Genomic DNA, 144,179 nt, shown 5'->3' on the forward strand with positions numbered 1-144,179 from the left:
TGAAGGGTCATGTCTTTGGTAATTCTTCGCTAGCTGCTGCCATCTACAGAATCAATCAGTCGAGCGAAGCATACGAATGTGATAGGCTCAGATATCCACCAGTTTATTGAGAGATATTTCTATACTGATGACAGGCAGGTGCCCTCTGGTTAAGAATTCATTGACCTCAACAAGAGAACTAAAGCATGTCTCTCTGAATCAAAGTTTCATTTCCATAAAATTGCCCACAACAGTCCTACAGTTATGAAAGTCTTTCTTCCAGTGGATCATAACCAAAAGAAGAAGAAGAGGAGATTTATTCCTCACTGCAGATGTTGTGCCCACACAGCACAGCTTGGGGCTATTACAGGAAACAGCATCAGATACATTTAATTTTAACGTGTCTGTGGGCAACTGCTGGCACAGAGTTTTATACAAACTAATCATCCTCTTTGACCCTCTCATGTACGCTGCCCCAGTGATACAGTTCATAGTGATAGGCATGGCTCGGCTTTATTAACCGACCACCAGGAGGTCCAGTTACTAGAGTAGATGCTTTTACAATAGCATGCATCTACAAATGGATACCAGGACTTTTCACTAGTGCTTGGATACCATCAGGGTAAAAAGATTCCTCAGTATGCCAGAGCCATAATCGGATTGCCTGCTTTATGTCAGAAAAACTGGCCTCCCAGGAACTCCTTCAATGGCCCAAACATGTTGAAATTACTTGAAGCAAGGTCAGGACTGTACAGTATGGGGGATGTGGCAAAAACATCCAGCTGCATACCCAGAATACAGCATTCCTGTAATGTGTGAGTGGTGGAAAAGTTCCAGTTTGGCTTCAACACCATTTTTGATGCACAACCAAATAAACTGAGTCATATGCTGTATGAGTTACACTAGTGAAGTTGGATAAAGTGATGATTATGGTTCAGAAGTTGAGGTCTACTCTTCCACTTGACCTTTTGAGTTTGTAATATTACTGTACTGTATATGTAAAAGAATGACCAGCTTATTGCTGGTCTCTTCAGTTACTACTTTATCCTGGTCAGGGTCATGGTGGGTGCAAAGCCTACAAAGTCCTGGGATGTCAGTCTGTCGTGGGGCAACTCGGTTTTACATTGAGGTGTTTCCAGTTTCACTCATAATTCACATGGTAAAAGCAAATAAAACTGTCGCGAAGATCAACATACTGAAGCTGAGACTTTGTAAGTGGAGTTTGTCTACTCCTCAAGAAAAGCACAACGTGAGATTATTAACATTCTATTGGGAAATTATTATATTGATTTTTATTTAGACATGAAAAGCGACTGATTGGGAAAAATATGCATCACTCATTGCAAAAGAAATTAGTCTTTGTTTCTAATATAAACAAAAATATGTACCAGGATTCCGTTAGAAATTAGACTTACTGTACAGTACATACTGTAGTCATCGTACTGCTCTTTTCAGAAAGATAAAGTATACAGGATGAACAGTACAAAGCTTCGAGAGAGCCTTGATGCCTTTGTCTCATATGTAAGCAAAATCATCCAAGATGGAAGAAATTCATTTGTTGAATATTGCAGTATTTTCTTTTTATTTCTTTTAGAATTCACTATAAAGTTTAGTAAGAAGAATAAGATAAACTGAATAAGATCTGTGCACTGGGATTAAGACATAAATAAAACACACTTGCTTTAGTCAACCAGTCTAAGCTTTGAAGGAAGCACAAAATCAAAAATTCCCTTTTTACACTGGATTCAGGAGAGGACTGGTTGGAGAGGAAGGTTCGATCTTAGTAAGGTTGGAACGTTCTCACCATTGTAAGGAGTGTTTGTTCCAACAAAAGACACAAACCCCCAAGCACTATGCCGTCATGGCAGAGTAACACCCTAGAAACCTGGTACGACTTTGACGAACTCAAACTGCAGCTCTCAAAGGGAGCGAAGAGTCGGAAATATGCTGATGTGATGTTGGAATATTAAGAATCCTGCATTTGTTCATATGTAACTCTACACATCTGGTTTCAACAGTCATACAACAAAGTACTTTGTTAAAGTCTGGAATGTGCAGGATGCAAAGTGCCTAAAGATACAATAAGAAAATTGTTTGTTTATGTAACAACCTCAACAGCAACCTCATTTCCCCTCTCGTCTGTTCCAACCATTCAGCATTCAGCATCACCAGTAGACTAATCACCAGCCTGGTCATCTGTCAACATCTGCACCCGTTTCTCCCTGGTTCATGCTTTGATTAGATGTTGTTGTTAATCATTCAGCTGCTCCCCTTGAGGGGTCACTACAAGAACCAACTAATCTGCAGAACAATTTGGCACAGGTTTTACTGCCCTTCCTGATGCAACCCTCACATTTTATCTGGGATTGGGACCGGCACTGCATCCAGTGGCTGGGGTTTGGGCATTGGCTGGGAATTGATCCCGGACCTTCCATATGGTAGGTGAGAACTAAAAATGATTTTTTTAAAAAAACAAGAAAGCTTAGTTTTTTCCTCCAGCCCAAAGACATGCAGATTAGACCGATTGGCGTTTCCAAGTTACCCGTAGTGGTAAATAAACATACAGTAAGTGTGTGTGCCCTGCGATAGATTGGCACCCCATCCAGGGTGTACCTCACCTCAAGCCCAAGTCTTCTGGAATAGGCTCCAGGCCCCTCCGCGACCCTTCAAGACTTTCGCACAGTACCATACATGGCCACAAAAGAACACCAACATATAAAGCTTAGCATAGAGTAGTAGCAAGTCCCTTTGTCTGAAAGTCTCTTTTTCTGCCTGCTAGGATTTTCTTGTTAGCGATGTTGGCAGCACTGCACTCATTTCTCTAAAATGGTCTGCACCAGTAATTTACTCTAATAATAAGTCAATTAGATGCTGACAAAGCTGTAAATGTTACTAAACTAAACATACTTAGCAGTTCCCACTTAGGAAGGTGAACACTCCATGATCAATTACCAAGCCTCAAGTATACAGTATGCACTGCAACAGGAACTCTATTCCAACAGTGATTATATCAGATAGTATACATGGAAGCAAAGGTCTCATGATGCTCATTTTGCGGATGTTTACATTTCACCCCTGACAGTCCAAGTCCACAGGCAGACAGCATGTTAGAAAATATTGATTTTTATTAGAAACGTTGCAGAAAAAAATTATATAGGTGTCCAGCCAGAAATATCATCTATCACTTAAGGCAAAAAAACGCAAACAATATAAGACAAACTATTATGTAGAATCCTACACTTCACCCTTGAATTATTGACAGCTGAAGGGCCTATGATGAATATCGTACTGTAGATTCAATATACAAAGGTAACTTTATAAATTTTGTTTTGCTTCTTTTTTTTTTTTTTCTTCGCTTGCGCTTCCAAGCTTTCTTACAGGATGCAGAACTAAAATATTAGGGTTAATGATTTTTAATATTATTTATAGTTTATTTTTATATATTTACATTCATTCACTTGCGTTGGAACCCAAAAATATCACAAGCCTGGCACAATACATATTGCTAGCATATGACAAGTAGAAATATCTAACATATACTTCTTTACAAACATATCCAACTAATAGAGCAAAATCCACTGCCTGGGCTATTTCTTTTGCCCTTTTTAAAATTCTAAACAGTACATTGTTGGCCACATTTTTACTTCAGGCAGTGGTGCATTTAACGGAAATTATGGTATGGAAATAAAAATACAGAATGAAGCAGATGGTCTGAATGACCTACAGCTGTTGGGGACACAAGATGCTGTTTTCAGCTGTTTTGTAATGGCACCTGGAATCGAAGCAGTAGCTCTCTGATACAGAACAATATGAAACCTAAAACCCCTGTCACACTGAGCCACTATGTCTTCAAATAATTGTTTGAATGAAGTACAACTTGGCAGGGATGCAGTAGAAACCAGTAAGGGTGTAGTATTGTCTCTCTTTGATGTGGAGGATGTGGTCTAAACAAAATAAAGGAAGAACTTAATGAGGGTGTAGTAACGACGATATTGACCCGTTAATGATGTACTATAACTAACACCTCTTAGGGATTTCATTGACATATTACGAGCACGGTGCAGACGGGAAAGTTTGGATCGTTGTCACTGGGATGTCTGCGTTGTTACTAAGTCAATAGAGTTTTCAAAACAACCTCTTCGTGCTTGTGCTGTGACGTTGTAAAAGACGGCATTAGGTTCATATTACGTTCTTTTAGTGCTTACCACATTTATGGTGAAAAGCACTGCACATGTCGCGGTCATCATACTAACCCGCCGGACGCAATAACAACTCGTAAGAGGTTAGTGTGATCTGATCGGACGTAGTAATAACACAGTTCAATCTCAATGGACCTGGTGACAACAACACTGTAAAAAAATTATATCTTAGCAAATAAAATAATATCTTGAATATAGTTACATTTATCTATACTTTCTTAAAAAATAAGATACCAATAAACCAAATATCCTGGTATCCAAATATTAAGCTTATTTCTAATAAAAATTAACTTGAATTGTAAGTGAAAATTTCTCGTTCTTTTGCTTCTTTCAAGGAATAAATTCCTAAAAACTTACAAAATTATCTGCCAATAGAATGATACATTTTCACTTATGATTTTAGCCAAATTTTATTAGGAATAATCATATATTTGGATTGTTGACCATATTTCCACTGCATTCTATGATGCTTTTAGGATCTGAACTTTGTGCTCTTTGTTGGATTGGGAGCAGATGTAACTGGTTATCTAACCTAATTTCCATAAAAAATAAATAAATAAATTGTATCATGTTAGAGCAACACTGCCAAAAAAAAGTTTTACCATTATGTAATTCATAAAAAAAAAAAAAAAAAAAAAAAAAGTTAGCTAGTGCTATGATTCCAGGTAAAACATCCTAACTACAATGTAATTTTTATAAAAAACAAACAAAATCTCAATTCACTTTATAATAGCCAGTTTTTATCATCATCACCACTGTAGACTGTTTCCTCCATTTTTGACATGAAAGCAAGAAGGTGGTTTTGAACGATCTACTTTTTTTGCTAGGCAGAAAAGGTGAAGGGCCACTAAATGCACACTTATGGTTATGTGTTAAAATAATTATTACTTTTTTTCTTTACTATTGCAAGTAAAATGTGAACATGAAATTTTCCTTTTCTAAAATTAAACAATGATTATGATCGATATATATATATATACACAGTCATTTAAAAAAAAAAGCACAAGCTTGTTAATAGTAATATTTAGAACCAAAAAACAACAGTAAAAGCATTTGTAACTTTCTTTAGTATTGGATTTGTAACTCACAGCTATTTACATCATTTTCATCTTTACAAATTTGTCATAAATACATTTCAGGCTGGGAGATTTTAGAATTCTGTTCCCTTGTCCAATATGTATCGGAAAAGTAGGTTTGTTCAAAATACAGTGTTCTCGCACTGTTTGATATAGGATCAACAGTACCAAGCTTTAACAGATCCTCGATGCCTTTTATCATTAGCTTCTAAGTGTCCCCTGTGCAAGCAAACTAGTCCAACAACAGTCCGGAATTACTTTTGGTAAAATATTCCCACTCCACTTGGCTCTGAGTACAGTGTGAACTTTATTAACATTCCTTTCGTCCCCAACAAACAGATTATATTGGACTCATATTCTTTAAAGAAGGTATAGCAAAATAATCTTATCCACTGAGATTCAATCTCCAGGAGGAGCAATTTATCATCCATGACTTTAGTTCTAAGCTCGACGCCAGGAGTAAACCAACCCTGACTTCCTAAGAGTAGTACAGAGAGCAGGTGGTAGTCTGAAGGTATTCTGAAAGCGTGCAGCTATACCCTGGTAGTGGAATGAGCATGGGGGAGGTTGGTGCTGTTCTGAGTCCCGACAAAGGCATTAAAATTGTGCAAGGGCTGCATGCCACCAAGCGAGCTGGGAATCATGGTAATGGTGCTGGCCGTCATGAGCGGCACGTCGTCAGGAGATCGGCGGAGGGTAAGCGTGTAATCAGGTGGGCATGCCAGCCTCAGCGACTCACATTCATGCCGGTGCTCGTTTTCAAGCTGTTGTTCCAGTTGCTGTTGCTGCTGCTTCATCTGCAATGACGCGAGCTCGTCGCTTTGCATTCGCGAGACGTCGTTAGCATTGGAGTTGACGTTACGTTGCGGACTGGTACCCCTACGACCAGACTCATGGCGCCGTTTGTCTTTCTTGTAGTAGAGCGCAGCAAAGGCCAGGATGTTTAGAAAAAGCAGTGACGCACCCACTGCGATAGTCACACTCAGTTCCGTCGAGTAGTCGCGCTTGGTTTCGATCATCACAGCAGAGTCCTCGGGGGGCTCATTGCCTTTATGCTTGTCAGTGGTTTGCTTGGGATTTGAAGAAGGGATTCCCGGATGGCGCGTTGTAGATGGCCAGGTTTTACCTAGTCGTTTGGTATAAGGGAAGGGCGTAGTGTCCTGCGGTGGAATCTTGGTGGTGGTCGAGACATATTGGAAAAGTTCATTGATGTTGTGAAGGTGAGGCACAAGTTCAAGCCAGAAGGCCACCTTGGTGGCACGGTAGTGGTCTCGAACTCTTGGCTTCAGGCCGATGTGAAGGTACAGCTGATCTTTGGGGTTGTACTTGGACCAGGCCACTTCTTCAAACCGATTGGGTTTGGTGTGTATGAACTTGGTGTCTTGTGGTACCGGTTGATTTGGATCTCTGTTCAAAAGAAAAGGGGAAAAAAGTGTAAGTCTTAAAAGGTATCATCATGAGTTTAGAAATACTATCTTGGTAGATCACACGGATCAAAGTTGAATAAATTGATTAAACAAATTCAATTTCAATACATCAAGAGCAAGGTACAAACCAATGAATTTGCGTACACATCAGCCTTTCTTGACTTCATATTTATTCGCAGAAAAATGTTTTGTAACTACCCCTCAAGGGTTTAGGAATAACTATGGCACAGCTTTCACAGCCCTAGTTAAAAAGGACATCTGGGGTGTGTGTGTGTGTGTGTGTGTGTGTGTGCTTGTTTTTTTTTTTTTTTTCAGACAACCACTTTAGCAATTGTACATTTAATTCCTGAGGCTAGGCAAATAAGCCATAGAGGTGTAAAAGGTTTCTAAATAAAGATATGCTGTCCGGAAACACTTTCCTTTTTCTCTTAGTGCATTAACATTATACAGCTTTTTTTTCTTTCTTTTTTTGTAATGGCCTCACTCCTACATATATTATGCACTCAGAACTTTGATTTGACCATGTCGCAGGCAAATCAGTCATCAGACTTTTTCTATGGTCATTACAGGTTCCTATGTAATCCTACTAAAATATTTAAATGGATTTAAAAAAACACCTAATGCCTGAGAAAGCGTGTGGGGGAGAACCAGCCTCAACCTCCACTCCTCTGCTCTTAAATCATAACTATTGCAATAGTTAATACTTCTAAAAATCATACTCAGCTATCTAAAATTATATAAATAATATAATATACATACAGGTAATTTCTTTTTTTATTTCTGCAGAAAAAAACAGAATTTTTACAACAATTAAAACATATTAGACTACAAAGAACAAATAAAAAGATTAAAAGATATCAACGAAAAACAGATTCTTATTTTTTCTGTTTGTTATTCTTTCACACAATCATACTTCCATGTCATAGACAATGAGTGGAATGTTTTTCCATGATGGAAAAAAAATAATACTCGACTACTGTAAATAATGCCACATCAGGATAATTTTTTCTTTTTTGTTGTTTGTTTTATACCCAGGAGGAACCCTCATGTTGGATGACGTTGTCAAATACAGTACCAATCAAAAGTGATTATTTAGTGATCTATTTTTTACATTCTAGAACAAAATTTGAGATTTTCAATCTGGAATCATGTAATTAAGTAACATAAACAACAGTCAGTTGTTAATTTAAAACATGAAGGTCAGCTATTCTAGAACAGTGCATTAGCAAAACCCATCAAGCCATTATGATGAACCTGGTTCTCATGAAGACCTTCCCAGAAGAGCAAGACCAAAACTTGAAAGTTCATTTAGAGTTACCAGCCTCAACAATTAACAAACAGCCCTGAAGATTAGAGCCACTATGAAGGCTTTAGAGGTCATAAGTAGCAGATACACCTTAATATCAACTTTTCAAAGGAGATTAATGGATATATTGGATGCCTTCAATATTAATTTACAATGTATAAAGAAATATATTGACAACATTGCTTTTAAGTGAATAACCCCTAAACTATATTGTAAATACGATCTCCAAACAAGAGAATGTTCAACATTTACCTATTGTATTTACACTGATCAGTCAAAAGATTCAAACCACCTAGGTTTTGGTCTCCCCTAGGGTTTCACTGGGACAGATCTGGCACCTTGGGACATGGCACCACAGGGTCCTTGAACTGTGCTGTGGTATATAGAACCAGGATGTTACAGTAGCAGTGAAACTTTTGGGTGCTGTGGATTGTGAGATTGAGGCAATTATATTGATATATAATTTATAATCAATGTTATTTAGTTGACCTGGCAATGGTGTTCATGTTATGGCTGATCGGTGTAACAATGTCCGACGGCATAAACATCCGTGAACACTCAGGTTGGAGTTGGAGAATTGGAACTTTCCAAACGCAGGGTTTGCATCTCATGTCTCTGTTTTACAAAGTAATTCTGAATCTCAGACTCTGACACTGCGGTATCTCATACAGATTTGCTAAGCATTTACAGTACACCACTGTGCTGTAATATAGTGTTCACATAACATCTAAACCATACATCGTCCAGTTTCTCAGAACGAATCCTAGGTGTTTTTTTTCTGGCTTTCAGCTTGAATGATTTGGCAAATTACAGTTGTCAGGGTTTTTTTAACTTGGAGGAGTGATTTGAGGCACTTGTTGTTTGACAAAGCAATGTATGTACATTTACTATCCTCAGCGGCAGGTTCCCTGGTGAAGCAGTAGTTAGCACTTAGCGCTCTCATGTGGGACCTGCTGATGTTGTTGGCTTAGTTACAGAAAGGCCAAGAAAAAAAAAAGAAAAAAGATGCGAGTCTTCCAGAGAAGACATGTCCCCTGCCCACAAACCGTCCATTTTTATATTCTGCATGGGGACGTTATTAAAAAATGCACATCTCTGCTTCCTAAGAAAGGCTCTGTGAAGGTTTGGCCAAATTGGTTTCACAGAAGATAGCAACGCCAATGACGCAAACACGACGATAAAAATAACGGTCTTAAATAAATTGCAGTATTGTGTTGGGGCAGTTTATAAACTTTATCCCAACAGCACATAGTCAATGTTTATCTGGCATCATTTTCATCAATGTACAGTGGTACCTTGGCATACAAATGACCCGCCTCACGAATAAACTTATGCCAAAAATCTGCCTCAGCATATGAGCAAATGAACCGAACCAAATCCCGGAGTTCTGTGCATCCAGTAGCCGTTTAAAATTGTTTTTGCGAGTTGAAAGCCATACGAAGCAAGGTTACGTATATTTTTGTAGTTTTTTTTTTAGTGAAGACATAGCACCATGGGTCCCAAGAATGTTGGAAGGATGGTGGCAATTAATGTTTTTTCAAGCAGCTGGTGCAAAGAGGAATCGTAATTTAAGGTTGAGTGAAGGTGAATGTCAATTAACTTCATATGTTACTTTATTTACATGTCTTTTCCAAATGTTTTGCTTGCTTTTACGTATATGCAAAAATATGATTATAGTCTTGGAAATTAGTAATATTGGTAATATTTTTGAGTGGCTGGAACGGATTATCTGTATTTACATTATTTCCTATGGGAATGGATAAAATTTGTACGCTGAGGTACCACTGTATCTTAACTGTCTAAAACAACCTACCCAGCAGGAATCCTTGGTTGTTAAACCATTGTGGTGATGTTACTTTTGCAAGACTACAGACATAAGCACAACGTTGGAATTACTGAATTACTGTTTTTAAACTTAGACTTCAATGATGTGTAGCACTGCATGATTACCACTTGACCACAAGGGAGTATGCTGTTGAAACTTGCTTTACAAGCACCATGTTACAGTACAGTCATTTTCAGTTATTCTAATGTCTTCAACATCGGTTATTCAACTGTATCTCACTAACAAAAACAAAATGTTGAAAATCATCTAAACGTACACCCAAAGTGCACCATTTGGGTTCCTGCTGCGTATACTATTATAATACTAATGGTGTCCTAATACAATGGTTCTGAATTAACATGAAGACAACGTTTTCACAACGACAAATTCATACTTGTTTGAGTGTGAGCTTAATCCAACAGAATTTCTAATTTCTATCCCGCAAAGTTCAAAACTCCCAGGTTTTCATGAAGAGAATTTCAGAACTGTAGTAGCCAAAGGCTAATTCCAGAGTCTTCTACACTATAGACATTGCAATTTTATGATTAACCTCAAAAGTGAGGGCATCCCGTCAGCCTCGGGGTACTGTTGAGAGGATATTGGGAGATTTTCTGACTTGTTCTCCCTCAACGTTGCTTATTGATCATTTTTCTGCTCTCCGTTTTTTCGTTTCTTTTTTTTTTTTTTCAGTTTGTGTGGCTGCCAAGGCATTTTGTAAATGAGCAGAATTGATTTCTTTCAAAACTGTTAAAGGGATATTCAGTGATTTTGGCATGGGTTGGCTGAAGCTAGAGGGCTTAAAGGAAAATGCTGATGGCTACAGGGCTTCCCATAATACTCATCCTCCATTGTCTATTTAAAAAATGGGATTGTCCAAAAATAATGAAAATAATAAATATAATAAAAAAAAAATTAAGAACAACCATAGACACCAGATTTTTTTTTTTAGGAGTATCATGCAAAACACAATCACATAAATTGTCCTTTTTCTTCTCTTCCTTTTCATTTATTTCCCCTTCCTTTCCTTTTCCTTCCAATCCTTTCTTTCATTTAATTTCCCATCCCTTTTCCACCCTTTCCATTTCCTTCTTTCCTTCCCATCCTTTTCCTTTTTTCCCCTACTTCCACCTTCTTTCCTTCCTCCGCTTTTCTTCCTTCCTTAAAAAATATATGATAAGAGAGGGGTAGTCTGAAAAGACTCCATAAAAAAATGAAATTCTGCATATTTATTAGCAGTTTGTAGGTAAAGCACAAGAGTCACCAGCTGTTCTGCATTTTTAAAAATAAACCCCAGACCTACTCGCTGAAACACGATAGGAATGTTAACTTTGTACAAAGGCGGAAAACCTCTGCTAGAATGCAGATAATCCACGTACCAATGTCCTACAACACAAGTAAATGATTCACCCGACGTAGTCATTAGTGGCATGATGAACTAGCTTAGCAATTGTGATTTGCCCCAATGTTTTTAGGAGCGGGTATGCCTGTGTGTCTGGCCTATGGAATCGGTAGTGGCTCTGCACTGATGCAGTGTTACAATATTATTACACGAGAGGAGAGAGAAGATACGGAGAAGAGACAGAGAAAGAGAGAATGAGACCTTTAAATAGACACTGGAGATGGAGAGGAGATACATAGAGCTGCATGCAGAATAGGTGCTTGAATACACACACACACACACACAAAAAAAAAAAATGCTGGCAGTAGGACGCTCTGGAAGAATAAGCAGGCTAATGAAAAAAAGATGAAACTGTGGCAAATAAGTAAACAAATAAAAGAACGTATAATTAACCACCAGAAAGAGCGGCTTACTAGAATTAAATCAATATTAAAATACGGTGGTATAATTTTATTTCAATTAGTAAAGTATAATGAATTACACATTTTCATAAGGACAAATTATTCTTGAAGCATTTCGAATTTGAACCCATTCACCAATTTTTGAACTTTTTTATTATTTAAGATGACATTTAAAACACCTTTAGTGTGTGCACTTATGTAAAAAAATGATTCTTGCAACCCTGCAGCGCTCATCACTCTGGAACAGGGACAGACCACAAGACATTTTCACATAGCTCCGAAGTCCAATCTTTATGCTTCCTAGTAACTCGAAGCCTTCCTTCTGAAGCTATGGTGCCGATAACATGGCTGACAGTAAGCAAATCCATATACAGTACACTGCCTGACCAAAGAAAAAAAAGAAAAGAAAAATCACAAAAGGTCAACTAATTGGGATGCATCAAGCAAAGAAAACAACTAAGGAGATTTAAAATTCCTGGAACTGAGTTAAAAAGCCTTCGACACATTATTTATTGAACTGTCAACTTTGAAGAAGAAATGCGGTCGGAACAATTCATGAAATGGAGATTAATCAGTTGGTGAAATGGTATCGGAAAAACTGACAGTGGTAATCAGTTATATTTACTAGTTTAATGTCAGAGAATTTGCACACATTCTCAAAGAGGATTCCTGAAAACTAATTCTGCAATTTGACACAGCATTTATGTTAACCCTCCTCCTTATAGGGCTACTTTTTTTAAATTAATAAAACAAGTGAGAGACATGTTAAAAAAATAACAATTTAAAGTTCAATTATGAGTTTTTTTTGTTTTTTTTTACAATGTTCAATGGAATTATTTCTATTCTGACTGCTCCAAAGGAAATACATTACTAAGTCAAATGATCTCCAGGATGAATGCTTTCATTTAGTGTTATGTAATGTTTATGAAAATAGTTCACCAGACCCTCATTTTTCTCATTTGGGAACGCCAGTTAGCCCAATCAGCATGTCTTTGGACTGTGAGAGGAAACCGGAGTACCCCAAAGGGAAACCCACCATGAACACAGACAGTAACCACTAAAACACTGTGCCGCCCATTGGAGATTTCTTCCCATTGGAGAAAAAAACAAAATTATTTTAATGAAAAAAAAAATTCAACCTAAAACAGACACGTTTTATTATTTTTTTAATGTGTAGCATCTAATATACAGTGCCTGATGAAAGTAAATACTACCGTAAAAATTTTTTGAATAGTAAAATATAATATGGTAAAGATTTTGAATGAGATAATTGGTTTGCCTTGGAGCACCTATGGTTAGAGCGGCTGTTGAAATATAATACAAAAATAACACCTCCAGGCCAGTCGGAATCAAAGATTCAGCCGCACTGTGGTGTAAAATGATTTCAAGGCAGGAAGGAAATAGGCTAGGAAGGCTATCATGACACTAAATTGAATCGGGAGGTCTGTAGATACACTGGCTGTTTCACCTGGGCTAAAATGTATACAGCCTTCATGCTAACCATCACAGAAACACTCCGTCGTGCTCAACCTCCAAACGCTAATCTTAACATCAGGGATTCAACAGCTGTGTGTGTGACTGATTTTCAAAACAGAAAGATAAAAGCACTAAATTTGATTTTTTTTTTTTTATGTTTAACTTTAGAATTTTTATTTTACTGAAATGGACTTAACCAAAGCACAAACACATTCTGATTTATTCTGGATTCTTTAGTAAGGTACCATATTCAAGTTTAGAGTTTACACTACTGTATATAGCCAAAAATATATGGACACATTAGCAGTACTGTACACTCATTTGTAGTTCTTTTCCAAACTGGTACCACAAAGTTCATGTAGACGCATGTAAAATGTCTTATGTCCCTTGGAACTAAACACCCAAACCTCACCCAATGGCAGGTCTCAAAGGGGATACAGTACAGTACTGTGCAAAGGTTTTGTGCCTCCCCTCATTTCTTTACATTTTGCTTCCAAAGAGCCAGACTTTCGTGAATATTTTAATGTAGCCTTGAGCAATAGGTCTCCAGGCTTCCTGAAAAACTTTTTTTGTCTCTTATTTTCCAGTCCAGTAACTTTACCTGACCAATTTCAGAGGTATATTTTGTTTGTTAAGGCACACAGTGACCTACAATATAAATCATTTAAGCATAAAAAACATCTAACTTAAGGCATGAACTAGTGAGAAACATGAGGTGAAGATGATGGCAGATGATCAGGCCGGTGGTGATGCTGAATGCTGAGTGGTTTGGAACAGACGAAAGGGGAAATGAGGTTGCTGCTAGGATTCTTCCATTGGTACCATTTTTTAAATTGTATCTGTCCCAGTAAACCATTTATGCCATTTCCTTCATTTAAAATATATATTATTTAATACGTAGAACTATGAATAGTTTGAGAGTGCTGTATATCAGATGGAATGTTCAAAACAGCACATAGGTGGTGATCAACTATTCCTAAACCTTTAGACATTCAGTGCACCAAAAAACCATAAAACAATGACTATGCAATCAATAAAGAACAATCTGTAGCAGGATCATATAACGTGTTGGGAATTTGATCTATAGTTTCATCACAACAAGTCTTTGGATGTGAAAGCTAATCAGAGGAGGCCTACAGGGTGACACTGCTGTGATTATTTAATACAGCTGCCAAAGGCACCTTCTGATAAATACAACTCTAATAGAAATCTAGTACTGTTCTCAAAAACTACTGCAGTTGGTTAGGGTTTACTGATTAACCTGCTGCTACAGTATATTGGCAAGCTAAAAAAAAAGATCTGCACCAAATGCACAGTACACAATTTTAAAAATAGCTAAAAAGCCGTTTTACTTGAGCACACACAAACTGCAGGTTGGGTTATTTATAAGGAGCAGCATGATTGCAAACAAGTGTATGTCATTAGTAATCAGGCCACTGTGGATGGAGGTAGCAGTGTGACTGAAGGTCATTGAAGGTCATATGAACAGGTTGCAGGATGAACATCATGGGATTGCAGTCCGCAACCTTAAAATTGATTAAAATCCACCAAGTTTCAATTATTAAGGATGGTGGATTGCACTGCTGCTTCTTTATTTGACTTTTGGTGCATGAGAACAAAATGAGTACTGAATGTACAATGAAATGGAATAGATAACGCACACCGTTTAAAAAACAGAAAATTGTCTTCGAAAAAAAAGCATGTGATTGATTACACAGTAAATGATTTTTAATTAAAACATCATTGTATGCGTATTACGCAGTGTTGTCCAAGTTGTTACACACTCAATGTCTCGATGTCTTATTGTCTTAACCCTCTCCACAGGCTCGGAGACACAGTAGGAGCTACAAAACAAGAAAAGGAAAGCAGGAGGATGACAATCGCTCACTGTATGTCTATATAGATCGTCCATACTGTAGCTATGCATGTACAAAGTACAGATGAGTGACACAAATTACAGTATCAGCTCTTTTACTTGGAGAGTTTCTTTTTTTTTTTTTGGTTTTGTTTTAAAGAAAGATGGCACTCAAAGACGTGTTTAATTCCCAAACCCAGGTGTCTGTTGGGTTCAGGAAAAGTTCAGGGAGCTGCGCAAGGTTTTGTGTTTGTTATGGAAAATGGTTTAAATCTGAGTTCAGTGAGAACGTTTGCTTATCTTAGACTTTCCGAGCTTCTTAAGTGATCTATTACGGTTCCTCATGACCAAACGACCTGTTACCAATCATTCCTTGATGACATACAGTATTGTGTTTGCTCTCTTGACATTCTTCCTCTTTCTACTAGCATTGCTGATGTATCAATTATGTTTGACTTTATGTGGGAGTACAAGCAGCATTAAACAATAAAAAGGTAAAAAATAAAATAAAAATAAAAGATTTCTTATATTTTTATACATTATACAATTCTCAGTTTTCTCTTGTGTGGGTAAATCTTCCCAAAAATCTTCATGAAATTTTGGAATTAAAGAAAAGACACAAATTACAAGATGTCTTACTTTAGTCTTTCTCCCCCCCTTTTAGTCTTTACTATTTTTCTGTATAAATAGTCCTGTTTAAATAGAGGGATTTGGAGTGTAGGCTTTTTTGCCTCATTCATTGGCTGTTGCTCATCACCGACCTCCGTAACCGCACTCGTACGTCGCACACACTGCATCGTTTTGTTCTGATCATTTCTAACATGCTTGATAAATGTCAGGGCATTGTGGGTCAGGGTGCTTCTAAATCGCTCACACATAATGAGCAGCAGCAAGCACTGATTCAGCTCTAATCTGGGGTTTCCATATATAAAAAATAAATAAAAAAAATAAAAACAGGCCGCAAATCTACAGCAGGGGCGCCAGAGAACAATCACGGAAATACAGTGGGGCAAAAAAGTATTTAGTCAGTTAAGTTAAAGCCTTTATTTGTCACATATACATTACATCACAGTGAAATTCCTTATTCGCATATCCCAGCATTACTGGGGTCAGAGCACAGGGTCAGCCACATCAGTAACTCAGTGCCTTAGCCCTTTGAGCCAACACTGCCCCAAATTGTGCAAGTTCTTTCAATTAAAAAGATGAGAGAGGCCTGTTATTTTCATCGTAGGTATACCTCAACTATGAGATACAAAATAAGAAAAAAAAAACCAGGAAATCACATTGTAAGATTTTTTATGAATTAATTGGTAAATTCCTTTGTAAAATAAGTATTTGGCACCTACAAACAAGCAAGATTTGCTTGTTAACTCAATGTCATCTGTCAAAGGACACCAGAAACAAAATTGTAGACCTGCAACAGGCTGGGAAGACTAAATCTACAATAGGTAAGCAGCTTGATGTGAAGAAATCAAGTGTGGTACTGTAGCAATTATTAAAAAATGGAAGACATTCAAGACCACTGATAATCTCCCTCAATCTGGGGCTCCACGCAAGATCTTACCCCATGGGGTCAAAAAGAACTGTGAGCAAAAATCCCAGAACCACACGGGGGAACTAGTGAATGACCTGCAGAGATCTGGGACCAAAGTAACAAAGGCTACCATCAGTAACACACTGCGCCGCCAGAGACTCAAATCCTGTAGTGCCAGACGTGTCCCCCTGCTTAAGCCAGTACATGTCTGAGGTTTACTAGAGAGCGTTTGGATGATCCACAAGAGGATTGGAAGAATGTCATATGGTCAGATGAAACCAAAATAAACCTTTTTGGTAAAAACTCAACTTGTCGTGTTTGGAGAAAAAAGAATGCCGAGTTGCATCCAAAGAACACCATACCTACTGTGAAGCATGAAGGTGGAAACCTCATGCTTTGGGGCTGTTTTTCTGCAAAAGGACCAGGACAATTGATCTGTGTAATAGAAAGAATGAATGGGGCCATGTATCGTTAGATTTTGAGTGAAAACCTTTTTCCATTAGCAAGGGCATTGAAGATGAAACGTGGCGGGGTTTTTCAGCAAAACAATGATCCCAAACACACTGCCCGGGCAACGAAGGCGTGGCTTCGTAAGAAGCATTTCCAGGTCCTGGAGTGGCCTAGCCAGTCTCCAGATCTCAACCCCATAGAAAAACTTTGAAGGTAGTTGGAAAGTCCATGTTGCCCAGCGACAAAACATCAATAGGAATGGGCCAAAATACCAGGAACAGTGTGTTAAAACCTTGTAAAGACTTACAGAAAATGTTTGACCTCTGTCATTGCCAACAAAGGGTATATAACAAAGTTTTGCGATTAAATTTTGTTATTGACCAAATACTTATTTTCCACCATAATTTGCAAATAAAGTCTTTAAAAATCTTACAATGTGATTTTCTGGACCCATAATAAAAACATGAGTGCAATTTTTTTATGTTGGAATATGAACATGCTGTTTTGCTCCAACAAAACATATAGTGCTGTTGAATTTATAAATCTGATTGGTAGATGAACTGGACAAATCCTTTATGACGTGACCCATAGGTTTTATAAAGAAGCTCAACTGTGGAGCTCTGATTGTCTCCATTTTGGAAGGAGTTGACTCCGCCTAAACACTGGTTAATTAATAAATGCATAAAATATCTTGGTTATCACATGCTAGCTAAAAGCTTTAATACCAAGATTGCTTACGTTAATTTATATGCTAACATTAATTTGTATTTGATTGAACTTCGTCACTCGTTGTCCTGTGCCAACTCCAAAATTTCTTGAAATAAGTTGAACTACGTCGATTTCAGTAAGCCAGTTAGCATAGCATACAGTTAACGGTTTGACACCTGCACTCTAGCCGTCACTTAAATCAGCTATGTCCCTAATTATGCATAATTTTATGGCTTTATGTTAATTTTAATACTAAATCACCCATGTCTAGTTGTCATGAATGGGGAAATCTTAGATATGGAGAGCAAACCCAGTTTTTGTACCAGGCTGCATTTCTGTTGTAAAGCTGCACATTTTAACCTAGAGGTCCATGAGGGATTGACTCACTTTTGGTGCTAGCTTCTATGGGTCATTTGAGGAAATGCATTTTTTGACACATCCGCTTTAGCTAGTTTCTCAGATCCATAGGTTGCCCCTTCGTGTATACCAAGTTCGCTCCTAGAGAGACGCAATTCTACAGAGTTCAGCTATAACCCTAATCAAACACTTATGAACAAGCTAATCAAGGTCTTCAGGATTACTAAGGCTATAGGAAGGTGAGTTGTTTTTTTTCAGGGTTGGAGCTGAAATCTGCAGGACTGCGGCTCTCTAGGACCGAACTTGCCTACCCCTGGTGTATACTAATGTGCTTGTTCTTATATGCTATTGTTTTATCCAGAGCTTTAGAACCTATAGCATATAAAACTGGGAATCTGAGAAATCAATCATGGTAACAAATTAGGGGGCAATGGTAATTGTAACTGTAAACGGATACAAAGTACAATGTTTTAATAAAAGGCTAAATTGGAATTATTGGCTATCAGAAAAAAATATGATGTTCATCGTGTGGTGGTTAAAGTAACTCATCTTCATGTTGGGCCACATGACGCCAGCCTGACAATGATTATTGTTCTATAACAGCATGTGCTGTCATGTTTAGTTTTTGAATAATAGGAAAATTTGTATAAAAACATAATGGCAGATTTCTATTTCTCACTAATAGGACTGAATCATGGAATGGATCACTTATATTTTGTGAAAAGAGTGGCATATGTGTGTAAATCTGTACAACAGAAATAAATGTAGGCAGAACGATTATTTCACTGGCAATCGACAGTTAGTGTCCGACAGTTGGGTGGTCAAAAGCTGAGGAGAATAAATCATGGAGGTGGTGGATGGTCCTGGAAAACTTATGAGATTTAATTTCTATTTCCACCTATTCTGCTTTGGAATATCAGCTAACTTCCAGGTTTCCAGGGTTGAATTGAAAATAGCATTTCAATTAAAGATAGTGCGCTATGTAGTGTATAATGTGTAAACCCTTGTTCCATACACCAAAGTAGTGCCCCTGATCAAGGGTTAGGGGGAATTTGGGATTCAGCCTTCTGTTACAAGATAGCTCATATTTAAAATGACTTAAAAGCAGTTACTAAGACGTCTAAGTGACAATGTTATCAGATGTGTTTTCTTGTTGAAAGTGCTTCAAGGGTTGGTTTGAATGTGGATTTTGGAAGGCAGATGCTCTCTCCTCTTTTTATTACTGGGGTCTGTACTGACCTACTTTTACATACACGGTACATATAGGTATAGTATTTTACATATACCTAATACATATAGTTATACATTATATAACTATACTGTAGTTATAAAAATTCCAGTGCTGTTATGCTCTATATCAACACTCATGGAATTACTTTTGTCCAGTTAGATTACTGGATGAGAACTGGGTCTCTCTCTCTCTTTCACTATATATATATATATATATATATATATATATATATATATATATATATATATATATATATATATGTTCCGATTCTGTACTGTATCCCATGGGGCTTTTGCTATTGCTGTATATGAACCAGTGATTTGCAATACATAATAATAATAATAATAATAATAATAATAATAATAAAACTCTTATATAAATTTTAGACATGGGTTGTATTTTGCCCCAAAAAATCTTTAAATAGTCAGGTCACATACAGTATATTATATGAACAGACACTGATTTTTCTTCAAAGCATGTTTAAGTGCCTGGGCATGTATGAAATAAAAATAGAAAGTTCATGGTTATAAACAACCTCCAATAAAACAACTTGGCCTTATCTTCCTTTTTCTCTCTCTTCTAGCCTGAGGCAAATAACATCCAGCATTCAATGTGATGACTCGCTTTTTTAGATGGGGACAAAAAAAAAAAAAAAAAAACACACCATCTTTTTTCATTGAACGTGGCTCGAGGCAACATCCAGCACAGTCACGGTTCATTCTAGTTGAAAAAGATGTATATTTCCTTAATGGCAGAAATCCCGTTGTTACAATTTATCATACATGAATTACTGTGCATGGCTTTTTTCTCTTTAATACAGAGAACACATTATTTGCACCACTGTGTAAACATATTTCAGGAATAAAACCGGCAGATTTCATTTTGCTCCATTGAAATATACTATGGGTTCCGTAATATGTTTTCATACCAGCTTTACAGTATATTATGCACCTTAGGGTGAATAGAGTAAACGCAAGGGTAAGTGTAGCATTGCACCTCAACCTAAACCTCTCCAAGTGCTTTTACTTTACTTTTAGTACCTCTTCTATACTAATATATTGGACAGTATATAGTTTCTAAACCTAGATGGCATTGGAAACTATTTTACTGTATACAATAGGAATGTTAACCCACAAGAGATGGAAAACCTATTGTATAATACTTGATATTTTTATCAGATGTAAGTATAGATATGATGTTGCCGAACAGCAGCAAAACAGTACTATGACCTTTAAAGTCATACAATTGTATTTTTATTTAAAAAATTGTCATACAAGAGAAAGGAAAGCTGTAAAAAAAAAATAGTGATCATTTCCAAATAAAAGGTAGAAATCAAATTTATGAAATTAGTATGAAATTGAATGAAAGGCCATGAGTTTTTTTTTTTTCTCAGTATTTCTCAGGTAAACATTTTGCTGCCTTTAATAGTAATTCAATCATAATTTAACAACATTTAACATAAGCAATATCACACTCAAGGTTGTGCTGTTGTACTGAATATCATCACGGCTGAAGATATCACATTTGTGCTAATACTCAGGTCAATAACACAACCTAAAGTGTGATATTTCTTTTATAGCTCAGATCTACAAATATCATTTATCATCAGGAGAGTATGATTTGTATTTTGCCTCTCCAACACATATCCTTCCACGACTGGCTCAACTAGCATTGAGCTGGTGATCGACAGTTAGAGCCTGACTGAAATAACAAGGATAAAATTAGTTTTCAAAAATATAGAGGAGAAAAAAACATGAAGAAACTTTTAAGATATACTTTATATTGACACTAATTCCGCTTTCTAATATCTGGGGGTCTATCTAGGAAAGCTAGAGTGTTATGTAAGGTGTACTTTAGAATCCCTTGTTCCACACACCAAGTAATGTTCTTGATCACTTTTTAAAGAGGGATTTGGGACATGCCAACCCATGCTTGTGACTCATAGTTAAGACACCTGAGATACGGTGGTATACAAATAGTTAAACATTCCAGTGCTGTTACTCTCTATATCACCACTTATGGAATGCTTCTTGTCCAATCAGATTACTAGGTCAGGAGTGTAAATATCTGCTTTTATTAATATCTGTATACATTTAAACACGGCCTTAGCCGTTTCAACTAAAGAGCTAATTTAGCTTAATTTGAGTCAGTACGTAAAAGATGCTATGATATTACTAGGACTTGTGCTCCATCAGAGCAAGTGGATGTTTTGACGGTTCAAACTTGTTACAGATGTTTTCATTTCATCTTCTCCAAAAAGAAAAAACTTTCTATTATAGGATTCTACGTAGAACTTTTTAATGGTCCCCCAAAGGAACAAGACTAAGAACCCTTTAGAGTGATAGATGGAACCTTGTTTCCTCAAAGTGGGCTCTGAAACACAAGGCTCACATGGTTCAGAATACCTAGGATTAGTTCTCCTTTTCTCCAGTGTCTTTCAGTAGGAAAAAAAAAAAGTTTTTAAGCGCACGAGTGGGGAAATAGTTTGGGAGCTAAGCCATTTATCTTTAAATGGATAGCCGATGTGGCAAGGTAGTATTCTCTGAAATGAAATCAACTGAAAGAAAAGGAACCATACAATTTGTCTGGTGAAAGTGAAAAACAGATGGAACTGTGATGTTCCCATGCTTAAGCTATATTCTAGTTTTTATCTAAATCCTATTTGTTTTTGGCTTGTACAAAAGTTCTTGGAAAGGATATTTTGGCACTCAAAATTATTCTAAACGTTTCTGTCTGACAACATGATTACCACCATTAGTTGGACTATTTTATTGTTTTTGAGATTCAAGAAGTAAATGCTATCTCTCTGGGCTTAAAGAAACCTTAGTAACCTTTCCTCTGCCTTTCTATTAAATAAAACACAGTGGAGAAATAAAATTAGCTCTACCTCAGAGCTAATATTGGCGTCATTGCCCTACACTATAACTTCCTGAGTGCATCAATGACATTTCCAATCACTGGGAAATTTCAGGGCCCCAAGTGCAAGATTTCCTCTTTCTCTTATTGGGTATTAAACCGATACCAAATTCAATTGAGAAAAAAAGACAGCATAATCTTATGGAGACACTTTACTTACCCTGTCTTAGCAAAATTCGTCCAGTAAGTCATCACCACTGCGCTGAGCATAACGTCATTCTTGGAGAAGTTGCAATTGAACAGATCAGTCGGGCCAATCATAGGGATCCCAAACACATAAGGCACCTCATCTCCATGTGCCGAGTCTGCCCAGCTCGGCTTCATCTCGCTCTGGCAATGGTGATAGAAAGCATAAAAGTACGTTGGCGATCCGTACTGCGCGTGAAGATCGGCCGTAGCTACAGCAGGTGCCACCCACTGGTGATCTGTGAATAATGCAACCAAGGTCTTGCGCCTGGTTTCTGGATTCTCCTTATCAGCCCAATCAGTGTACATGAACTTGATAGTCTCTCGGAGTGTATCCTTCCCCTCCGGATAACCGTACAGGTGGTCGACAAAATCCGACACTGCGAAATCAAAGTCATTGGCCGACACGCCATCCTCACTATCTACAATCCCATCCACGAACTTGAAACCTTCGCCCTGGTTGACGCCCAACATTATGTCATAGTTCAGGAATTCGCCCTGCTCCATAAGGATCTGGGGGTCATCTGGGATGACATCGCCGTCTATAACAGGCCCGAATGCAATGTGGTACTTGGCCTGGGTGATATATTGCTCAATCAGTTCCTTATAGTTCTTATTTTGCAAACATTCCACCAGTTCTATAGTATCCAGCATGTTGCAGCCTACTTTTTCAGCAAGTAAGCGTGTGTACTTGGCCGGTTGGTAATTGACGGCCCAGCTGGATAGAGCCGTGCCACTTTGGATGATGGCTTTCTGAAACAGATCTACAAAGAGGAAGAAATAAGCAGCCATTAGTGCACTTAGACCACTTTGCTAAAAGCTGAAGCACCAGTGTAAGTTTTCCGATCAATGCTAAAACTCGATGGTAATGTGCAGAGAATAAACTAGGACAAAGGGAAAAAAAAGGCATGGGAAGATACCAATTGCCAATTACAGTGACCAGTTTTGTCATTTCTGGTTAGTACTCCAGAGAGGTGGATTTAATTTGACTTGATTTGATTCTTTTGTAAAGATATTTGTACTTGACTAAAAGCATCACCCAATGATGAGATATGATTCCCGCAAGGCTCTACCAATAGAGATGCAAATCTTTAATTAAAGTTGATATTCTGCCCTTCAACACTTATTATTTTCTTCACTGTTTAATTTCTAAGTCAGTCTGTTGGAAGGCAGAGCCAAAATATCCACATTTTTTATGTATTTGCAATTGTCCAATGATTTGGGCTTCATTTCCTCTCGATGCAGAGCTCTGTGGAATTTCTTGCAAGAATGTCATCCGGTTATATTTGTCAAATGATCTTCTGAGGCATTCTCCAAACTATGTAACTTGAAATTCTCACAGGGCTTACATGATTATGCGTCCTAAAGAACGCACGTAGTGCAACTACATTGAAATATATGAGAATGTTTCATGTTGCTATCAAGAACATTTTGGGCGGTGTAAAAATTACTTTCTCTGTATTGTCACTTTGTAAATAGGCCACAACACACCAGGAATTGCTTGTGTGTGTGTGTGAGATGTTTTGCCCATGCTTTCTATTTATATCGTCTTAGTCTAGAGATTCAATCAGGGCAATATGAGGAGGGACCGAGCACAGTTATCATCCTCATAACGGCTTTCATTCTCCATTTACACAGTCTCGTGGATACTGAGTGTCTGACGGGAATGCTGACAAAGACACATAAACCTTTGTATTGGACCTCTGTAAAATCAGCCATGCATGTCAGTGGATTCATGCTGCAGAATCTGCCCTAGAAAAAAAACATAACTAGATGCTTGGAGCTGATGCCTCAGTGACACAGAAGGAAAGTAAAAGCCCTCAATCTGATCCACATTCTCTGAAATGTAGATGAAAGCTGTGTCTTTCACCAAACATCTGTCTGTTTACTCACTCACTCATCGTCTATACCACTTAAAGTAATAACTTGCATTCAGGGTTACGGTGGGGCCTGCCAGTAAAAGTCAGTAAAAGTCCTTGGACTGTGGAGGAAACCCAACAAGCATGGGGAGAACATGCAAACTCCATGCACATAGATCCGAGGTGGGAATTAAATCAACACCCTGAGGGCGCAAGGCAACAGTGTTAACCACCAAGCCACTATTCCGCCTGTTTAAGCTGTTTAATGCTTTACATACGATGCTGGAAACTGGAAAAAAACGGGAACCATTGGCCACAATATGTAAATTTTATAAACTTTACCAACTAGAGGTGTGTTTCCGAAATCCTGCATTTTTTTAGTCTGAATTATAACAAACTTAATTTATTTTCTCTCCCAAAATATAAACAGAATCAAAGCCTAATTTAAACCCCCCCACCCCTCTTCAGGCAGTCATGCATGCTATTAAATGTTGTCTTAGTTTGTCGCCCAAGCTTCATGCATGACTCCTCATTCACACCCATATGATATTAAAAAGACTTCATGCTCATGTGACTTTTTGTTGCATCCCTCTGGGATCCTAATCCATTTACAGCATTTGGGAGACACCCTTATCCAGATCGTCTTACATGTAGTTAATAAAATGTTCCTGGGCCTGTCTCAAGGACCAAACGCAGGGTGAGGCTGGGGTTTAAACTTATGACCTTTTAATCGGTACCCTACAGCTAAACCACAGTGCTGTCCTTACAGTAGCCTCTCTCATCCTAACCAGATTCCAGATGTGAACCATTTCACTATTTTCACATTCATTTACATCTTTCAGTGCTAGACAAAAGCATGTCAGACAATTATTTCATTTCTTTAAGGCCTCTTAGAACATTTGAACAACAAAATATAAGTCGATCCAACTTTGCTATACTAAAAACAATATAGATGAGAAAGCACTATTACTCCATCCACATCTCTCAAAGATCTCTAACCCTCAGTGGCTGGAGTAGAAATAATGTGCTACTAAGTGCTTTTTACAGTTCAAATTATACAATATTATTCAAAATATATTCATATCTCATAGCTGACCCTTCCCGACAAGAATGCAGGGGAGTACTGTTCATCTCGTCCGCATTATTTTAATCAAGTGTGTCACATCCTCGGTCCAGATTGAATTGCAGGTTCTGGGGAAGAGAAGCTGTTGCCAGAGGTTATTTGATCCATTATGAGATTTCACTTCGATCTGGGCTGTATTTATCACCGGAAGGAAGGCTTTGTAGGTTGATGTTGAGCATCAGTGGGTTGCTTTTTAGCCCTTGCATTCAAATGGATTTTAATGGCATATTAAAAAAAATAATAATAAATACACTTTCCAGAGTGCTTTCAAGAGTGGAAAGTATTCAATATCTGAAAAGTGCTATTAAAGGTCTGAGCAGTTAAACAGCTTTAAAATTATATTTTAGCATCTAAGTACAACAAGGTTACTCCAAGGCCACCCAAAAATAGCACCGTTATTCTGGAGGGAGAATCCTCAGTCTGTGGTGGCGTATTATTCATTCATTATAATTGCTAAACAAGTGTGAATATTAGATTAGTGATAGTTCATGTGGCAGGCTGAAGGTTTAGGCAGTGGTCACTCATTAATTCCATACTTTAAAGAATGGGGGGGGGCTAAGCAATTAGAGTGATAAAAAAAATTTAATGTTTGCATGTGACTTGTACCAACCTTCCCTAATAGGGATTTAACAGCATTGTATTCTCACACACACCGACCTAATGAATTGCATGTGTAGACACTGGTTCATTAGTCTATCAGTTGGTGGCCAGAAAGTTTAGATGAGGGTTAGGTTACACTGCAACAAATATCTTAGCAAGTGAAATATTCTTGAATCGAGCCAAACAATTTCTTAGAATAAGATTACAAAACAAATATTAAGCTTGTTTCTAGTCGACTGTTACTAGTGGCTCTTACGACATTGAGTATGTGCTTTGCATGTGTCTCTGATGGTGGTGGGTTAGGGTGTGTGTCTCTCTTAATGTTTCAGGTTTGGCCCACTTCAGCATCCTGCTTCCTTCAGTTGGTTGGTTGCTCACTCACTCTACTTCCGTCTGTGTATGACCCCATGCGTAACATGGCTTATTGGTTAGCACTGTCGCCTTGCACCTCCAGGGTCCAGATTTGATTTCCCTGCCTGGCTTGATACCGGTTTATTTGGTGTAGAGGGTCGTCTGGAGCCTATCCTAGGAGTGGTTAGCACTAATGCCTTACATCTCAAGGGTCTGTGTTCAATTCCTGCTGAAAGTTGCATGGTCCCCCCATGCTTGGTGGGTTTTTACCATTTTTTTCCAGTCCAAAGACTTATTGGTGTTCGTAAATTGCCCTTAATGTGTAAATGATTGAGTGGCACCATGTTCAGGGTGTACCCCCACCTTTTGCCCAAAGTCTTCTAGGATAGGCTCCAGGCCCCTGCGACCCTGTACAGGATAAGCGGCATAGAAGATGATGACGAAATAAATTCCTAAAGCCTAGAAAAACTACCTGCCAATACAACAAGCGTTTTTGATTTGCAATTGTTGTGCCATTTGACTAGAAACAATCTTATATTTGGTTTGTTGTAATCTTATTTTTCTGAAATTATAGATAGGTTTGTCTAGATTAAATATTTGCTAAAATATCTTTCAAGCTTTACTCTAAGAATTATTAAGATATCAATTTTTGCAGTGCAGGGTTAGAGTTAGAATATGGATTAGGGTTAACTGTTAGGGTTGAGGTTAGGGTTAGGGTTCCAGTGAGTTTCTGATAAAGGGGTCATCTATAAAAAAGTTGTTCATGTAAATTAAACCCTTTTGTTTAAAGATTGTTGCATTAAACGTTACTGCCCTTTAGCAGTTCATTTAGTGAGAGTGATGTTCAGGATCTTACTAGCATGTTCTTAGCATAAATGGAGATCCTTCAGACCTTAGAGTGTGCAAATGGTATTTCACATGGTTCGTTTTTAGGGTTTTGAATCCAGGAACTGATTTAATGGTAAAATAAATTCCATGAACCTTATGTGTACAGTTGTATTTAAGCAACATAATCTAACTGTTCAAACCTCAGACTTATTTAAATTTGTACAGCCATATTTTGGTTATTTTTTTGTGACCCTAGAGCATCCCTGACACAACACATTACTATCAAGTTGATTTTATTTAGGTCTGCTTATTTCTGAGTTCTTGAGGTTTGGATAAAGCTATTCGACTGACGTACAGGCTAACTATTAGAACACTGTAATAAATGTAATAAAGTGGTCATGCTTTACTCCGTGAATATTAACAAAAAAAAAACACTTTCTTAAATAATTGACACTCAATTAACTAATTAACCATAAGAATGTTTCTTAATAAGTAGTAATGTAATGTTACATACCTTCTGAATAATGAGACAGGGTCAGCAAGCTAACACATGATGCTCCAGCTCCTGATCCAAATATCGTCACCCTTTTTGGATCTCCTTTGAAAGCCTGGATGTTGTCTTTGATCCACCGCAATGCCTGAATCTGGTCCAACAGGCCATAATTCCCTTTGGCAGCCTGATCTCCTGTGCTTAGAAATCCTGTTGGCACAGAAAATAATAACAGAACTATTATGAATAATTCTTTTTAGGTTCTTTGTCAGGCAGGATTGAGCACTGATGTGTCGATCGTATCAACCAAAATAGAGGGACAAGTATGTCCCCTGTATCTTTGTTACTCTCTTTGTGTTTGATCTTTATGATCGTGGTAAAAAAGTGTAATATTCTAAAATGCAAAATTGTTAAGATTTTGCAACAGGAATTTGACCTGGTTACGGACACTACCAATTTTTTGGAGGGAGGAGAAAAAATCCTAAATTCTGCATGGAATAGTTTAATTTAAGCGAAACTTTTTTTTTTTTTTTTTACAGGTCATATGCTTTAAGAAGCTTACACCAATTTTAGTATTAATATCATGAAGTAACATGAACAATTAGCATTTAAAATTATTATTGTTCAAAGCGAGATAGTATAATGTTGATAGTATACTGTATAAAATCATCTGTCCAAAACAACTGAAGTTAGCAACTAGATTTTTTTTAGGGAAGCAAGATTGGTCACTTCCATGTTGCTTAAACTTCAGAAGTAGGGTTAGGGGTTAGGTTCTTTAAGTTCTGGCCCACACATTTTCTGTATAGTACAGAACGTATAACAAAAATAAATAAATTAGCAACAATACTGTGTTTTGGCTGCTAACATTCAGGCTAGTGTTTAACTATCACTGTATTATATGTATTAACATTAAAATTTTGTGGCTCTGCATTAATTTGTGTAGACTTGAGAATAATTACAGTAAATAATAATTGAATATTGTGTTTTTTAAAACATAGTGTCCAGTTAATTTAAGCATGTTTGCTCTTTAAAAAATGTAATAATAATAAAAAAAAGTTTCCAAACTGTAATCTCCCCAGGAGCAGGCCTTAGTAGGGACTTTTTTTTTTTCTTTTTTTTTTAAATGTCTCTGCTGTGCTTTTATTTGACATATGGCCTGGATGCCATTTGCGTCATTCTACTCCTACTCCAACAGCCTCCTTACCATTTTGCCCATCAAAGCAGCAAATGTCTAACCCTAAAACTAAAGGAGCTTTCTCCACGTAGAGGTCACTAATGGCTGCCCTAATAATCACAATTTTTAATTCCATCGTATCACGAGAGCCCATCATCTTGACAACAGGATCAAAAGGATGTGCAGATGTGCATTACGGATGCGCAGAGGATCGTCCGAGGTGTGCTTTTATGGGGTAATTTGGCAACCTATTTGCAAAAGGTTGGGGTTACTTCCAATTTAATTCCCGTCATTTTCCGGCTGCGCTTTTGGAATGTGAATGCAAATGTGTCTTATTTATTGCCGTGTTTAAAGTAAGTCATTCAAACTGTATGGGGGGGGGTAGTGACAGCTTGGCAGCGACCTTTGTGAGATCTTTGCTGTGAAGGGAAAAGATTGCTCAATTATACGACTCAATTATAATTATACTGCACTCTCGGTGTGGCAGGATCTTTTTCAGTTCCCTGTCAGGAACCTATGTCATTGCTTTTGCACTGTCTATAAAGTACTAAATCATCTATGGCACTTAATAGTCTCATAGTATGTAGTGATGTCTTGAGAAATGGACTCTAAAACTCTGGCCACTGAAACCTTGATGACATTTTATATTAAATGTGGTCGTCGGCATGGAATGTACAGTACAAGTTCTAGGTGTTGTGATGTGGAGAACTGGAATGAATCATTAAGTTAATTTAAATGCAAGGAAATATTGCCAATACCAAACTTGTATAAGTGGTGATAGTGCCCGATGCTTGGCTGCCTCTTAGTATTTCCCTAAGAGGCACAAAGAAAAAAATGGCCAATACTATTCCTTCAAATATATCAACTACTCCCCACTGCACTGAACAGCTTGCGGCTTGCTCACCAGCCCCAAAAACAGGATACTCAATGAGCAAAAAATTGCGACTTGTTGACAGATTAGCCGAGTGGTTTAAGCCCATTAGCGATGCCTTGCGGCAGCCTCCAGGGTGTCTGCGCCATTCTCTTGGCTAGACTCAGCCTCCCGCCCCTCCCCCCCTCCCCCCGTAGGGTGCAGTTATAAACCAGAACGGTTCAGGGTAAATAGGATAAGGAGTACGTGTAAGCAAAGGACAGATTTAGTTGGTCATGCTGACATGGGGCTAGAGGGATTACAACATTGGCAAGTCTTGACCCCCAAAATGGATAGCCCAAGGCCTTGGTGTGAATACATTTGCCAAAACATATTTACTGTGCCAGGTGTGCCAGGTCCATCTCCCCCCTTATCTAAAAATTGCGCTGAATATTAGTTGTGTGGATTTAATCAGTGGGTATATTTTATACAAGAATTTTGGCTCTTCTCTTTGGAATTTCTCCTGAATCGAGGCTGGCTCCTCCCATACAAAGTTTTTTACAGCTAAGGTATTCAGGTGCGTTCCCCAGTTCCAGGTTAGTGATATTACTAAGCATTAATGCAGTCTCCGGTGCGGGGATTAAGCCTAGGCTTTCATCGGCTCTCTGGCTCTATCTCGCTGGTCCTTGCTAATCTCTGTCTGTATTAAAAAAATGAAGCTGGCAGAAGCTTCCGGGAGCATCATAAGCAGCTCTGTCCGAACACCTGCGACAGATCAGCGATTTGAGTCGGTGACACCGGACATACAGCCGTCCTTCAGACTCGTCCTTTTTAACACTTGATGCGATTGCTGTCTGAAAGTGGACTGGGTGTGAGCATGAGAATATCGCTATCGTCAATAAAGCTTAAGTGTAGGATAATATCTGTGTCTTCCTTTATCATCCTGCGGACTCCCTCCTCTATAGCTGATGCGTAGAAACATATCGATCCTCCAAAATGTGCTGAGTTAAGTGATAATGTTGGAAGCTGTGCATTAAAGTTCTGGCCAATTACCAGTTAAAAACAATATGAATCATTGTGCATGTTTAATAACCATATTTATGCAAAAGAATAGTCATTAAGCACAGCTGAATATAAGCTGGAGAAAGCGAGAAAGAGAGAGAGAGAGAGATTGATTTGTTGCATAATCCATACATCTTCTTTCCCCTGAGCCTTCCTTTGCTTTACAGTTACGGATTTAATTACATTAGGCACTAGATGTTTTCTCTATTATTTATTAAAAACAGTCTGCTGTGTAACTGCATTAAGCTTCATATTTTACCTGCTCAATAACACACTTCACATTGCTTCAGCAGCTTGATAAAGATGTCTAAGCTTAAACATTGTTCAAAAGTGCAGCTCAAAGCAACGTGATTGAAGGTAAGAGTGTTGTATACAGGGGATATTAAAGGCTGTGCACCGATCTTAATATGGCAGGATTTTTTTTTTTTTCAATCACATTGGGGCACAGCATTGGCATTACGAAGGGCAGGAAGTCCCAAAATCAACAAAAAAAAGCAAGAACATTTATCACAGAGGCTGCCAGGAGACCTAGAGCAAAATTCAAACAGCAGAAATACCTTGCAAGGGTTGGTTATTTTACCTGGGCTTAGTAACAACATGGTATTCAGTGACTGGGATTTGGACATTGAGTAGGAATCGAACCAGAGCCTTTCACATGGCAGGCAAGAAATCTATCACTGAGCCACCAATGCCCCACATCTAAGCCTACCTATTGTATATTTCACCAAAGACATACATATAATCAACTCCAACACATATAGTAAAATGTGTTGAGACTGAGGTAGGATCTCTCACACACTCATCGTCTATACCGCTTTATCCTGTATTCAGAGTCTCGGAGGGCCTGAAGCCTATCCCAGGAGATCTAGGGCGGGGTATACCCTGGACTTGTGGCAGGGCAGACACACACTCATTCACACAGTACAGACAATGTGGGAACACCAATTAACCTAATCTGCAGGTCTTTGGACTGTGGGAGAAAACATGCAACGGGGAGAACATGCAAACTTCATGCACACAGGTGCAAGGCGACAGTGCTAACCACTACACCCGCGTGACACCCAAGGTAGAACATTTTATTCATAATTCTTAAAGATACAGTATAAGGGGCTGTATTGAAGGTAGTCTAAAAGTGGCCATAACATTTTGATGAATTGATCTAGGTCAGTAAATTGCACAGGTATCATAACTCTTCCTCTTTACAAAGGTACCATTCAACATGATCTACATCACAAGCGATGGATTTGCGTCATCGTTGAACCCAACTCCTGAATCCACTTTGATGATAACCCACTGTTGGCTTATCCCTTCTTTAACTTTCTCCCTCCATCTTTTCCATCCGCTGCTCTTGTTAATGATGTCATCTGTAAACATGATAACCATTCTGTAACATACTAGAAAACCTTTACGAGAGTCAGAATTCAACATCGGCGTGAATGCACAGCTTGTGATGGAGACTACGGTATATTGAGTAGGACCTTGGTACAGTGGATGGGGTACTATACCAAAATGTGCAATTTGACTAAGAAAAGGGGATGCTGACTTTTGATTTACTTTTGGCACAGTCCTAATACTGTATGTTGGCCCCTAAACTAAAAGAACACTATAATCATGATAAAGCATGGTGGCGGCAGCATCATGCTATGGAAATTAGTTGGAAATAAAGCTTTAGTAAAGATAGGGAAAATCATGAATTACTCAGGAAAAAAAAGTTTCAATCTACTGGCAAGTTTCCCAAATCCAAGTCAACAAAGGAATAGGTGCAGACATTCAATTTAAATCTTTAATAAATGCTGGCATAACTACAGTTCAATTAATACTGTCTTTTAAATGTATTAACTCAAAAACATGACAACCACCCATGAACGTAGTGAATCAGCTACTTTTAACTGTCAGTGTGTGAATGTGTGTGTTCCAGCCTCTGACAGGCTCCGGATCCACTGCAACCCTGACTAAGACATGGCACTTGAATGAATAAATGAATGAATGAATGAATAAATGAATGAACACAGGACTCTTTTTATCTGTGACACTGAATATCTTTATTTTCGATAAAAATATCCAAAGAAGAAAGAAAAAAAAACATGAAAAAAAATATTACCATAAAAAACAATCCAAAAAAGAAAGCCAGCATCCTGACAGATTGACGTTAATAGTGCCTAATTGTGCTCGCTGTCAGCGAGATAATCCTTTTGGTTCCCAGATGAAATGTTAATTATCAAAGGGAGCGATGTGAGGGGCACATTGTGGATTAGCTGAGCGGGGTCAGGTCACTCGCCTACACACACACACAAAGCGTGGCGCATACAGGAAGCCTTTTAGTGCTCCCAAAATCAGCCCAGCTGCTACGGATTATGTGTTTTTGTTCTTTAGAATTCTTCATTTTCTCTGTTTACCGTCCCACTATCAAGTGCATACGTTTATTATTCGCTCCACTGTGTCGACTATTTAAAATTCTACATTTACCTTGACGCACCACGCGTGACTGCTGAATACTGATAGAATCCATGTGTTTGTCTTTTTAAAAAGGAAAAGACAAAGCCTGACGCATTGCAGTTCCTGTTTTGAGCGCATACACCATCAAACAGCTGGAAGAATCCACACTTTGGCTGTAGTGAAATCCTGAATCTAAGCGGATGACGAGAAGAGAGCCAGGAGAGTTAGCACGAACGTTGCAACAAAACTCATTCATTCTTTTTGCCAAGTCTGAACAAACCAGCCTTAGCTAGTCAGACGGTGTGCAGGGCTAATATTATATTTGCAGACAGTTACCTTATGTTCGCACATATCATCAAAGAAACATGACACGCAAAAAAATGTGCACACACAGAATATATTTAAATCCCTGATAATGGCAGGATGATTTAGTACAAATGATTTCCCATGAATTTATTTAGAAACTTGAAAAGGCGGGACACACCTGGCATGACATAGGACTGATGGTGCCGCTTGCCTGTCCTTCCTGGACAAGCTTTTTACCATACGTCCTGTGTCATGCCAACAATAAAGCATCCTGAGACCATTCATGTGTGTGGTTGCTTCATAGACAAGGGCAGTGGGCTAACTTACAATTTTGCCTAAGAACACAGCCATTAATGAAGAATGGTACAAAAACATCCTTTGAGGGCAATTTCTCTCAACCATTCAGGAAGATTTTGGTGATGAACAATGTCTTTTCCAGCATGATGGTGTGGCTTGCCATAAGGCAAAAGTGATATCTAAGTGGCTTGGGAAACAAAACATAGAACTTTTGGGTCCATGGACGGGAAGCTGGCCAGACTGTAATGCCATTGAGAACTTGTGGTCAATCCTTCAGAGGCAGGTGGACAAACAAAAACTCATAAATCCTGACAAACTCCAAGGATTGATTATGCAAGAATAGGCTGCCCTCAGCCAGGATGTGGCCCAGAAGTTGACTGACAGCAATCCAGGGCGAATTTCAGAGCTCTTGAAAAAGAACATTAATGAAATGCTTGTAATTATACTTCAGTATTCCATAGTAGCATCTGACAAAAAGATCTAAAAACACTGAAGCAGCAGACTTTTTGAAAATTAATATTTAACAAGTCACACTTGTTGTTGTTGGTCGTTTGGCTGCTCCAGGCAAAGGGGTCACCACAGCGGACCATCTGGCCCATACACACAAGCTTAGCACAGGTTTTACGTTGGATGCCCTTTCTGACACAACCCTCTCATTTTTATCCAAGTTCGGGATCGGCACCGCATTCAGTGGCTGGGGTTGGGCACTGGCTGGGAATCGAACCCTTGCCTTTCGCATGGGAGACGAAATATTCAACAAGTCACACAATTACACATACAGTAATAGTCCGCAGATGGCAAAAATCCCCCTTTTAAGACTACACAACTCCGTCAATAGGTAATGCACCACCATGCAGAAATGTAGTTAAGTAAAAGTACAGATATTTGCTGTACTACTGAGCGGAGTAAAAGTGCAGATACATGAAATTTGTATTAAAGTACAATAACAATGTGAATGCACTGTGTTACCTTCCCTCCTGCGTATGTGTAATGTCCTCTAAGAGTAGTAATATTGAATCATGGTGGGATTGATTTTCAGGAAACACAATGAGTGCAAGAAGCATTGTGCTATGCGGTTAAACTGATTATTAATCATCAATTAGTTCACTTAAACCCATAATTAGTAACCATGCAATGGTTACAGACTCCTATCTCTTCTTACTAATCATCTATTCTATATCTTTACACCTGTTTTAAATAGGTAAACAGAAATCCTTATTACGTGACCTACAATCTGTATCGGGATCTATGCTGTGGCTTAACCTGCACTGATTTAAATATAATAGAACAATGCGTACTGTACGTCAGTATGCTGGACCAACGGATATGTTAAATGGCACTTTTAACATTTGTGTCAGCATATTACAACAGCAGCTCAGAGGGCACTGCATTAAATATTCTTCATTTAATAGACTCTTTATCTCTTGCTTCTTGCTTGTGGGGGAATTTGAGAGAGTCCTATCAATTTTCGTTCACTTGAAAGTCACCCATGAGCACCCTTCATTCCAAATTGTCACATACAGTTGTAGTGTAGTTTACACAGACTCATCATGAACAGGATTATGATGCAATCACACGCACATTCACACACTACGGGTAATTAGGGAACACCGATTAGGCTAATCTGCATGTTTTTGGACTGTGGAAGGAAACCAGAGCATCCAGAGGAAACCTATCAAGCATGGAAAGCAAATGCAAACTCCATGCACACAGACTCAGAGGCGGGAATCGAACCCAGCTTGGAGGTGCAAGGACCAATAGACGGTGCTAACCACTAGGGCTGTACGATATTAGGAAAATATGCGATTAGTTAGTCCAAGTATGGTTCCGTGTAACCATACACTCATCAAGAGTGTCTTAAAACAAGAGCATCTTTTAAACAAAATATTTCCTTTGGCTTGTCTGTTTTTTTTTTTTTATATAAAAATAAATATTATTAAACAAAAATTAAATAAGAAAATACTATTAAGTATAAAGATATAAGCGAGTATAAAGATAGTAAGGGTCCATCTGATTGGTCACATTTGGACACACAAATGCTTGACACATAAGTTTAATTTATCGCAACCCTTTTTGCGATACAAATATTGCGTATACCCTTATCGCGATAACGATAATTTTTCAATATATCGTGCAGCCCTACTAATAACCACTAAGCCAACGTGCCACCAAGATACACACAGCAATATTTGGTTGAATGTCCTTTGGCAAGTTTTACCTTCAGTAGATTATTTTAATAACCATTAACAAGCTTCTGGCATAATTCTAGTTGGATATTTGACTACTAAATTTGGCAGAAATTGTATTTAATAAAAATAAATGGTGCCCTGGCATGGGCCATTTTTATCACAGTCCAATTTTTTTATTAGGTTCTAAAAGCCTGCTTTACCCATTCTACCATGAGGTTTGACGCGAGTTTGTGCTCATTGTCTTGTTGGAACACTCAACGTTCAATTGTCTAGCTCATGATTTGCTGTTATGCTCAAGAATTCTGAAGCCTTTCTTGTGGTATCAAAACACTCCACCTTTACTCCTCCACATACACACCTCTGGTCATAACATTCCTCCAGATGGCTCCTTCATCATCCACGGGATCAGAAACTAACTTTAGTCAAGCTGAAAGTTGTGGGTTTTGAAACAAGCGCTTACTTTTTAGATGCCAACCTTTCAGTCCATGGAAATATAAAACTCACTTGACTCTAGACAGTGACACTGGTTTTCCAGCAGCTTCCAGGTCACGGCATCTTGGTGGATCCTCGACTGTTCCTGACCATCCAAACCATGTCCTTTCAGCTGAGGGTAACAGTTTGGGTCCTCCAATGATGAATTTACATGGAGAGATTTGGGGTCGCTGGCGCTTATGATGCTTCACGTTGTTATTTTTTCCACTCCTGATAAATACACATATTCTTATCTGTCACTTTTACGTTGCATTACTGTTTGATGTATATTTAGTGATTTGCCATCTGTCGTTTGCACAGTAAAAACAGTTACTGGCCAATGCTGGGGGAAAAACCCACTCTCTCCAATTAGTTTCCATTTATTCATTTGGCAGCTGCTATAGTACAAAGCTGGACACATCCGAACATAGGGCTGGAGAAGAAGCTGAGTGTGATGAAAGTGCTGGGAGACTTTCAACAACTGACCGCAAATAGTTAATACTTTATTTAACAAGCTCAATGAGTAATACACACACACACACACACACACACTACAAACATTAGTCACGCAGCAGCAAAACTCAACACTAATAATAACACGAATACTACTACTACTACTACTAATAATAATAATAATACTAAGAATACTATTACTACTACTAATAATAATAATACTAACAATACTACTTCTAATAATATTAATAATAATAATAATACTAAGAATACTATTACTAATAATAATAAGTAGAAATACTTACAATACTACTTATAATAAGAAATAATAATAATAAAACTACTACTACTCCTAATAATAATAATAATAATACCACTACTACTAATAATAACATCAACAAGAACATCACCTAATGCCAATTTAACAAATCCAGTTGACATACAGTACGAGCATCTTTCTAGGAAGTAAAAAACAACAACAACAAAAAAAACAACAGGAACCTCAAATATTGTATATTTTCTTACTTATTACCATATAAGATCACTGCTTATACATGCCTAGTACCTGATGTAAAGGGTGTAATTAGGGGTTAAAGTGGGCCAGAACTGTCCGGAAAAGCGTTACGGTACCTTTCACACCAAAGACTTCAGAGCGCAATGCTTCATAATCTGTGGTTAATGCTAATGTTAAGAAAACTTTTAAACTAACCTTTCTCTTGTTGCCGTCTGGTTGCAGCTTGGCTTTCCTTGAAACGCATCCCATCGAGATGCTCTCTCAACAAATCAGAACCTAACACATGGTACTAAATTTGCTATCAAAAGATGCACGAGTGGGTAAAGTACATCTCAGCCACTTTTGTCTCAAAACTCCAAGAGCATCTGAGTTATTTTAAGGTGTTATTTTCCCCGCTTCACCGCTACACTGCACTTTAGGGCTCCCTCACCTACCAAAAGCTTGGAACACTGCCAATTAGGTGGCAGTCTAAAAAAAATCCTCTAATTTGTGGAAAGGCATCAAGGTGGATTGGTAGGTATGGCTGTCGCCTCACTTCTCCAGTGTTGGAAGCCTGCCTCCGGTCTGAGTGTGTGGAGTTTGCATGTTCTCCCTGCTTGGAGGGTCTACTGCAGATACTTCAGTTTCCTCACACAATCCAAAAACCTGAGGTGTAGGGCTGATTGGCGTTTTCGAATTGCCTGTATGTTTGTGTTCTTGTACCCTGTGATGGACTGTCACCTTGTCCAGGCTGCACTGATGTCTTTGGGATAAGCTAAAGATGTGGAAGAGGCACAGAGTGTTGCAAGGTGACATCTCTGTTCCATTTGCTTTAAGAAATATTTTCCGTGAGGTACAACTGACCTCCCAAGTGACTGTACTGTACTTTAATAAAGTGTTTGTACAGCATCCAAACTGTATCTTGTCCGGTTTCACAAAATAGGATTCTAATTGAAGCATTTCTTGCCAATTCCCAATGTAACGTTTCAGTACATAACTGTTGCAGCATTTTTGTTTTGTAGTGTGTGCTGTCATGGATGCACGTTTCCTAATATTAACAGCATCTACCTGAGTGGGTCAGTGGTAAGCATGCGGTGCTCCCATTTAGCGACTGGAATTCAACTTAGGACATCAATCTAGTATTGAGATTGTTTCAAACTGCTGCTCACAGTAGTAGTAGATAACAGGTAGTTTCAATTTAGTGAGCTTGTGTACATCTGTGATTGATTAGTCTTGCTATGATGGATATACTGTAAGGTTTCAGATATTTTATCTATTACATATAATAGAACTGTAAAAGTTGGCCTGTCTGTACATTAAAGATAGTTGGAAAAAAACTATTTGGAAGGATCAAAGATGAATAATAAAACAGATCAAGATTTTTTTTTTTGCAATACTCTGTCTGTCTGTTAGTTTGTGCATGCATTACATAAAAACTACTAAACTTATTTTTATTGGGTTTTCACAGGTGTATTTGGCCACGTTTGTGGTAACATATAGGCTTTGTTTCATTGCAATCGTCCCACAGGAAAAGAAGATATGCTACTTTGTAATTTAAATGGAATAACGCCCTTACAGTATATAATAAAAAGAATCAACCTTGAAAAAAATTAACTGATCTTAAAATTCTAAAGATGGCGATGCACATTTTGTAATATGTGCTTATGAGTGTGCAATTAAAATCTACCAAATAAACGTGAGCTCACACCTTCATTCCGTGCACTTAACGGTAACACGTCAAAATTTTTGCTCATTCCAAAAAACAGATGGCGTTTTACATTTTTCAAAAACACGCTTGTGAGTGTTTTCTTAAATTCCACGCAGAATTTAGTATTACAGTAGGGTTAAAAAAAATTATCTAGTTAATCACAGTTAATCACGATTAATCACAATTATACAATATTTAGATTAAAGAACTGTGTAGCAAACTAAACCTAGCAATGGCGGGGCTCGAACCCGAATCTTCACATCCGAAAGTTAATAACCAAGAACCTTAGCCATCTGCGCCACATAAAAAAAAAACAGTTTCTGTTGAGGGTAGCACGAACACACTTTGGTTTCATCCAAACTTTTATCTACAGGCTTTTTATGAAACAACTTGCCGTTCAGCACAGCTGGTGATGTTTCCTCAATCATCCTATTATCCGCGCTAAACGTGCCATTATCACACACAGCCGGGTAACTGTGCGGCGATTATAGAAAGCCATTAGGGTCAAACTTGGTCATATAATTAATTTGTGTAAAAAAAGAAATCATGATGCACTAAAATTTCTAGATTAATCACACGCGTTAGCGCGTTAATACTGACAGCCCTAATAAGTTTTTATTTTCAGAACGTCAATTGAACACTGATCATATTGTACATAGGAGAAGGAGACCTTTCAAACTATATTCCAACTGATGACATGATGTAGCAGAGGCAGAACCTGACAGTCTGCCGGTTCCCTCCTCACACGGGGCGCCATTTTAAAACAATTGTTTTTGTCTGTTAAACAGAGTCGTATTGCTTTCTGTCATTTCAGCATGACTGTGATCCCCCATGCACAATCAGCTCTCACTAACATCTACTGCGAGGGAAGGAAAGACACACGGCGTGGCGATAAAAATCTGTGTCCTCTCAGCTCGGCGATTTCACCAGCTCGCAGCTGAACCGTGAAATGTGCAACTGGCTACACATGCTCGGGTGTGATATATGACCCGTGTGATCTAATAACGTGAGTTCGTTAAAATTCGGCCGAGGTAATTAGAATCTCCCGCCGCAAGAAGCTCTACTTTTTTCCAGCGGTTTCTTTACAGACCTTCGAATGAAAATACATAAAATACGAGTGGGTATCCTGCGCTGCGCTGCAAGACTCGAATACATAACTCTAAGTATGTGGGACGTTGAACAAGTGCGGACAGTACTGTACATACGTTTCCTCTGCTGCACACGGTCACAGTAAGTAAGCTACAGGAAGGAAGAAGGAAGTAATAACTCATGAATTTATGCCTTAATTGAAAAATGTTTCTGATGTTCCTCGAGGTTCCGTGCCGTAGCCGTTCTCCTTGTAACTGAATGTGTAAATCCGGAGTATGTAAGATGGACTCGCTCCAACCAGCGTTGCATAAATGGAGGAGCTGCAAGAGTATGATACTGTAAAAGGATGGGAGAATATTCCCATCTATCAGCGAAATGCAGTCCCTATAACAAATGGACCCTGTTTTCTGTTCCACTTCCTGCTTCTGTCAGAGAGACATATTTTGATCGATGATGTCCTTTTCTGGACCACACTACATTTTGATATAGTTTTTGTTTCCCTCTCTCTCTTACTCGCTCGTTCTTTCTTTCGGCATTACATCTATTTGCGGCAACCCTCCTCCGAGGCACCGCATGTAGTGGTGTAAGTGTGTGGCACGCACCCTGCTGCACCTGATTCCCTCAAACCAGACGAGCCCTTTTTTGCTAGCTTAAACACCACTCTCGCTATGTCACACCACAGTTAACATGCATGCCCTGTGTGAGCATGTGTACTGGTTGCACTTATTTAAGGAAACCTTCCCAAATCCGGGACCTTCACATTCATTCTGCATGTGTTATGCAGCCCTTTACTTTATGCCAGGGCTTTGTACCAGTTAGAGGTTAAAAAAAATGTCATTTGATTTTATATTAAAGCTCCACTTGAACATTCCCTCATGGGATTTGAACACATGGCAAGAAGGGTGCATGAAGTCCGAATGTTCTTTACAACACTTTTAAGGACAGTGGACTGGCAGATTCACATCATGGTGAATCTATTTCCATCCATCCATCTAGGAACCTCTGTAGTCCACCTAGGGGCCGTGGAGGCCAACGGTGACCATTGGATCTATTCCCATTTTCGGAACCATGGTAGGACCTCCGGTCAACATTCAAACACGCACTCACACATTATGAGCAAGTTGCCTTATCTGCATGTCTCTGGATGGTGGGAGGAAACCAGAGGAAACCTACCAAGCACAGGGAGAACATGCAAACTCCATGCACACAGACCCCGAGGCAGGAATCAAACACAGACCCTGACGGTGCAAGGTCATAGTGCTATCCACTGCGCCATAAACTGATGAACTATAGTATGTTAAGGCAGATATTACCATATCTTACATTCTGCTTTTAAACACATCCTTTTCTGACCTATTTTTCTCCCCACATTACCTGTCTCAGTGCAATTTGTGCTGTCTGACGGAGTGACTGAGCAGACTGAGTGTCTTCTCACAGCGGTGTATTTAGGTCGCTCAATTGATTTAGGTCATTTATGGAATTTCTTATTTTTTCTTAAATGTAATATTATATAAAAGTGTTTTTTGGAGTCTCCTCCTTCATGACTGAATTTCAAATTAATGCACACGTATTAGGGTTTTCAATGCCACAACGTTGCACGTGGATATAGGCATTACAAATGATAACTGATACAGTATGGATGTTAGATTGTCGATGATTGGCAGCTCTATTATACATGCATATAAATACATTTTAAAATAAGCACATACAAATGAATCCCAAATATGAGAAATATTTATTAATTCTCTCACTCTCCCTATATTAATTGCATTATTTTTGGGGGAACGAAAACATAATAGAATCGTAGCAGGTCTTAGTATTGGTCTCAGACTTCAGACGAACAAGGAAAAACTTTTTTCTGGTGTTTGTTAACAAATGGAAAAGACATAAGCAATGATCTTATAGAACCAATTGTTGTTGCACATCAATCTGGAAAGGGTTATAAAACAGTTTCTGAACTATTTGGAGCTCAGTGAGAAAGATTATCCACCAGTGAAAAGCATGTAAGACAGTTCCAAGGAGTGGACATCCCAGCACATTCACCCCAAGGTCAGACCTTGCGTTGCTGAAAAAAATCCAAAAAACCCAAGAGCTACATCTTAGATCATTATATCCCAATTAGAAGAAGACTGAACAAGTACAGTTTATTTGGAAGGTTTGCCAGGAAAACCCTCTTGTTTCTAAAAAAACATAGAGGCACGACTGATATTTACAAAACTGCATCCACACTACACAACAAAGCTCGCGGGACTTCTTATGGACAGAAGTTTGGTGAAAAGACTTGAGCACCTTGCAGTCATTGAGTCGACCATGAACTTCTCGGTATACCAAAGTATTCTAGAGGCAAATGTGAGGCGGCCTGTCAAACAGCTAAAGCTTGGGTGAAATTTGGGTCATGCAACAGAACAATGATTCAAAGCAGACCAGTAAATCTGCATCGGAATGGCTGTAATAAAATTAATAAATCTAATAAATCCAATAATCTAATAAATCTAATAAAATTTAGGTTTTGGAAAGTCCAGACCCTGAAATGCTGTGGTGGGACATATGTTGATTTTCTTAAAGAGTTTAGACATCTGCTGTCAGACCTATCGATTAACTCTGACAAAGTGTTGATAGTAGGAAACTTTAACATTCATGTAGATGATGCTAACGACGCTTTAGCACTCGCTGCCAGGGTCGAGAATCTGAGTCGACTGATGCCAAGAAACCAAAACAATCCCAAGAAAAAGAAAATTGATAGTATCAGGGAGAAAATAATGGAGGTTCAACCTCTAAAAGCATCTCATGATCCAGTCCAGTCTAAAGCTCCACATTTAGATTTTCAGTGCTTTACAGGTATAGGACAGGAAGAGCTGGATAAACTTATCACCTCGGCTAAAGCAACAACGTGCTTGCTAGATCCAATCTCAACCATATTTGTAAAAGAAGTGATGCAAACGGTTGGAGAGCCACTTCAAAACATTAATAATTCTTTATTATATCTAGGTCCTGTCCCTAAACCTTTCATATTGGCAGTTATTAAGCCTCTTGTTAAAAATTTAGACCCAAATGAAATAACAAATTACAGACAGATTTCAAACCTTCCTCTTATATCAAAAGTAGTATCAGCTCAAATATGCACATTCTTGCAGGAAAACAATATCATCAAAGAATTTCAGTCAGGTTTCAGGTCCCATCATAGTACAGAAACGGACCAAGGCTGCATCTCAATACGAGTCTTACTTGATTTTAGAGGGTCTTTTAACTTTTGAACCAAACTGCATGAATGTACTCTATGACGCAGGCAACAAACAAAAGAATTTGTGAAGATTTTCTGTTTTTGCATGTGTGTGTGTGTGTGTGTGTGTGAGTGTGAAGTGTGGCCTCAGGCAGGTGTGCTGCTCTGACACTGGGCCATCGTTACCTCACTCTGAAGCTAATGCGACACACTCTCCCTCTCTGTCTGTCTCTCCCTGTCTCTGGGGGAGCGAGGGAACACGACATGCTTTCTGACAGAGAAAGCTCCGCGCTGAAGACGAAAAATGCGGCAGCCGTGGACTCGACTCTGGTTCCCTGCTACATGTTTCCACACACATGTTGCTGACACACAGCTATGTGTAAATACAGACCCTTCTGCATGTTTTTAAAGCCCCATTACATGCCTGAAAAGTCTGCAGCGCTTTATTAAAGCAGCAAACGTAAAAACGAGGGCGCACAAACCCATCCTCTCCAGAAACTGATGAGTTTCTAGTGGCGCTAAATTTACTCTCTCTGTGATAAATGGGTGCAGTTTACGCAGTTTCGTTTGGATTAGTCAAGTAATGCAGCCTGCTTATAAAATGAAGTGTCTTTAATGAGATTTCTAAAAAAGACGGCCTTTCAATCTTACCTCTCTCTCTCTCTCTCTCTCAGCAGTTTACAATTCAGAGTGCTACAATGCAACTGTTCTCTCGTTGTTAATTTTCAAAAACTACATAATGCATTTTCTCCAGTATGATGATATTTTGCTTTTAAAACTTTTTTTTTCAGTACCAAAAGCACTAGGCTTAATGTATTTCCATTAGTGCTTTCAAAAGAACAATTATGTCATTGAAAAACACAGAATTTTTATATTCATGTATCCAAGGCAATAAAGAAAAAAAAAATATATCGATGTTTAAAAGTTTGAGTCTTTGTTTTTAAAAGTAAAAACTGTTTGTTTTTAAACTTTACACAAAATTAAAAGACATTTCATATGTTCTTATTGTTCTCAACAAATTTAAAAAAAAAAGTAATTTAGATTTTTTCCTATATTACTTTTTCATAATAATAATAATATTAGTTGCAAGAAACACTGAGCGGGTCCAAGCACCCTGCGCCATCGCCAGACCGTGGGCACAATGGGCACATGATATCCAAATACCATTATGACATCATTTAAGAAAAAGGGGAATTTTATGTTTAGATCTCCGAAAGCACCAGATGCTGGAAAAAAAAGCATCACACTATGATGTAACTGAACGTGATGTCCCTCAGTATGATGTCCCACAGAAAGTTATTATTCAATTTTCAGCATAGGTTTAAGGTATCGTTACAGTTGACGCATTTGAGACGTCAAAAATCCATCTGCAATTTTGCATCCACAACGTCTTGAGATGGCATAGGCCCAGTTTGGTGGCGATCCCCTGTGGGGCATCCCCCCTCCCCCCGTGTATGCATATTTACATAAAAACAAAGCATGGATCAGAAGATAAGGAGTATTAAGTACTATAATATGAAAAATGGTGTTATATGATCCTACCTGAATATTAACTTTTTTACATTAATGAGACACTTTTTAGCAACAATACCATGTTTTGGCCGTTATACTGTTTCTGCGACTCTGGATAGAATCCATTAGTTTATTCATCTTTTATTCTTCTATAATGCTTATCCTATGTAGGGAAACCTGGAGCCTATTCCAAGAAAATTTGTGCTCAAGGTGTGGTACATCATGGATTTTCTAATTTAAGGAAATTAACATTGAGCGAAATATTTGGAACAACAAAAGCAACGTTAATATTTTTAACATGTATAATTAAAGGGCGTCTGTTTCTGACCTATCAGTATGACTCTCACAGCCTGAGCCTATGCTGCTTACTTATTATCAGAAATATTTGCTACTTTCGATATATAAAAGTCGATGCATACATGTCAAAGCTTGGTTTTGACGCATTTCAGTATTGATAATTTTTTTCCTCATCGCTACTTTCAACCTCACTAACTCACTTTTCCCCGTGACAGGTGTCCTCTTAACTCAGCTCCAGGACGAGGATCAATAGTGAGTACGTGACTGATGAACGGTCTTTGGGTGACAGACTGTAGTTGCACCGGCACCACTTCTCTGCTCCGCTGGAGGCCTAAAATGTTGGGCTGAAGTGTGTAAGCGCATTGACAGGTCGTTCAGGTAGACAGGACACGATTGTGAGTGTGGGTGATAGTCTGCTGTGATCGCTCCGCGGGCCTGAGGCTGGCTAGCTGCAATGACAGTTCATTCAGGTATGTGATAGGAGTGTGTTGGTGTAGGCTGGGGATAAGGATGTGCGTGTGTGTTTCATGACAGCTCGTTCAGGTTGGGTACCGGGACGTGAGACAGTGATGGAGACTGAGAGCTGCTGGCAGATCCAGTAATGTTTTTTAGTGGACTGCAAAACACATTGTTGTGTCTGTCTGTGGTTTACTATCGATGTTTTAAGTAGGGAATAAAATACAACAATGCAAGCTGTTATAGGAAAATAATTAATACCAACGTGTTCTGATATGCTGCAGCATCACAGTTTGTTATTTGGATGATGAATTATTAATTTCTTTTTAAATAACACACTGTATTTCTTATTTTTTTATTGCTATTAATGTTGTGGAGTTAGTTCCTGTTAACACTCGTCTTCCAGGTGTGATAAATTGTCATTCCATTATCAGCCTTAATTTCTTTCTCTTGAACTTAATAAAATATAAAATATTTGTTTGTCATGTTAGGAAGAAACTGTTAAAAGACATTACTGTAAGTTTTATATCGACTTTTGATCGTCTTGAACATCCAGGTTCCGGGTTCGATTCCCAGACAGGTTCGATTCCCCTCTCTGTGTGCATGAAGTCTCCTCGAACTTGGCGAGTTTCCTCCCGGTACTTCGGTTTCCTTCCACAGTCCAAAAACATGCAGATTAGACTAATTGGCGTTCCCAAATTGCCCAGAATGTGTGAATGAGTGTGTGTTCCCAGTCCAGGGTTGACCTCACCTCATGCACCTACGTCTCCTGGGATAGGCTCCATATGTGTATTCAGGACAAGGCGCTACAGACGAGTGAGATTATACTGTCTCCACGATATTTCACTTTAACTTTTGCTCAAAGATCTAACAAACCACAGTAGCACCAACAGTAGGTATACTGATCTCTAAATTAATTCAGTTCATTCTAGCTTTGATTTGGAATGATATAAATAAGATAAGAAGACAAAAAGATAAGTGGATACAAAAGCTCAAAGTTGGGTCACAAAATATTACATTTCCTTGTTTAGCGTCCATACACACATATTCACATGCACCTCAACGCACACCATCTGTCCTCCCAAAGCACGGCAACCAGATCCATCAGGGACTCCCAGGTCGAGAACCACAGGGCAGCCAAACCACGTGCCCGTACCATCTGACGGATATGTTCTCCACTGTCCTTTCGATGTGGCCCTCTCTCCACTGATGCAGGCGGTATCACCCTCTTGCCTCTATCTGATGGCCATTTCACTTATTCAAGAATTGTATGGATTTTTCTTTCACTCCAAAGTGCTAATGTTACCAATATGAAGCCTTTTTTTCTGATTAGTCCCACTAAGTAAGTTCTCTTCACAATATGTGTGTGTGTGTGTGTGTGTGTATGGAAATGCTCTTAAACATATCTATAGTTTTTACTGTTGATTTGAAACCATCCATTTTCGTTCATGATTTTATTTCCCCGACCACATTTCTTCCACAAAGTTTTGGGTTCAGCACTCTCCTAACACTCTCCTATGATAATGATTTAAACAGTTCTAAACCCAGTTTCAGTGATTTCAGATTTCCTCAGTTGTTTTTTTTTTTGTTTGTTTTTTTTGATGCAGCTCAATAATTTGTCTCTTCTGTAATGGTGACTTGTTAAGGCCAGGCAGTATACTGCAAAAAGGACAGAGTTACTTTCTTCCCAGTTAATCAGAAGGGTCATGTGTGTATGTAATCGAGTGGGAATCGAACACAGGCCATCCATATTGCAGGTAAAAAAAACGACTGTACCACTGGGCCATCTACCCCCTATACTGTGTCCTAGCATATCTAGGTATAATCAGAGAAGAGCATGGTTTTATTACTAGCGTAGTAAGTTTTTACTTATAGTTCTGGACAAAGTTCAATTGCTAGGACTCTTTAAAAAAAAAAAAAAATCCTTGTACACATACTATGAAAGTCCACCAAATACTAATAATGTATTTTATTACAAAACTAGAGGTGTCTATTTACTTCTTATATTCCTGTGCCGGTATCTCACCCACACATAATGTAATGCTTTCAAAGATTAAGTCCAATGTGGCATCATCTGGATTGAGCCCCTTAAGGGACATATGAGGAATAAAAAGCAATAGACATAACAGGAAACAAAAAAATACATATACCAAACTTTTTTGTGAGACGGGAAAGATCTGGATCAGTGTAAAAAGAGTTATTGCTAGACAAGTACTATATTTTTGTTTATTTCATAATGACAAAATAATACAAACAAAAATGGTAAAACTGTTAGCAAGGGTTACAAAATCCCTTCTGCATTATGATTGGTTATAAGATTTCAGTCTCGTCGATGATCAGTTAGAAACCTTGAGCACTAAGGCGAGACTTAAAGTGTATAATACAACGTTTTGCACAATATTTGTTAAGTCTTACATTTCATTAGAAATCTAAATCACAGTTATGTAACATTCAGTGATGTATAATAAATTATGATGATGATGATGATAATTAAAAGGAATCGAAGAATGCAAAACTGTTAACTAGCTGATGGCAGCATGCTTGTGTTTAATAAATATAGATGGTCAATAAATCCCGCTTTTTGCTTTATGACTGGTTACAAGAATTCAGATTCTTAGTTAATCAAATTCAATCAAGATTTATTGTTATTATTTATTGTAATATATATATATATTGGGATTTTTCCCCGATTTTCTCCCTAATTTAGTCATATCCAATTCCTCCCCATCACTAGGGGGCTCCCACATTAAGCTGCTACTACTACCGCTCAGTCAGGAGGCCCGAAGACTATCACATGTTTCCTCCGAACCACGTGACGCCAGCCGACTACATCTTTTCGAACTGCTCCCTCTTGCACCAATGGGGGGCGGCGTAACAATGTCTACTATCCGCTCCTACTGCTTGCGTGAGCTCACAGACGCCTTTGATTGGCCTCTGAGAGAGCTCGGCCAATCAGCTCTCTCTAGACCTTCGGCTGCAAAAGTTTACAGAATCACTCGGGAATCGAACTCACGATCTCCAGATGATAGGACGAGTACTTTACTTCATCACTGCACCACTCGGAGGCCAGATTTATCTGTTTGTTTGATTATTTATTAATTTTGTGATTTTTTATTTTTTTATATTTAAGTTATATATTTATGTATTATACGTCCAACTAGGGTCCATGGAGGTCAATGGTGACGTTGTATTTAGCCCCTTTTGTACCTCCGGTCAACATTCACATGCTATAGGCAATTTGGAAACGCTTATTACTGTAGCTTAATCTGCATGTTTTTTGGACTGTGGGAGGAAACTGAAGCCCCCTGAGGAAGCCCACCAAGCACACAGATCTGATAACTTACTCAAACCAGGAAACTGGTGATGCAAGACGACAGTGCTAACCACTAAGCCATCGTGCCGCCGTAACAAATATCACACATTACCAAATGTGGTTCTTCATCTGATTAAGGGTTAAGGATGCAGATGGGACTTTAATCGTGCTGTTAAGTGCAGTTTAAATGACCTGAAAGTATATGAGTCTCCCTGGGTTTCGCAATAAAAGACGACTTTTTCCTTTTACATTTTCAAGGTGAATTTTTCCTTCTATGTATTTTTTTTTCGTCTTTTACATCTGTTTTAGGATTTGGCACATCTGACATCTGGTCTCTGACTAAACAATTAATTAATGAGCCTCCATTTCACTATGGTATTTAAGCACACAACGACCTGATCCAAGCATGATATTCAAAAACAGAACGTCTAACATTAAGACAGATTGTCGAATATATATATATTTTTTTTTACACAAATTGATATTTGCACGATGACGATTTATGCAATACTGAAAGGAAAATAAAAACCTTTCTGCGTTTTATGGTGAAAATGCAATTCTGGTTAAAGAAAAGTAATTTTGCTTTCTGTCGTTGTAATCTAATGGCTTCTTCCCCACTGATACGCATGCATTAATACCGCAGCATACTTATTCGAAACTTCTCTCCGCAATCATTTCTAGTTTCAACACAGAGGTTAGATTAGAACTTTCCGCTCTACTCGAGGCTCATTCTAGGCTAAGGTCATGGTATGTCTTCCAGAGTGAGAATACCCATCAGTCAGAGATCTGCTGGTAAGTAACCCTCAGAAAAACCACAATCACAAGAGCTCGGAGGCGGCCATCGCTCACTCGGCAAGCCAAGGTGAAGCGCATGTGGAAAGGACGCCTGTCTAAGTGACTGATGGAATTCTGCATCTGATATCCTCATTTCAGCCCAGCGAATCTTCACCTTAAGCAGCAGACAAACCTCTGGGGCATACACAATCCAGCCTACCTTTTATTTTAAAGAACACAATGCATTAGTCATCCAATGTGGAAGAAAATCCTTGGGGAGACAGAAAGCGGTGAAAATATTGTATACATGATATTTATGTGTAATCGTAGGCCAGATGATTCACATAGGAACCAGAGGTTGAGGCTAAATGCCGGGAGGAAAAAAAATCTTTAAATGCATTAATTTGATGATTCCCACAGTGAGTTGGTGAAGTGATTACTCAACAGTATTATAGTGTGATCTTTGAGCTTTTAAAGGAATACAATACATTTCTGTCTGTACGTGTTTGACCTAGTCGTCTCCTGTACTGAGAAAATAACTGACTACACTTTACTCAATATTTACTTAGAATGCATGTCTTGGGGCACTTGTTGACTTGCATCAATAAACATATAGATGAAGCATATTTTTGGTGCTTCCAGGCAAAGACAACATGCTGTGAAAGATAAGGCCGCTGTTTTAGATAAAGAAATATACAGTATGGTTGTGCTAACATAATAATTACTATTGACTTTATAACTTTGTTTTTATTTAGGAAAAACATTCTTACATGCATGTATTATCATCTTCCATCCATCCATCCATCCATCTAGGAACCTCTGTAGTCCAACTAGGGACTATATGGGAATGCAGGCCAGTTGTGATCACTGAAGGCCAAAAGGTAGGTCCTCCCATCAACATTCCTACACAACAGGTAATTTGGGAACGTCAGTTAGCCTAATCTGCATGTCTTTGGACTATAGGAGGAAACCAGAGAACGCAGAGGAACCCCCCATGCGCATGGAGAAATGCAAACTCCATGCAAACAGATCTCAGTTAAGTAAAATAACACCGTAAAATTGACTGACATTTAGACAAGAGATGGCTGGGAGTTACGTCCACATCACCTGTACAGTCCTGACCTTAGTCCAGGCCATTTCTACATGTTTGGTCCATAAAAGGCCAACATGGCTTTGGCGTACTGAGAAAACTTTCTACCTTGTGGGTATCCAAACACTAGTAAAACACTAGGACAGTGCATTAGTGTAGCAGGGGATTATACAGAGAAATAAAGGGAGGTTTTACTCTCATAACTCTCTCACATTCCAGTTTAACTTCCAGTTTAACTTTGCGTAGGTTAGAAAAATCACAAAATCCAAGAAAGCGGAAATTCCTTGAATCTAATTAAAATCTAATATTTCCCTGAATATTATAACGAATAATAAATACATACAGTGAAACTTTAGATTGTAAGTACTGCAGTTTGCGAGTGTTCCGCAGGACGAGCAAAGATTATTAATACATTTTGACTTGGAAAACGAACAAGTCTTGGTTTATGAGTACCGAGTATCATGCATCACGCTTGTTTTGACGCCAAGCGTCACATATCAAAACTGAGTCAATGGTTTTTCTCTTTTTTGCGCTGCGGAACTGCTGGGTCTTAGTGCGCGTCTCTTACTGGTATATTCAACATCCATGCACGCGTGTATTGTTTACTACAACACTGTGACCACGTGTGTGCGTGTAAAACATATTTTATTTTGTGTTTGTAAGCGTGTGTGTACAGCGTGCGTGTACTGTTTCTTATACTTGTGTGTGAGGTTAAAGATCCATTTGCTCCCTCTCTGTTTCAGCCTGTTATGTGTGCGCGCATAATTTGAAACCGTGCCCCTTTACACACACACTTGCCTTTACAACCAGCCTCCCCTGCCCAAACCCCAGTGCAGATTAATTTGTTTTATTTTTTAAACTTGCTTTGATTTACATGTGTTTTGGAATATGAGCCCACTTTTAGAATGAATTATGCTCGTAATCCAAGGTTCCACGGTATACTGTAAAGCCAAAAAAGATATAAGATATATAAACCCATATGTCTACATATATTCCAGGAAAATGTCTCTCCAATGTCTTTCTCTCCATAAATACATTTCTTGCTTTATTGGCAAATAATTTTGGTCATTTATAAAAAAAAAAATATATAAATAAATGATATAGTTAAAATGGAACCAGACTAAAAAAAAGTACCACACACACAAAAAAAAGGAACCTTACAGATTTAGTACATATGTCCAGAAATAGGCTAAATAATTGTACATTTTATGTTATAATCATATATTAAGAAATTGTAAATATATTTAACATTCAAGATATTTCCGTTGGCTACAATGTCATGCATATCTTTGGTACTTAAGAAAATCCTGCATTCCGCTTTGACCTCACGTAAGCAAACAGGACTTAATGTTTCTCGTGGCTGAATTTTAAATAGGACATTTATTTCTGCTTGTCAACACTTCGCATATGCGCCTTTTTGTGCGCCTTGGTTTAAAAGCAGGCTGGACCTTTATCGAGTTTCGTTTACAAAACTGCCCGCTGCATGTGGGAGGGTAAAACTCCTTGCCATGCCTTTGAGACTACTTATTTAGTCCGTGCAGGAGAGCGGAGAGCAACACATTAAGGGCGGATCAATACTAAGCAAATAATAACCATGTCAAAACACAAGCTAATCCTCTTTGTCAACAGCAAGTGTAGTTGTTTAGGGAGGCCTGGACCCTTCGGTGCATTCCAAATGAAACAAACAAGGCCGGGAACACGCGATGCGAACAAACTGAACTCGGAGTTGTCGCCGATGACGCCGTACAAAACAGATAAAAATAAACGCAGACCAGTTAATCAACCCATATTGTTAATTTTCTTTGTTTTTTATTTATTTTTTTATTGCTTTAACCCCGTGAGAATACAATCAGAGATTACACTGTTCTCGGTGTAAGAATATTCTAATTAAATACCACCACAATTATACACAGCAGACATCGCTGCCATGGTTGATTGTCCCGTTTTTGTGCAACCGTCATTGCTACAGACGCCTACAGTAGACATAATTATCATTGAAAAAAATAAATAACCCTAAAAAGTTCCTTAATGCACCTCAATGCAACTGCTGTAATTTGCATTTAATTAAATATATAAAGTATTCATATAATAAATATGATAACTATCACAATTTAACATAGAAATTCACTTATCAGTAATAATGTTTTGTCTCCTAAGATAAACTACAGTCAAAAAATGCGAAGTGTTGGGCAAAAAATATTAAGATCAAGCTCATTGCATAAAATAAACTATTCGTATTATCTTAATAAAAAAAAAAAAAATTTGTCATTAAAACATTGAAATTCACTTTTGCCTCAATACTTTTGACTACTGTACCTAGATGAGGAGAAACCTCCCAACTTGTTACAGTATGAATAACATTTGCTGATTCTTTTGACTTTTCCAGTCCTACACGGTGTACATTGTGGATAGTTTGACTGCTGAAAATCGCTTTGTTTACAACGGAAGCTGTTCATATCTGTTGCATTTGGCATAAAATCAACAACTTGATCATGACATTCACTGCATATGCGGTAGAACCCACGTGTATCCAGGCAAGCTGACAATTATAAGATCTTGTGGTAGACAGGCTGCCGACGTTATTCATTTATGTTATCTGATATCTGTAGGCATAAGAATAGGTAAGGTTATAAATAATCACTGATAATGATAAAAATTTGCCATATTTTTTGAAAGAAATAAAGTAATTAATTAATCGATTGATCTTTGATACCAACACCCGATGAACCACTGTACATGACATAAGCCTAGTGCACATTGTCACATAAAAAAAAAAACGACAGGAAAATAAATCCATAAAAAATAATACATTATATTAAATATAATATATTTAAATGAAATAATAATACAACTTATATAACAGAGATCATGTAATATATATTACTGTACATGATCTCTAGGTATAAGGAAGAGAAAAAAATATATATATAATTGCTTATATAAAAGTTATCATTACTTTTATAATGTATTATAAAACTATAAGAGAACATTTAAATGTAAATGGTGTCACAATAATGTAGAACTCTCAAAATGAGCAAAATATTATTATTATTATTATTATATAAATTTTTGAGTCATAGAAACAACCAAACAGAACCAGGAAAAGACAATCATGTGTATCTATTCTATTTCTTTGCCTATGTGACCCTTTTTTTTTTTTTTTTTTTTGCTTAGTACATTTTTAAAAAATGGCTAAAATGGCTTCGTTTCTTCAGGATCGTGGGTTCTGTATCTGTGTGTTGAGTTTGCATGTTTTGTTTTATGCTTGGTGGATTTTCTTCAGGTGCTATGGTTTACTTTCATAGTCCAAAGACATGCAGACTGGCATTTCCAAATGCTGTGTGCTTGTATCCTGTGCCACGTTGGCACCCCATCCACAGTGTAGCCTTCTTTTCTTTTTTTGGTAGAATTCTCCATTCACAGAATAAGTGAGATAAAGGTAATGGATGGATAATTGATGCCAAGCGAGCTTCAACCTGCATTCTGTGAAAATATCAAGACATGCATCTACAATTCAAGTGACCTCCTAACCCATCAGATGCGTTTAAACATAGATTATCCTTCTTAAATATTAAATTTTAAATGTAGTGAGGTATCAGTAAGGCATGCTTAATAAAAAATGCATTGCGCACAGAGCACTGAGACAAACACGCCTCTGTCCTGTTCTACTTACTCTACATGAGCCGTTGTGCAATTCACATTTTAAACCAACTTGATCCGTAATCTAAATAATCTCTGGTGCTGGAAAATAAACTTTTCACAGGACATTCGTCCTCTGTGTCATCGCAGCTCTTTGTTTAAAAAAAAATAAATAAAATTTATTAAACTTTATTTTTTTATTGATTTTTTAGCTCACCATTATGGGTGATTCAGAAAGACAGAAGTGCTCCTCAAATAGATGCACATCATTAAACCTTTATTACAAGCCCCGAAGTCAAGAGCTATTCAGCACACCACAGAGCAAAGCTATTCACTTTGACGAACAGCTCTGCTCTGCTCTGAAGGCTACACTACTGTATGCATGTTCATTTACATTTTTTTTCCCGCCATGCTGCACATCTCTCTCTTTCTCTCTGACGTTCAAAGCTTTTTGTTGCCATTTTAACCACCCTCATGCAGAACAGTTGTAGCCTCTCGTTCCCGGACTACGCCGCTCTTTAATCAGCTTTGCTCTCTGGGAACAGAGCACCCTGAGGGACACACGCAAATCAACGTCTCCCTTATCTTTCGAATCGCAAAGGTCATAATGACTCAAAGCTACAACGAGGAACATAGAGCTGTGTAATTTTCTATTCTGTTTGATGCATTTCCTCTTCATTCTGTGCTTTATTAACTCACTACACTTTATTTGTCTCCCAGTGCTCTATAAAGGAAATTGAGAATGCATTATTAATTACCTTATTCTCTGTTCATCTGTTGTTTCGTTCCTATCAAGTCTTTCAGAGTGTGAAAATTATATATATATATATATATATATATATATATATATATATATATATATATATGAGAATCCAGAGCTTGATATTCTTTAAGAAATTCACCACCCTGTACAGTATGGGTGAAAAAGCAGAGGCCCAGCCAGAATAGGGTTAAATAAAATTATACTGCAATTTTCTCAGAGAATGGGATTTGAACACGGGTTTTATTGAAGAGAAAAAAATTCACACAGACTGGGCCTGGGGTCTCGTATTTAAGGTATGACATTAGCCAGTCAGTTGAGAATCAACACCCTGGGTCAGAAATAGAAACGCTGTTTAACAAGACGAAAAAAAAAAAGAAAAAACTGTGATTTTCTTTGGAAATGGAATTATAAGACAGAAGTTCTTGAGCTCAGCGTGTGTAGCATCACGCTAGCTGATACTCATACCAAAAGATTCTTGAATTCTAGTTAGTTAGAATTTACGATAACCTTTCTATGGTAACAAGAGCTCATTACACAGGGATGTATTGCCGACACTTAAATAAATATAAATAGACTGTATATATAAATAATTATAAAACTCTGTATAGTTAGTGATTATTTGTTTTCTGGGAGAATAACCGTATAAAAAAATGTTGAGTGAGTCCAGTTCAAACACTCCAGTTCAAAAACGCACTCAAACACTACGAACCAACTGTGAACCCCAATTAACCTAATCTGCATGAGTACCCGGAGGAAACCCACCAATCCCAGGGAGGACATGCACCTCCACATGCACAGCTCCTGGAGATGTGAGGCCACAGTTCTAACCACAGATGCCACCCATATTTATATAATACCACCAGACCAAATGTCTTCCTCCTTGCATCAAAGATTCTCGAATTGGTTGCAGCCATGACACCCTTTTAACCGTAAAAAGAAATTCCACGGATGACCTTATCAGTTTATTCTTTAAACAACAATTTTTTTGTATGATTTGTTGAAGCCATAACGCAGTTTATTAATAAATTTCCCCCCAGCAGTTTAGAAAGCCCTTCTTGTGTATTATTATTATTAGAGAATGGATTTCTAGCCTTACACTATAAGTACATTTGCTATAATCTAGTCATATTGTTTTGTTTATTCAAGTTAATACTATTTGTAAAATCAACAATGTTTCCTCCCTTTCCATCTGCATCATGTACTATGGAAGAGCGATCAGCATATGCTATTAGGGAACTGAGCTAGATCAGATGTGCAGAAAATACAGTGCTTAACATTAGATCCTTAATGCCCAACTAAATAAAAAATATATATATAGTTTTATTAAATAAATAAATAAATAAATAAATAAATAAAACTGCATAGACTGTGTATACACTAGGTTTAAATTGAAGGGGTGTTTAAGTCAAACTGAAACTTTAGATTGTGCAGAATAACAGAACAGTTATAAAGGGAGAAAAAAAAACTCCCCTTATTTCTCATTATAGAAATGCTACACAAATGCACTTATCCCAGCGTTTCACTAGTTTTTGGATACCATCAAGGTAGAAAGTTTTCGCAGAGCCATGAAACACCAGAGCCATGATCGGACTTTCTGCTTTACATCTGAAACACTGGCCTCCCAAGAAATCCTTTAAAGGCCTGAACATGTGAAAATGGCTTGGAGCAAGGTCAGGACAATGAATGATTGTGTTTTAAGGATCAAAGAGTCCTTAAAGGAGTGGGCTCCGAGCCACCTCAGCCAGAATCGTCATTCATCTACGTATGGTCTTATATAGAACGTTTGCACGGTTCAAATGTTTTACTGCAGCTAAGGGTCTCATCATCGCACTGTGCTTAAAGTACTCTGTAAATTTCAACTTAAGTCGTTCACAAGAAATTGACAGAATTTGAATTTGTGACTTGAATGCCCCACATATATCGTTTTCTTTTTGCATTCTTCTTGGCAAAACTGGTGAATCTCCATCACACGTCATGACCTATTATGTAACTTGTTTATTATTACTTACAACTAAGATAACTTAACACTAATAGCCAAAACTATGTGGACACCTGAGTATCATAACCGAACGATTTGCAGATTTTTTCCCCCTCATTTCAGATTTTATCCCTTTGTACAGTTATAATAACATCCACTTTCCTAGGAAGGCTTTAAATTAGATTTTGGACTGTGGCCGTGGGGATTTGTGTTCATTCAGCCAAAAGAGCATCAGCGACGTCAGGCACTGATGCTGCATGAGGAGGCCTGGGGTGCTGTCAGTAATGCCAAAGATGTGCTCAGTAAGGTTGAGGTCAGGCCTCTGTTGGGACACTATAGTTCTCCTATACCAAACCATGTCTTCATGGAGCTTGCGTTTCGGATAGGGGAAGTGCTGAAAACTTTGAGCCCTTTAGTTCCAGTGAATGAATATTTTATTGCTTCAGCAAGTCATCCGGTAAAATTGCTTCCAACTTTGTGGCAACAGTTAAATAATTACCCATACAGTGTATGTCACCATAAAGCAGATTTATAAAATTATGGATTTGTTTTTCGAACATTTCATACATTTTGACATAATTAACTATTTTGTGATTTGCATAAATCACAAATAAAATCCAATTCCAGGATGTAACACACCAACACAGTGAAAAATAAAATCCACAAAGCACAATATACTGCTTCTTATCAAGAAAAGACTAAACGTTCACAAACTACAACTTAAATGTGTCCAGTTTTGATAAAATGCACAATTTATGCAAATTCAGATTTAGTTAGTCGTACATTATGGCTAGTTGTACAAACTAAACTTTCTCTTAGTCTACACATGTCTAGTTAAACATCACAAAGTCTGTGTAATGTTAAAACATCTGGCCTGTCATGTACATGCTGCATGTGTCTTAACTTCCTAAACCACAAGTCGTAGAGGCAGCTCTAATCGCATTCGAGCCCATATAATTAAAATCGTCCTCGGCAGGGATCATCCTGTAATTAGTGTCAAGCCATTAACTTCCTTTCATATGTATGTTAACAGCATATTTAATGCCTATTTTCTTTATGAATTTTAATCAGGGTGCCATATCAAAACAACATAATTTGAAATGAAGGACACAGAAGCAAAATGGTAATTACCCAGGGCCAAAACATAATTATCCTGTTACTGAGGTATCATGTCTGAAGTAAAAGCCATCACTCCTTTTTTTCTCCCCTCACACATCCCCTTTTGCATTGTCAAGTAAGGCTTTGTTTCTAATATAGTCACAGGTAATACTGGTGTTTGTTTGAATTATCTTCTGTCATTAGCATGGTACTGAAATGCTAGGATGCTAGATGATGGTGTTTGTTTGAATTAGCTTCTGTGATTAGCATGGTACTGAAATACTAGGATGCTAGATGATGGTGTTTGTTTGAATTAGCTTCTGTGATTAGCATGGTACTGAAATGCTAGGATGCTAGATACAGTAGTGTTAGCATTCTGATATGATATTGATTTAAAAAGCAGTTTTCAAAATAAATAAAAAATCGAAATAATAATGAATAATTAGTTATATTTTTTCATGAAGGCAGTACAAACCAACAGACAGCTTGTATTTATATGATAAGCTAGCAAAACTGTAATATTATAGATTTTATTTTTCTTTTAATGTGATTGAACGTATTAATATTTATGTAATAATATAAATGTATTATGATTAAATGCCATATTTAGATTTTTTTTTGTTTGTTTCATTTTGTGCAAGATTCAGTGGGCACCATGGGTCACAACAATGTTAGCAAGAATGGTAGCAAGAAGAAAACTGAAGCACTTTTAGCTTCGTTTTTAAAGTGCCAAAAGGAATCATAAATTTAGGTTTCATGCCCGTGTCTTTTCAACATAAATTAAAAAAGCTTGTTTCATACAATGTGGTATCAAAAGGTTTCGGGATTAGTCTGTTAACAAAAAAAAATACTCTGTCATGCACAAGTTGCCGAATGGTGTCAACATTTTTAGAAGCTGAGTTTGTTGAAGGTCTTCGTAATCTCTTAGCATCTTCCGGTGAGGTTCTTCTACTCTTGAAGCACACGTGCCATTTAAAACACTTCAAACAACTCATTGCAGCATCGAAGCAAACTTGCATGTCATGTCACATGCCTCTGTAGCCATTTTGCCCAGTTTTACACAAAATTTCACGTTCACTCTTTGTTCTGTCCATGATGAAATAGCAGACATGACAACGCATGTAGTCAGAATAGCACCAGTTTTACAGCTCCCGATGTACACAGGATGATGTCTTTTGGCACATTGACTTATGATGGTCTGTGCTCACTGTGTTGCCATTTGCATGTTACAAAACTAGTATTAAAAAAAAAAACTAGAAAGAGAGTATTAGCTAATTAGTATAAGAATAATTAGTGCATACTGATTTACTTAGTTATAATGGTGGTGGTACTATTAGCACCAAAGTATGCTGCTTCAATATTTTTAGATCTTTTTGGGGCCTGGTCATGTTCCCCAAGCCACTTAGCTATTACTTTTTGCCTTGTGGCAAGGTACAACTTCTCTCAGCCATCCAAGAACAGTTTGGTGATAAACAATGGCTTTTCCAGCATGATGGTGCACCTTGCCATAAGGCAAAATGGATAACTAAGTGGCTCAGTGAACAATACATCAAAATGGCTAGGAAACTCCACAGACAGTAAACCCATACATAACTTGTGGTCAATCCTCAAGAGGCAGGTTTACAAGCAAAACCCCACAAATTCTGACAAAATCTGAGCATTGATTTTGAAAGCATCATTTTGCCATCAGTCAAGATGTGGTCCAGAAGTTGACTGACAGCATGCCAGGGGATTTGCAGAGGTCTTAAAAAAGAAGGGCCAACACTACAAATATTGACTCCTTGCAATATCTTGTGTAACTGTCAATAATGAAATGCTTATGAAATGCTTGTTATTATACTTCACTGTATCATAGTAACATCTAACAAAAAGATCTAAAAACACTGAAGCAGCAGAATTTGTGAAAAATAATATTAGTGTCATTCTTAAACTTTTGGCCATGGCTGTAATAGTAGTTGCTGTATTAAAAGGATGAAAAGTTAAAGTTGTATCAGTAGTAGAAGTTTTAGGTAGATTTTCGTTGAGGAAAAAGGTGATGGTATCATTTTTCGGTTCGTCAGAAGTTCCTTGGGTAGTTACCTACCCTGTAAGCTCTACCAGACTTCTACCTTCTTTCAACTACATAACTTTTCTAGTTTTTTATTGTAAAGAATAATTTCTAGGAATAAATAAATAAATCACAAAAATAATAAATTAACAATAGCGTGACACTTACAGGGGTTACAGCTTCCCTCAGAAGGACAAATCCGAGGACACCTTTTCTTTAAACGTTTGGGATTAACGTCACTCTGCCCTCATCAAAATACCCAGCTCAGAACATGACAAGCGGAGAAAGCCAATACACTGTGAATCCGTGTCCCTCACCTTTCCCTTCATGTCCGTGAGTGTAAGAATTCACAGATAGTGTTTAATATCCACTGTCAGGCGCCAGAAGCGTGTGGGCAGGATAAAGAAGGTCCCTTTGATGTGAGGAACTGTATTCTAGCTATCTTGCTGGGAGATAAGCTACATTATGCGCTCTGCTCTTCCTTTAGAAGCAAATGAAGAGACATTTTTGAGAGGAATTTGTTGAGAAAAAAATTTAATGTAAGGAGATGGGGAGGTTAAGCAGAATATGCTAAAATTAAGCAATTGTGAAACTGGACCAGAAGACTTTTAGAACAGTGTTAAACTAATGCACAACATGTAGTACTGGTAATTGTAGTCCTTTGAGTAAAACTAGCAACATTTTCAGTTGAAAAGCAATTTACACTCTAATTTTCTATACAGCTAAATCCTGTAGACAGGGCTACAGGGGCCTGGAGCCTATCCCAGGATACTTAGGGCACAAGGCGGAGTACACACACACTACGGGCAATTTGGGAACACCAGTTAGCCTAATCTGCATGTCTTTGGACTGTGGGAGGAAACTGGAGTACCCGGAGGAAACCCACCCAGCATGGGAGAACATGCAAACTCTATGCACACAGACAGGAATCAAACCTGGCTGGGAACCAAACCCGGCCCCTCTGGAGGTGCACAGCGACTGTGCAAACCACTAAGCTACTGTGCCGCTTATCATTTTTCTGTGATTCCACTAATAAAATGTCACTAACAGGAATGTTATAACAATTATAAATCATATTATAGCATACAACTGCTTAAAGAATTACAGCTTACAAATGCAGGAGAGCTTATATTCAAAGCATTAGAGCCAATAAGTAAGTATATATTTAACACTAGCCACTCTGGTAAAACTTACCAACATCAGAGCCACTCCACTCAATTCACTGAAGAAGACTAATTATCATGAATATAATTCAAACACAGTCGTCATTTTTGCAGGTCTAGAAAGGTGGATAAAATGATTTTTTTTTTTTTCTCTGCTTATTCAGAAACAGTGGCCTTAACACTTCGTGGCTGGAGGTCGACAGTGACTAAGTGCATGAATAGAACAGAAGAGACTCCATGGTGTTGAGAACAATACAAAATGCCAACCTCATATGATAAGGTCAAGCCTAAGTCTTTGTCTCTTTCATCCACTTAAGCTGTTTTTTCACTTACGAGGAAGGAGAAAATGGCAACGTCGTGGCCAAAACATTTTCATCCACCAATTAATACGATCTCAAACATCCCTGTTTGTTTCCTGCTACCTACAGTACATGGCCTTGTTCATTGCTGAGAAATATTACTAGAATACAACAAAAAGCAGAATTGTAGCTGTCTCCATGCCGTGACAGACGCACCGCGATGGCGTATGACACTATTGTCAGTGATGATACATATAATAAAGCCTACTGCTTGTTATACAACCGGCTGTCAGTTTGACATTTGCTTGCTTCCTAATGCTACAGTATGTGCTTGCTTGTTTTACGTACTGTATGAATTGTTTTCTTTACGTTGACAAGATACACACAGATGCATACAGTGATCTTGATTACATTACAAGTGAAATATTTTAAGCCTTGTTTTAATTGCTTTTAATCCCTATGATTACAGCTTCCAGCTCATGCAAATCAAAGGTCCAGAATCTCAAAATATAGGAATATTACATAAAATAAATAAAAAGTAATTCACACTACAGAAATGTTAAAAATTATGTTTTCATATTTATTTATTTAGTATTTGTTTGATGCTCTTTCAGTATGAATTACTGCATCAATGTGGCGTGGCATGGCATGGGGGCGATCAGCCTGTGAGACTGCTGATTCTTTACTGAAGACTAAGTTGTTTTAATAGTAGCCTTCAGCTCGTCTGAATTGTTAAGTCTGGTGTGGTTCTCATCTTCCTCTTGACGTTAGTCCATAGAGAATAATGTCTGGCAAGTTATATACAGCACATCAGTTAGTGGTATTCCTGACATGGTGGGTATACAATAAGTCCTGCTGGAAAAAGAAATGTTGCATCTGCATGAAGCATCTTAGCAGATACATCTGGTAAATGCCTGTATTGACTTTGGACCCAGTAAACCAACAGCAGAAGATAACATGGCACCCCAATTTAGTAGTAGGATTTAGTAGTAGCTTAGTGATTAAAGTGTTGGACTACTGATTGTAAGGTGCCAATGTTTAAACTCCACAACCAAGTTGCAACTTTAGCAAGACCCTTAACCCTCAACTGCTTAGATGTATAATGAAATACTCTTTATGAGAGCGTCTGCCAAATGCCATAAATGCAAATCATTGCAGACTGTCAAAACTTCTCCAACTTGACTTGTGTGCCTCTTTATGCTTCTTTCAGACTCTTGGACCTTGATTTCTAAATAAAGTGCAAAGTTTACTTTCATATAAAAATATTTTTTTCCCTTTTATCCAGGTAAAATGTTACTGACTTTGTCTCTGGTTTAGGAGTGGCTTGATACTAAAAATGCAACAGTTGCAACCCATTTTCTAGAAATGTCGGTGTGAGTTGGCTCTTGATGCACTGACTCCAGCCTCTCTTCACTCCTTATAACGCTCTACAAAGTTCTTGAATTAGCTGATCTGGTTCTGCTGGGCAATTTAATTCAGCTTGCTATATAAAAATGAGTTCTTTTAACAGATCAGGTCTGAGACGATGTACCAAAACTAGTTCAGTTAAATGCAATTTTTTAATTCTTTGTGTTTTCTGGTTTCCTGGTCACATGGCAAGCTACACTTGATTTATTAACTTTAAGACAGGAAACAAATGAGGCTGGTAGGAGAACAACCCTTTACAGTTGCCAGTTACTGTATATACAAGATAACAGAAAATAACTGGTACTATGGGTGTACAGTATTTTATTGTAGTTCTGCATGTAGAAGTGCTTTTGTAAATTTAAAATGGATATGCTCTATCTCTAACAACACACACAAAGCTTAGAATGTATATGATCAATGCATACATTTTTGCCCGTAAAATTTTTTTTTTTTTCACTTCAAAACAGACCCTTGTCTGTTAATCTAAGATGTGGGATTGTAGACTTACAGTAAACAGATTTTCCAGTTTGCACTGTTTTTCTTTACACCCCTAGTATATTGTGGCGTGGGCGGGGTTCGGGTAATAACCATCATGCTCTGCGGGAGGGACTGTTTATGTGTTCACCGTGTTGGGGAAAGGTGTTTGGTTTAGTGGCTTCAGCCAGGGTATGTGTGATAGGGTGTTCTTGTCTTAAGCCGTCTCATGTGTTTGAGTTGTGAGATTGTGGCTTAAATAAAATACTCCCAGCCATTTGCATTGGGCAGCAAGATAAGCTCGCTCGTCTCTCCACCATCCTTTCAGGCGATAAAAACGCCACATTTGGTGTCAGAAGTGGGATTATGGAGAGTCGCGAGTTGGAGCGCACCCCGGAGGAAATCCGGAGGATCCAAATGGGCCGCCGAGTAGCGGAGCAGCTGCGGAGGAAGAAAACCCTCCCTGATGGGGCTAGTGCAGGCAAAGAGCGGCGACCGGAGCGGAGCGGCGCGTTCCAGGTTCCGGTATTGGACCTCGGGGAGGAGTCCTCCAGTGACGTGGCGCCGACACCGGAGCAAGCTACAGCTCCGTGCCCCGTCCGCCAGCGAAGCGACCTACAGCTGCGCCTGCCGGCCTACAACGGCGCCGGCGATCCCCACGCGTTCATCGCGCAGGTAGAGCTAGCCGCCAAATTCGCGGGCTGGTCCCCGGCAGAAACAGCCGTCCGGGTGGCCCTCTCGTTGGAGGGTGACGCGCTGCGGGCGTTGCAAGATCTCCGGGCTGATGAGCGGGACGACTGGTTAAAGCTGCAGCAGTCGCTCTGTTTCCGTTTCGGCGCAGGAGACCGTAACGAGGCCGCGGGCGAGGAGCTGGCAACCCGCGTGCGGAGCGCCTCTGAGCCACTAGGGGCGTTCGCCATGGACCTGCGATCTCTCGCGCGCCAGGGCTACCCGGATTTCGGACACGGCCAGCAGGAAGAGCTAGCTCGTCGCGCGTTTCTTCGGGGAATCCGGCCGTACCGCCTTCGCGAGCACCTCCGGTTAGCGGCACCGGCGTCGCTGTCCGAGGCGCTGCGCGAGGCTGAGCGCGCCGAGCCCATCTTGGGAGAACACCACGGCGAGAGAGCCGAGCGATCTTCGGTGGCTCGCGGCCGCTGGGGAGGTGAACCTAGCCGGGGACAGGGCTACCCGTCGCGGCTAGGCCTCGACCCGGCCGGCGAGTTTCCGCGACAACGCCGAGGCCAAGGATACCGCTGCAACGTGCTCCGGCCGGAGGACAGCGTACCCCAGCAGCCGTTAAACTAGCTTCGGGGGGCGCCGAGGGGAAACCGCCTCCCACAGCCATCTTTGTTCCCCCAACTGCCGGATTTAACTTCCGGTCGGGACGTGTCGGAAATCGCGCGGGGGTCTACGTGGACTGCGGCCTGGACAACGTTTCGCTGCGGGCGCTCGTGGACACCGGCTCTACAGTTTCGCTGCTGCGCGGGGGATTGTTGAAGCGCGGAGAGCGCGGTCGTGTGCTGCCGGACCCGGCCGTGAACATTCGCACCGTGTCGGGAAGTTATTTGAGGATACGGGCCTGTCGCACAGTGCGAATACAAGTAGGTGCAATCATTCTTTTTCACCCATTCTTTGTGGCGGATATCGAGGATGATTGTATCTTGGGATTAGACATTTTGGAAAGGTGGGGTGCGGTACTGAATCTCGCAGACGGGACTCTGCGTGGTAGTTTCGGTTTAGCTAGGTTGCTAGTGCCCAAAGCGCGGCCGGACGAGTTAGTAGCACGCACCAGCGGGGCGGAACTTCCGGTGGACGCGCCATGTAAACATCCGGTAGCTGTCCGAGCGAGAATAATGGCCGAGCTGATGCGGCGTAGCAGTGTAGGGCTAAATCAGACGCAGACCGACGCCGTGAAGTCCCTTTTGCACGAGTTCGCCGATATTTTCGCAGTGGATGAGCGCGAGTGCACGCATACCGATTTGGTGCAGCACCATATCGATACGGGTAACGCCGCTCCTGTTCGGTTACATCCGAGACGCCTCCCGTTAGCTAAACGAGCTATAGCCGAGCAGCAGCTGCGTGAGATGGCCGACTCGGGCGTTATAGAGCCAGCATCCGGACCGTGGTCTTCGCCCGTTGTACTGGTGCGTAAAAAGGACGAATCGTGGCGGTTTTGTGTGGACTACCGGCGGTTAAACGAGGTGACGCGCAAGGATTCTTATCCGTTGCCGCGAATAGATGATGCGCTGGAACACGTTGCGGGCTCGGCGTGGTTTAGCTCGTTGGATCTGCGTAGCGGGTATTGGCAAGTAGAGCTCGCCCCGGAAGCACGACCCAAAACCGCGTTTTCGATCGGACAAGGTCTATGGCAATTTCGGCGCATGCCGTTCGGCCTCTGCAACGCTCCCGCTACGTTCGAACGGTTAATGGAGAGAGTATTGGCAGAGATCCCTCGCAACCGTTGTGTCGTCTACTTAGACGATTTATTGGTACACGGCAAGGATTTTGCGGTCGCGCTAGCTAACCTACGGGAGGTGTTTCTAGCTATCCGGCGGGCGAATTTGCGGCTCAATCCCAAAAAGTGCCAGTTGTTGCGGCAAGAAACTGTCTTTCTGGGACACGTCATTAGCGCTCGAGGGATTGCCACCGATCCAGCCAAAATTGCCGCGGTACAGCATTGGCCTGAGCCGTCAAATGTGTCGCAGCTGCGCACCTTTCTCGGGTTAGCGTCGTACTATCGCCGGTTCGTGAGGGATTTTGCTACGATCGCCAGCCCGCTGCACGCGCTCACGAGAAAGAACCAGCCGTTTCGCTGGGACAGGGAGCACGCGCGTGCGTTCACACGGTTACGGGAAGCTCTGGTTACGTCGCCCGTTCTCGAATATCCTGATATAGCTCGTACGTTTATTCTCGACACGGACGCGAGCGATGTAGGGCTGGGGGCCGTCCTGTCTCAGGTTGCCGGGGGCAAAGAGCGTGTTGTCGCGTACTTCAGCCGCGCGTTGTCTGGGCCGGAAAAGAATTACTGCGTCACGCGGCGCGAGCTGCTTGCGGTCGTCGCGGCCCTTAAGCATTTTAGGCCGTATTTATACGGGCAATCCTTCTTGCTGCGGACCGACCACGCTTCGCTGGTGTGGCTGCTCAGTTTTAAAGAGCCCGAGGGGCAGTTAGCGCGTTGGCTCGAACGGTTGCAGGACTATCATTTTACCGTTCAGCACCGAGCGGGAAAATTGCACGCTAACGCCGATGCGTTATCCCGCCGGCCGTGCAGCAAGGAGCGTTGTCGACACTGCGAGCGGGTTGAAGAGCGTGTGGGTGGTCACGACATCGAACACACCCCGACCCCCGTGAATCAGAACATTCTCCCTGCGCAGTCTTCCGAAGCCCCCGTCGGTAATCGGCCGTCCGAGCCGGCGTGCAGCCGTGTCACTGCGGCACCTACACCATCGCCGGTGGTCGTTTCGCCTGTGCCACAGATGGACTGCGATCAGCTAATGGTCGAGCAGGAGAAGGACCCGGCATTGCAGCGGGTATTAAGTTGGGTTAACGCGGGCCAGAGACCGGATTATGCCGCAATCGCCCACCTGGGACCCGAAGAAAAAGCTCTCCACTCGCAGTTTCACCGACTAGCGTTGCGGGGGGGCTTACTCTACCGCCAGTGGGAACGGCCGTGTGGCGCTGGTGAATCTTTTCAGCTGCTGGTGCCGCGGACTTTGCGGGCATGTGTGCTGGGGATGGTTCATGGGCACGCGGGTTCGGGACACTTTGGGGTAACTAAGACACTGCGGCGGTTGCGTGCTCGGTTCTACTGGCCGGGTTGTCATACTGACAGCGAACTTTTTGTCCACAGATGCGATGTCTGCACGGCAAAGAAGGGCCCTACCCAGCGCTCGCGAGCACCCTTGCAAGACTTTCGGGTGGGGGCGCCCATGGAACGTATGGGCGTGGACATTCTGGGGCCGTTTCCCATCTCTGATCGCGGGAATCGTTATGTGCTGGTGGCCATGGATTACTTCACCAAGTGGCCGGAGGCGTTCGCTGTTCCGGATCAGAACGCTTCCACCACGGCTCGAGTGCTGGTGGATGAGGTGTTCAGCCGATTCGGCTCCCCGGAGCAGTTGCACAGTGATCAGGGGCGTAACTTCGAGGCGGAGGTGTTTGCGGCGGTGTGCGAGCGCCTCGGGGTGAAAAAGACCCGCACCACGCCCCTGCATCCACAAAGTGACGGCCTCGTGGAGCGGTTTAACCGAACACTCACCACCCAACTCGCCGTGCTTACCAGCAACCGGCAAAAAGATTGGGACGAGCATTTGCCTCTCGTGCTTTGGGCGTATCGCACAGCGGTGCAGGAGTCCTCGCAACTGACGCCAGCTGCGTTAATGTTCGGTCGCGAGTTGCGCACGCCTGTGGATCTGGTGTTCGGGCCCCCGCCTCAAGTGGATTTACCCACGAAACCAGGTTTGGACTATTTTTATTCATTAAAAGACAAACTGTTTCGTGTCCACGAATTGGCGCGTAGACACTTGGCGGACGCCGGGGTTAAGCAGCGCCGCGTGTACGATACCCACAGCCGGGGGCGTGACTTTGCTAATGGGGAGCAGGTTTGGGTGTATTCCCCCGGAAGGAAAAGGGGGCTCTCACCTAAGCTGATGTCGCACTGGGTGGGCCCCTGCACGGTCGTCGCACAGCTCTCTGATGTGGTCTACCGGGTGCGGTTGACGGGGCGGTCGCGATTGGTCGTGCTCCACCGGGACCGGCTCGCTCCCTACCAGCCCCACGTCAGCAAAACATCGAGCTCTGTGGAGGCCGGTCCGCCTCAGGAAGAGGGCTGTGCCCCGCCTTCCCCCGCAAAAAGACTCCGGCGTTCACAACGCCAGCGCCGGCCACCGTCACGCCTGCTAGACTGAGTTCGCCATGGTGACCGGGGACGGTCACAGCTCGGGTGGGGGCAATGTGGCGTGGGCGGGGTTCGGGTAATAACCATCATGCTCTGCGGGAGGGACTGTTTATGTGTTCACCGTGTTGGGGAAAGGTGTTTGGTTTAGTGGCTTCAGCCAGGGTATGTGTGATAGGGTGTTCTTGTCTTAAGCCGTCTCATGTGTTTGAGTTGTGAGATTGTGGCTTAAATAAAATACTCCCAGCCATTTGCATTGGGCAGCAAGATAAGCTCGCTCGTCTCTCCACCATCCTTTCAGGCGATAAAAACGCCACAATATCATATATGCGAAAAAAGAAAGCAAGTATCTTCTGCTGAATTCAGGCCTTCTTGTAAGTCCAAAGACAAAATGACACAAGTCATGAATATACGAAATAGAAAAATTGCGACAAAATGTATACAGTAGAATTATGTGGCAACTGGTACTGTAGTATTTAAATTGAGGCTTCACACATGCCAGGCATGACCAGTCATTCTGGCCGGCAGTCCATTAGCAATTACCTTAGCCCCATCTTCAAATTGCTTGTGTCAGTAATCATACTAGCATGTTTACAGTGCCTTGTTCTGTTCTGCCTCATTATTCCTGTTTATTCCATCCTCCTTCAATGTAGAGAGATAAACTGCTTTCCGGACCGGCTCATAATCGCACTATTTAACGTGCCGTGCAATTACGTCCGCCATCCTGCACCGAGGCCTCGTTGTTCAAACCAGAAATGACTATAACAGCAGCATAATACACATCACACAGTAGGTGTGCAGCGGATTCTGCAATGGCAGCTGAGCTAGACCTCTGCGTGCCCTTGCGCTCAGGATTCGAAAGCGGAAAGCTGTCATGCAGCAGCATTTTTGATACTTTTCACAGAATCTGTGTGGATGATCGCACCATCTGGAGTAATAAGGGAAATCTCTTTAGTACATCTGCTTTAACTGGAAGGTTATTTCAAAGATCAAATTCTGTCTTATGTCTGTTCAAAGCTGCCAGACTCGGCCTCTGCTCCGACCAACAACATCAGCCAAATGCCTGTGGTTTTACTATTGACTTGCCGTTCTGGAAACTAGATCTTATTTCATTAGAAAAGTCCATCCACAACAAGTAATGTGTGCATCTACTTTATGTCACTAGGCATGTTTACATGGACTCTAATATTCCCCATTAACCAGTCAATCAGTCAGTTTGAACAAATCTAGTCTGATTCGAATGAATATTTAACTTCTTCTAAAACTCTGATAATCCATTTAATAGGTAAATATTACCCATGTAAACACTTGATCTGATTATTTCTCTCCTGTTGAAAAAAAAGATATTTAAAATGCTATTTTTTTTGTTTGCTTCTGTTCCTGATCAGTAAATTCTATGAGAGCAACCCTCGCCCACTTATCAGAGCACTGATTGGCTTCCCATTCCATATGTAATAAAGCATCAGACCAATCATAGAAGAGACTGAATTCTTATAACCAATCATGACACAGAAGGCGGGATTTATCGGAAAACATGAGAAAATACTTGTTATATTTCTTTTAGAATAAGCAGTTCACAGTGGTTAAAAGCACTTTGTGCATTTTCTAAATGTTATATATGTTTTAATTAAACACTCATCTTGTCAAATCAGCACCCATGTAAACAGTTAATTCGTAATCTCTAATCGGAAAGATCTCATCTGATTAAAGAAATATTGCCCATGTAAACACAGCTAGTGACAACATTGTTCAGTAGACCATTTTCAATTCTTTACAGTGTTATTATTTTGCCTAAAATACATAATAATCTAAGTTAAGGTGTAGTTGGTTATACATTTTCTACAATAACAACTCTACAATATTTGTGAGCAGAAGAAAAATTACAGTTACATTAAGAGATTTATTCTAATACACTGTTATTTTATTACATTTATGGGATTTGGCAGACGCCCTCATCCAGAGGGACTATCTTTTTATAAATCTCAGCAGTTATGGGGTTAAGGGCCTCGCTCAAGGGCCCAACAGTGGCAACTTAGCAATGCTGGTGGTGCTTTGACCACTAAGCTACCCCTTTGCCTACCCTCTGTCACGACAAGCCTCATTTATACTATGTCTGCCAAAAATCAGGTAAAGACAGTAAGAACTCGGCAGGAACACAACAGAAACCGGTAAGAATGTAATATTTTCTCCATCAATGGTGAAACTCTGATGTAGCGAGATCAGGACTATATGGAAGATGCTTTAACACCTTGAAACAAAGTTTTCGACAAAAAAGTGTGCAGACGTCATGCAAGATCACAACATCTTTGGATATCAGTCCTCTGTGTTTAATCCCAAGTTTATTATGCATGTAATATATAATATATAAAATCCTGCCTTTTTTAAAGACACATAGCTTTTCCATTGTGAAATTTCCACTGACAATATACTTTATATCCATGTTGACCTTATTTATATTCATGCATCCCGTATAATGGTTTGTCTCCTTATTATTCCGAACTTTTCCTCCAAGTTCATTAGTCTAGTTCAACCACCAATCGCGACCTTTTCCGAGCCAAGCTTTTTTTTTCTTGAAGGAAAACCACAGAGCAGACAAGCTTACATTTGCAATAAGGCTGATCATGAATACATTAACATCTCAGTCTCTTGCTAGCACCTTTGATCGAACCAGCAAAGCACAGCTATGGTGCTCTAAGCCCTGCTTCCTAGCCATGCCTAACTCTTTGCAATGCAATTGAGAATAAAATCATAAACACACTTATCATATGACAAAGTGTGCTATTCGCTTGAGTGTTCACTTACACAGAGTTAAGCATTTGCAATATTATCTGACACCACTGACTACTAAGTATTAATTTACATTGTGGATACAAAAATAAACAAAGCATCAACAACCGGAATGCTTTTACAAAATCAGAATGTGATTGATGATGTTTCAGGTTGGCAGTGTTGTCAGAGCCCTTTGCTGTGGCAGAGCTTTTAGACGCTGGGGCTTTGCTGATTTGCTTTATTACTGAAATCACAAGAGAGGCACGTGCTGTCGAAAGCACTGAGAGAGAAAATGACGCTCCATTTGTCTTGTTAATAAAGGTTTTTTTCTTCCACCCTATTTTCTGTACAGGGAATTCACTTTTCCCCACACTGTGGACAAGCCTGCCGGAGCCTGGAGGAAGTGCATCTCGCTCGTATGCCACGTGGGGTTTGAAACCAAAATATGCTGACCTGCTTTCCAAGAGCCAAGAATGTTCCTCGGAGCTAGTCACTAAATTATGAGGGAAATGCTAGAGAAAGTAAAAGACTATATCTGACATGATAACTGGATGACCAAATACCACAATGTCTGCTCCCATTAATTGTTACACTGCAAAAAATCTTAGCATCTTACCAACTGAAATATTCTTGATTATAGACAAACCTATATATAATTTCTTGAAATGTTTTAAGAAACAGGTTATCACTGTCTCCTTGCAGCACCATGGTTGTGGGTTCGAATCAAGCCATGCATGTGCTTGGGGGGTTTCCTCTGGGTACTCTGGTTTCCTCCCACAGTCCAAAAACATGCAGATGAGGTACTACAGTTGCCCTCTGTGGCACAGTGGCTTAGTGGTTAGCACTGTCGCTTGTCCTTCAAGGACCTGGTTTCGATTCCTGTGTTGGGTCTGTGTGCATGGAGTTTGCATGTTCTCGCCGTGCTTGGTTGGTTTCCCCCACAGTCCAAAGACCTAATTGGGATTTCCAAATTGCCTGTAGATAGTCCTTGTGTGGCAACCCACTTCAGTATCCTTGCCAATAAAACTTTGAGTGCTGTGGTCCATGAGGTCATGAAGCGTTGGACACAACTGACGGACAAAACGAACAAACAGTTGCACTCAAAATTATTTAACCCCCCACTAAGTAGCTTTGTTTTTATATATATATATATATATATATATATATATATATATCCCTGTCCCTGTACAAGGCAATGAGCTCCTCTCTTAACCTTATGGACACCCTCTTGCCTTAGCCATTCCTGACATGCAGTCAAATGTCTCAATCAACAAATCTCTAGAAAGTCCAGGTATTTGCTTAGTTCTAAATCAATCTGCATCTAATCTGTGCTGCATCTAATCTGTGCTTAAGACAACTCCTGATTTACAATTTGTCCTCAAATGGGGGATTTTATTCAGGGGATTGAATAATTATGAGACTGCTGTAATTATTAAAAGGAGCCATTTGTGTTGAATATTGAGAAATGACTTGTTATAATACTTAGTTGTGTTGGGTTGCGTAAAATTGCTCATTTCACTAATTTTATAAGCAGCTGCAAGTTAGTAATTTTGCCCCCCCCAAAAAAAAATCAATGAGGGTTGAATAATTTTAATTGCAACAGGTGATCTAAAAAAAACTATTCGATTCAATAACCCATAATTAAAAAAAACATAATACGATCTGAGCCTTGAGTTTTGTGATCTGTAATGTTGAGAAACTGACACTCAATATGCCCAAATATATAATATATTTTCTCCAAATCACAGCTGGATAGAGAGATTAACTGAATGACTCACTGATGGCTTGTAAGAAGTTTAGCCACAGATACGGTATGACAATCTGTTACTAGAATTGGGATTTTACACAGCGAACGCTGTGGATCTTATTGCTACAAACTGTAAACCAGTGCTGTTATACTAAATATTACTGCTTATCCAATCAAATTTGTGGACCAGGTCTAATCTAAGCTCTGTTACACCACTGGGCTGCTAAAATCTCAAAGCTGACTGCTCGACAGGGGTGAAGACAGTTAAAAAATCCTGTACTTGAGTAAATGCTGAGATTCCTTACAGCAAATATTACTCAAGTAAAAGTAGGAGTTTTCAGATTACATGTACACGTGAGGAAAAGTAAAAAAGCTGTCACTCAAAATTGACCCTGGTATGTAAACTATAGGGATTACATTAATAGGGCTTTTCATAGGTGTAGCCCAGGTGTACCCCACCTCATGACCCGAGTCCCCTGACCCTGGACAGAATAAACCCTATAGAAAATAAGCTGAGTTTTAATCCATACTTAGTCCAAATGACCCTCCCACCACAAAAAGAAAAAAAAAAAAACCTACAGAAGGTTTAAAGACCGTACAAAACATCTTATGAGCGAATTCAATGATCCTTAAAGACTTTTAAGTCTGATCAGAATCGTAATTGTATGCAATGTCATCTGAGGACAAAATGTGCTTGAATATGCAACCCCTGGGGCGTAATAGCCCATAATCATTCCCATTTTTTCCAGCACATTTTATTCCTTCTTAGTCAGTAATGTTGGTGAAACCTAATCATAATTCTGGGGGTAATGAAGCTGGAATTAGATTAATTTATTTGCTTATTAATTGAAACTCCTATGGCATCAAAGCGATTTCTTTTTTTTTTACTCGTTCTGACCTCGTCCATTACCATCCCACACCGAGACTTTTTCTGTCTCTTCTGTATTTTGTTCTTTGAATGAAAACTCCTTCACTTCGCCTACCACTGCTCCTTATCTACCACATTCTCATCTCTTCTACTTCTGGTTGTCATCCTTCTTTCTTTCTTTTTTTCTCCATCTCCTACTCGCCGCTCCTGTCCTCCTCCTTCTCATGCTACGTTTCTTCGGTTCATCCTGTGTCTCATCACCCCTCAGTCTCATTTTTTTTGAGAGACAGCAGGGTCATTAAAGCAACCATGAAACCACCACTCTGCCTTCCAGCTCATCACACCCACACCACCTGCACACCCAGTTTGACACTAACTTAAAAAGAACGACAAGAGGAGAAGAAAGGTGCCAGGTGCCAATCACTTGGCTGTACGCTGAATGATACTAAAATCCCATCTTGTTCTCACCTCCCTCCCTCCTGCCCCTCTCTCTCTCTCTCTCTCTCTCTCTCACACTTTATCTGACAAGAGTAAAATCCCCTGAGCTCTGTCTGTCCTTCTCTACTCAACCTTTCTCTCTCCAGGGAATCAGCAGCCCAATAGCCCCAACGACACACTTCTAAAATCAGCAGTGGGGAAACACTATGAGTAGTGGATCTTGGGCTTCCAGCACGCCAGCACACTACAGGCTAGGCTTACTTCCTGTTGGTTGATTTCATGCAAATTAAATACATTGCACACAAAAATGACGAAAAAAAAAATAATAATTATACAGTACTTCTACCCATGTAAAATCCTTTTTTTTTGCCACTATGAAAGTTTAGTACTCAGCCCTCAAAGGGACATATGTGAAAAAAAAAGTGAGGAAAAAAAAATTAAATGCAAAAACAAACAAACCTTTTTTTTTCTTTTAATAGATTTTTTTTATGGTTAAATTAGTTTTTCCCCTTCTTTTTTTTTCCCCATTTATTTTTAATTATTGGTGATTTTTTTTCCCTCATTTTTTTTTCTTTAATAGATTACTTTTTTTTTCTCACTTTTTTTTTTTTTTAACACCCATGTCCCTTTAGGGGCTAAGTAGTAAAGCAATTCCTAGTTTAAAAAAAAAAAAAGTAAAAATAATAATAATTAAAAAAAAAAAAAAAAAATATATATATATATATATATATATATATATATATAGTAGATTTCAAATGATTAATAAACTTATTTTATATTTCAATAACAAAACCCCAAAGTGCATAAGACAAAAAAGCAGAGATAAATACCACTTTCCAGGCAACTGACAACATGAAAAGACTTTAAATAGATAAAATATGTAATTTTTTATTCTTAAAAAAAGAAAAACGTAAATGTTACCTGATTTCTGTGCTAGATAAGAAAATAAAAAAACCTTTTGCGATGCAGTAAGGTCTGCTGTAGTCCTTACATTGTGTGTTACAATAGGATGGGATGTTTTATAGTCTTCGTTTATGTATTTACTTCATAACTTGCATTGCAAAAAAAAATATTTTAGCAAGTGGAAGTAACTTGAATATTGTAAAATTTATCAATACTTTCCTAAAACAAAATTACAACACACCATATATAAGACTATGAAGCTCATCTTCAATCAAGAAGCATTAGTTTATCGCTTTCTATGTGGAAGGTCTGGGTTCAAATCCCATCAAGTTCTCAAACACCAGGTACTGGATGCATAGCGGATAACATGAGAGGGTTGCATGAGGAAGGGCATCCGGCATAAAACCTGTGGCAAGTTGTGTGAGGGTCAGAAGGTCCACTGTGGCGACCCCTCAACGGGAGTAGGCCAAGGCTACCTGCAAAAAGCTTATTTCTACTTAAATTTAACTAAAATTTTAGATAATTTATTGTTCTATTGCAGAGTTTTGCTAGTTTTAGGATTTTTTTTTCCTTAAAAGAGTGTCTGCCAAATGCCTAAATGTGAATGTACTGTAAATGTTTTACTTTACAAAGCTTTTTAATACATTTACTAGACATAAGCTTAATAATCTAATAATTGGTTTGTTGCAAACGGATAATATGAGCTTGTAGATAGGTAATATAATTTATAAATATGTTTGCCTAAGTTCAAGAATATTTCACATGCTGTCAGTTTATGGATGTCATTTTTTGCAGTAAATAATGCTTAACAGGCAGCATGGAGGTCTATCGATTACTACCTGACCTTACACCTCCAGGGTCAAGTTTTTTGGTTTGTTTGCCTGTAATTTGCCTGTAAAATTATTTTTTTAAAAGAAAAACACATTAAGTAGCACTTAAAGAAGAAGAGGTATGAATGGCTTAATCAGAGCCAGGAGTTTGGTGTAATAATAATAATAATAATAATAATAATAATATAATAATAATAATAATAATACCTTTTATAACTCTTTTTGCTTTTTATTACCCTGAAATACATTTCCCACTCTTATCTGAGAAGAGTAAAATCCCCTGCTCAGAGACAGACGCATGCTGCTCTATGTAAAATCCATCTGTAGACAACTCACTGGATCTGAGTACAGTACAACTATAGAAGAGAGAGACATGTGCTGGTGACACGTCTCAGATGAGCTCTTCCTAAACACTCTGCTGCACAGATGGCCTTGTCTTATAGAAAGCGATGGGAACGCATACGTACACACAATACGCAAACATGGATGCTCTATTACGTTTGATGTATAGCCTCCACCATCTACCATTCATCTAAAGCTACAAAATCCCAGCGTATCCATAATATACAGTTTCATAACCATGCTAGCAGGGAACCGCGATGCGTATACAAACCTGATGCTTCCAAGGCCTAAGAAGTGTGTGAGGACAGATTAATTGAAACGTTCCAGGCTTTAGAAACAGCTGCGGCCTTATGTACATCTCAGCGGTACATCTGGACTGGGGCCAAACACAAAGCAGATTGTTTACAGGGCCACACACACACACACACACACACATATATACACACACGTACGCTCATCCTGTCACCAGAATTCTTTAGCAGTGCTAAGGATGCACCTTTGATGTGTAAAATGGGTTTACACTGCCAGTAGAGGACTAAAGAAGGACACCAGGCTTTCATCACACACAAAATGGCTCCTTTCTGAGGTTAAAACAGAACGCAGAGTTTTAACCTCCAGTACCGTTAGCATAAATTGACTTTTTGAACAGCATGAATGGACCTTTGGCATCGATTCAAAGGACATTTTTCCAAAAAAAAAAAATTTCCCGCCATTGATGCTGGAAATAAAGCGCGTCGTGTAAAACATCACTCCTGCAGATGTTTAACAGGGACGGGAATCACCAGGGACGACCCGATATGATTTGTACTGCGATTTTACCAATATGATGATTTCATGAATACATACACACACACACACACACACACACACACACACACACAGCAGAACCTTGATACGTGTACTAACATAATTCATTCTGGAGGTGAGTTCCTAAGGTGAAATATCATATTATGAGACACTATCATGGAACCGGAAGAGAAATAATGATTGTTTGTCAAATTACAGTGGTACCTCACTATACAAATTAAATCCGTTTTAGAGGCGAGTTCCTAAGGTGAAGTTTTGTATTGCAAAACGCATTTCCTATAGGAAATAATGTAAATGCAGTTAATCCATTCCAGCCACCCAAAAATTTTACCAATTTCCAACACTATAATTATATTTTTGCATATAAAAAAATCTGAGCATTTAAAAAAGACATTGTTATTGAAGTAAAATATGAAATTAATAAACATTAAACCCCACTTAACCTTAATTAATGATTCCGCTTGGCACCAACTGCTTAAATCGAAGAATACCGAAAGCGGCTCCCTTTTTTTTTTCTTGTTGGGACGCGACGTGCTATGTCTTCACTAAATTTCGCAAAAAAAAATTATAAATAAATAAAAACTTTTTTTTTGTAAACTTGCTTCACTTTTTTTGCTTCTGTAGGATTATATGGGAACGGTAACATTTTGCCACCTCAAGTGCAAACATATGGTATAAAAGATTGCCATACAGAAGAATTGTGATACAGTACATCACGATTTCTTTATTCTCTCTAATGTTTAATGCTTAATGTTCAGTGCTTAATTTTTTACATATCTGTAGAACCATCTAGAAAAATATATAATTTTCTCACCATGAGCAAAATGTTCAACATGAATTAGATTCGTGCATTTATAGAGCCTAGAGATCTTACAGGATCACTACGGCTCATACAGATGGTCCGGTGACTTCCACACAATGATGGATGGTTCATGCAAATTTCTGTGATTTTTTTATTTATTTTTTTTTGTAAAAAAGTATTTTGGAGGGCAAAGCAGTATAACTCTGCGGCATTTGACTCTTAGTGACTTATGAAGGATGGCGGGGATTGGCGGGAGCTTCGACCTTGCTGCTGTGACAAGATGAATGTGAATGTAAAGCAGGAGAGCCACTACTACGAGGTTTAACAGTTGACGAAGGGTTTTGCAGCAAATCAAAAGTTTATATCGACACCCTTAATATATTAATGTATGAACATCTAAATCCTAGGGACTTGTGATAAACAAGCCAATCTACAGTAGTATTTAACTCCGAAAACATAGAGCATTTGTAGCCATTTATTTTTCATTATCACAGTACGTTTTAATGAACATATATACAGAATCCAGGATTGTACAATATATAATATATTATATCCAGTTTTTTCAGCACATTATTACAACATGAAAAAAGTTGATAATTTAATAAATTCTGATGTCTCTTTTTAATGAATGAAAATAAATAATTTTGCATGTGCTGTTATGGGAAAATAACATGTTTAATGTGTTTATATACGTATATATATATATATATATATATATACAGAAGAGGTGTTTAAGTCTAAAACAGACTTTTAAATTTTGAGGAGTAAAAAGTACCTTTAATTTAATCCTATGCTACCAAAATGCATTCATCCCAGTGTTAGTGCTTGTGCAGGTAGAAAGTTTTCTCAGAATTTATTTATATGCACATTACTCATCTGAGTTAGCTGCCTAGCATGTTGCTCCAAAAACATGGACACATCCAGTTCTGTCCCAACTGTTAAATGCTGCTAGGTCAAAAATTAGGTAATTCTGACTAGTGAATTAGTGCTGATTATATATATATATATATACACACACACAAACATTCAGTACACACACAGTATGGATGCCAATAGTGACCATTTTATTTATTCCCATGGTACTGTAGGACCTCCAGTCAACATTTACATTTAGGCATTTGGCAGACGCTCTTATCCAGAGCGACTTACATTTTTTCTAATTACACATCTGAGCAGTTGAGGGTTAAGGGCCTTGCTCAAGGGCCCAACAGTGGCAACTTGGTGGTTGTGGGGTTTGAACCTGGGATCTTCCGAACCGTAGTCCAATGCCTTAACCACTGATCTACCCCTGGCACTACAGGCAATGGGAAAACCAGTTAACTTAATCTGCATGTCTTTGGACTGCAGGAGGAAACTGGAATACCCGGAGGAAACCCACCAAACATAGGAAGAAGATGCAAATTCCACGCACACAGACCCCAAGGCATGAATCAACCCAGACGCTGGAGGTGCAAGACGGCAGTGCTACCAACTATACCACCTGCAGTATATATCATATATATTATCCAAATTATTATTTTTTTATTTGTCTCACACAAGGAAAATTATAAATATTTTTTTCCCAAAAGAGTTTTTAAAACTATGTAAAATTTTTATAATAAATTCTGGAATTACTAATATCATTTTGTAAAGGTTTGTTTATGGTTCTCCATTACCATCCTTTTTAACAACTAAAAATTGTAAAGTATTGTTTACAAGCACGTTTTTAGCCCTACACACCACCCAGCAATTTTGCTGTTGACGATACTGCCTTTTGGTTCTTTTCATTATGACCACTGTGTAGCCAAGCCAGCAAGCATGCTGTGACCTAATAATTTGAACTAATCTGAATAACTCTGAATCTAAAAAAAAATCTTATCCGTGGATAACCATCATCTGGTTCATCATTACACGAGTGTAGTTTCTCCACACTAAAATGGCAGGACTCATACTCACATTGCCAAAGTAAAAAAGCAAAAACAGTCAAACATTTCCTAAAACCCTGGCTATGGCTTTCTGCGACGAGTAAGGATGTCGTGGATTTAAGACACGGCCTTGATCAGCTCCAGCACTCGGTGTTGTCAGGGAATCAGAGGACGTATGGCGTTAACGAGGGCTTCAGCTCTCTCTCCCTCCTTCCTTTTTCCCTGCAGTGCACACTTTTTCCAGAACACCTTTCCCCTTGGCTCCAGCGGCAACTAAATATAGGGAGCTCTGCCGACAGCTCAAGCCGATAACAAATGGTAAGCAGAGCAGCTCCTTCGAAGCATGACAGAAACTAAGGGGGAAAAAAGTCTGCTGCTATTTTAACATTTCCCCACTATCTAGTCAATGTGACAATTGTTCCTGGAACAAGCATATTTTCATTTTTCCTTTTCTTCTAATTACAGGTAAAACAGAATATAATTCTGGGATTTTAAGAATTTAATCTTCTCATTCTCATAACTTTAATATGCAGTATATATACACAAAACAATAACTCAGTTAAAAAAAAAAGGAGCCCAATATTGTTTGGGTTCCCCTTGTGCCACCTGGGCAGACATGCCCCCTCGAGACATGACTCCACAAGACATCTGGGGGATGATGTAGTGTCTGGCACTAGGACATTGGTAGTGGATCCTTTGGGTGCTGTGGGTGGCAGGACAGGGGTGGATCGGACCAGTTTGTTTAAAGCATCCCATGAGGGTTCTCGATTGTTTGGGGATCTTGGGAATTTGTAGTCTGGAGTGGCAGTCTTGGGTTCTTAGCCTGCTGGGCCCCATGAGCTGGGTTTTAAACCGTGCATGCTGCTGATCCTGTTACCAGTTTACTGGTATATAATTGGGGTAGTGGTAGCTACACTTGGTTAAGACATTGGACCAGTGATCAAAAGATCCCAGGTTCAACCTTGCATGTCTTATCTGCAGGCCCTAGCGCCACCACAATGCTACTTTTAGGCCCTTGAGCAAGGCACTTAACCTTCAATGGCTCAGATGTATAATTAAATTAAAATTCGCTCTGGAGAAGGGCGTCTGACAAATGCAACATATGTTAATGATAATCTGTGTTAATACTACTGTATGTGGTGTCAAAGTTAGACTTAAAGTGCACCTAAAATCTAAATTGTCATTTTTTGCTGAACTGTCATATGTCTAAATAAAGGATACCTTATGATGACCTAGACTTTCACCATTGGTGCTGTTAATGCTTAACATGTATGACATTAGCTCCAAAAGCGCACAGTTACTCACAATCTGGGATATTGTCTTTGTAAAAGTGGACAAGCGTTAATAAAAATATGTGGTGAGGAATTCTCTACAGCTCTTAAGCGCCTTCATTATGGCTTCCTTAAAGCTCACATAGTTTACTATTTTTAACAAGGTACCATAGGTCAGAAGGTCCCCCCTGTAGTGTGCCTCCAGCTGAAATACCTCTCACGTATTGGGGTTTCTGTATCTCAAACTCGCTCTGTTTCCCAGCTTATCAGAATGGCACCAGCTCATCATCCGCATAAATGAGTAACTGCCAAACTACGCCCTGCCACACTCCTTTGCCTAAGCGTTTGTGACATCTGTGTTCAGTTCCCCGGCGCTGCTTTTGTTACCATGGTAACAAAACTAACATCTCCTTTTAAGCTCTTTAAAACAAGCGGTGAAATTTAGGTCTATTTTAGTCAGGTTTTGACTTACATATCAGTAAAGTTAAAAGATGTCACTGCAAATTAACACCAATGTCCATATGCAAACTAGGATAGGATAGAACAAGCTAGGATAGTTGTTTGCCATGGGCGGCTAACGGCAATCCTTAAGAGAGACAGATTAAATACAGCTCCATGTCAGATATATTTTATTATTCACTAATGTATACAGGTTACAATTAAGGATTTCACAACAAAATAACAATCGTATCCACACAAAAGAAGATTATTAGTGGACTAACGGCTAACTCACCCCACATAAGCACTTAGATGGGCCATTGGATGCAAGTCCACATTTGAAACTTTTACATGGCTAAAAAAAGGTCAATATTAAAACACCTTCTTTTGATTATTTTGCTTTTGAAAGAAAACTGCTAGTAACATGGGTTTTGTAGAAAGCAGCACACTCAAACACCCTAGATTTTCATGTTTAGACTCTGTGTTTGTTATAGTCAAATCAAAATGCGACTCCTGGGTAGAGCCGAGTCGCGAACTGGAGGAGGGTCTTTTAACAAATTACCACCTTTCTTCCCTGTTGAAACCTTGTGAATCAAAAGTACTTTCAAAAATAGGAAAATGTAGACGTTTAAAAAAGAAGAAACAGAGGGAATGTGTTTTTCTCATGTTTTTGTGAATGTATACACCAAATAGGTACTGTCCAAAACGACTCAAAAGTGGATTTTGCAAGATTGGTCCACTTTAAACAAATGCTAGTTTTTGCTAACATTAAAACTTGGTACTCCAGCAAAATGAGAGTTCGCAAAAACCGGAAAGTGTGACTTACCCAAAACTCCAAGTCTGTAGTTAAGAGTCACCACGATGACATTTCCATAGCTAGCTAAGATGCTGCCATCGATCATATTCCCTGTGCCTTCCATGTACGATCCACCGTGAATGTATACCATGACGGGCCTCAGACCGTTCTCGTCATGGATGTCTGGGGAAAGTAAAAAGAAATACAATAATAATAAAAATCAAACATGAATATAAGGGAAAGACTTGTTGGGGTCAGTCATGGTTATGAGTCGTGGTTAATAATTCATGAGTGTAAACAAAACTTTGAGCTTAGATTAAGACAACTGAGAAGTTTGTAGTCCCCAGCCCAGATTATTATTATTATTTTTTTTAAACCTAAGAGATTTTATGCAACCTGAGCTGTTTAAAATTATATAGAATGGATTCACCTGCTTAGTTAAAAAAAAAATCTGAAACTATAAAATAAAATAAAAAGTCAGAACCCTCTTACTTATTATTCTTTATAAAAAAAAAAAATTGAATGCCCAGGTGATGCTGTAGACTCTCGCAGCCTGAGGTCCTGTAAAGAGCTGATTGGTCGAGCTCTCGCAGAGCGGAAGTGCGTGAGTGAGTGGTTCGATAAAAGATAAGTCCAAATGTTCCCTGTACCATTGGCTGCAATACAATCCCAAAGCACGATCGATTCACCCCCACTGGACTGGTGTTCTTTTCATGAAATTCTGTGCCCTTTGTTCTCCAAACATACTTTTGCTCATTGCCACCAAAGAGTTCTATTTTAACTTCAACCTTTTTTCCAAAATCCATTAGGCTTGGTTAAATGTTCTTTGCAAAAGTGAGATGCTGGATTTTATGGTGAGGACGCAGGAGAGGTTTTCTTCTGATGACTCTTCCATGAAGGCCATATTTGTGCAGGTGTCGCTGAACAGTTGAGAAAGTCCAGAGTCTGCCAAATCTTCCTGGAGGTCTTTTGCAGTCAAACAGGGGTTCTGACTTGCTTTTCTAGCAATCCTACGAGCAGTTCTTTCTGATATTTTTCTTGGTCTCGATCTTATCTTGACCTCCTATTTCTGTTAACTGCCAATACTTACTTACATTTCAAACTGAGGAAATCGGTACCTGAAAACACTTTGCTATCTTCTTATAGCCTTCTCCTGATTTGTGAGCATCAATGACTTAGAGTGCTAGGCAACTGCTTAGCAGGACCCATTGCTGCTGATTGGGATGAGGTTAGAGGAGTCTGGGTATTTAGTATTTTGGAAATCTGCATCCCCTGGTCTTTCCTAATAATGACTGTAAACCAGCCATGACCCTAACAGGCTAAGGTCTAATATTTTGGTTAAAGTTATCTGAGAGCTTAAGTCCCCTGGCGTTCCCTTTTTTTGCATGGGTCTGTTTTTTACTCTAAAATAGTAGAAAGCAAAAACAATACACTGATATTGCTTAAAATATTGCAAAAGAGTGTTTTAGGTTTAACTTTTATGCTTCTTGGAGATAATTTTATCTTCCACTTCCACCTCTGTTCACATTAACAGAAATCTAACAGAAAAACCACAAATGTGTATAAGATGCTTCAAAGATTATAAAGTATTATATAATTTATGTTTTTCTATATATTGTTAAAATCTTCTAAATATGACATTATTTATATATGTGCGTACGTTGTTTAATTCAACTATATGTTTACATAAAAATCATGGACCATCCAACATTGAGTCACCCAGTTATATATTTCTCATTTTCTGTACTTCGATAGCAATGAGCTAATAAAACAAGAGAGCTTTCTCTTGAATACCACCAGATTTTTAGGGTTTTATTTCCACCATTAGCTCAGATTAACAGAGCTTCAATTCAACAATCAGTTAAAAAATGGCAAAAGATGTGCGCTGAAGCTCACTGAAGGTCACCGTTTTTGTTCGAATGAGTCGAATGTTAGCCACTCTCATCTGCCCTGATTATAAAGGCTGATTAGCAAACTTAAAAAAAAAAAAAAAAAAAGCAGCTGATTGCATGGATATAAATGTTTTGGTTAGACACTTGAAACAGGTATCATTTTAAAAAAGTAGCAAGCCGGATTCACAAATCATTACCGAGTGCTCTTCCAAGTGGGTATTATGGGAAACTATAGAAAGAAAAGTGGATGTTGATGATAGAACGGGATGATGAAATATGCTAGCGGGATGATGAACAGGCTATGTGCCTGTGAAGCCTTTCCCCGATTATTGAGGCTTATGTACGCACCCACTATAAGGCCTCCTCGGGCCTGTGCTAAATGTCAGATCGAATGAGAGCAAATGCCATCAGGAGAGGGTTATGATCATGGAAAGCTTATGGCAATGTGTAGCTTGTGTGGCTGAATGTGTGTGCTCCTGCCCTCAGAATACAGTTTTATAATGTTATTTTGGGTATATGAAGTAACCAGCAGTTAGCCTCCTAGTCATGTTCTATCTCGCTAACATGTTGTCTAACACAGAATAATACTTGAGTTCTAGTGAAGGGGATCATTTGATGGCATGTTTGAATCAAGTGTTAATTAAAACTATAGTCTAATTGAGAATGTAAATAATATCTTAAATTGAAATCCACTAAATCTGACAGAACGAAAGGGCAGGGCAGCTTCAAGCTATTAGCTGCTACAGTACCTCATTGCTTTTGTGTTTCTTGCCAGACATTATTAGTTAGATATGTACACAGACCACTTTATTAGCCAGATAAAAATAGTCCCTGCTGAGTCTGCTTTGGGTATTTTGGTCCGTTCATATGCCATCTGGACCATCGGGTGACAGATACTCCTGACCCTGGAGACATGTTCGTCATTTCTATAGCAGTTATACTTAAGGCGTCAGGTTGCCAGCTCGACGCCTGATTGTCATTCACACCAAAAGGAAGTTTGGGAACGCCAATTAGCCTAACCTGCATGTCTTTGGACTATGAGTGGAAACCGGAGTAGCCGAAGGAAACCCATCAAGCATGGGGAGAACATGCAATCTCCATGCACACATCGAACCCGGAACATAAGGGTGTGAGGCGACAGTGCTAACTACTAAGCGCTGAGTTTGCTACAGAAATCAAATGTATCTCTAACTTGTGCAATTTGGTAACAGATTGTAGATTAGTACGTTTTAAGAACAACTTAGCATATCCATCTCAGTAGCTAGTTAATACCCCTATCTCACCTATGCAGTTTGACTTATGGTGAGATGCGGTGTTAGGCACCGTGAGTTGCCGCGATTGCCCGCTGAGGTTCCGCTGGCGTTCCGTGAGTTCTGCAAGGTCTGCAAGCTTCCGCAAGGTCCGCCAAAAAACGTCATAAAAACTTGCGCGGTGAATTATGATAAACCGTATCTACGGCCACCGCGCGAAACCGCTTAGGTGAGATAGGGGTATAAACATGCAGTTTATACATGCTAGTCCAATTTATAAGCTAGATGAAACATTTTCGAGTGAGGCTGCGAAATAAATTAAACACGCATTTATGTAAAAGTAAAAAAGAAATAAAAAGATTTACAATTATACAATTATAATGGCTAGGTTTGTTTATGGCAAGTTTTGCTAACAATGTGCCACTGAGTGGACAAAATAATCTATCTTATCAATCCATATATGATGTACGTATTTACGTATCTTTAGCCAAAAGTAAATCCGAGGAAATTTGGAGAGTTACATAAAAATGTGTAATTCTAAAAGTTTTTGGTTTTCTTGTTAGTTCAATTTATTCTAGGACAGGGACAGATTAATTTATCATCAAAGACTAACAGGGTACTAACAGGGTGTTAAAATCTGTATTTCCCTCTGTGTGAAAGTGAGAAAATTGCATTTAAAGATTTCATTCTGACTGTGGTGCAGGAGCATTACAGACATTTTGACAGCTGGTACAGTATGTGATTACAAACTGAATTGATTAGGCTTAGGTCCATGTTAATACTATACATAGCTCTCCAACATCTTGATCAAATCATTACTTTTACTGTGGGAGGAAATCACACTTAGTTTTATTCATCTGTCTGTTTTTACCACTTGGTTTATCAGACCAGCTTAAATAAACACATGCATACATTTTGTTCCCTCATTCCTTGCAGAGATTGCTAAGTTCTTTGAGGCCTCTGAGCAAGTGCAGAAGCTTTGGAACAATCAACAAGACAGGAGCCAGAGAGACCAAAAAAAAAAAAAAAGGAAGAAGGTAACATATAAAAAGAGGTAAGAAAGGAAGTTAGATAGAGAGAGTAGAAAACAACCTATGTTGACAGGTGATTAATCTTGGTCAGGTTCTGAGCAGGAGCCAGACGGGCACGCTAATGCGAGGGCATCTATTTTGCAGCTCTGCGCTAGTGTATAACTTTCAGTGTTACAACACACTCTCTTATTCAGTCGAGATAATGGCTCTGTCTCCTTTACTGAAGATGTTCCTCTGGGCTCCGGAGAAAATAGCAGTTTATTTCACTGATCGAAAGCCAGTTGCTTTTACCCAAATTTTTAACCTTGGTTATGAGAAGAGCAAATGTGGAGCAGCAATGATTACACCAAGTCCCTCCTGTTTTAGCATTTAAGTAATAATTCAGTCAGCGCTTTATTAACTACTAGGAATTTAAACATGCCACAAGGCTTTGAACCTTTGAAACTCATTAAGAGAATGGAGTACATCCATAAAGTTGTCAAAGTGCTTTTTCAAATAAACATCCCAGATCTTGCACGGGATGCAGTTTCAGCTGGACTATTAGGGCACTAGCCAGCAATATCCATCCTTTGTGAGGATAGAATAAATACACTACTGTATATGGACAAAAGTATGTGGGCCTTTTCCTTCATATGCTGTAGCATTAAGTCTTCTTTTTTTATGGTACTACGAGGTCCAATCATGTTCCAGTTACTGCTGTGCATAAAGATATATTTTGCCAAAGTTAGAATGGAAGAACTTGTGTGGCCCTAACATCAACCCAAATGAAAAGGTTTGGGATAAACTTGTACCCTTGTACCCCAGGACTCCTCACCCAATATGAACTTTCTAAAGCTCTTGTGGTTGAACTGACACTAAGTGAAAGAGTGGAAGTTATTATGGCAGCAACATGATGAAATTTGAAATGGAATGTTCAACAAGCACATCTGGCAGTTTTAGACAGGTGTCCACATACTTTTGGCTATACCATGTGTCTCCACTGCAAAGTGACAGGTGGTGAAGACAACATTTATGGTTTTAAAAAAAAATTAAACCAGGGACTTTCACATAATAGATAAAGACATCATCTGGGGTGGAAGAAGCTCGCTGTGTCCCAGTGTCATCAGTTCCTGTACTCCTTCGCTCTGATGGCATTGCGTGGGAGAGAAGGCAAGAAAGAGGAGTCATAATGAAGGAGTGAACAGGAGGGTGACTCTGCAGCGCTTGCATCGTGGACATTCATCATTGCCAGGACAGCCTGAGGGGGATAATATATTCCCCCATGGGCTGTATGGCGCCACACACATTACTCATCTTTATATGGCCAGAACAGGACAGAGCAAGGGAGAGAGACAGAGTAGGGTCATCTGAATTTTCCATCCATTTCAGCATTTCACAAAGTGTTAGTGGAGGACAGACGGAAATGGCTGTTAGTGGCCATGCAGAGGTTGCTGGTGTTCCAGTTGTGAAATAGCTAGCTTTTCAGTCCACCTGTTCAGCAGTAACTGCCATACCAAGAATCTGCAACAGTTGTAACACTAATATGAGATTTGCTAAGCTGTAATTCCCTTCATAGGTCTTTAGCTGCTACAGCGATTTCAGCCATCATAAATAAATGATTGCCAGTTGGATTCGCTATCTCATCAAACAAGTCAAGCATAGCCTATGGACAAAAGCTGGCATCGGTACTGATATCATCTCACCGGGTCTCTATCTTTGAGTTTTAGAGTTTGATGTCACTTTCTAATAAAGCCATTAAGTGAACACTTCAGGCCTCCCATTCAATCTGCATGTAAACCAATTAAGACTCCGCTTCTAGGCAGGTTCCTTCCGTTCGTTAATTCTCAAACGAGTCCTCTTGTGGCCATTAATTTTCAAACAAGGTCTTTCTTTGCAGCATAACATTCTCACAGGCAGTACAGGGATAAAATGAAAAAAAGAAAAAAGAAACAAAGCGACCGACAAAATGAAGGCTTTTAGCTACTCTTTTATAACTAAACCTAGAAGGAATCAGAGTGTATTAATGAGATAGGCCCTCCAGTTGTTGAGCTCTATAGGGCAAAGCTAGAGCCTTGAGTGTACCAGAGTAATTCAGTGCCACTACAGATGCACATGTAGTCAGAGAACATGAATTGTGCCCTCCTGCAAACCTTTGGGGTTTAAATAAATTTTGAAAAGCAGAGTTCACCCAGACAGTTGGCACTTTTAGGGCTTACATTGGCTTTAGTTACTAAATGAAACAACTCTAGAGTGCAGGAAGTTGTGTCTGGCCAAATTTCTTTAGCAAGCCACAGCAGAATAAAATTGTTGCTATTGCTGTGATCATCCTTTAAAAAGGTGAGCATATTTTCTAGCCAAACAAAAGAACTGAATTTGTCATCATTTCTTTTGTCCCAACATGTAATTGTGAATATGGAACATGGCGTATATACAGTACAGTACTGTACATGAAACATACTGCTCAGCCAAAAAAAAGCATGCTGATTTTTGCTTTGATTACAGTTGTGACATGGCGTCGATAAGCTTTTGCAATGTCATTATTTAATTGCATTCATTTCTCTCCAAGATTTTGTATTAAGGTGCATCCCACAGATTCCCAATGGGGTTAAGTCCTGGACTTATAATAAGGTGATCATTTAAATTTGTGAAAATTATGTTTCACGCCCGCTGAACCACTCTTTCACAATTTGAGCCCAACAAATACTGCCATCGTCATCTAAGATCAGGATAGGACATGGTCATTCAGTATATTCAGGCAGTCAGCTGACCTGATTTCCTTGGGCACATACCATTGCTGAACCTAAACCTGACCAACAGAAGAAAATTCCAGGTCATAACACTGCGCCAAAAGGCTTGTACTATAATGAGTCCTTTATTTCATACACTTTTCTTCTTACAATGATGCACCATTCATTCTGCAACAGGGTAAATCTGGACTCATTAGACCACATGACCTTTTTCTAATGCTCCACAGTTCATTCCTCACTGATACAGTAAGTGATGTTCTTAAAGCTACATAACTGTTCGGTACCAATCTTTTGAGATCTCTTCTTATTGTGCATGTGGAAATGCTTTCAATATTCAACATAGCCGTGAGTTTTACTGCAGTTTTTTTTTTTGTTGTTGTTGTTGATTTCACTAAGCCTTTAAGTGATCTCCCTTCATAATGATGATGGTTCACCACTATCCTTCCAGGTTTTAATAATTTGTTTTAAAGTTTTTAACCAAATTTTAGTAGTTTCGGCAGTCTCCATAGCTGTTTTTTTTGCTTAATGCAGGGGAATAATTTGACTATTGTGAAACAAAGTAACAACTTTACCACGACCACAAGATATAACTTCTGACATGGTGGATTAAGAAATGAGAAGCTACTCATCAGTTAGGCTTAAATAACTTGTTACCTGCTGGACCATATGCAGTAATTATCCAATGGATAATTATCTTATCTATTTAGTTAAATCCAGGTGATGACTCATAACTTTTAGAGTAGATATTGATAATGTACTCAATTCTAAGCAAAATTCTAAATTTTTATTTGGCATTTTGTAGTAGTACACATTTCCCATAAAAATCCATCTACCATGGTTGGCAGGTCTGTCTACCATTAAACACCACTATCCTACTTTCTAAGTATATATCTTTCCAAACTGATGCTCATCTCAGTGTACTGTAAGGTAACGTTCATAAAGGTTCATTATTAGTCCTAACGTATTCTCAGTTGTGATTGGGTGTTGCTTAAGTATATATATATATATATATATATATATATAGTAAATCAGAACTATACCACCTTTTTTATCACTGTGGTAAGGCTGTTACAATTAAAGGTAAAAGCCATGAGACATTCTTCACTTCTAAGGGCTCTTTTGTTTCAAGCTGCATCTGCCATCGTTTTATTCCTTATCCGTAGCTATTTATTTCATTTTATTGTACTGTATAGCCGGGCCTACTCATATGCGAATAGTAAATATCAGACAAAACATATACTCTTCTTGACCTCCATGAGCAAAACCCTATTTTGAAAAGCAAATATTTACACAAATGGCTGTATGTCAGGACTTCAATCACCGTGCCAACAGGTATAATTAGCCAACAACCTTCATTGTAATGGGATGGAATAGAAAAAAAGCTAGACTGCACTCAGCGAATGTTTACATTTAATAGTGGCTTTCGTCCCAGGCAACAGCTTTATTTCTAAATGCAAAGATGGCTCTTCTGTGGAAGTTCTAGATGACCTGAACTTACATCCTATCTACAGTGCATTAAATTCTGGCTATTACTTTCATATGTATTATCCATATTGTCTGAATGCTGACTGCCCAAGAGCTGAGCAATGCAAAGGAACGAGCAGTTAACATATCCAGACAACACATTTACGTATAGGGCACGGATTGTGGCAGGAGTTACGAATGAACAGATTGTCATCATCAAATCACGCAGGTTAGTGTTCATGCTTCGACGAGCAATGAAAGAAAGGGGAAAACAATACAATAGGATTTCTCCGAGAAGATAAAGAGAAAAGGCATGCAGACTTTTGAGTGGAACAACTTGTTACTTTGCAGCACCAGGGGAAGGGACTGTCTTATAAACTGCTAAGGCTAGGCCTATATACAGTGCAAACATTTTATAAACATATGCATTCATATTATTAATTTTACTTTTACAGGCAAACCTGGCCTTATATTAAGGGTTTTATATATCTTTATATATATTCATATAGATGTTTTATACTGTTTCACAGTCCTCCGACTCTGTGCTAAGTATGTCCAAAAGTAAAGAGAACCTAAAAAAAAGAAAAGCTGAAAGATGCATACACACACCTCCGGTGTGTAAAATCAGGGAAACCCAAAAAAAAAAAAAATGTATAGTTTTGTTCTCATGCATGTGGATCAGGCTTCATGAAGTCAACTTTTTTCTTTAAAAACGGGGGAAAAAAACTGAAAAATACCTTCGTCTTCGTCACCCTCATTATTGGTGAAATCAGGACGTTGATTGTAAGTGTTGGCTCCTACTGTCGACAACAGGAGAAAAATAACACAGGGGATAAATGGGGAACAGACTTTTAAGAACAGTAGGGTTTTTTTCTTTATGTGTTGTTTTTTTGCCCAAAATACAATTTAGAAAATAAAGAATTTGGTTTCAACTGCGTACAAATTAAGTGAACGTTCCCACACCAGTATCCTAAGCTTCAATGGATAATCTCACCTCGAAATCTTGGAAGATTTGTACCTCAAACCTGCTGTTGTAATCATAAAAACTATCCTGTGCTCATCCCCGGGCTCTTATTCACAATCTTTCAACACATTTAGTACTGTTCGCCTTTTCGCTATACAATCATAGAAGATTAGTGATCCATAAACGGATTCTCTGATGTCACCCAGAAGACGTAGTGTTCCCCTTTGCTCTTTAGATTTCTACGTCAAGTCATTTCCGAAGGTTTTTACTTGCCACTGCTGTCTCTCATTGAGCATGTCTGGATTTGACCAGTGTCTAACATCGGAACAAATACATTTAGACTGAACTCACATACATTGGTACGTCGGCATACGAATTTAATTAGTTCCAAAGGCGAGTTCTTAAGGCGAAATTTCGTATTGTGAAATGCATTTTTCCCAATAGGAAATAAGGTAAATGCAGATGATACATTCCAGCCACCCAAAAGTATTATCAATTTTTAACACTATAATCACATTTCTTTGTATAAAACAATTTAAAAAAACATTTAGAAAAGACATGTATATTAAATAAATAGAAATAAATCAACATTAAACCTCACTTAACCTTAATTCATGATTCGAAACTTTCAGTTTATCCCTTGTAATGCTGAAAATGCCTCGTATGCCAAGGCAAATTTCTTGCAAAATTCGTGAGACGAGGCATTCATATGCCGAGGTACCACTGTATATATAACTACAAATTAGTATCTGTAAATATAGGCAATAACTTTAAATTTGGGTCCAACATGCCTGTGCTCACTTTTATTAAACATTATTTCAAATTAAAAGATCTTTTTGTATATATAAAAACATCGTAAAGACAAACTACAGATGGACAGTAATAAAATGTATTAAATATTCATTCAAACAGCTAACCATAATCAAGCCTTTCCAAATGTAGACAACAACACAGGACAGCCATTTACTTGATTAGCATCTTTGCTAAGCCCTTAATGAGTTAAAATGTGCCAGAACAAAACTCCCTGTGTTCTGTCCATGTCCTTATCAGGAATAATTAGATCTGTCTGCTAGTTGCAGGAAAAAAAATGCTACAAGTCTTTAAACGGTTAATAGCGAAAAATTAGCAGCTTAGAGGGTTGATGCTAAATTCAAATATCTCTTGTACAGCTGCAGTGGCCAATAAGATTTTTTTTTTAATAAATGATTTATTTTAAATGGCTAAAATTCTAATACTAATACAAAAAACATACACACTTTAAAATTTTAATTTGTCCTACAACACAACAAAACAATTAAATTATTCCAGTTATAATTTAGCAACACCGCCTGAACTAAACTCAGCACTGTGCTAACAAGCCAGCTAATTGTCTGTTTCTTCAGGAACTTGACTTTACTAACTACCTTAGTTTGTTAACACTTTTAGTCTAACACATTTTTTATCTAAATACATCGGACTATGGTTAATTGACACATTTGATACGATAAAGATATAGTTAATGAATACAGCAAAGATGCTTAATTATCACAATACATGAAGTAAAAAGTGAGTTTTTGCACTGTGTAATTAAATCTTTGCTAGCAACAAGTGTTGTAGTGACTGTAAGTGCTACTGTAAATAAGAGACTATGAATACCCTCTTAGTACCGCAGTATGGTATTATGGGATACCTACCAAGATACTGTCAAAAACAGGTTATACATATTCATGTATCATTATGGTAATATTTATATAGCATACCTGAACCGATGCAAAAAATGGTGGATAACATTACAAATCTTCTTTTTTATTAAAATAAATAAATAAATAAATTAATTAATTAATTAATTAATTATTTAAACTATACAGAAATATACTGTAAGTAGATACAAAACAGAACTAATTTACATACTACCTACTACCTAGGTTGATTTGACGCCAATAACAGCAACGTAGTTGGTATTCTTGGTGTGCTAAAAAACAGTTTCAAATGTCAGCTATTTGTTCGCAGAAATATGAATTATTATTGCATGATTGCATGAATTATATATTATGAAAAATTATTTTGCCAGACCACCTCTCCTGACTTTGCTAGGGTTGTTCTGGCTGGGGCTGGTGCTGTTAAACAAGGCCGGTGTCCCCAAGCTGTTCAACACGGTCCATCCCTCTGTTTTTAACTTCATCCCATGTGTCCTCAAATGTTTTATTAGGTTTGACATGTTTGCACCTTTACATGCAATTGTTGAAAGACATTTGTTGCATGTCGCTGTGTCAGAATCCTTTGTTGTAAAATACTTTAGAACGTTTAGCTTTAGGCATTTTAATTTAAGCATGTGTAGCTTAGCAAGCTAACACTACCGGTTGCCATTAGAGTAAGTGTAATCACTGCGTGCACGTGCGGCATACAGTACACACAGATGGTCCCGAGTTGTGCTTTAAAGTCGGAATGTGAAAAATTAGATTAGTTGGATTTATATTATTAGAGATTTCCAACTCCCGTTCACGTGCATTCCTCAGTCATAATTTTTATTTTTCTAACTGAAATCTGAGCTCTGATTCGGTTCTAATTTACACTAGTTATATAGGTATCACGTTCATATTAACACTGGGTCTCAGGGCCCAACCCTGCTCTTTAAAGGTCAACACAATACTTTTACAATACCATTATTGGGTACAACAGTTGCTACCAAAATTCAGCAGCTATCTAACATAGTATATTCATACATACTTAGTCACTTCATCATCGTCTATACCGCTTTATCCTGCATACACACTCCTTCACACACTATGGGTAATTTAAGGACACCAATTAACCTTCTGTAATCTACATGTCTTTGGACTGTGGGGAAAACTGGAGTACCTAAAGAGAACCCACCAAGCACAGGAGAATATGCAAACTCCATTCACACAGACCCGAGGCAGGAATCCAACCGGGACCCTGAAGGTGCAAGGCGACAGTGATAACCAGTATGCCACCGTTTCACTTATTTATACATACTCACTCACTCATCTTCTATGCCGCTTTATCCTGTATTTAGGGTCGCAGGGACCTGGAGCATATCCCAGGAGGCTTAGGGCACAAGGCAGGGTATACCCTGGACAGGGTGCCAATCCATCGCAGGGCACACACACATGCACACACTCGCACAGTCATTCACAAACTATGGGCAATTTGGAAACGCTAATTAGCCTAATCTACATGTCTTTGGACTGTGGGAGGGAACCGGAAACAGGAAAACCCAGAGGAAACCCACCAAACACGGGGAGAACATGCAAACTCCATGCACACAGAGCCTGGGAATCAACCCTTGCCGGGAATCGAACCCGGACCCTAGAGGTGCAAGGCGACAGTGCTAACCACTACACCACTGTGCCGCCTTTATTTATACATACTGTACCATGTAAATATGTTTGTACATAAAAATAGAATTCCCGCTAAAATTTGGTAATTTAAGACTTTGGACAGCAACACCAACTGGACTCATATAAACAATGCTTTGGAGACTTTGCTGTTTACTACTGGTATGGTATAGTACAAGCAGTACCATATTAGATACCCGCTGAACTTTGGTAGCCACTGTGGTTCCCAATGGGTACCATGGTATTCACCAAGGATATCTTGTAGTACCCTTTGGAAAGTACCATAACAGGTAAAATAGTACTTTATGTGTTATTATATAAATACTAAGGGACATAATATATTTTTATAATAATATGTTGTATATGTAAAACTATGTACAATTGTAATTCTGTTCCCTTCCACAGTCCAAAGAAATGCAGTTTATGTTGAATTTCCAAAATTGCCCATAGTGTTTGCACTTCTGCTCTTTGATGAGTTGGCATTCCATCCAGGTGTCCCCTGCCTTGTGTCCCCAGGCCCCAGGACTCTAGGCAGAATAAGTTCTATACATAATGTATGCATTTAAATACTAAAGCTCAATTACTGTAAATATGCGACTTTTTGAAGAATTTGGCAGCCGCAAAGCTTCTAAATGATCAATCAGAATTTCATCATTTTAGTCTTACAGTGACTCAGCCAACATCTGCATGAGCAACAAAGGAAACGGTCGTCATTTAATATTGCTTTGCCATTATTCCCTGCTGGTAGGTTGTCATGGAAGGATTATGGCATATGAGTCACTAAGACGAACATTACTCATGACTATTTCACTGTTAAGGCTGATGGAGTTCGGCCGGTGGTTTGTTTGGGCTAAAATTGTCTAAAATGTTCAGCTCCCTGAAATAAACAAAATTAGCATAGCACGCCAGAATGTGTCTGCAGACCGTGACATCATCACAGAGGGAGGGAGATGACTCAGTAACAACGTCTGCACCATTATCGGTTAAGTCGATATGCGTCAGGAGAGGCGCAGCTTACTTTGCGCCATGACCATATTGATCTAGGACGAATCAATTTAGAGGTCACTATTTATTTATGCTGATAATTAAAGCAGGATGACGGCGGGCTACAGGGAAGCATCAGTCATGAGTTTATAATGATGCCTACTTGGCGTCTGAGAGAGGAATTACTGGAAATGGAGGAATTTATTAGCAGTACTCTCTCCAAATGAATAGCAATCATCAAAACACACAGGAGTTAAAAGAACTGCTGGGGAAACACAGAATGTGAGTGTGTGTGTGTGTGTGTGTGTGTGTGTGTGTGTGTGTGTGTGTATGCGTGTGTGCTTGCATGGTTGCATGGCTGCCCTCATTTCCTGGCCAGGCTCATGGACATTTCCATTGCTATGTCACACACGCCACTCGTTTTCTATCAGAAACAGAATTCAACAGTCTCTTTCTTTTCTCCGTCTTCTTATCACTGCAACACATTCTCCACCTTCAGGCTACATATCTGTGTTTCCAGTCACTCCAAGAGCTCTTGGATATCTTTAACACCTAACGAGACTGACTCATCAAACTCTGCAAGATTCTAAACACTCTAGACTTTATGGATTTCTAGACGTTATCATTCCACGGTAATAAAAAACATACCTTTATTTATGATCAACAAGAAATCAAATCTAAACTATATAACCAAATATGTCATATTGGTTAATGAGAGTGTGTGTATACATGTCATACACAAACTCTTGACACAAAAATAGAAGCGTATGAATTTCTAGAATGCACAAAGTGAGCTCCATAAAGAGTAGCTTTAAGATTTGAGTAGAAGAACCCAAGGTCCCAACACAGTGCCCTGATCTCTTTCCCAGTGAAGACCTTTGGGATGACCTAGAACCAAACATGCAGTGTAACTAAGTACATTTACTTTGTTACTGTTTTTAAGTAAATATTTTATGTACAGTATCCATACTATAAGTAGTTTTATTAGAGCAATGCTCCCAATTTTTGTCCTAAAGGACCCCCGATGTGGTATAGCATGAAAAACCCAACAATTTGGACCCACCAGTATCAGTGGATACTTTTTACTTCTACTCCACTACATTCTACAGTAAATATCTCTACTTCCTACTTCACTACCCTTCTACGTGGCGTTATGTTACTTAACCACAGTATCGTGTAGTATTTTAAGCAGTAATATTACTGCATGCTGAGTTTTATGTGTAATGCCTTCCCTCTGTGAAACATTTTATCATGTAGCAGGTGTTTGAAATCAGAAATGTAAGTGGATTACTTCTACTTTTACTTTAGTGATTTTTAGATATACATGAATATATCTAAGATTTCACACACAGCATCACTTCCCCAAGTATATTAATAATGCTTTTGTGATTGAATAGGGCAATACAGCCATGCACCAAAAAAACTAGTGAAACGCCTTCTCAGAATAGTGAAGACTGTTTTTGCAGCAATAAGGGAAACAACTCCATATTAATCCCCCTTTTGAACCAACTCCACAGAAACGACCTTTGTGTTGATATAGGATAAACACACATATAGGAATAATGTAGGAAGTAAGAAGTGTCCACATACTTTTGGCCATAGAGTGTATATCTGTTTTTGCAATTGTAAACCTTTTAAAAAACACCTTCACATTACCCTGTATGCACAGATCTTTCCCCACGAGTCCCTAAAAAAGGCAGGTGTGATGGCAGAGCAACCAATTATTCCCACAATTTGCCCAATTAACTCCAGTAATTCAGAGAAAATGGGCCCAAATATGGGTTGATTGTGTTCTATTATTTTCTGATTTTTTTCCAAAGGTTTTTTCCCCCATAACAGCATACCATGACGTGTTTTATTCCTCTTATACCACAGCAAATTGTTAATGCCATACTTAACCATTGCATTTTAGGTTGTTGATCAGAGTAACAAGTTCCTATTAGCACTATCCACACAGAGCCAGACAGCAGTAATTCCCAATCCGTTATTGTGTGTGTGTATGTGCATGTGTGTGTGTGTGTAAGTCGCCCTACAAGCCCCGCCCCTGATAACCCGCCCCCTCTGTTATTCTTGCTGTTATACCCCTATCTTACCTGTGCGGTTTGACTATGTGAGGACCGACACGCGGAAAGATGGAAACCTAATCACAGCGCCAAAACTCACCGTGAATCATGATGAACCGAACTTACGGTCACCGTGCGGAACTGCGTAGGTGAGATAGGGGTATTAGTAGTTACCAGATTATGGGCCGAACCTGGCTGTGTGATGATGGTAAAATAATTAATAAAGGTCTTGACTAAATCAACATGCATGAGGAATCACAAAGGAGTTTTCATTTTCTGCAATGGAAAAGTACTCGAACTAGTTACTTTAATCAGATAGTAACGCTGTAATGTAACTGATTACTTTTTAATGACGTTACTTTAAAAAGTAACGTCCCCCAACACTAGTGATAACCACATGGCCACTGTACTGTACAGAGGGTTGTCATAATTACACATAACGGAGACAACTATTTGAGTCTGTTCCATATGGGAACCACATACTGTTCCGTGACATCTCACATTTCCATCCCATGGAGATTCTTCATACAAGCTCTGTTTCAGTATTTGAACAAAGCGGCTATTATAACATCGGAGTGGGGGGTGGCGACACTTGCTAGAGGTAACAAGCAATGATTTATCAGAACTGCTCTTTTCCTATTTCCCTCTCTGCCTCTGTGAATGGCTTGTTTTGAATGACTGCCCGATGGAGAGTGGACGCAGCGAGCGCTCGCAATTAAAGAGTGGAGAGGAGCCTGCTGCGGCATTGTCTCATCACCCTGAGCACGCCCCGCCCACGCTCAGGCTTTCATTCTGATTAACTCCTGATGAAATAAAATGTCCCTTCTGCTTTCACATCACTTTCTGCGTAAAGGATTGTGTCCGGGTCCTTCGCTTCCCTTCGCTGCCTTTTCTAATGTAGACAAGAAAGAAAAAAAAATGCACGGATGAACAAACAAATCGCAAAATAGCCTAGAGAGCATCATCAATCTGCAAGACAATGAGGCCATAATTCAGTATAAGGTATACAAAAAGCTTTGTGCTAACAGTTTTTTAGAGGATTGTGCTTTATCTAATCTCTTCCTCCTAATGTGCAGGGTGCAGTTTAGGGTGTTTCTACATGAAGGTGCAAAATGAATTATCAGTGCATGTGTAAACAGGTAGTCTAGAGATCAGTTGGATCAAAATTCCGCAAAATAATCAAAAAGTCTTTTAAATTATGACTTCAGATTACCATAATAAAGTTAGCTTAATATTAAAATATTGATCATATGTTTGCCAATCAGATGGCAGTCTCTCATACCTTATTAACATAGTACATAATAATTGTACAATTTTATTCATTTATTTGTATTGAATTATACAAATAAAATATTTACCGCCAGCAAAAACCTCATATACTATAGATATCGTTTCCCTGCCTCCTACTGTAGTCTCAATGTGTTGTAATTCATGCAAATATTTTTTGTAAATCACATATAGTTTGAGAACATTTTGTGTATGCAGTTTATCCCATTACAGACATAAAGTCATAGACAACAGATTGGAAATCGGTCTCAGAAATAGCCAGCTCTGGAAAGAACTGCAACTGAACCCGGTTTATCACACGACACTTGTCCGTGCTGAAAGCCAGCGCTGCAACAACAGGCCCTTTTGAAGCTGCATAAAGCTTCATTTTATCTATGAGGAGCAAGAGGTTTTGACATTAGTTGGGAGTTCATGAGAGTACTTTTGAAAAGCATGATTAGTGTTTTGACTTTAATGCACTAAAAAAAGACGTGTTCTGGCCACTATATATATATATATATATATATATATATATATATATGGGTTCTCTTTTCCAAAAATATGGACAAACTTTTAGACAAACCAGCACAACCATGTCTAAGCAGTTTCTAGGGAAGAATAAGTGACTGTTGTAAATGTATGTTTGGTCTTTGTGATGTTGTGTTTAAATCCCATTACTTTAGAACATATCTCTCTCTTACTCACTCATTATCTATAACGCTTTATCCTGCATACAGGTTTGTGGGAGGCCTGGAGCCTAACCCAGGAGACTTAGAGCACGAGGCGGGGTACACCCTGTACAGTGCAAATCCATCGCAGGGCACACACACACACACACACACACACACTCTCATTCACACCCTACAGGCAATTAGGGAATACTGTACCAATCAGCCTAATCTGCATGTCTTTGGACTGTGGGAGGAAACCGGGGAATCCGGAAGAAACCCACTTAGCAAAGGGATTTTTTTTTCATTTACATATGGGTTTTACACGAGATGCACTTCCTGCTGCAACTCACCCATTTGTCCAGACTTGTTTCCTGCCACTGAGGATGCCCTGCACCTCCAATGGCTGGGTATTACATATATAGGCATGGGATTTAAAGCCTTGCCGAAGGGCCCAAAACTGGCTGATACCCCTGACCCCAATCAGCAGCCCAGAGCCTCAACCACCTAAACAACCACTGGTCCCATCGAGTTACATCCCTAACACAAGAGTCAATTATGTAATACAGAACAGGGTGTTATAAGACACTTGAATATATTTTAGCGCTACATAGAACGTTTCAGCTTACCATAAAACCAAGATACGTAGGTACATAGGCTCTCCCGCACTTTTTCTGAGTACCTCTTAGAATTACATTTATTCAAACTTTCCCCATTATTTCAGAGTTATATCTGCACCTCGATGGAAAGAACCGACTATAACCCTATTGCAATTTTAAGAGCCTCACTCAGAGCCTCGGTGGCTGCAAAGGGCATAATAATATCTCACAGTGTGAAGAAATGGCTTTATTTCCTGCAGCCTCACTGCACTGGGATATGGTGCATACTTATTTGGCCAGCCAGAATCAAAGTGGCAGCCCTCCAGTTGCTAGTCAGCAGTCCTAACCACTCAGCTATCTGCACCATCTTTGTAAGTAAGCAGCAGACCCCTAGCAAGAAGATATGCAGAGAGTATTTCATGCATGCTGAGTCACCCAGAGCGTCTGCAAAATCAAGCCTCTGACAAAACATGCTTCATCAGTTTTTTCCACCTACTTGATGGGACCGTAATAATACATCATTGAGGTGGAAATTAATGCAGAATCTATTCGAGTCATTGCACCGTTGTGTGTAATTCATTGTATCCTTTGAGTCTTTCCATTACGATTTATTTAAGGGAGGTATACTGTCAAATTCCAGGAAAGAATTAAGATTTATCGATAAATAAAATGCATTCTTAACAGCTCAGTGAATAAGAGAAATTGTTTACATGCAACTCTTTGACTTTTGAACCAACCAGAAGACAGAATTTGGTGACATACTATAGGCCACACCCAGAAAAGCACCAAGAAAGGATCTACCTTTAAAAAGATGCCTTGTGTTACTCGGTGTTTGAGATCTCGCTCAACTGAGCTTCTCAAAAACAAAAAACAAACAAAAAAAAATACTCTTTCAAGAGCCCAAGCAGTCTGTACAAACAGCTCCCTTGCCACTAAACCAAATGCATGGTGGAGGTTTGATTCTTATTTTTTTCCTTCATGGTTCTGGTATCTACATCAATTTTTGATAATTTTTAAAATTCATTGTCAATGTGATTTAAAACAAGTGAATCAAATTGTGATTTTCAGAAATCCAATAACTACAGGGATGAAGCTAACAAACAATTCTCTTTAAATAGTTGAAACAACAAAAGTGACGTACCATCCTCAGTGGGCACATAGATGTTCAGATATAGACAGTCTTCGCTTTGGTCCTGGACGTAGGTTACCACTGTATCCAAGTTAGCAGTGAACCATACAGGTAACATATCATTGAGTAAAAAGCGGTCTTCCAGAAACTGGGGACACACTGGGGCGAACTGTGTGGCATTTCGGATCCCCGGCCAAGACATGGGCGGCTCTGGAGGCTGGAACCTCCTCTCGCCTGTGGGTGGCAGAGCGTAGGGAATTCCCAAGTACTGTTCCACGGGTCCCAAAATCTCATTGGGCAGCGACGTTTTTAAGCCTCTCAACTTGCCATAGTTTGTAGTGACGACTGGATACTGTTGCCCCTGAGTCACTGCTAAACAAGAAACTACCATTGCTACAATCCAACAGATTCTGTGTAGACTGGCGAACGGCTGGACCATGGTTGTAGGTATCCATGTGGTTCCTCCTTGCCGCAACATGGTCCAGCTGAGATTGGGGGGGAAGAAGTTATCTATGGTCCTATAATCCCACCTGAACAGATGATATGAAACCCCTGTCTCAGGCTATGATGGGTAGCTTATAGGCAAGACACCCTCCAATCTCATCACCAAAACTAGAACCCCCATCCCAAGGAAGCCGGTCTTGCTCGAAGGGGTGGCTTTAATTCTGGCAAACTGCTACCCTTTGACAGAAACAAAAAAAAAAAAAAAAGAGGTAGCTCCGTCTTCTTGGCTGTCTTCCAATGTAACGGCTTTCCACTCTTCACTCCATCTTCAATGGTTTGCCTGCAGGACAAACAGTACAATGCATTAAAATCCATGCTTACTGACACCGACAAACACACTATAGATGCAATCCCCTAAGTCAAACCAGAAAGTAAGGCTGTAAGGTGTATGCACACTCAGTAGAGCAGTTCTAAGTCTTACATGATCATAGTTGAAAGTGGGATTTACCTCTTTGAAATATGATACCCGCAGTTTGTAAGCAGTATAGAAACCTAAGGATCAAATATCCCTGTTAGATGTGGAATAGTTGCAACGTAACCATAAAACACAATCGATCTGTTTCACAATTGCTACAACTGGGTCCATCAAAAAAAAAAAAAAGAGAAAACGTTACTTATCTACTCTATGAAGTCTAAATACGACTGACTTATTATCTGTGTTGGGTCTAAAGATTTTTTCCCCACTGTCTTTTACTTATGCAGTAATCTGAACATCCTCCCATTGATATCCATTAGTCATCACTTTAATTAGAAGTTCACCAAGATCACTAATTACAGATTTATAACTAGAGATTCTTCCATCTTGGTTTAATGAGGAAAGGCTATTAGTTTGCCACACTGCTAAGGCACTAGATCTTTAGGTCGACAGGGTTGTTGAAGTTCATCAGGAGATATAAATGTGGCTGTGTTAGAGAAAAAGAAGTAATATTTCACCATTCTATTATAAGCAGGAGGCTGAGGATTTTTAGGCATCTGACTAATCTTGCTTCAAGTTAGCTCTTGTTTCTACCTTGTTCTTTTCCGAATGTACTTAATTGGAATTTAGGGGTAGTAGGGTAAAGATTTTTAGAATTGCAGTGTCAGATTTGTGTCTTTAATGAACTGTACCCATATATATTTCACGCCGATCAGCCATCACATTAACACCACATAACATTAACACGGTAAAATTGATTATCAATAATATACCAGTAAACTGGTGACAGAATCATGGGCACTCAAGGATCATGTACACTCATGGGGACCGAAAGCCACCTTGTCTGTTTAGATCCCACAGAAAAGCCAATGCAGCACAAATCGCCAAAAGAAGTCAACATAAAGAAAGGCACCAGAATGCCCAGTGCACCACAGCCAACCAAGCATGGGGCCCAGCAGGCAAATATCCCAAGGATGCCAATCCAGCCTCCAAACTCCCCAGATCTGGATCTGATTAAGTACTCATGGGATGTAGGACGAACCAAAGCAGTCCAAGTGGCACAAGGGGAACCCACACAATATTGGGCATAATGTTTTTTTTTTTTACACTTTTTTTTTATAATGTGGCTAATCGCAACTGTATACAGTACATATCTGTGTGCCTCGTCATGTGCACAGAGTCATTGTGTATAAATTTTCCTGCTCTGCAAAAAGACCATGAAGTTTCTAACTCAAGTAATCAAAGTCAAATTCCACAACCCTTGTTCCATGTAAAAATGCATTCCAAAGTTCAGCTAAGACTCCTCTCATGAAATAAATCAATTAGCTGCCTTCAAAGTTAAAGTGTATTTAGTACCAATTTACCTCTTTCCTTTTCCTAGAACCCGAATTAGCTGTAGAGGAAAGAAAAGATTTAAATTTGTACTAAATGCACTACAACTTTAAAAGGTACTGCGTCTATACTTACACTGCAGGTTCACGGTCGATATGCAAAGCCGGAATATTTATAATAAAAGTCTTTCTTTTTAACAAGAAAGACTGTTCTGAGTCAGAGGGGCCCTGGATGTCTGATCCAAGACCAGATTCCAATGCCTGAACACTAGTCATAGTCATCAAGATTTAGCCCAGAGCAGTGCGTTTAAATGTACAGTATCTGCTCCACCATGCTTAAAGCTTATGCTGATTTTCCAAAGGAAGCGAAAGTGTGGAACAAAGCGAACTGCAGAGCAGAGCAATCTTAATAGATAGAAGATAACAGTTCTTGTTGAAGAAGTTGAGTGCTCAAGCAAAGCAAGGCAGCTATACACGAAAGAAGATCCTCACGCTAAATGAAACTCACTGCGGGAGCAACCATCTCTAAATGGTTTACTGTAGTACACCATACCACTGGTCACTGCAGGAACCATATACTGTACATACAGTATAGCTACCTCAGCTGTCTAGCGGTAAACAGGACGGACTAGAAAACATAGGTAGGGGAAGCACCACATGCTGTATTTTAAATGGAGCTTGACAACGAGTAATAGTTTTTACCATTTACCACTGTTTTGTGGCTTAAAAAATCTTTAATCTTTTGGCTTAAAAATTATTATTTTGTCTAAACTGGCTTAATTACCTCTGGTTCAAAGGAATTCAAGGTCCCAATAGATTAGTATTTCTGGTATTCTTTTGGTCTTTTTATCTTCATGAATACTATTCTATTATTATTATCAGGAGGTAAAATTTTTAGGACCTTTTTTAAGCTTCTATGCAAACAGACATGCCACAACGTTTAGTCTGTAATTTTTATATGCAATGAATTTAAAATGTTAAACTAATAAATCACATGAAATAAGGGTCTAAAAATATATCTACGTTACACGTTTCACCACGACCAGGGGCATCCAGCATTCACAAAATTTGGGATATGTATTTCAGGTAAAAACTGGCAAAACAAAGGTGAAAATTTATGGTTCCAAGCACTTTGACACTCTTTCTCAGGAAAATATTTAGATATCAACTAAAATCTGTGCGCATAAGTGTGTGCTTTCCAAGTTATGGATGTATAAACGCTGTCACTAGCACCCTTGAAGGCCTGCTTCAGCGCCTCATTTATCCAGTTATTGAGCCTGTGATATCAGAGAGAAGCCTCAGATGTGACACCCTTTACCCGCTTTTTAAACCTCACATCCGAAAGCCTTCAAGGAGGTGAAAAAAAAAAGCTAGAAGAAAGAGTGCGTATATGTGTGTGTCTGTGTCTGTGTGATACTCTGCGATAAGTCATACGAATATCAATGAAGGAACTGGGCTTTTTATTTGCATTTTAATTATTCTAAAAGATCTGGTAGAAGGCTGAGGGGCAGGGATCCGATCAAGTGTCGAGTCAGACGGCGACACGGGTGTGGAGGGGTTAAGCTATTTTCCAGCTGGACCAGTAAAGAGAGAGAAAGAAAGAGAGAGAGAAGGAAACATAGCGGAAAAGAGCTGCCGTTGACCTTTGGGTGAACTTTAAAGAAGAGAAGTGACAGTTCCAGTGCTCTAAACTCACCCACAATCACCTATTCAACACGGCCAGCTCGATATTTTTTTCCTTCCCAAGCTGAGCTCCCGCCACATCTTTCATGCGACTGAGAGAATGAGGACAGGGACCCTAGAGAGATACGAGCGAATAGAAAGGAGGACTTATTCAAAGGTGAGGGTTGTGTTGCTGGCAATCCAGACCGTGAAAGAGCGACAGGGAGAGAAAGAAAAAAAGAGAGAGAGAGAGAGGGAGAAAGAGAGAGAGATGGAGCTTGAGCAGCTTTCAACTGCCACGATATGGATCAGAAATAAACATCCAGCCTTATAGGCAGAAAGGTGATAAAGAGTCAGTTGTCTTTAGGAGTCACGCTAGAAGGACAGGTCCCTGTGCGCCTGTTTAACGAAATTGCACAGCTGCAGGCCAAGCTGATCGGGAATCAATAGGGCTCAATCGCCTGCTCGTAAAGAGGGCTTCCTTCATGGACCTAATGAGATGTTTTTGGGATAGAGTGCGCAGACTTTATCTGAGGGCGAAATGACATGTCAGGGAGTCACTCGTTGAATCTAATCAACTCAGCAGAATAGCACATTAGTAAAATGTCAAGGCCGGAGGTCATGTCGTTAATTTTCTTATTCATCCGGTGATACACGCACATCGACACCACTAGCTTGTATTTCGTGGAAAGTCATTTAAATGATGCTTTATGCATAATCATGAGTCAGACCACATGCAAGAAAAGAAAGCGCTGCAAGGTTAACGCGCATGCGCGGTGCCACAGACGGATGCCCTGTTCGCGCGCACCTTACTGCTTATGCAGATGTCCACAGTACCACCTTGCGGCTCAGTGCGGGACTGTGTGTGTGTGTGTGTGTGTGTGTGTGTAGAAAGTGGCGAGGGTTAGTAGACTAGACCCGAGCGAACGCACTGCATCTCCTGAAGAGTGAAGCCCGTTTTGCCGCGTTTTATACAAAAAAAAATAAAATGCGCGTGCTTTCCCAAAATAAGCAAACGGCGCGTGGAGTTTTTGCTTTTAAGTTTTGGTTAAAGGTGCCTTTTTCCCCCTAGCTTTCTCATCTACTCCTACACAATAAGTCATTGAGCTGGTAAGATAATTAAACGTCCAAGCGTTACACTCCAGAATTACAAACAAACAAATAAATAAAATGTTTATTTATAAAAATATATATATATAAAAAAAAAAAAAGTCCCACAGGTGAGTCATGGTGCTAAATAAAACCTGTGGATTTCTTTCCCTTTTTTCTTGTCATGCATGACAATTTTTTCCACCATCCTGTCAAAAGCAGAATTTTTTTTTTTTTACAAAAACACAAAAAGGAAAAGAAAAAAATGTGCATCAATGTGTCAGTCGCGCGCGTCCGCGCGTGCGTGCGCTTGTGTGTGTTACATAGTTCCGATCCAGACTGTTCGTTTAGATATGAAAGTCCAATCCACATCATGTAACGTCATTACAGCATGCATGAATGTTTGTATATATATATATATATATATATATATATATATATATATATATATATATATATATATATACTGTATAAAGCTTTGCAAATTTTCCCAAATAATAAAATAAATAAATAAAAATGTCCGCGGCAGAACTTGGATGTGCATGAGGACCAAACACGCATGTTAAAAAAATAAATAAATAAATAAAAATAAACAAATACATATAAGCATTTATACATATACACATATACACACACACATGTATGTATACAGTACGCGCATTCCCTGTTGTGTCTCTTACCTGTGTGATATCTGCAGCGCAGGACTCTCCCCGAGCTGCGCACCGACTTCATGGGATATGACCAAATATGAACATGCAACAAACCAAACGACACGAGAACAGAGAGCAAAGTCTCCCCCAAAATAAATAAATAAATAAATAAAAAATCCCGCGGTCCTTGGTTAAAACAATCCAAAGAGACAGTCCGATGCAAAGAAGTAAAGTGGATGATCCGTGTGGATTAACGCAACGCAATGCTCGAGCATTCAAATGCAGAGATTCAGGTTGCCTGTACAGAGAAAGACGGAGAGATTAAAGGGAGAGACACCAAAGCTGGACCTCTCTCTCTCTCTCTCTCCCTCTCTCCTTCTCTATCTCTCTCTGTTGCCATTGGACTGCGCCGAGTGAAATTTACAAAGCCCACAGCCAATAGATTGCCGCATTCACTCCATCACCGTTAACCAGCTGCGAAATCCTTTTAAACTTCACTCAGATCCGATGTTGCGCGTTCCAACGTTTTTTTTTTTTTTTTTTACTTCACAGTCTGATGTATATGCATGACTCTTGAAGGGTCATGGATCGCTCTCTCTCTCTCTCTCTCTCTCACTTTGACTGCATGCATCACGTCCCCGATCTGATCTCTTATTTTCACGCACGCACTTTATTTCTGTGTAAACGGGAATGTTTCGGTTTGGTGACGTCACAGAGCGCGAGGGAAAAAGATCAAAAAGCCAGCAGGAGCCTTCAAAACCAAGGGAATGGATTCCGGGATACAGTAGTGTCCAAGGGCGAGATTAGGTGTGTGTATGAAGGGAGTAGGGGGTGAAGAAAATCATCATTCCATTATTCATGTGTGTATGCATCATTCTCTGCTTGGGAAGAAAAAAACACCATCAAGTGATCTCTCTCTCTCTTTCTCTCTCTTCCTCTCTGTTTTCTCATATCGTCATTATTAGCAACTAAAATGTGATTTGGTTAGCACATGGTGTGCATGGAGTTTGCATGGTTTCCCTGTGCTTGGTGGGTTTCCTCCAGTAGTCCAAAGACATGCAGATTAGGTAAACTGGCGTTCCAAAAAGGTCCGTAGTGTCTGAATGAGTCTATGTGTGCGCCCTGTGTGGATTGGCACCCTTTCCAGGGTCGAGGGAGTCTCCAGGGATAGGCTCCAGCCCCTCAGCGACCCTGTATACAGGATAAATCGGTATAGACGATGAGTGACTGAGTAAAATGTGATGTAGTGTGTCATAAAATAGTTTACTTCACACTGCTAGTACTTGGCAAACTGATGTTTTTTTAAACAACCCTTACTTTAAGAACATGCACATAAAAAAGCACAAAAATGGATGAATAGTGGTGCTTTAGATACATTAAACAAAATACAATAAGATACTTAAATTAAGGAAAAGTTACATGAACTTCAAACATTTAAACACGCATCTGCTTGAAGTAAACTTCTCATATGTTCAGTGCAATTCAAATGTATAAGACTACATTTTTTTATTGTAAATGGAAATAAAGGGGTGTTTAAGTCAAACCGGGACTTGTGATGATATTTCTCTTTTGAACAGTGCAAACGTTTTGATGTACATCCGTGAATGACCATCCTGGCCAAGGTTGCTCGGAGCCAACCGCAGTTGTTCCCATGAACATTCAGCAAATTGAACACCTGATCCTCAGAAAATGGACAGATAACTTGTTGCTAACTAAGCGGAGGAGACGCATCTATCTGTGGGAACTGTATACACAATCGTTTACCAACACCACTTGCATATTACAGGGAGGGATTACCACGTCCACCGTACAATCCTGACTCGCTCCAAGCTATTTCAACAGGCCATTTAGGAAGTTCCTGGAAAGCCAGCGTTTCAGACGTGAAGCATGAAGTGCAATCATGGCTCCGGCGTAATGAGAAAACTTTCTACCTTGATGGTATCCAAGCACTAGTGAAATGTTTGGATAAGTGCATTAGTGTAGCAGGAGATTATATAGAGAAATAAATGAGAACTGTGTTCTGTTATTCTGCACAACCAAAAGTTCCGGTTTGACTTTGAATTTTGAAATATTCAAAACAAAGAAAATGAATGCTCAATATCTTAAAACTTTCACCTTCAACGTGATTGAAACGTGTAATGCTAACCATCATAACTGCTTTGTACGAAAGGTCTAATTTTCCTTTTTGCCTAATCTCCTCTATTAAAGCGAATATTTAGACTGCAACACTCTAATGGATTTGATCTAAAATGGATTACACGGTTTTTCACAAACCTGTGGAGTCCATGCCCACTCAAGTGCACACTACCATAAGTAAAAAGGGGACATACCAAATACTAAGCAATTCAGAAATTCATATTAATATTTCAAAGATTTTAATTTTACCTTAAATTGTTGGCAATAATATAATTTGCAATAAAAAATATTTATATTCTATTAAAAATTAATGCACAACAGATGTTTGGACGCCCCACTGTTTTTGGTTTTATTTAATATCCACTCACATGTGGCATGTGCTTTTTTTTTCTCAGTTGTGATTTCTCTCACATGAATAATTCATTTTCACACATCACACATTATTATGTATAATTCGCATGATGTCTCGTGTTGTAATGCTCAGTGTGTTATTGCAGGAATCACAGAAATCATCATCAAAGTGCAAAGTGGAACAGGGGAGGGTGTGAGAGTGTAAGAATAGCCTCCTTAATTGTAATATGGACATTCAAACAGCTATAGGATACAAAAACAGTCTATAAATTATGTGAAAGTTTATCCTTTTGGCCAAGGGGTGGGGGTGGACACTTAGTGGCATGATTGTCAGGTGTACACATACTTTTGGCTGTATGATCCTTGTGAAGATTGTACAGTAATTACAATAACGGATGCACAAAATGGTCCGTCCTTTTAGACTTTCGCAAATACTGTACATACTGTAGCTCATTAAAAATGTATAGCGTATAGTCGTGAGTTCACACCCGCAAGAGACAAAGCGATTCGATTTCTGCGTAGGAGTCTCAGGGAAACTTGTTTGGTCATGACTGTTTTTTGACATTCTTATGCACTAAAACGCAGCTTGTTTCCAAATACAGTATACACACGTACTGTAGATACCAAAAGACCTTGGACAGAACCATCCTTCATGTCATTCCTGCATATCTTTACTGTGGTTTTATTCCTCTGTTGATAACCAGTACGTGCTGTATAATCGGAGAAATATCAGCTTCTCGATCGATTGAGTACAACTAAATCTTCGAAGGTAAGACAGGCAAAAAAAAAAAAACCTAATCAACTCATGGATAAATAATGACGCTTCTAAAATTTATTCAAAACAAACAAGCAAACCAAGAACAATACGATGCCCCCAAAGGGCTTCTAATGTTTTCACCAAGTCTCTCTGTTAAATGTGAAATAAAATGCATTACGAGAGTAATATGAGATTGAAATACTGAACAGACCCTCAAAAGGCCCTGCTGGAGCAATAAAGCCTGATGGGTAAAGTGACTGGCTTTTGATGGCAGCAGTGACCCAGAATTTTGATCACAAGCAAAAAAGGCTTTACCACTAACCAAAGGAAACCTACTTTAAATCAAATTTCGGGATATCAAAAAGCAAATGGAAGAGCAGAAGAAGTTAAAATATGTGTTAATGTACTGTAAATTATACTATCTCGGTTTTGCATCACTGGATTAACCACCAAGATGAAGAAATGAATCCACAGATACGATATACAAGCCTGTTCCATCTGGTTTTATTGTGGCCAAGACTTTTCTTTAGTGAATCATTTCACCTGGATACTCCAGACCTACTAAAAATGCTGCTGTAATCATAAAATCTATGCTCACCCAAGGTCACTTATTCACAAAATACTTGTACTTACAGTAACATCCTTACAAAGCATTTAATACTATTTGGCTTTATAGAATATTGATGTAGAAGAGTAACTATTTATAATCAAGCTGTGTGGTGTGACCTACGTAGAAGAAGATTGTTTCTCAGTTTCTGGCTGGTTTCAAAGTTTCTTTTTATTTTTAATTGCTCCGTACTCATTGAGGATGTAAATGTACAGAACGTTTGCTGTAAAAATGTCTTTTATTAAAATTTAATTATGGTTGCTTAGATATTTGCATTGTCACCTTGAACCTCCAGGATTTGGGAGAATCCTTATTCCAATCTCTCTATGGAGTTTGCATGTTCTCCCCGTGCTTGATGGGTTTCCTCCGGTTACTTCGATTTCGTCCTACAGTCTAAAGACATGCATTGTGTGCCGACTGGTGTTTCCAGTTTGCTCTTAGTGTATGATTGGGTTTGTATGTGTGCATATGCTTGTGATCTTCAATAGGTTGGCACTTCATCTAGGGTTGTACCCATGCACTCTAGGTTCCCTGGGATGGGCTCCAGGACCCTGATGCTTTTCTGATAAATAAGAATAATTTATAGACCAGTAATCTACAGTAGCACTTTTCCCTCGAGGTGGGTGCGGTTACAGTATATGCATCACTCAACCCAGCCACTTAAGGCGATAGTTTCCCGTATGTAGACAAAGTGTGCGGAAAAGACAGAAGCGAATGCATGACAGAGCATGGCCTACTTCAAGAAAAGGAAAGTAGACTGAAAACCGAACCTTCAAAGATGAACAGAAAGATCAGTATATGTTTACTCTTCTTGGGAGAAGTTTAAAACTAGTTTGAATCCTAACCTAGACATGAAATTCGGACCCCGGCTCGAAGAACATGTTTATTCGGACCTTCAGTACCTCTGCACTGGAGGGACAGGGCACAGGATTTGTCATAGACTGTTTTAAAAAGTGTATTTGAACAATTTGACAGCCAAATGAGATCCCTATATGTTGGTATTTAAAAAAAGAAATATTATCATAACTAATGTGCCCATGACCTCATTTTCATGAAATTTAATTGCACACTCAAGCATAAAAAAATTTACAATATCATCTGTTTAATTTTGGAATGAACAAAAAATGTACGTGGTACTGTGAAGTGCGCGGAATGAAGGTGTGGGATTGCGTTTATTAAGTCGACTTCAATTGCACACTCATCGGCATGTATTATTGTATTATAAAATGTACAGCGCCACCTGTTGAATTTTAAAATTAATTAATGATTATTTTTTTCCAGGTCGATTTTTTTTATATATGGGCGTTTTCCATTTAAATTTTAAAGTAACATATCTTCTCTTACCTTGCGATAAAAAAAGCATATATGGTACCTCAAGCTCAGCCGAATACATTGTGTAAATCTAAAAACCCCATTAAAATTAATTCAGCAGTTTTGACATGACGCATGCGCCAACAGACAGACAAAAATTCCCCCCAAAAAACATCTTGAAGTGATCTATTACTCTTACATCCCACTAAATAATTTTTTGAAAATATCTTCAATGTACAGATATGCCATATGTATAGATTATTATTATTATTATTATTATTTTAATAAAGTAAGAAGCATTATAAACTGATAGAGAATGTTTTATGTATGTTTTCTTAGTGTCACGCTGGTGATAAAAAGGTAAAATATGATGTCAAAATTGTTTTGGTGATATGCTGTACACATTAATTTTGGGTGATTATGCACAAAGCTAGAATTTCATTTCCCACAGTTTTGGCACAATGGATAAAATCAGCCTGCAGTTGTGTTTGTTGTTATTTAATGAATTAATTTGTATCAGTAATATGTTGGTTGAGTTTTAATTAAACAAAAAATTGCAAACTCACGCTTTGATTGATTTTTTTTGTAGTAAGTCACTGGTAAAAATTAGATGCGTTTTGTTTCTCATAAAGATCATGAGCAACATTATAAACAACAGAAAAACCTATGTTCAAAGCTTCACCAGCCTCTTGCTTTAGAGTCACTTTGAAAGCTGACCTCAGCAGCGCATCACTGTACAGATATGTTTTGTAAAACGTCTATTTGCGCATTCATTACACTGGAAAAAAGCAGACGGAACCAGACAAAGCAAACGCATGGGCTTCCCACACACAACGTGTGAATCTTATGTCTTTGGGACACCAAGCACTACAAGTGTTGAAACATTATTTCTGTTTCATTTCTTTTGAAAAATATTACCTTAAGTACATAGTGACTTACAAATGCAACAAAAAAAACGGTGCTAGAGATAGCGTTAGCAAAGAGGGAAAAAAAAGAGATAAATTGCTTGAGAAGTGAAACATAAGATGGCAATACGAATTAATTTTCCACTAGGCATTCTACCAGTGATGATATAGAGCATAACAGCACTTAGATGTTGAACAATATACATTACTCTTCGTACCAGGCGCCAGCATGGGTAAAAGTAGTTCTGTACGTTCTGTAGTACTGGAAAAATGGGAGAACAGCTGCCTGAACAGCACTAGTTACGGAAGAACTTTCAGCAAGAAAACACATTTAATACCGTTTGGTCATCTTAAACAACACTTCTACAGCGTTATATTTGTATAGTTAAAATATAAATTAAATTACATCCTGTGAAGTTCCCATGTCGACAGGTTTATTCTCCACACATTTTGGCTACATATAATACCGAAAAGAATATAAAACTACTTTCATCCCTGTTAACTACACTAACTGTCAGTTAGTTAGCTTCGCCAGTTGCAGAAGGATGTAGCGTAGCAAAAGAACTGGTTAAATCAACAAACAAATCCTATTCTGTTGCTAATATATGGTGTTTGTGGAACTATTGTATAAAAGCAATATCACATGACAGGGAGTGCTGCTGTGCTGAATATTGTCATGGCTGTAATGTTTTTAGTTCCTCTTGTGTAATATTGCTTAAGCATCCCACATAGCTTCATCAAAATCACATAATGGGCCATGTACTGTAACAGATGGTAGCGTGAATGTTAATCAGCAACACTATTAGTTAACACTCTGTAATTCCTTACTGCTGGAGTGACTGTAATGGCAGTAAGAGTAAGAGTCCATTTTCTTGGCGTCAGCATTCTCCAAAATAAAAAACGAATTTAAATCATTCATTTTGTATAGCCAGCAGTTCCATTACACTGACTTGGTGGCTACTTGTCATTTTCCTTAATACCAAAAAAACTTAAAGCTTCTCTAAGAAAGTGATATAGCTCTTTATTAAATATTTTTTATACACAACATTGTGTGACAGAGAAACATAATTTGCCAATAATAAGTATAATAGTTTAAAAATGTCATTGATCTTGTTTTTGCTGTCAAACTGTTAATTTGTATTTAAACATTTCGCTTATGTATATTTAAGAGACAAACGTTTAATATATACAGTATGTTTTGTTGCCTTTTTGTTCATGTTGGAAAGATTACCAAAAAAATTTACAAAATGCAGTTTTTAAATTTATTAAGGGAAAAAAGCTGTTTAAACTTCACTAGGCCTATATGAAAAAGTAATTGCCCCTAAACCTAATAACTGGTTGTCCCAGCCTAGGCTGCAAGAACTGCACTCTGGCAATGAGACTTTCCCATCACTGGGGAGAAATTTTGTCCCACTCTTCTTTGCAGAATTGTTTTAATTGTTGTTGTCCGACCTTAGACTAGCCCATTCCAAAACATAATTATTTCTTTATTTTTTTTAGCTTTTCAAAGGTGGACTTGCTGGTGTGTTTTAAATCATTGTCCTGCTGCATAACCCTAGTGCGTCTGAGCTTGAGGCCAAGAACTGATGGTCGGACATTCTTCTTCATGCTTTTCAGTATAGAGCAAAATTTATGGTTACATTAATTAGTTGTCCATCTCCTGAAGCTGCAAAGAATCACACAAGCACCACCGTGTTGGGCTGCCAGTATCATGTTGCCAAATGTAACAGAATGCACACCTGCCAGACACTTTTATTTTACATGATTTCTTGATTCAACAGGTCTGGCAGTATTTAGGCCTTGGTGTGGAAAGTGTAATTAAGCAGTCACTGTTTCTCATAGTGCCAGGTAGGTTTAGACGTAGCTTTTTGGACTCAGCTTTTTCCAATTAATGAATACAATGATAATTTAAAACTGTATTTACTTAGGTTATTTTTGTGCAATATGTAAATATGTTTAAAGATCCCAATAATTTAAGTGTGACAAATTTGCAAAAAAAATTAAAAACAGAAAGAAGGAATATATGTATGTTAAAACCTGTACCACAGTGTAATAAAACCTTTTTATTCATTTATAGCAATTTATTCAGTTATCCAAGACATCTAGATTTGTTAGGTGCCAGATTTAGCACCAACAACGGTTTCCCTTTGTCTTACGTGCTAGACAGTACAACAGAGTGTTTTAAACCTGTGCAATACATTTATGCATGTGAAGCTTTTCACCTTAAGCATTACTTCAACAAGAATTATCATTCACTTCAACATCGTCTCAAAGCAACTCCTACGGTATTTTTTTTATTTTTATTCTCAGTTACTACATTCACAATACCTGAAGGAATCAAAGGAAATTGTTTTCTCCTGTCAATAAGAATATATCCGAATACAACATTTGTACTGTATGTAATATGAGAATTGCACCCGGCTTTGTGTTCGACTCTCAGTGGGAGAGAATGCTGATTTTTTTTTTTTTTTTTATGATAAATTTGGAAGCTTGGTGCCAATGAATATTAATACATAGGTTAAATATTTATGTCAGCATGAATAAATAATCTCTTATTAACTTTTTCCAGTTCTCTAATAAATTATGACAGGATTTTTCAGAATATTAATCCCGCCAAACATAACTTTATGGTTTTAATTACATGCTATTGGTAGAAAAATGCCTCTCTTACCCCATCTTCTAATGATCCTCAGTGCTTTGTAAATCTCATTTTCAAATCCAATAAGACAGAGAACAGAATCTATATTGGATGAATGTCAAAGTCATGCATAAATGTCCTTTCCAATTCAACGACTGGCTTCTCTGCTTGAAATTAATGTTTCGCTTCTTCGTAAAAGACAAAGGCACAAAGTATGAGCACAACCACAAGAATATGAAATGAAAAATAATGTTTTTGAATAATGGACTAATATAACCTTTAAACAGAATCTGAAATATCTAAAACGTATAGCTCCGTATTAGGGTTTGTTTTCTTAGACTGCTACATCAATTTACTTACACTAATCTGATCTGATGTAAGCACTCGTATTATTAGATGGTGACAGCGACGGTTGTAAAGAAAAGTTGGCTGGAGAGTCACTGTTCGATCCTTTGAACAAGGCGTCCTATCCTCAGCTAATCAGCTCTGTGGTTGGAATGAATCCTGCCTCAAACCTGATTTTTTTTTTTTCATTCATCTGCCTAAATATAAATGTTAAAGTATTTCTACTATTAAAATGTGCTTTCAAAGATCATTTTAAGTTGAGCCCTTTTTGTTCCATATTAAAATAATGTAGATGAGGCAATTGCCTGGAAAGTATTATACGGTGACCCCAGAGAGTCTCAAACAAAGGACATAATGGAAGTTATTAGGGAAAAGGAAAATGGATAAAGTGTAAAAAGGCAAATCTTACATTTACATTTCCTTTACAAAACTTTTACATTCTGATTGTGATGCTCATGATTGTCTGTGTCTATAAACGTTTAATGCTCCAAACAGTCATAACTTTAAACCTGAGGTGGTTGTGGCTTAAACCACAAGGAATTTCCCCCTGACTGTTCTAGTATTATGTCCCAAGTCTAACCTCTGTATATAAATTAAATCTGTTTAGAGACAAATATTACCGATATTACCAGTTTTCAACACTACAATCATATTTTTTCATATAAAAGCAATCAAAACTTTTTAAAAACTTTAGAAAACTTTAAAACATTTAAACCTTATTGAACATCTGGTTTAAAAACAAAACTCCGGAAGTGGCTTCCTTTTTTTTTTTTTTTTTTGCTACCGTGCTTCTTAACATTTCGGGGATCCATGTCTTCACTAATTCTTGCACAAAATGGCAACAAAAAACAAAACAGCAAAAAATATGTAAAATCGCTTTGTCTGGCTTTCCACTGACACAAACAAGTGCTCCAAGTGAACGGCGACTGGAAGTACGCGAGACCGGTTGTATGCTGAGGCAAATTTCTTGCAAAGCTTTTAAGCCATTCGTTCATTACTGATCTTAAATAAGGATGTCTATAAGTTGTTCATGTCATTTTCTTTCAGTAGTTTCTGTTAATAGGTCACCTTTTGATTTGGCCAGCACAGGTTTTATGCTTAATAGCCTTCCTTACATAACCTCCTATTTTTATCCCGGCTTGGGACCAGCACTAGGGGTGTCCTGTAGGCCAGTTGCTAGGTTTAGGCTACTTATTGAACCCAGGCCCTCAGGAATGTATACAGTGTTTGTTTTTACACTCATCACCTATACTGCTTTATCCTATATATACAGGGTATATATAAGGTTGCGGGGGGCCTGGATCCTATCCAAGGAGTAATATGACACGAGTTGAGATACACCCCTGGTAGGGATGCCAATCCATCACAGGACACACACTTGTTCACACACTACGGGCAATTTAGGTACACCAGTTAGTGTAATCTGCATGTTTTTGGACTGTGGGAGGAAACCAGAGTATCCAGAGGAAACCCACCAAACACAGGGAGAACACCATGCACACAGACCTGAGGTAGGAATCGAAGCCTTGACCGTGGTGGTGTAAGGGTACAGTGCTAACCACTACACCACCATGCTGCCAGAAATCTTATAATTTCACAGAGTACTCAATAAGCACATGGAGAACATGCGAACCCTATGCACACACACCCAAGGTGGGAATCGAACACTCGACCCTTGAGGTGCAAGGCAACAGTGCTATCTGGTTCTATTTTCCCAAATATAATCAAGATTAGTAGACATGTGAATTCTTATGGCTGTGTCATACATTTCACCAGTCTGCATGGTCTCCTTGTGTTTATTGGGTCCTTACAGTCCAGAGAAATTAGGTATAGGTTAACTGATGTTTCCAAATTGCCCAAAGTATATGATTGTGCGTGCCTGTGCTAGGGTATTCAGGGTGTACCCTCCCTTGTGCCCTGAGTAACATAGGATAGGCTCCAGGCCCCTCCAGCCCTATTCAGAATAAGCGGTATAAATGAAGAATGGATGGACAAAATGTGACATTTGCATTACATTCTGCAATTGTGCTTTTTCTTTTTTAACTACACCATGCCACCTAAGAGAACAAAAAGATTTTAGTATAAAACATAAAAAGTCTCTGAAAACACCTTCCTTTCTGAACTAATGGCTCTAAAGCCCTGTAGCAAGTCTCTTGTCTGATGAACTGCCTTCAGCAAAATGATTTACATAAATGCAAGTAATTAGATAAGCCACAGCAGAGGAACTGCTACAGAATCCATGATGGTTCATGCCTAGAAAATTAAGGACATCTCTGCTACTATAAGAACTACTAGGTTCAGTCCAGTGAACTCCTTTGCTAGGTGAGTACCTCTGCACCATGCCCACTCAACTGGTCTCCCAAAAAGTTCTAGTCAGTGTTTCCTTTATAATAGTCACAAAAGAATTATGACCCTCTCCTGGGTGAGCCACTAAGACAAAGTACATTGGCAGGACAAGACACAATTAAATATTAATAAGTCATGAGATTAATCTTGAGAGTGACAAGCTCTCGATAGCATGAGGAGCTTATGATTCAGGTCTCTGCACAAGAAATCTCACATCATCGATCGTATTCCAAGGTTACAATCCTTATGATGTATGAGAATAAGGAATTGAACCGCAGCAGCTGTGACTGGAAGATTGCAAGCAAGAGCGTGGGTCTTTGTTAGTGAGATGCTCGGTTTCATTTTGGCCCATCAGAGCATTCACCTGACCCCAAGACCTCATGTCTCCTACTCCATTCTGTGTGACATACATTGGTTCCTGGGTTCAGCTTGGTGAACAGGCACTTGGGTTCGATCTAAATCAAGCGTGACACCTGACACTGTCTAGAAGACAGACAGACACGAGCTGTCTCTGTCACGAACCTGCACAACCAACCCAGCACGTCCAGGTCATAACTCCACCAAAGGTCTTCCACAATCCCTGAGTTAATTACCTGAGCGCACCTGCTACTAATCCGGCATTTCACCCTCGGCTTTAAAAGGACGCCGAAAGCTCCACTCATTGCCGATGTATCTTACTCGCGTGCCTATTGTCCCGTTTTCCTAGTGATTTGTCTTAGTGCTTCAATTCTGTGTTTCGACCTTGCCCGTTTTCTGGATTCTGTCTTGTGTCTAGCCCTTTGGAATATCCTTCAGTGTTTTTTTCGCCTACGTGTATGACCTCGCAAGCCTACTGGACCTCGGATAGAGTACTCACGTCTTGGATTTCTTCTCCCCCTCGCTGCTGGTACTCTGGATACCGAACCCTGCCTGGTAAAGAACGACTCTTCTTGTCCCTCGCTTCACTTTCTCCGCGAACTCGGCTTTTCATCTGGCGACACGAGCACTTCCGTGTTCGCGGATCTCAGGAGAGCGCTCGCGCTGCGCGCCGGACCTCCGCGCTCATCAAGAGAATCACACTGCTGCTTTTCGCCTTGCATCCTCTGCTTGTTTAACGCTTTTAAAAGCGAGATACGCTCGCAAAGAGTAGAGAAAGACCCGAGGCAATTCAGCGATCTACTTCCGGGATTGTGGAGATTCCCCGCGTCATAGCCCCGCCTTTTCTCTCGTCACTAGGGGCTTCCCCAGGTCCTCAGTCACTAAGCACACACACACACACACGCACCTCCTCCCTTCTCCACTCTTAGTGCTCTGATATCCTAAACTTCTCTGGATTCTAATAAAGTCTCATAAGAAGGAACTGTCTGCTATTGGGTTCACTCCTATTCATCCCCGCCTGTGACAGTATACATCGGCCATGACGAACCCAGCGGACTTAGAGCAGTTAAGGCAAGCACTCTCACAACAGGGGGCGCTGCTGGGCTCTCACCAACAAAGCATCCAGGAGGTGACACACACTCTCTCTTCCATCACCACTCAACTTCAGCAACTCTTAACTAACCCTCCTCCGGCCCCGACGCAAATCCCACGTCATGAACCCCGACTTCCAAACCCACAACCATATAACGGTGAGCCCGGAACGTGTCGTTCCTTCCTTTCCCAATGCTCATTGTTGTTGGAGCTCCAGACGTCCCTCTTCCCTACTGAACGCTCTAGAGTGGCTTATGTGATCACGCTCCTCACCGACCGAGCTCGCGAATGGGGGACTGCGGTTTGGGATGCTAACGATCCATGCTGCTCCTCTTTCAAATCATTCACGGAGGAGATGAGAAGGGTATTTGACCGCTCCCACTCGGGCAGAGAGGCAGCCAGACATCTGCTGGAGCTCCATCAAGGTTCTCGTTCTACATACGATTATGCCATTGAGTTCCGTACTCTGGCGGCTTCTGCTAACTGGGACACCCAAGCACTTTATGATGCCTTCCTCCATGGTCTATCCGAGGATGTTAAGGACCATCTGATCAGCCAGGAACTCCCCAGTGATCTAAATGGTCTCATGGACTTAGCAGGACGGGTAGACGCACGTCTAGCACAGAGACGCCGTCATCGAGCCCCTCGACCTACCTCTGAGTCCAGACTTTCAGCTTCACCCTTACGTCCCTCCTACTCTGTCTCATCGCCAAGCTTCAGGTCAGACCCAGAACCCATGCAAGTGGGCCGAGCCCAGATCTCTCCAGAGGAACGTCAGCGGAGAATCCAATCCGGTTCCTGTCTTTATTGTGGCCAGATTGGTCACTATCGTCTCCAGTGCCCGTTAAAAGCAAAGCCCCTCCGGTGAACCTAGGGGCTCTGGAGGGGCCCACCACTAACCATTTCCCTAGCCCACGTCCCCTCCTCCCAGCCATTATCGTAGTACAAGGCAGGTTTCACACGATCTCAGCTTTAATCGACTCTGGATCTGATCAGAACTTAATTTCCGCCTCAAAAGTTCAGGAACTTAATCTCCCAACACAAACCTTGGAGAACCCATTAGCTGTTCTGGCCCTCGATGGGACCCGTCTGCCAGTTATCACCCAGCGTACGGCCCCGATAACCCTACAGATTTCCGGTAACCACACTGAGGAGACCTCCTTCCTGGTCATGAGGAACGCCCACTCCTCTCTGGTTCTCGGACGCCCCTGGTTGACTCGTCATAACCCCCGCATCGACTGGGCCAAGAACATCATTCAAGAATGGAGCCCTTCGTGTCTTTCATCCTGTCTCAGGTCAGCTCACGTTCCCCCACTTACGTCCTCCAACAAGGAAGAGTTCCCTGACCTCTCAGCCATCCCTCCTGACTATGCCGACCTCAAGCAGGTCTTTAGCAAATCACGGGCTCTCTCTCTGCCACCTCACAGACCTTACGACTGTGCCATTGACCTCCTCCCGGGTTCTATGCCACCACGGGGAAGGTTGTATTCACTTTCATTACATGAGAGGGAGGCCATGGACAGGTATATAACAGAATCTTTGGCCGCAGGGATCATTCGACCGTCCTCATCCCCCGCCGGGGCGGGATTTTTCTTTGTGGCTAAAAAAGACAAGACGCTCCGTCCGTGCATTGATTACCGAGGACTAAACGAAGTAACCATCAAGAATCGCTATCCTCTTCCCCTAATGTCAACGGCCTTCGATCTCCTGCAGGGAGCTAATACTTTCACTAAACTTGATCTCCGTAATGCCTACCACCTTGTCAGGATTAAGGAGGGAGATGAGTGGAAAACAGCCTTTAACACCTCATCGGGCCACTATGAATATTTGGTCGTACCGTTTGGTCTAGCCAATGCCCCAGCTGTGTTTCAGTCCCTGGTCAACGATGTTCTTAGAGATTTTCTAAACATCTTTGTCTTTGTATATCTCGACGACATCTTGATTTTTTCTCGCTCCTTGGAAGAACACAAGAAACACGTACGCCAGGTATTACAGAGACTTCTAGAAAACCAGCTGTTTGTTAAAGCGGAGAAGTGTGAGTTTCACCGTCAGACAATCTCCTTTTTAGGGTTCATAATCACTCCGTCTAAGATCCAGATGGACCCAGCTAAGGTGAAAGCAGTGACTGACTGGCCGAAACCATCCACCCGAAAGGATCTCCAACGCTTTCTTGGCTTCGCCAACTTTTACCGCCGATTCATCAGGAACTACAGCACCATAGCAGGTCCACTCATCACTCTCACCTCCACTAAGACCCCTTTTCAGTGGTCCAAACAGACAGAGGAGTCATTCTCTAGATTAAAGAATCTGTTCACTTCAGCACCCATTCTCACACAGCCAGACCCTGCTCTCCAGTTTGTTGTAGAAGTAGATGCCTCAGATTCCGGGGTGGGAGCTGTCCTATCTCAGAGAGCTCGATCAGATGGCAAACTGCATCCTTGCTGTTTTTTCTCTCGTCGTCTCTCAGTCACAGAAAGGAACTATGGGATTGGTGATCGGGAGTTACTAGCAATAAAGCTGGCGCTAGAAGAATGGAGACACTGGCTCGAGGGTTCCGAGATCCCTTTTCTCATCTGGACGGATCATAAAAACCTCGAATACCTCAGATCAGCCAAGCGCCTTAACGCTCGTCAAGCCAGATGGTCCTTATTTTTCTCCCGCTTCGACTTCTCCCTATCCTTCCGGCCAGGAAGCAAGAACACCAAGCCCGATGCTCTCTCCCGTCAGTTTGTCTCGATCACAGACGACACCCCTATCTCCACCATCCTGCCGCCACAATGTATTATTGGAGCTACCTCCCTCAACATTGAGGCTCAAGTTAAGCAGGCATTGGAACAGGTACCCGATTCCCCAAAGGCACCCCTGGGTAGACTCTTTGTACCACCAGTAGCTCGCCCCCAAGTCCTGGAATGGGGGCATAGCTCACGCCTAGCCTGCCATCCTGGCGCAGCTCGCACCCTCTCCCTGATCCAACAACGCTTCTGGTGGCCCTCTGTCAGAGACGACACCCGCCGGTTTGTGGCCGCCTGCGATATCTGTGTTCGCAACAAGACCAGCAACAAACCACCAGCAGGCCTCCTCAGACCACTTCCAGTGCCCCATAGACCTTGGTCCCACATCGCCTTAGATTTCGTCACGGGACTCCCAGATTCTGAGGGTTATAATTGTATTTTGACCATCGTCGACCGCTTCTCCAAGGCTGTCCACTTTGTTCCCCTGGTTAAACTCCCCTCCGCCAAGGAAACAGCTGAATTACTCATCCAACACGTATTTCGCCTTCATGGCATCCCTGTAGATATCGTCTCAGATCGCGGACCCCAGTTCTCTGCCCAGTTCTGGACGGCATTCTGTAAATTACTGGGAGCCACTCCCAGCCTGTCATCTGGCTACCATCCTGAGACTAATGGCCAGACCGAAAGAGCCAATCAGGACCTTGAGACAGCAATTCGGTGCATGACGTCCAAAGACCCACGCTCCTGGAGCCGAATGTTACCATGGGTCGAGTATGCACACAATTCTCTACCCACAGCAGCTACAGGCCTCTCCCCTTTCCAGTGTTGTCTAGGCTACCAGCCTCCCTTATTTCCATCCCAAGAGGAGGAGGTGGCAGTTCCCTCTGCCCAGACTTTCATGCGTCGTTGCAAGAGGACCTGGCTACGAGCGAGAGCTAAGCTTCGAAATTCAATATCTCAGTTCAAGCATCAGGCTGATCGCCGCCGTTCCACAGCCCCTACCTACCGCGTTGGACAGAGAGTCATGCTCGCCACTCGCAACATCCCCATCAAGACACTCTCCCGCAAGATCACTCCCAGGTTCATTGGGCCATTCACTATAGTCAAGATCATCAACCCCTGCGCAGTCAGACTGCTCCTACCGTCCACTATGCGACGCATCAACCCTTCATTTCATGTCTCCCAGATAAGACCCATAGTATCATGCCCACTAAGTCCGCCCGCCCGCCCTCCTCCTCCCCCACAGCTCATTGACGGTAGTGATGCATTCACGGTTCGCAGGCTTTTGAAAGCACGGCGCCGAGGTAAGGGGCTCCAATACCTCGTGGATTGGGAGGGTTATGGTCCTGAGGAAAGGAGTTGGATACCATCTAGGTTCATCTTAGACCCCTCACTCATCACTGACTTCCACCAACAACATCCGGGAGAGCCATCTCTGACGCCAGGTGGCGTCCGTAGGAGGGGGGGTACTGTCACGAACCTGCACAACCAACCCAGCACGTCCAGGTCATAACTCCACCAAAGGTCTTCCACAATCCCTGAGTTAATTACCTGAGCGCACCTGCTACTAATCCGGCATTTCACCCTCGGCTTTAAAAGGACGCCGAAAGCTCCACTCATTGCCGATGTATCTTACTCGCGTGCCTATTGTCCCGTTTTCCTAGTGATTTGTCTTAGTGCTTCAATTCTGTGTTTCGACCTTGCCCGTTTTCTGGATTCTGTCTTGTGTCTAGCCCTTTGGAATATCCTTCAGTGTTTTTTTCGCCTACGTGTATGACCTCGCAAGCCTACTGGACCTCGGATAGAGTACTCACGTCTTGGATTTCTTCTCCCCCTCGCTGCTGGTACTCTGGATACCGAACCCTGCCTGGTAAAGAACGACTCTTCTTGTCCCTCGCTTCACTTTCTCCGCGAACTCGGCTTTTCATCTGGCGACACGAGCACTTCCGTGTTCGCGGATCTCAGGAGAGCGCTCGCGCTGCGCGCCGGACCTCCGCGCTCATCAAGAGAATCACACTGCTGCTTTTCGCCTTGCATCCTCTGCTTGTTTAACGCTTTTAAAAGCGAGATACGCTCGCAAAGAGTAGAGAAAGACCCGAGGCAATTCAGCGATCTACTTCCGGGATTGTGGAGATTCCCCGCGTCATAGCCCCGCCTTTTCTCTCGTCACTAGGGGCTTCCCCAGGTCCTCAGTCACTAAGCACACACACACACACACGCACCTCCTCCCTTCTCCACTCTTAGTGCTCTGATATCCTAAACTTCTCTGGATTCTAATAAAGTCTCATAAGAAGGAACTGTCTGCTATTGGGTTCACTCCTATTCATCCCCGCCTGTGACAGTCTCACTGTGTTTCCGGTGCTTCTAAAGGAAAAGTGGCTGGTCCAGGCAGGTGGATGGAGATGTGCTAAAAAGGGACAGGGAAGGCTATGGCCTGTCTTAAGTGACACATCTGTGAACTTGTTCTCTCAAAACATTTAGGTGGTCTGTTAAGACCAGGAATAACAGGACATTAATGTCAAAGCTGAGAATTTTTTTTTTTTTTATATTGCCTTGTCACTCGGAAACAACTAAAGTGAAAGCATTTTTTTTTCATTTAGAGCTAAATATAAACCCCATATTTGATCCTGGGCAACCATGTAAAAAAAGCTAGTGATATGAGGTGTGATGAAATTTATTGTGAACAATGAAACTGACTGACTTCAGTGATGAGACTCTTAGCCGCGGTAAAAGATTTGGCAAACGTTTTAATGAATGATGATCCCATCCGAGGTGTCTCGGAGCCCACGTGAAACTCCTGATCCTTGAAATACTGCATAATGAATAACCTGCAGAGGAAACGCATCTGTCTGTTGGAACTGTACACGCAATCATTCACAAACACCGCTTCCAGGAACTTTTAGGCATTTCAGGAACTCAGCTGGAAGTTACTGTAACATCCCCTGTACAATACTGACCTCCAAGCCATTTCCATAAATTTGGGCCGTTAATGAAGCTGCTGGGAGGCCAGCGTTTCTGACGTGAAGCTCCGGTGTACTGAGAAAACTTTCTACCTTGATTGTGTCCAAGCACTATTGAAAAGCTGGGATAAGTGCCTTAGTTTTCATTAGTAAGGATGATTTTTTCATGGAATAAAGAGAGTTTTTACTCTTATAACTGTGTTTTGTTATATTCTGCACGAGGAAAAGTCCTGGTTTGACCTGAACATCCTGCTATATTGGTCATATAATGCAAGCCTTTTGCACCCTGAAATCTGCTTGGGGTGTCAATCAGTTTTTTCTATAACATTACAATAGTTCGGTTAACTGTTTTGACTGCAAGCTATTATGTTCATGTTCCAATAGTAAGAACTTTTGGGATTTGTATGAAAGATACTCCATTTAAACTGGTAAAAGAGATGTTATTTTTTGGAAGTAGTCTTCAGTTTCAATGCTTCCTAACTTTGCAGCTTTTTTTTCCATGACAGGAAAGTCTTCAAGGACCGAAGGCTGGTGGTTTCTTACATAACAAGCTACTTTTTCTTTGTCTTGTTAACTGTAAAAGATGGTAAAAAAAAAGGGAGTTTAAAGCTGGCTGTACAGTATATACAATATATATATATACACACACACACACACACACACACCACTTCAAATGTATAAATCACATGATTGGTCATTATTTACTAAAATAAAAGGAATGAAGAAAAAATGTACAGTACATGGTACAGTATAAGATTTTGATGGCACTGTAGCTTGATGGACCTTGCCACAGTGCCACAGGGCCCGGGTTCGATTCCAGTCTTGGGGTCTGTGTGCATGGAGTTTTCATGGGCTTGGTGGGTTTCCTCCCACAGTCCAAAGTCAGGCATATTAGGCTACAGTAATTAGTGTGTCCAAATTATCTGTAGTGTGTAAATGTGTACTCACCTAAAGGATTATTAGGAACACCTGTTCAATTTCTCTTAATGCAATTATCAAATCAACCAATCACATGGCAGTTGCTTCAATGCATTTAGGGGTGTGGTCCTGGTCAAGACAATCTCCTGAACTCCAAACTGAATGTCAGAATGGGAAAGAAAGGTGATTTAGGCAATTTTAAGCGTGGCATGGTTGTTGGTGCCAGACGGGCCGGTCTGAGTATTTCACAATCTGCTCAGTTACTGGGATTTTCACGCACAACCATTTCTAGGGTTTACAAAGAATGGTGTGAAAAGGGAAAAACATCCAGTATGCGGCAGTCCTGTGGGCGAAAATGCCTTGTTGATGCTAGAGGTCAGAGGAGAATGGGCCGACTGATTTAAGCTGGTTTAAGAGCAACTTTGACTGAAACAACCACTCGTTACAACCGAGGTATGCAGCAAAGCATTTGTGAAGCCACAACACGCACAACCTTGAGGCGGATGGGCTACAACAGCAGAAGACCCCACCGGGTACCACTCATCTCCACTACAAATAGGAAAAAGAGGCTACAATTTGCACGAGCTCACCAAAATTCGACAGTTGAAGACTGGAAAAATGTTGCCTGGTCTGATGAGTCTCGATTTCTGTTGAGACATTCAAATGGTAGAGTCAGAATTTGGCGTAAACAGAATGAGAACATGGATCCATCATGCCTTGTTACCACTGTGCAGGCTGGTGATGGTGGTGTAATGGTGTGGGGGATGTTTTCTTGGCACACTTTAGGCCTCTTAGTGCCAATTGGGCATGGTTTAAATGCCACGGGCTACCTGAGCATTGTTTCTGATCATGTCCATCCCTTTATGATCACCATGTACCCATCCTCTGATGGCTACTTCCAGCAGGATAATGCACCATGTCACAAAGCTCGAATCATTTCAAATTGGTTTCTTGAACATGACAATGAGTTCACTGTACTAAAATGGCCCCCACAGTCACCAGATCTAAACCCAATAGAGCATCTTTGGGATGTGGTAGAACGGGAGCTTCGTGCCCTGGATGTGCATCCCACAAATCTCCATCAACTGCAAGATGTTATCCTATCAATATGGGCCAACATTTCTAAAAAATGCTTTCAGCACCTTGTTGAATCAATGCCACGTAGAATAAGGCAGTTCTGAAGGTGAAAGGAGGTCAAACACCATATTAGTATGGTGTTCCTAATTATCCTTTAGGTGAGTGTGTATGGGTTGTAAAATGGGAATAAGTACAACGATAATCTCCATTGGCCTCTACGGTCCCAAGTTGGACTAGAGAGGATCCTAGATAAATTGATGGATACGATTTTATAGAAACAAACTGTTAAAATAGCCGCAAACCTACTTTGTTCCACTGAAAACATCAACACAAAGTGGTAAAACTTGAAAGTCTGTCCAAAATGTTTGCTCATAAAATACCATATGTTTGCACCTCAACAAAGTGCACACTTGAAATTGAATCGCAGAGCCATTCGGGACATGAGCGTATGTTCAAATTTAATGACGATAATCCTCCTAGCACTAATCCTCTCATGTTTGTCGTTAGATGTTTAATATTCGTCCGCACGCCGCTTTCTTGTCTGGACTTCAGTGTGGAATAAATGATTAACGAACAAATCCTTATTCATAGTGTACATGAGTGTCACGGTCAATATCAGCAGTACTGCATGGTGTATAATAGTCTTTATTCATATCTTGTGCTGCATATAAAAATGCTGACATTTTTTCTCTTGTTTAAGTCTTTGTTCCATTTGAAACCTTTCCTTTTACCGAAACGCTCGTCTTCTGCGTATCGGACACCTGAGCTGGTTACCGTCCAGCACAAATATTGCAACACAGGAGTCTGATTTACACCGAAAAAGTGGGTGTTGGAAGCCAGATCATTTCTCGGAGGCAGATGGAGTAATGACTCACTCGGATTCTAGGCGCGGTGTGCATTTGAAATCCGCCGCACAGCGAGTCACATATCGACTTGCACGGGAATAAAGACGACGAGAAGAGTGCGTTCGGTAAAGAAGATGGCTGCGAGTGATAAAGACTTAACTGGTATCCGTGGCCCTGATGTAACATTTTGAAGAGTGTATTCATGCAGCACTGGAGTTGATGGCAGATACTGGATGCCTGTGTCTTCGGATTTTCTATTTGCCCGATGTTTTTTAAAGGTCAGGTGTGTTGCGGCTCTGTGGTCCCACATAGCTCCTGTCAGCGTAAACATCCTTCAGTTTTATTCACCTGAGCAAAGGGCTGAGCAGCCTGTTAATGCAAGTGCTTGCACACTTGCTTACATGAGCATGCAAAGGAGGCGTACACACACACACACACACACACACACACACGCATGCATGCATGCACACAAACACATATTTGCACTGCAAGGTTAAAAGCAGGCATATAAATACTGACATGATGCCATGCACTCATGCACTTATTATAATGCACATCTTTCTCTCTCTCTCTCTCTCTCTCTCTCTCTCTCTCTGTAATGCACAAATGCACATCTGCTCCAGGAAAAAATACACATTAAACACAGACATTACCTCTATTCATGGCACATTATGTAGTAAAACAGCTCATGTGCTCAGCCTCGGTGGCCATAATGACTTCTCTCATATCAAGAGTCTATTATGAGGGTTGAGTAGAAATATTATGCAGGATTTATGATACACTGTAATACAAAGCGCATTATTTAGAGGTTGATATTATGTAGTAAATAATAACAATAATAATAATAAGCAGAAGGAGAAGAAAGAACTCCGTATCTGTGCATCAGGCCACCCTGTCATTGATTAGTTTTCCCATAAAAGCAGGCCACGGAGCATGCTCAGAAGTAGCCCAATCATGTGATATACTTCTGTTAAAAACGTTCGAACGAAAAACCAAGACAGATTTTGCATTACAGCAGACTAGGCATAAATTTCCACCCTTTTTAGAAGTGCAAAATAACACTGATTTATTATTACACCTACAGTCTTTTTCCACTGGTTTATATTTTTGTTGAGTAGGCAAATGACCCAGCGTTACATTCTTCCCAGCCAAACAATGTCTCACATATACTACTGCTTTAAATGTATTATGTGGTGACAATATCTCAGAGTAACTGCTTTTAGGAGACAGGGACGTGAGATTCTCTTCACAATGAGTCCAGGATGGATGATGCAGCTGATGGGACTAGCTAGAGGATTCTCTCAGCTTCATAATGAGCACATCTTCATGATATGATATACAGTGCAGTTGAATTCATGGTAGGAGTGTATTACGATGTGGGAGTGGCCTAAAGTGTAAAGTTTTGTTCATAACTAATCTAAGCTCGTATTGGTTATACAGTATATCCTACAGTATATACTGTAGGTTTTAGAGGTATAGAGCTACATTATGAGTATCTAAGACAGACTGAAATGCACAAATTTGTCTAATTATGCATTTTAGTGCACTTTAGTGCATAATCATTTTCATAAATAAAGTATATCAGTGCATAAATGATTATATAGTTCCGGTTTGATGAATTGTGTATGTGAATTTAATTTTACTGTTCACCCTAATTACTCCATAATTTACTCCCTCACTCACTCACTCACTCACTCACTCACCGTCTATACCATTTTAGGGTATTCAAGGTCACGGGGGGAGTCTTAGGGCACAAGGCGGGGTACACCCTGGACAGGGTGCCAATCCATCACAGGGCACACACACACACACTCACACACCACACCACACCACCGTGCCGCCCTCCATAATTTAGTTGTGTCCAATTGCCACCAGTTGTGTTAGGGCACGCCCACATCAGCAATGCCAAACAAGAAAGGAAGAACATAGACCACGAGGGGCGGACATAACATTTGTACTATTATATATATTAAAAAAAAATTTGCCCCTAATTACGTCTCTGGACATAGGTATTTTTATGAGCATTTTTTCCTGGTTAAAAAAACACCTGTGTTATAGTTCTGCATAACACCTAGAGGGTCAAAACCAATGGCACAAACAGCTGAAAATACATGACAAAGTCCACCTTCTTCATGACAACACGCCAGCCCGTTCAGGTCACAATATAGTGTCACTTTGGGGGTGACTCAGGGGGCGAGATTCTGCCTCATCCTCCCCTACTCCCCCGTCCTTGCACCCAGTAACTTCTTCCTCTTCCATCACCTGAAGGAACCACTTTGTGGCAGGCGTTTGACGATGACGCGCTGATTACCGAGGTGGAACAAGAAGGTCTTCTTCAAAGACGGTCTCCACCAGCTCATCCATATTTAAGCTCACTACCAACGTTCGTTTTCATTATTTTTTCTTTGCAATAATAGCAATTTTTTTGACCGCCCCTCATAGGACCTGATTCCTCTGAGGCACATGAAGCCGCCAACCTCATTTTTTCGAACTGCTCTGTAACACACATGGAGGTCAGTGCTATCCGATGCCTTCCGCTTGCATGAGCTCACAGACTCCCATAATTGGCAAGTGCTGCTATGATTGAAGTGGGAGCACGAGTGTTCCATCTCAAAGATCATAACCAATCTGCCCTCTCTAAGCTTCTGGTTACAGATGGCTGCAGCATCACGTGGGAATCGAACTTATGATCTTTGGACGATAGTGGCGAGCACTTTACCGCTACACCACTACCGCTGCATGAGCCCAAGATTCAATTATTTTATTACATCTATTTTACTAGCATGCTTGGTTAACACTTTCCTACATTTCCCACAATGCAGTTCGACTACCTGCTGCTAGTATAGTGCAGTGGGAAAGAGATCGATAGAGCAGAGCTTTAGTGCTTAAGTCTATCCAGCATTTTCGCCTCCTCGTCTGTACAATCTGATCAAATAAACCAGATTCCAAGGCTTTCTTGCTAATACTACTTTATAGATCGTATCTGATGTACTGTAATTCGAGGCAGACGCGTCATAGGTTTGCACAGCATTCCGGGACTTTGAGACAAACATTTTCTGTCTTCACTGTGTCGAAATTGGATTTCTCACAAACCTGATGGGCAAAGAAGGAATAAAACACCCTTGTTTATTTGTTGTTTTTTTTTAGCTAAAATCAAAACCTGACCGTCAACCTGCAAGTTTCTGATTGTAGAAAAGCTAGACGTCAGACGCCCCACGTGATGTCCGAGAGGCAACCACTAACTCAATACAGAAATAGCCAACACTCTCCAAGCAAGTTGGTTATTCCTGTATTGAGTTAGTGATGTCCGAGAGGCAACCACTAACTCAATACAGAAAGAACCAACTTGCATGGAGAGTGTTGTAGCTGTAGCTGCGCTGGGGTGAGACGATTCATTTTGCTGTCACACAAATTTGTTTTGCTCTCATTAAAAAAAATAAAAAAAAACACATCTGTGCACAGTCATCAAATGTAATCTGCACAAATTTACTTTGCACGTGCAGATGTTTGTTTTGTGAACACTTTTGCAGTAATTTGGTCTTTTCACATTTGTAATGGTGAACAAATGATTTTGTGTTTTACAGCTCATGCTTTGGGTTTCTCAAGCAGTCAGAGTGACATAAAGCAAGGCGATGGGATAAAATAGGTAAAGTCAAAGTCCATGGCATGGGTCAAAACACTGGCAGACAATACTAACCCAGGATAATCCATAATCAACTACAGGGAAAACTGGCGAGGGTCAAAATCATAATGAATAACCATAATCAAAACTTGGGAAAAGCTTAAGCTTTTTTAAGTTTGAAGAAATACAATAATAGCATGGTAAGGCTTGACCAAAAGACAAGGAATTAACAAGGAATTAATAGACCAAGTGAGAACATGTGAACACAATCTGGGGAACGACATGAAATGTAAACTAAAGCATGTGATTCGAACCTACATCTAAATCCTGAGAATGGGGAAATCACGGACATGGTTCGATCAGTGATGGTATAGAGTGACAACCAAGATTTGATAGAGAACTTGACAGAATAGCAAAATCTCTACACATTTCATGCCCTTAGAAGTGTAGGGTTCTATCTAACCCTTTTTTTTTTTTTTATTATTACAATCAAGTCACATTTTCTTAATCTTGTCTTCCTATTCAGGAAGTGGCGACACATTGCCTTAGTGGTTGGCACTGTGGCCTCAAGGTCAGGGTTCATGGAGTTTGCATGTTCTCCCCGTACTTGGTGGGTTTCCTCCAGGTACTCTGGTTTCCTCCTACAGTCCAAAGACATGCAGGTTAGGCTAATCTATAAAATAAAAAGGCAAAAGACTGTTTAGATATTTGCAGTGCAAAAACTTTGAAGCTCAAAATACAGATAGAACCTTATAATTTCCAATGAAGGATTTGTCTCTACTTTTTTCATTTTATCCCCTCTCTCTCTCTGTCTCTTTTGGTGTTCAGTAATAATTCATGTAAAACATGTAAGATTTAAATTACAGGTCACCAGAAGGAGCTCAGCACCACCAAAAGAAACTCGAGTTCCCGAGTGCAGTAAAAGGCTTAAGTGTGGGTGCGTTTCAAAAGCCATAATTAATTAACATTCTCTCATTTCTAACAATATATTTCTACTCCTCAGGGGTTTGGTATAAAAATAAAATGAAATTAAATCAACCTCCAGCAGTTCAGACAAGTCTCTCTGCTCTCAGTTTAACTAAGGCAAGAGTTGCACAAGGTTCTTGTCAAGTCAATGTCAAATTAAAACACATTTAATTTGAGTTTATTTGCAATTTATAGTCGGATTTTCATTTTCTTTTTTTTTTTTTTTGCAATTTTATAAAAAAATCTTATACTGACTTATTGCTTTATCCTGTATACAGGGTCACAATCCCAGGAGACTTAGACGGTGGACCTTGTGCCAATCCACATACAGTACATACATACTAACACACATTCAGCAAATTGGAAACACCAATTAGCAAGTCTTCTAACTGTGGGAGGAAACCAGAGTACCCAGAGGAAACCCAACAAGCACTGGGAGAACATGCAAACTCCATGCATACCCAGACCCGAGGCAGGAATCGAACCCGGACTCTAGAGGTGAAAGACGACAGTGCTAACCACTAAGCTATCGTGCTGCCACAAATCTTTTAATTTTACCCAAAAAATATATACTTAAATCCCATATTCACAAATCATCCAAATTTTTCTTTGTAAGTTGAGAATCAACATATAAACGTTTATCTTAAAGTAGGCTCTATGGGTCCATCCCCAGTAACAGTGAGTGGTCGTCTTGTAATAGAGAGAAATAAACCCAAAATAGCAGGATGAATCAGAATGTTCCGTTAAGTATAAGAGATAATGATCACTGGTGTGTCAGGAATGCTATGTGTAGCTCAACAGACAGTAAAAGAGTGAAAGAAACACATAATTAGGTATGCTCTCTGTCATATAATGGATACGGTCAATGTACATTTTATAATAAGCTGGTTCATTAACTCTAGGTACCAAAGAAAAAAACATGCTATTAAACCTACAGTATATGTAATTCATTGTTATTTGGATTCCTTTCACATTTTGAAAAAAAATAAAAATAAATAAATAAATAACTAACATATGACTTTAGTATAATTAATCCTAAATAGCATTATCTTCCAAAACAGATTTTATTGAAGTTGAGAGAAACAATCTCAGCTTTAATTAAGCAGAACAGCTCAATTTTCTCTGTTCCTAACCAGGCATTAAAGGGAAAAGCTTTCATTTTTTGTAGGGAAACACCTTTAAAAGTATAACGCACATCACAGATCTGTCTGAAACAGAGTGCTTTAGAGAAGTTCCATGAAAGTCAAATTCAACAGCAGCTACATTTTGCTCATTTACAAGCTTTTATCAAAAGACAACATTAAAGAAAATTGATGAGGACATCAACAAGGTTATTTCTAGTCACATTTAACCATCTGAAAGCAAACTGAGAACAAGCTTTCTGTTCTGATTTTATAGAGATATGCTGTAAGACAGTGGGGTCCCAATGGGGCAGTGGTAGCTCAGAGGGTTACGGCACTGAGTTACTGATCGGAAAATTGGTGGTTTGAGCCATTATTTGGCCCTTGAGCAAGGCCCTTAACCCTGTCTGCTCCAGGAGTGTGGTATCATGGCTGACCCTGCGCTCTGACCCCTGTTACACTGCTACAGTATATGCGAAGAAAAAAATTCACTGTGCAGTAATGTATATGTGACAAATAAAGGTTTAATTTAACTTAAAAGTCTGAGACCTTAGAGGTTTTTTTTGTCTAAAATTTAGACAGTTTTAACAGTTTTAAAATTTTTATTTTTAAAAAAGGTAAATAAGTAGTAAATGTATCATTATATTGATTATTTAATTCTTTAAAATACTCCATTATATACTATTTGGATAAAAGTATTTGGTCAAACCTGCAACGACATTGTATCCAAATACATATATTTTAATATGGAGTTGGTCCCCCTTTTGCAGCTGTAAAAGCTTTCACTCTTCTTGAAAGGCTCTCCACAAGATTTTGGAGTGCTTCTGTGGGAATCCGTGCCGATTCATTCTGTAGAGCATTTATGAGATCAGGCACTCATGTTGGACGAGAAGGTCTGGCTCGCAATTCCCATTCCAGTAGATTACAAAGGTGCTCAATGGGGTTGAGATCAGGGCTCTGTGTTAGGGCCAGTCAAGTTCTTCACTAAACCATATCTTTATAGTCCTTGCTTTGTTCTGGATCACAGTCATGTTGGAATGGAAAAGGGTCTTCTTCTAAACTGTTGCCACAAAGTCGGAAGCATAGCATTGTCCAAGATATCTTGGTATACTAAAGCATTAAGCTTACCCTTCACTGGGGATAAGGGGCCTGATTGAAAAACCTGAAATCTATAATTAACAGGTTTGGCCAAATACTTTGTCTTCATATAGTGTACCTGGGGCTTTATTTTGTGATGTTGATTATATTAAATGATGTAATTTTAGTCATTCCTTATCTTCTGTGTTAAAGCACGTGCTTAGATGACAATGATCAATTTGATCTAAAATAAATCATAAGGTGTTGCACTAACTTGTGGTGACCACACCAACTTGGGTGCTGATTTTCATTAAGGCAAAAAAAAAAAAAAAGAAAAGAAAAATGCACCAAATATTAAGAAACTTTAAAATTCATGATTATATATTATTTATTATTTCTTAGTGGAAAATTTGTATTGAATTTTAAAAGAATGCAAAACAAAAATATTCTCATTAGTGCTCTCAGATTAAATTTTTTTTTTGACCTCCCACTGCATAATGTAATTTCTCAGAAGCAACCAAATCAATGAGTGAATAAATATACAAGGACATTCTTGGGACTTGTGATGAAATTGAAGTACTTCAAGCACAGTGTGGTGATGAGACTCTTAGCCGCAGTAAAACATTTGAATGGTGCAAACGTTTTAAAAGAAACCGTATGTCCATGAACGATGATCTTGACAGAGTTGGCTCGAAGCCCACCGCAGTCGTTGTTGTGAACATTCAGCGACTAGAGAGATAGAAAGTTTTTTCAGTATGTTTCAGGCCAGGATTTTAGACATGAAGCAGGCGGTCTGATTATGGCTCAGGTGGACTGAGAAAACATTCTATGATGATGGTATCTAAGCACTAGTGGAATGCTATGATAAGTTTGGTGTGTATGTTTTCCTTGTGCTTGGTGGGTTACCTCCGGGTACTCCGGGTTCCTCTCACAGTCCAAAAACATGCAGATGAGGTTAATTAGCGTTCTCGAATTGCTAGTAGTGTGTAAGTGTATGTGTGTGTGCCCTGCAATAGATTGGCACCCTGTCCAGGGTGTACCCCGCCTCGTGCCTACTGGGATAGGCTCCAGGCCCGCCATGACCCTGAATACAGAATAAAGCGATATAGAAGATAAGTAAGTGAGTTGTACATAAAAATATGTACTGTATGTCTTTTTATAAAATGAGGTCATTCAGTCTCTTTATTTATCAGCCATCGTTGGCTGTGTATGTGTGATTAGTATTTAAATTAGCATGTAACATTTTAACAGCTTGAAAATTGACTTGAGGTTATATTATTAGAATAATAATAATAACATTCAAGATAATAAAAATCATTCAATATTTTATGCAATGAAATTTCTGTACAGCAATCAATACTTAGTATGAGGTCCTTTATCTTTCAATATAAAGCCTGCAGGATCCGGCTGGGCATAGAGTCAAAAAGACGTCTTCAGTACTCTGGTGTCGCTCGCTTAATCCATGCTGCTATATCGCTTCCTACAGTGTGTGATGCTATTCATTCTGGTTCATTCTTCATACTAAATATTGATTGCTGTATAGCAATTTAATTGCATAAAGTTAATAATAATTCATTATTCTTATTGTATTGATTGTTATTATTATTCCTATTATTTTTTGACAATCTGATCACCAGGTATTAGACTTTGTTGTATGACAGAACTGCTAAATTATGAAATATGATTGCACAAAGGGGGTTGATTAATGTTCTATAAAGCACCTCCTGACAGTCCATCTGATAGGCAGATCACAGGTTTATAATTAAAGATGACTGGAATCGGCTGGGTTTTTAGCTTAGGAGAACATGACTAACCAATTCTGTTATATCTTAGATTTAGACACAGTCTAAAATGGCACAACTGGAAAAAAAAAAAAAAAAACATTTACTTTGTCATTCATGGTCTCAGGAGGGAGGGGTGCATCGTCACATCAATCACAACGACACCAGTCAATCCTGGGCATCCGCGCTTTATTCATGACCCCTAACAGTGCTTATTGAGCAGTAAATAATGCTTGTTTCAGAGGAGGTACAGAATGCGATAGCCTTTACTTTCAATGTTAAATTTGAATTTTAGTTAAAAAAAAAAGCTCTGAGCAGTGATAAAGAAAGTTTGTACAGTTTGGGAGAAATAGTAAAAGATCATATTTTTCTACAAAAATACAATTGACTTTTTCATTAATGAAAAAGTTGCAAAAATGTTTGTGTATGCTGACAATTATAGTTCTAAAAAAAAAGTAAAGAGAGAGAGAAAGAGACTCAGAATTGACCAAAATCAGTTTTGACAGATTAGATTTATTAAAGTAAAATAAAATTGGAAATTAGAAATTGGTATTGACCAAGAAAATTGCAATTGGTGCATCTTGATATATATAATAAAGGTTTGTTTTAATGCATAATTTTTGTAAAACATTAATATCAACTTAAAAAGAGAGGGGGGGGGGGCTGGTGAGGAATCTGGTTTGCAGCTACTACAGTATGACATACTGTACATGATAGCCGAACTACTGTAACATTAAAGCCAAGTTTAACTGGTTGTTTAGAGCTCAAAGCATTTTTTTAGTAATTTTCTTCATTTTATTTTTTATTTTTTAACAAACATGAACATATAGGGCTCAGGATTGCACAATGTAGTGTGACGTATCCTTTTTTAGAAAAATCTACACAATATGATGAACTGAATTTTAGTTCATTTTATCCAACTACTGTATACAAACATGTATGAGCAAAAAAAATAAATAAATAAAAATAAAAATAAAAAAAGGTCACATAAGCAAAGAAATAGCACAGATACACATGATCAAGTGTTTTATGGTTGTTTTTATTAACAAAAATATTCAATAATAATATGCTCATTTTGAGTGATGTCATATGGTAGTGATAAAATGTACATCTTATAAACCTTATGATAACTTTAGATCTACATGACATATCTGCACAGTTTGAAGTCTGAAGCCTCCCCATTAACACACACTGGTAAGGCTTGCATATAAGCACATATATCATTTTTAAAATCCTCATTGATCTATGCTGCTTGGGATTTACGGGTTTTTAATAAATAAAGAAGAAGAATTGTCAAGAGTTTCCTGTGCTCAATGTACCCCAGCATGCAGATTTCCTCTATCTTTCATAATGGTTCATGTATTTTATTATTTTTTCTATAATTTTTTCAATTGTTTCATGACAATAAATTCTGCAAGAACCCAAGATTTGACATCCAAGTGCATGATTTGTCTGAAATAGTGTCATGGGTAGGGCTTCTCATGTGGGAGCTTTAATGAGTAAAGGACAATCAAGGACAAAATATCTGAAATCCATTGCTCACATTTCCAATATCAGTCTGGATTTGATCAATGTCACAGCAAAGGCAGGGTTTAAACCGAGCAGGCCAGGTATACAATAATTCTCCGCTATCAGCTGCAGAGAAGGATGGGGTCCCATATTGAGTCCTAGTTCCACTAAAGATTACTTCCTCATCCCATCACGGGAAGACTTTTCTTGCTACTCCAGCCCTAAGATTTCTCATTAGAGGTCTGGGGCCAGATTTATATAAAAGTAATTCAATTTTAATAGAATGAGTGTGTGTGAGAGAGAGTGTGAGTTAAAGAGAGAGAGAGAGGGAGAGAGAGAGAGAGAGAATTATTGCAAGTAGAGAGTGTGTCTACGTGACTACAAATGAAAAGTAGACCTTTCCTACAGATCACGAATGTCCAAAATTGCAGTTAATATAAGTAGAGATATGGTGTGACTTTTCCTTTACTATGCCTATTAAACTTTTTTCCACATAATGTTTAATTTTTTAGGCCTTGGATCTATAGTCTGCATGATTGTATCTGTTCATGTCTGCCAGAAGACACTTTTGCATCCGAAATAAGCGATAAAATATATCATTTGTATGCATGATGCATTGTTTGCTTTACCAACATTGAGCTGATTATGTATTTTTAGTATATCAATTGTAAAATTAAAATGGTATTCATGGTGCAAATAATGCACAATGTACTTAAAAAAAGTTTGTAAGTAAGTTACGATGAAATTATTTTTGAAAAATTCATTGGATTTTGTGCACAGACACACAATGTTGCAGTTAAAAATGGTTAAACATTTTTCTTTTTTAAGCTTCGATTTATCACTAGCACTGGTTTTACTGAATTTAGGAGGCATGATGGATGTCAAAATTTACCACAGTAATATTTAATGCTTTCTTTTCTTATGAAAGAAAATTAAGCAGGGAGATACACTGTAATGTTTGGGCAATGGAGATGATTACTTTTGAGCAAACATTTCCAAAATTATCCTAAATCATCCAAAATTTACATTGATATAACCAAGCTTATATATATATATATATATATATATATATATTATTGTATTTAAACACACATAAGGATGTAAAATTTGACATTTTGGCACAGTCAAACATTGGATTGCGAGCATAATTTGTTTTAAAAGCATGCTTGTACTGTATATTAAAAAAATAAGAAATAATGGAAACCTTGATGATTAGTTTCACAACACAAAAATATTAATATAAAAATAATGAATACAAAATGTAAAGTAAAAACAAAACAAATAACAAAAAATTAACCTGCACTTTTCGAGATTTGGTGTCCTGTGACATCTTGCTTTTCCCAAAACCAAAATCACCATTGAAAGGAAAGAGATTTGTAAATGTCGATGAGATTCAGTAAAGTACGATAAGGAAGCTGATGACAATTCCAAAAAAAGGATTTTGCTTAGTGTTTTGAACAGTGAAAGAAAGATGCTGGGAGAAGTGTATGAGGTTTCATTGTGCCTACTTTGAACAGAGCTGAGGCATCATTGTCCTGTGTACAATATTTATTGTATCTTTTTATTGTTTAATCATTTATTTATTCATTCATTCAACTTCTTTACTGCTTATCCTGTACAGGGTCAGAGGGCTCCTGAAGTCTATCCCTGAAAACTACGGGTACACACTGGACAGGGTACCAATCCATTGCAGGGCGGACATGCACAAACCACAGACTCACACTAATTAATCGGCTATTGGCAAATTTGAAACATCCATTAGCCTACATGTTTTTGGACTGTAGGAGGCAACTGAAGTTCCCAGAGGAAACCGACCAAGCATGTGGAGAACATTCTCTGCACAAACAGACCTGAGGCAGGAATGGAACCCGCAACCCTGGAGATATGAAGCCACACAAATATATTATATACAGTATATTGTATACAGTATATATATTGTCTATACCGTTTTTTTACCACAGGGCTGAATTTGAATTCTGATTGATTACAAGGTGTTGGATTTTTACTTTTTGAAACTGACACTGACAGTAGTTTTAGCTCTAACTTAAATCCCAGTATGTCAGCGTTCTCGATCTGATAATTTATCATTTGTAACAACTTGCTGAGAAATGTGTACTGTATAGTGAACATCAATTTAAACTATATATATATATATATATATATATAGGGGCCTCCGAATGGCGCAGTGGTAAACTGCTTGCCCTACCATCTGGAGATCGCTGGTTCGGATTCCAGTGAGGGTTCAGTGAGACTGTAACTTTTTGCAGCACTGGTTCCCCTGTGCCGGATGAGAAAGGAGAAGGGTTGGGCATTGGGCTAGCAACCCACCCTGAAAAAAAAAAAAAAAACTGCTACGAAAACAGCGAAAAGTCCTCTACAATGGAGAACTCTTGTTGCCCTATGCACCGATCGGTGCTGGTGGCCTTAAGGATATATATATATATATATATATATATATATATATATATATATATATATATATATATATATATACAAAACCAGTCAGGGATAAAAAAAAAAAACAGCACATAACATTAGCACATTAACATTGATTATCAATTATATGCCATTAAGAATTGTGGGCCTATTTATGCCTGTGGGGACCAAAGGCCAGCCTGTCTGTTCTGATCCCAAAGAAAAGCCAATGCAGGAGAAAACGAGTCAATGCTGGCTTATGGTAGAAAGGCACCAGAACACCAAGCACACCACAGTTTATTTCTCATGGGGCCAAGCAGGCAAAGAGTCCAGTGCTGTCAACTCCCCATATCTCAATCTGTGGAGCACCCATGAGATGCTCCACAGAGGTCCCACCCCACAACCCACAGTACTCTAAATATCCACTGCCAACATCCTGACACTGGATATTTAGAGTGGCTTGCTCATTAGGGACAATCTGATCATTTTGATTTTTACATATTTTCCCACACACTCCATACACATTTCCATAATTTTCTTTTGATTCTGTAAAGCTGCTTTGTGACAATGACTAAAAGCGTTACACAAATAAAGTTGAATTGAATTGTGTGACATTTGTAAAAGGACTTTTCAGGGTCAGCCCTGAGGAGGAAAAAAAATATGAAAATGGTTTAATGACATGGTTAAATCTTTGGGAGGTAAAGAGATTTGTTGTTTGCAGTAATGTGTTACAAGGACAAGCTGGAATTTTTTGATTTATAAAATTTAAGAAAGAGCGAAACAAGAGTGATACCAGAATTAGCAGGAATGTTCAAGCACACAGGAAATGTAAGAGTAACTACACAGTAAATGTATATTGTTATGTTATTTAGTTAAAAATAACTGGAATCCATCCATCCATCCATTCATCAATCTAGGGACCTCTGTAGTCCAACTAGGGACTGTGGAGTGACTGTTGGAGGCCAATGGTGACCATTGTATTAATTCCAATTTTTTACAACTGTGGTAGAACAATAACTGAAATCACTGGAAAATGACTGATGTATAAAAGGAATAAAACACTTTGGGATGTAAATATTCATGTTTCTTGACGTACAATAAAGAGATCCTTTGTGTATTTCCTGACCTGTAAAAACTAGTTTGGCTATCACAACTAAATACTCCAAGTCGATGATAAAACTTATTGGAGGCAAAGTTATGTTAGGCTCGATATATAACTTTTTCCAAATGGCCAGAATTCTTGGTAAGAATAAATAACCTGTAACGACCGTAGCGCTGTGGCCTCCATATGATAAACTGGAACATATGCATCTTCTGGAGGAATTGGCACAGAAGCTCTGTGTAAATGTGTGTGTGAGAGAGATATTGGGGTAAGTGAGAGTTAAAGCAGAGTGATGTCCCTACTGCTGTGTATAAGGAACATTTTCTTGAAATGGCTTGATGAGTTCTCAGGTTGGGATCGATACGTCACCTGCAGCCCATCTGTACGTTGCATTCGCTCATGTCAAATCCAGTGCGGTGACCAGCCGTCTCTCATCACAAGGCCAACAAAGGTGGAAGATGAAAAGGAAGAAAAGGAGGGAAAAAAGGACAAGAAAGAAAAGCAGGGATCTTAATCAAAAGCTAGCTAGACTCTGCTATCAATTTGGTATCAGCGCTCCTAAATTGCTTTGCAGTAGCTGCAAAGGCAGGCTTTCTCTCTTTCTCTCTTTTTTTGTAGTGCAACAAAGCATTCAAGTATCTCATAATGGCTACTTCTTACAGCAATTTCTTTTCTTTCTTTTGTACCAGACGTGGAATCACTCAGTGGTAATACAAATTCTTCTCTGTATACGTCTAAGAGTGCTGCATGGCAGCCATGATTGTCTGTCAATTGAAAAGCCTCGTGGAAGGTCAAGCTCGGCTATCAGCCTCAGGGAAATTGGGACACACTGTCCGTACCATTTAATTACTTCTAAATTAATGCCAGGAACAGAGACCGTTTGATGGGCGGTAATCTGCCAGGGTAGGATGGTCAATACCAGGCACTTGCCATTTTGCTTAGGTTAGAGAAAACAACCTTTAAGTCCATGTGCTGAGACAAACATTGTTAAGGATTTAAGCTGAACAGTGCATGTCGGCGATATTTCTTCTTTGAGAATCAGTGGTGTTTAGTCAACCTACAGTGCTATGCACAAGCTCTTTTTTTCTATCACAAATGCTGAATCTGCAAACCACCAGCACCCCTCCTACTTTCCCCACGGACTCGTTACCCACCTGCTGGTTGGCAAAAGCTAGTGTGGAATCTGGGTTCCTACTTCCCCCACTTGATTTCTCTTGTACTTAGGCTGTTTGACATCCATACGCATAAAGGCAAACTCATTAAAGATTAAAATCTAGCGCACATCTTACAGATCATTTTCTCAATTACCTCTGTAGTTTATGCATGCATGTGTACTTCTTACATTTTGGCATACAAAAGCAACTAAATTCATTTAAGAATCCTGCCTGCAAGTACGAACAAAAATAAGAATAACATTGGTAGGAGGGTAATATAAAAAAAACAAAAATTCAACGACGTAGTTGAGGTTGATAAGGTGAAAGAACCAGAATTCAAACCATCCTGTCAATTAAAATTTTCAGCTAAAAACATACCGTACTGTAATTGTTCTGGATTATGCATTATTCTTTCATTGCCAGAGGCATTAGTGTGAGCAAGGGCACGGCTCGTTCTTAATCCCTTCCTGTATGGCAAATAATATTGGTCAAATACTGTAAACTAAAACATTATTTAATATAAGCTTAAGGTAACACGTTTTTTTTTCTTGTCTTACACTTTAATGTTTTCTGACATAATCACTTTG

General features: G+C 39.4%; 1 protein-coding gene across 2 annotated transcripts; it reads right to left on the reverse strand.

Annotated features, from left to right (window-relative positions):
• Positions 1-5,237: 5,237 nt before the first annotated feature.
• On the reverse strand, positions 5,238-107,975 carry nlgn4xa (neuroligin 4 X-linked a). 2 transcript variants are annotated; one of them, XM_053477408.1, is made up of 7 exons: positions 107,499-107,975; positions 101,830-102,601; positions 91,544-91,606; positions 82,474-82,626; positions 27,601-27,786; positions 22,300-23,089; positions 5,238-6,661 (listed from the first exon to the last, which is right to left on the reverse strand). In XM_053477408.1, the coding sequence occupies exons 2-7, from the start codon at positions 102,293-102,295 to the stop codon at positions 5,788-5,790; spliced, it is 2,532 nt and encodes an 843-aa protein (XP_053333383.1). In that variant the 5' UTR covers positions 102,296-102,601; positions 107,499-107,975; the 3' UTR covers positions 5,238-5,787. The 2 variants fall into 2 exon arrangements, with proteins under 2 accessions (XP_053333383.1, XP_053333382.1); XM_053477407.1 differs by lacking the exon at positions 91,544-91,606.
• Positions 107,976-144,179: the final 36,204 nt, after the last annotated feature.

Source organism: Clarias gariepinus, chromosome 18 (assembly GCF_024256425.1).
Source record: "Clarias gariepinus isolate MV-2021 ecotype Netherlands chromosome 18, CGAR_prim_01v2, whole genome shotgun sequence".
NCBI classification, from domain to species: domain Eukaryota; kingdom Metazoa; phylum Chordata; class Actinopteri; order Siluriformes; family Clariidae; genus Clarias; species Clarias gariepinus.

What these genes read in the sequence shown, in the direction of transcription:
- nlgn4xa (XM_053477408.1), bottom strand. Translation starts at nt 102,295, where the DNA reads ATGTTGCGGCAAGGAGGAACCACATGGATACCTACAACCATGGTCCAG. An exon ending in CTACAGACTTGGAGTTTTGG is followed by an intron (nt 27,787 to 82,473) that starts GTAAGTCACACT and finishes CTGTGCCAACAG; the next exon opens with GATTTCTAAGCACAGGAGAT. An exon ending in CCTGTCTCATTATTCAGAAG is followed by an intron (nt 23,090 to 27,600) that starts GTATGTAACATT and finishes TCCTCTTTGTAG; the next exon opens with ATCTGTTTCAGAAAGCCATC.